Here is a 143,855-nt window from a genome sequence, read left to right as displayed (position 1 = left end):
CGTTCAAACGCTCTTCGAAATTTTATTGCTCTCTCTAACATAAGATAGGTAGAGTTCCACCTAGTTGGTACATCTAAGCAAATGCCACTTTTACACGTAATTTCTTCCAACCGTATACATTTATTAAACATACTCCACCTTTGAGGTGATGACTTCACATATTTTACAACACCTCTCACCTTTGCAATAAACTCATCAAATTCCCTCAACCCCTCACGAACTATTAAGTTTAAGATGTGGGCACAGCATCGAACATGCAAAAATTCATGTTCCAAAATAGTATCCTTCCTATACTTGGTTTTTTTCTTCAAATAAGAAACTGCACCATTATTAGAACTTGCATTATCAAGTGTGATAGCAAGATATTTTGGTCGCCCCCAATCATGCAAACACATCTCAATGGCCTTACCAAGTGTATCCCCTTTGTGATTCTCAACCAAACAAAAAGAAAAAATTCTCTTGTGTAGATTCCAATCATTATCAATAAAGTGTGCAGTAAGACACATATAATTGAGATTTTGCACGGATGTCCATGTATCCGTGGTGAGGGAAACTCGTTGCCCTTGAAGAGCACTTCTCAACTTATTTTTTTCCCTCATATACACACTAAAGCAATCATTTGTAACTGTAACACGAGATGGAATCGTTACCCACTTAGGGCAAACAGTAAGCATAAACTTCTTGAAACCCTCTCCCTCAACAAACTTAAAGGGTAGCTCATCAAGAATTATCATCTCTGCTAAGCTTTGTCTACAAGCATCAACACTGAATGCTATAAACACAAGTTCTCAACTACCACTTCCTCCATCCGTCTTCCAAGCTAGGGTAGTTTGAGACTTATCCGTCCTATTAAAAGGACATTTCTTACATTGTTTTTCAATATGATATTTCATGGACTTTGTACCGTTGGTCTTCGTATCACATGCATACGAAGCAGTACAATAATTACATTTAGCCCTAGGTTTACTTGGATCACCGTTTGGTATTCTAGTAAAATGATCCCAAACCATTGACCTATGTCTACCACTTACATTGGGTGCAAGTGGAGGTAGGGCTGTACCACTTTGTGTAGGCATACTTGACTCTACATCATCTATAGTAGAGTCTTGAATCTGGTCCATCTACAAAAATATACTAGAAGTCTAAGACTTAATAAATAACATCATATCAACAAAATAAAATATAAGATATAGATATAAATTCCTATAAAAATCCCAACTTGCAAACTTCTAGAACCACAGATGGTTCTCACCCCCAATCCTCACCGAATAGCAACATTTGTTTCTGTTTATTTTTTACTTTTTTTAAAAATATAATTCAATTTGGTAAGAAATTTCTGTGGGAATAATATTTCCCTTATTTTTGATTATCAACAAAAAATATGGTTTATGTGTAACCTTTCACTGAAATAAACACATTTATTGAAATAAATATTAATTGAAGGAAACGGCGAGCTGGGGGGTATTTATTAAACACTGGTATCAATACTAATTGAAGGAAACGGCGAGCTGGGGGGGGGAAGGTATTTATTAAATGCATGTATTGTTGAGTGAGTATTTAAACTACCAAACGAAAATTAGAGGTATTTATATTACCTCTAAATTGATGCTCGTTGAAACGGCAAGGGCTGCCGCTGCTCGTTGAACGAACCGGCTGGTTTGTGGGAAGGGTGTGACGGAGGGGCTGGTTTGTGGGAAACAGAAGGGTGCGACGGAAAGGGTTGCGACGAAAGGGAGGGCGATGGAAGGGGGCCAAGGGTCTGCTGTGGTCTGAGTAGAGGTCGGTTGTGTGAGGGTTAGGGCTGAAGTAATGGGGGGAATCGATGAGTTGGGAGGGGGGGGGGAAGAAGGGTTCGGTCGAAATTTTAGGGATAAAACGGCGCCGTTTGGAGTTAAAATAACTCCAAACGGCGCCGTTTCACAGACCGGCTCATTTTAAAAAAATAAACTGGGTTGCATGAAACGGCGTCGTTTCATGCAATCCGGTTTTAATTTTGGTTTCCACTGGACCTAAACGGCGCCGTTTAGGTCTAAATTTACATTAAACGGCGCCGTTTTCTATAATGTCTAATATATTCATCCAATATTATTTATCTTCTTGGCATATAAATTAGAAAATATTTAAATTAATAAAACTAAAGTTAAGTAAACTAATTGATGTAATAATGTGGATTATTTCATGTGATGACCCGCTTTTGAGTGTATTTTCACTGAAGGGTTGTTTTTAATTTAATTAATATATTGGTTTATTTATTTTAAATTATTGTGTTTTAAATTAGTTTTTTTTTTTTTATTGGATGTTGTGTTTAATTTATTTAGTTTTACGATTTTAATCTAGTTTTCGGCGGATCTGTTTTGGTTTCCGGAGTGAGGACTGGACCTCATTTATTTCCTACATCTTTTCTTTTCTCTTTTCCCTTTTCTCTTTTTCTCTTTTCTCTCTTTTTCTTTTTCTTTCTTTTTTTTCCTCCCTTTTTCTTTCCGTGCGTCGACCCCTCCCCGTGCGTTTTTCTCTCTTTTATCCATCCCGTCGCTGCCCCTTTGACCGGCCGGTTCTCCGCCGTCCGGCCACCGTTTGATGCACCGTCACCACCATTCTCTTCCCCTTCCACCATAGATCATCCCCACCAATTTTCAGAGCCATCGGACCAGCCGTTTGCTTTCGAGAGCCGCCGGAAGTGGCTGCACCTGCTCTGTTTTTGCCCCTGTCGCCGGAACTGTTTTCTGCCCAGACCGCCGCCGTCCGGCCACCATTTGGCTCGCCGCCGGTCTCGTTCGAACCCCCTCCCTCCGGCGCACCTTCCCACCAAATATCTCCCCCATCCGGCCGGCCGTTTGGCCGGAAGAGCCATTTCTTTCCCCACGGATTTTACTCCGATCCGCCGCCGTCTCTCCACCTCCGGCCACCATTTCTTCACCACTTCATCACCGACTCCTTGCCGTCCTAACCCACCTATTTCCGGCCTCCAACGACCACCGGAACAGCTCCTACGAGCTTGCTTTCCGATTTGAGTTTTCCGGCCTATTTCCGGCGTTTTCGCCGCCACCCACGGCCAACCACCACTTCCAATAGCTTCACAATCATCCCTAAACCATTCCCTATCAATCCTAAGCCCTGGTTTGTCCCCGTTCAAAAATGGGTAATTTATTACCCACGGACACAGTGTAAATTACACTATTACGTTGCTTTTCCTCCGCCGTTTGCAACGCCGCGAGCTTTCTAAAAATACCGTATAGCACTGTAAGTATTTTCCAAACCCTATTTTCAGATTTAAATATATATTGCTCATTCAATTATTTTACTGTTGTTGGTTGTTGATTCCGGACTGAGTCCGAGGAGTTTCGGGGGTCGGATGGATGGAGGACGGAGTTACTTGTTTTATTGATTTATATTGTTGGATTATTTTATTATGCATTGATATGGCATTTCATGGTGCATGCACGTGTGTTTTTGTTCATGTGTGAAAAGCCTGTGTATTGGCGTGAGTGGTTTTACGGGTGCGTGTGTATCACGAGCCCAAGCCGGGATGGGTTATTATCTCGGTGGAGCTCCTCTGGTCACTCGGGAGCGGAATAAACTGAGTGATGTCCCCTGAGTTGTCGAGAGAGATGACGGGAGCGGGACTAGGGGATGCTTGGCTACGAACGCGCCGGGCGCGGAACCGGGCATCGCCCTACTCACCGACTCCGTGGCCCTTCGCTGGCGAGGGCTAGAGGATGCTTGGCTACGCACGCGCGGGGCGCGGAACTGGGCATCGCTTGTTAGGTGTCACATGCGTGGTGGTACTCTGCGGTGTGACACTGGAGCCAGGGTGTGCGGATGACCCCTAGGGGAGGTCATGGTGCATACGGTTAAAATTGGATAATGGTTTATGAGGCCAAATGGGACTTTTGGCGTGGGCCAGATGGACTTCTGGCGAGATATTGGGCCGGATGGACTTCCGGCGAGATATTGGGCCAAATGGACTTTTGGCGTGTTTTTCGGAAAGGATATGTTTTTGGGCCAAATGGGTTTTTGGCGTGTGTGGAAAATCAGGTTTTATGGGCTTTGTGCATTGGGCATGTTTCATGCATTTTGTTTGAGTCCTATGTGTTTTTATCTGGTAGTGTTTGGGTTTTACTTACCTGCGGAACCATTTTTGGTTCCGTAGCTTTTGGTGCAGGTTTGGAGGATGAGGAGGAAGAGGCTGAGCCCGAGGATGCGGCTCCGTCGGGTTGCTGATGTTATGCTTTCTTTTATGGTTTTAAAACTGTATTTGTGTTTTGTAATATTTTATTTAAGTATGTTTTAAACAGCTTGTATTATGTTAAGAAAAATTCTGGTACTTAGTTATGACTTTCGTTATCCGCTGCGTGTTTCTTGTGCACATTTGTTGCCTTTGCACACACTTGGCACCCGTCGATGGGATGGTGACCCGGGTTGTCACCATCCGGACGTCTCGATTTCCCCGTGTTCGGGCGTGGGGATTTGGGGTCGTCACATTTCATTAACTCAAAAAATAATTAATTAAACTTATATTGATGATGTTAATTACTAAATTATTGATTCATTACTAACTTAGAGACATAGACTTATAGTATGTCAATGAATTAATGAGCTATATTAAACTTATAGATGCAAATTTTTTTATATGATCATGAATCATGATTCATAGATGTAGATGTTAATAAACTATAATTAGTTAATAGTGAATTGGTGATAGGTTAGTTAATTGATATCATATATTAGTTCATTAAAATTTACATTAATATTTATAATTGCTTTATATTTAGTTATAAGTTACAACTTAGGTATTAATTAAAAAATTTATCTACTAATTTTAATTAGATCATAGATGTAGTGTAGTCTTGTATATGTTAATAATTAATAGTAACATAGTTAATGGTGAATTGGTAATAGGTTACTTAATTGATATCATATATTAGTTAATTAAAATTTATACTTGATTTATATTTACAAAGTTACAAGTTACAACTTAGGTATAACTTGTTTATCTAATAACTTTAATTAGATCATAGATAATAATTATATTAGTAATTAGTTAATTCACCTACTAATTAGTTAATGGTGAATTTAATCAATTGATAATAACTAAATGACATTAGTTAATTACTAGAATATTAATTTAAATTTAAAGTTTTATATTGTTAAACTTAATGGTAATATTTTAGATGAAAATTACATAATTATTTATACAATTATTATATAAAATAATATATATAATATATTTTAAAATAACAATTTCCATTCAGTCCGGTCCGGTCCGGTCCAAAAAAGTCATAGACCGGGACCAGACCGAAAACCGAAATTACATTATCTGTTGGATCGAGACCGACCGGCTCTAAGGCCAGTTCGGTCCGGTCCGGACCGAATCAGTCGGTCCGGTTGGTTTTCCCGGTCCGGACCGACCGGCTTTCACCCCTAATTTTCACCAAAAGTGTTCATCGTCCTCTTTTTGAATTTTTTTGCTCCAAGCTTCACGTTCGTTCCAATCCGACGCTCAGCTTGCGGGGGGGTGTTGAGGATGAAGATCCTCTGCCCTAATACAAGACTTTCCTTTTATAGTCTTCATTGACCCATGATTAGTGTAGCCTTATTCTTTCCTTTATTTACTTGATTTTCTCTCATTTATTTGTAATCAATCTCTATATGTAATTTCCATATATACTTATGTAAATGCAACTATATAATACCATAGACTCACCAACACAAAGTGTGGTGGTTTTACTAAACCTTCTCACTTTTTTCTTCAAAATTCTGACATCATATATAGCTTATTTACCGCTTAAATTCCAAGCTAAGGTTTTCCCGAAATACATTTAAAAAATAATTTATAATTTATGAGTTAATCTACTTAGAGTCTATAAAGGGAACTGTTCGTGTAAATCCATATAATTATTTAAAATAAAAAATTTAAAATTATAATAATATATTTTTTAAAATAATTTTTTTTTTCTTTTTATCATCATATATCAACGAGTCTGCACACAATTTCTCCTCTAAAACTGTAAACAGAATTTCTTATAATTTATTCTTTAGGTATTGTCTGGTCACAAAAAATTTTCATCTCAAATATAAAATTTTCATCTCATTATTATAATTTTTTTAAATCTTCATATAAAATATAATAAATAATTTAACTTTTTTCTTATTTTTTTATATTTTAAAATAATAATAATATTAAAATATAATATTTTAATATTTAATCTTAAAATTTAAAATTTTTATCTGAAAAATCTTAATCACTAAACAGAAACTCTTTGGCTTGTGGACCTTAAGTAAGAAAAAGTAGTTTGTACCTTGTGGCTTGCATGTGGATATTTGATATCGTGCGTTGGGGTTGAAATTTCAGTGAAGTCGAGTTTCTTTTTCTTGCTTATGTTTACGAGATGACGCATGCAATGTACGTAGTTAGTCTTACGTACTGAAGACCGGACTAGCATCCGTACGGTTTGAGCATTGGCCTGGCTGTTTCATATATCTGATGATATATATAGATTTATGAAAAATGCTGCTCATCATTTTCAGATAATATATAATATATAATTTTTTGAGAAAATATTAAAAATAGTCATTATTCATTACTACATACCATATATCTTATAAAAAATATTTACATATTTTATAAAAAGTATGAGAAAACCTTCCAGCAGGTGTCTCCTATAACTCTCATTTATCGGAAGCCAATGACAACTTATCACGTACGTAGTACATGAAGGAATTGAGGAGGCACAATACACGAAACCCCTCCCTCCCTTTCTGAGAGTCTGAAGCCAAAAGACCCTCTCTCTCTGCTCTCTCCCTCCGCTCTCCCTCCCTCCGTCTTTGTAGCCAAAACCCTCCCTCTCTCTCTGCACTCTCACTCTTTCATAATCTCTTATTCTCTTTGTCGATCTCGAAAGGTAATATCCAACTAAATACAGTCTAATTGGTATCCTAATTTGTTGTTCGTTAGTCGAGTTATTTATTTATTTATTTTCCGTTGAATGCCGGAAATTTGAGTTTGATCTTTAATTCGACTTTTTGGTGCATCAAAGTTTCTTTTTTGCTCAAATGTACTGGAATTTTTTGTCGGAACTCATCAAGTTATAATAGATTACTGATTTAGAAACAAAACGCTGAAACAGTCAATAACAAAATTTCATCTAGAAATAAAATCTCAAACAGTCAGGCGACCATTCTCAGAACTTTCTATACAAGGCACTAAACTGCACATGGAGCTAGTGAAGATTCCTCCATAGATCTCAAACATTCCTTGAAAATGACATTGAATAGCAAGGAAAAAAGTTTGAGGAGCCGAAGAAAAGTGGCAACGACAAGTGGTCTTTATCAGAACTCATTGATTTCTTGATATATGGTTTTCGTGAGAGAGAGGGAAGGAGAGAGATCGAAGGAGAGAGAGAGAGATTCAAAATCAGGTTATGGTGTTCGTGAGGGAGAGGGAAGGAGAGAGATTGAGTTCACAGAGAGAGAGCGACGAAGGAAGGAGCTAGAGGGATTTTCTATCTGGAGCTCGAGCGAGAATGGGAGAAGCAAAGTAATCCCCTGCTATGCGTCTTACATGTTTTACTGAGGAACACCTACGTGGCAGCTCCTAAATGGTCTCCGATAACTGCTGTTTAAAGGTGACACCGGTCCGAAGAGGAACTGAAAAAGCATCCATACACCCTATAAAAACCTATAAATATGTAGTGTGTAACATGAATAGTGGCTACTCTCTAGTCTTCTTCTAATTTTTTTTTCCTGTTATCAAATATATAATATATAGATAATAAGTAGAAGAATTTAATTAATTTATAAAGAATAAAATTATAAATAAATAAAAATTATAAATATAATATATAGGAATGATAAATAACAAAACTCATAATTTATTCCTAAAGAAAAAGTATGTAATTTATTCTGTAGCCAATTGTCTTCATTTTGTGGGAGCAGTCGGGGTGATCATTTAGTGACAAAGTACTCCTGGTTATTATTATTATTATTATTATTTTATAGAAGGAAATTAAGGTGTCATTTAAACATTGAATTGATATAAGATGAATTGATATAAGAATTAAAAATTAAATAAAAATATTATTAGAATATATTCTTTATTATTATTATTATTTTGATACTTAAAAAGTTTTTGTGTAAAAGTTTGAGAAAATTAAAAAAATAATTTTTTTTTTCTTTTTAATTAAAAAAATATTTTCTATATCACACTCAATTCTCACTTTTCATCTCATTATATATATAATGAGGTGATATTGTTTATCAATTTTTATATTTATTCTTTAAAAAAATCAAAAATCATTTTACATAATCTTCGTGAAAAGGGAAAAGGCTGGAAAATCCAAAAGCATGATGGGAAAGCAGCAGCTCGTGGTCATACTCGATCTAACGCAGGAAAAATCCAAGTCCCATTAAAAAAATAAAAAAAACAACGAATGAGTGCGGTCATGGTCGAGATTCTCTGCGAGCGAAATGTGCTGAAAAAGGCTTATTCTAAAAGACAAAAGCTCGTGGGCCTTCTCTCTTTCTTTTCTTGATTTTTGGGATCGCCATCATGAAAGATAAATTGAATTCTTCTACTTCGAAAATATTTTATAATGACGAGTAACCATGCCAATGATTCCTTCCCAATTATCAGCAGAAATATCCTTTGGTATAAAAAATCTACTTAATTTCTGTAATGTTATCGTTTAAAAAATTCTTACTCGAATACTTTAATTTTTAATTTTTATTTAATAATTAAAGAATTGACTATAAATAAAATTATATATATATTTTTTTAAATTCAATAATTAAGAATATTTAAAAAAAATTACACTAACGATACGCCTAGCGTCCCAGCATACGGCCAGTCGTAGGGTTTCTTTTATTGCCGATTTGTTGAAAGAGAAATGATATTTGCAGTCGTAGTTGTACAAGCGGCATGCAGTCGTTTTGAAAAAAATGAATTAATATGAGACTCACATGAAAAAAAAAACTAACTTTTTAATCGTGGACTCCACTCTTTTTCAAAGCGATTGCGCGGCATCTGTAATTACACGACTGTATGTAGCATTACTCATAAAAATATATTTTATTTTGAAATCAGTGTAAGTAACACCATTTATATTATTTAAATAATAAGATTCGATAAAAATTTAGATCTTAAAATTTTTCTTTTAAATGAAATTTTGTCATGTAAACATTTATTAACCATGCTCTACACACCTTCTTGAAAATGGAATTTTTTTTTTTTTCAAAAAGAACATGTGAGTTATCAATTTCTATTCTATTTGTAAAGTCTACGCTTATCTTTAAAAATTTAAAGACACCACTCTTAGGTTAGGGGTGTAACTGGTTTAGTTTTGGACAAAATTTATGACTGAACCGGTATGTATCGATTTTATATTTTTCAAAAATCAATTACGCACTAGTTATCCTCTTAAACTGATACTTTCAATTTTACCCGTTCCGATCCGATATTCAGATTTTAATACTATTAGTGTATATATATATATATATTAGTATCTAAACTCTTAGGCTCAGTTTGGATGTCAAGTTTACCTCAATCACTTTCAAACAAATCATCGATAGAATTCACTACTTTTCTAACTTTTTATAAAACTGCAAAAATCATCCAACTTGAAAGAATTGAAAACAATCCAACCTCAGCCCTCCCCACTCAAAAAATGGGAAAGAAAACTCTTTCCTTTTCCCTCCTACCCTTTGCCCCCATTTGGAATTCCTTGCCCCCACACATGATAAAAGAAAAATGAGGGAAAATGGTGATTCAGAGTAGGGGTGGCAAATTGTATTTTCGAATCATGTTCGTATTGTGTCAAGTCATAAATATTCGATTATATATGTCAACCTGAACCCAACCTATTAAACTAAACGTGTTAAACTTTCAAACCCTAACTCAACCTATTTAAATTACAGGTCATGTCGTGTCACCCGTTTTGACCCATTTAATAATTAAGTAGAAATATGTTAACACAATATGACTCATTTAAACCCGTTTGTTTCATGTAAATGAGTTGAACTAAAACGTATAACTCATTTGACCTAATTAACATAATTTTACATAAAAGTTAAAATCTATATTTATTAATAATCACAATATTTTAAAAATATATATATATATATATCAATATTTTTCAAATTTTAACATATAATAAAACCAATATTACAATTCATACAATAACAAATATAAGCATAGGTCGAAAATTATAGTGCCAACAATAAAAACAATAAAAAATAAACATAATGAGAAATACCAATACTATAACTTAACAATAATAAAATTTTAATTTTAAAATAAATTCTAAATTAGTCAAAATGAGTTGATTTCGTGTAAGTAGGTTGACCTATTTATAAATAATGTTTTAACGGGTCAATCCATTTTGGTCCGAACTCGTTAACATAAAATTTAAACTTGTAATTTCATGTTGTAATCGTGTTGAATTCATAAATTGTGTCACATATTGCACCTCCACTTTAGAGACTTTTTGTAGCATTCCTTTTTCTTTTTCTCCGCCAGGACTTTATTTTATATTTTTTTTAAAAAAAATGCATTCCACTCTTAATAATTTCAGGCAAAGTGGCGAAACCCACATTGAAGCGTGATGGAATAACATCCTACCACGCTGACATGATGAGAACTTCCAAAAGCGATCTACTTCTGCAAATAGCATATATATAGACTCAGTATAATGATGCAAACTTTTCCTCTGGAACATGTGGAACCTGGGCAGATCAAATAGGGATTTTGAAATCATTCTACCACTCATCAAAACGCATTATTGAAGTGATTTTGGAACATAACACGATAACACATGATCATTAGAGAGGGGAACCCCAACTAACGTTTAAATGTAGTTGGTCAGTCTCTGGTTTATAAACAGGATGAGTATGCAGAATTGGCTTGCAATCAATGATGGAAATGAAAAAGAGTTGGTTCATGATCAAAAGAGTTCCTCAGAACAAACCTCGACATTATACAACATAATGTTGAATGAAAGGCTTCATTGACTTTTATGGAAAACCCGACAGCAGAAACCAATGCCAACCCACACCCTTCAAAAGAACCAAGGTTTCATATCTTGATCTTTCATCTCTACAATATCCATTAGCTTGTTCATTTGCCTGGACAAAAAAGGCATCACCTTGATTACTAATTGACTGTCATTGTATTGTGAAATTATGCTGAATTCTTGAATTATAATCCGAAAAAAATTGCTAAAGTATGGTAATGCTTCTAGAAATTAGAATGGCAACAAGGTGTTCATACTTCATTTAAAGGGGGCATGGCAATTCATCATGATCATGGTCCAAGGACTTTTTATGCACAAACTTTGCTAGACAACTTCAGGGCTTGTCACAATGGAACGCAGACAGAGAGCTCCAATCGGGCCATAGATGATTACAAATGATCGAAGTCACCGGATGTGACACAGAGATGCAGCTCTAACTGCCAACTACGTACATATGGTCAGTCATGCACTTCCAACTCGTGGAAGGGATCAGACACGTACGGACTTCAAGTTAAAAAGACCTTGTGGTGGGAAAGACACCGTCGACAAGAATTAAAATCCTAAAGGAGCATTACTAGCAACTACTAACACAATTAACAGTTCCTGGACAAGAATAAAATCTAACCAAACCTGTATAATGATTTACAAATTCATGACACAACAAGCATGCATGTAGTTCGATCAAAATTTATCCTGCAAAGTACAATATATAGCAGGTGCCCAGCCCTTCTAGCAAATGGGTGCTGTCAAAAATGGAGTTGGGGGAAAGAAAAAGAACTGCCGAGAGAAGAGGTATCTAGTAAAGAAGCAGATTTGCTGAAGGCATTGTTCCTCCAGTAAAGAAGTATCTAGTAATCCACTCATCTTCATTTATGTCCTACTCAAAAAAGTGGCCCAGTTTTTGACTTGTCAGAGAAGTAGCAACAACTGCACAAAACAATATTGAAAACAAGATTTATGCTAAACATAACCCTTGATATCCAGATACATACAGGAACCCAACAAGATTGAAAACTATGGTGCCCACAAAATTACCTATATTTAAGATTCTTTCCAAGGACCAACTCGAAGAAGGAGGTTGGTAGTTCATAATGTTGAGCTTTGGCTCGTCAGTCTTGATAGATGAGAATGTTGAGTCTCATGAGGCGTTGTTATTAACTGGAAATATGGTTTTATGTCATGTGTGGTACAAAAACATGCACAAATATTTTCATTTTTCTGCAAAATTGATATAAAAATTCTTGAGTGCTACGTGCACTCTTGTTTTGTTGGTCAGCCTTTTCTGCATTTTGCACTTTTTGTTTTACTTTCTACGATTATTTCTGACTGTAGTGGATCGTAGCAGTTCATAGGAAGCTTTCCTAGGGTACCTAGGACGAAGTACTTGATTGTAGATTATAGGTACTATCAGCGCGATGCTTTGTTTTTTTGTCGTTGTAAATAACTCATTTTTGATAAAGAATTGACACAACCACGTAAATTTACTTAAATTAAATTTATAAATTGATATAATTTTATAAAATTTATTAAAATTAATTTTATAATCTGATAAATTAAATTAAACATGACATAATAAAAAAGACTTCTACCTATTAATCTTATAATAATAATAAAAAAAGAACTAAACAAGCATGACATAACCTTATTCAAAGCATTGGGACGATAAACATGCCAAAATAAGGTTCCTTAATTAGCAATATTATAGGTTACCATTTGTTAGAAATACAGGATTGCAAGATGCGTAAGAAAAAGAAAATAACAAGGAAAGTAAAAGATCGGTCTTTTCATTCGACCAAGAAAACTAAAATAGATAACTAAGAGATTTGGGCAGATATTTTTAAAAAAGGAACAAGTACTGCAATAAATGATTCTAATTCATAAATATCTATATATAATATTGAAATTCGATTGGACCAAATTTAGACCAAAACTAAATTGGACTCACGATTAGGTGATGACATGTGTTGTATTATTTTGTATAAATATGTTACTTACGGGTGGGTAGGAAATGAAAAAAAGGAAAATGATACTTAACCCCTTAAAGTCGTTCGAGTGTTTTAATTTTTTTAATTTTATTTTTTTATTTAATGATAAATAAAGTAATTATTAAGGAAGTTATATATTTTTTAACTTTTTTTTAATAACAAAGAATGTTAAAAAATACTTCAAAGAAAATGATAGGAAAAAAAAATATAAATTTGTATTAGATATACACCCAACGGTAAACGCTGGGCAGCCTGCCATCTCCATTCTTAAAAGATAGAAAAAAAAAGTATCATGTTACAGCCAAAGACAAAAGCTACCAATGGTGGCCACCAAATAGGTTATTCATATCTATATATTTGCTTTTTTTCACCTTTTTATATTGTTAAATTGTTTTTTAAAAGAAATTTCACAACATTAATATTTAAAAATACTTTCTTAATCACTAAAAAAAAAAAAATGGTAGCCACCATCGGTGACTTTTTGTATGTGGGATAAGCATCATTTAAAAAATATATATCCTCAAACATATCACAAAGTTTCTTTCAATTGAAAGTCGGACATCCTGAAAAAGATTTTGGTGTGCGTCGTCCTTGTTTTCGAACTTATTATAATCCTTATGACATTTGGCCTTATATTTATGCAATGCATTACACATAAGCTCATTAATAGTCTTGCACACCTCTCTCCAACCAAAATTTATTATGGACAAATTTTTCATCCCAATATATTTTGTTCAAACGGATAACAACATACTTCAATTTTTTGGAACGAAATTTGAATTTTGTCCTTAAAAAGCATATTTTGGAACAATCCAGATCCTTTCACAAATGGACTATCGAGAGATTTTGTGAATAGTACATCTAATTGAATGGGTTTGAAACCTATTTTTTATACTCTTAATAAAGTTCAATGGTTGAATTAGTGTCTAAAATAACAGAGACATAAAAGGAACTTTACCTATGTGAACATAAGATGTGGGTATAACTTCAAGTAAAAGTTTAAAGTTTACTTTTGTAAATGTTCGTGAATGCCAAGATGGAGCACGTTGCAAATAATTGGTGAGTTATCTCGCTAAAATTGGATGGAATCATGTGTGTGGTATTTCCGTTCTTAACATATAGAGTCTTAGTTTAAACCTAGACCACCATTGACTTTGTTAAGAATTTGAAATACTTACACTAATTGAAGGTTTAAGTTGAGAGATACCTTCTTGTATGCACGAGAATATCAGTATTTGACTGAAGATTCAAATGAGAGGGTATGGGTTCAAATCACATGGCTACACTTTGATGCTTTAATTTTAATAAGGCTATAGAATAGCCCAAGGGGTGCATGGGCCAAGCCCAAAGAGGCACCATGCATGGGCCGAACCAGTCCGTGTGAAGACCCACTTGAATGGGTACAATGTTTCAAAATTAATTCAATTGAAAAATAAGTGTGTTTCAAACCCCTAACCTTTCTTGGGCAAATGTGGTGTCTAACCACTTGACCAAACATCATTTGGTCTCTAAATGAAACAACATGACATTTAAACTATAACTACTAGTTGAAAGTCATAAGTTAAGAGTTATGATTTTTTACATTGTGTCACTTCATTCTCTATAAATAGAGGATGCGACCCACAAATTTATTCATTCTATTCTCTCATATTTTCAGTCATTTCCACAATTTTGTAGAGAAACTTTGAAGGAAAAACTTCATAGTTATTATCTACAATTGGTGAATTTGTTGTATCTTAAATGTGAATTGTTTGTAACCCGATCGCAAACTCGTTCAGGTGAGGGCAATTATCACCTTAAAGATAATGTTCTACACACATCAAAGTCATATTTATTTTTTCATATTACTGTATCCACACAACTTTCTTCAATATTTTTATCAGTCAGGTTTCTGCAATTATCTGTAGTGAACACAACCATGGGAACTCAAGCTCCCAATCATGATCAGAACCCATGTGATGGTGCTAAAGTTACTCTCTCTCTCTCTCTCTCTCTCTCTCTCTCTCTCTCTCTCTCTCTCTCTCACACACACACACACACACACACTCTCTCTCTCACATTCTTGTTTATGCCCATGAACACACAAATTGGATGTTCTAGAATTCCCAAAATCGCTAGAGTTCTATATTGAGCTGTTCCCAATCACTTTGGTCATGATTTCATATAAGTTTTTGTATATGAAACATAAAAATCCATCATAGATGTTATATAAACTCATTCTTGTTTATGTTCATGAAGCATTTTGAATACCATATATGCAATCCATAAAGATGCATCAAATTTAGAGCACTGACATAAATACTAGCTTTCCGATGAAGATCTGCTGTCACAAGACTGCAGTGACTTTGAGTCTGTCAACGATGATGCCTGCATCCCAAAGCAAGTAGGTAATTAAGGCAAGCGAGTGTTCAAAATAATATTTTCTGTCATGGGTTGTGTTAAGGACGCGTTTAACATCACCAACAGTATGGATAACCTACAATTAAATGAGAGAGCGCCACTAGATGCCTAGTGGAACTCCGATGCCTAAGTTAGGGAGAAGTAATCTTAATATACATATATGAATGAATGTGTAGATATAGTACCTTTATGTGTTATTTATAGGAGCGTGATGATGGTGGTAACGACTGACCTCTGAAGTAAGTCTATTTTAAAGACCCTCCGTATTATAAACTAGAGTAACCGTCTTCTTAATTAGTCGGACCCCTATCTATTCCCATTATTTATAATGTATATCAATAAGATCTACTCAAAGGCCTATTAGCTCAGCCCTGGCATCTTAGACTTGGACCTTTAGTACATGAGCTTTCTTGTTCGAGGCTCCAAATATTCCTTCCAGCCTTGTGGTTTAATAATGGAGAAGAATGGATGGTTGCACTTTTCTTATTCAAAAGGAAATAAAAAACCAGAAGCCAAAGCTACTTAGTCCTTCCCGTTAATTTATTTCTCCTAGTAACTATTTGCCTAGTGATCAAACTTGGCGGCTGACGCCACAAATAAAAAACCACTTTTCTCACAATTGTTCTGATTATGTATGACTTAATTTACGCGTAAATAAAGTGAGTATTTGGGAGTGTGATCGGAAATGTAGTTTATAATTTAATGTTTATAGTTTATAATTTATAAAAATAAGTTTTATTATTAAAAATTTATTTATTATGTGGTAACTATATATTTAAAACATTATTACATATTATATTTGGTTGGTAACAATTTTAAGAATGTACTTTTTGATATAGAAATAACATAAAAAAATCATTTGATTTTTAAAGAATACGACTATATTCTTAAAAATTTGAAAGTTGTAATTATTTTCAAGTTATATGAATATTTTTGCTTATTAACATCTTTTTAAAATTACAACTACATTTCGCATTATTTAGAAAATGAAATTTGAAAAAAAGCAACAAAATCAAATGTACTTTTTTGTTTATTTGAGATAAAGTACTTTAATACATAAAACCCATTTGCTAGAAGGCTCGGCAACTACTATATATATATATATATATTGTGCTTTGCAGGATAAATTTTGATCGAACCAGTACTTGCTTGTAGTGTCATGAACTTGTAAATCATTATACAGGTTTGGACGTTAGCTATATAGATTGTAGTCTTGTCCAGGAAATTGCTACTGTTAATTGTGTTAGTAGTTGCTAGCTAGTAATGCTCCTTTAGGATTTTAATTCTTGTCAATGGTGTCTTTCCCACCACAAGGTCTTTTGTAAACTTGAAGTCCGTGTCTGATCCCTTCCACCATGTTCATAAAAAGTCATTAATGGGCCATGATCATGATGAATTGCCTTGCCCCTAAATATGAACACCTTGCAAAGTTAATTTGTCATTAAAAAGTCATTAATGAAGTATGAACGTACACCTTGTTGCCATATGCTTATTTCTAGAAGCATTACCATACTTATGCAATTTTTTTCGAATTATAATTCAAGAATTCGGCATAAATAATTCGAAATACATTAATACAAATAGTCAATTAGTAATCAAAGTGATGCCATTTTTGTCCAGGCAAATGAAAAAGCTTATGGTTATTGTAGAGATGAAACCTTAATTGGTTCTTTTGAAGGATGGGTTGGCATTTTACCTCATATATATGGCTAATAAAAGGATGTAAGCATGATTGCTAAATTTTATTATTTGAATTTATTGGCAAAGCATCATGAGATGCCAGCCCAGAAGACAATAAAAAGATGTAAAAGCATGATAATTAGTAATCGTAATTGACCACTTTTAGTTTCCAACCTAAAAGTAAAAGGGTACATTAATAAAATGAGTTTTGCTACATACAAGCACGGTTGCATACTAATCTGTATACTAATACTGATTCATTCATACTTAAAATTTAAATTAATAGTATTTTTAATAAAATCTACTTTTTAACCAATCACATCACATTGGTACACAAATTAGTACACAATTATGCTTGCAACTATATTTTTCCTAATAAAATTTAGTAACCATCATGTACTGTGTAAAGCTGGTTAAAAGGCAGACCTACATGTAACAAAATTTTTAAAAAAATCAAAATATACCCTAATTTTTAATCATAATTTTATAAATATAAAAAATAGCCCCACCTCCAAAAAAATTTATAATCTCCATATGCTCTAAAAAAATTTTTAAAATTTCAATATACTTAGAAATATCTCTCCAATTTTTTTCTTATAATCTCAGAATTTTATATAATTTTTATATATTATTTATTTTCAAGAGTGTGGTTTCACCAAAATTAAATCAAAACTAAATTTAAGAGAAATAATAAATTTATTAATATAGATCCCAAAGTTTTTTATTATATAATATAATGCTTCTTAATATAAAATCCAGAATAAGAATATAATAAAAATCATTTAAGATTGGTGATCTATATGAAAAAATAGTTGAAAGGTTTTATTCTCTAGAATTCATTGAGTAAGAAAAAACTTATTTAAAGTCTATATTATAGTATTATATGCTTAATGTGACACGAAAATATCTAAAGTTTACATAAAATTTAATAAACTGGCTTATATATTAGAATGAAAGATGATATTCTTAAACATCACTTGATAGTTTATATGAAATAAATAAATTCTAAATATTTCATTATAAAAATAATAATCGATGAATATTATTTTACGAGACATTATTGTCAAAAATCTAAAATATATATTAAGATATTGTATTTTCAAAATTTTATTTTTATATGTAAATTGTAAATCATCGAAATTTAATTATATATCTATGTTTTTATAAATTTTGAATTTTATTGCGTCGGACTTTAAAAAATCTGTCCCCCTCAAAAAAAAATTGCTGGTTCTGCAATTTACATAATCATTTAAATGCCCACCGCCATAAGGGCTTTGCTACACGCAGTCGGGAAATGCAGTCGGCGTGCAGTCGGCTGTACGGAATGAATAAAAAAAAATTATAAAAAAATTATTTTATATTCAGGGGGACCTGCATGAATTATAAAAAGCTATAAAAATAATTTTTTTTTTTTCATATAGGTCCTGTATTAATTTTTTTTTTACAGTCGACTGCACGCCGACTGCATTTCCCGACTGCACAAATCATTTCTGCCGCCATAAATTGTCCTTTAGAAGAAGGTATGTCCCTTGCATCAGATAGATAGTGTGAACAGGGAAATTCCCCGACAAACAGTGGGTTAAGATTCCACATATGTGTTCAAAACCCTCCAATTGATCTTGCTCTCTCCCATATAGACAGCCCCAAAGTCCGCCTATGATTGTTATAATCCCAGCTTCTAGATTTTATATATATATGTATATGTTATCCCTTGCATTCTCAAAACCAAAGTATAACTTCCACCGGCCAGTACTGTTACCACTAGTCCATAAAGATGCATCAGATTCAGAACATTGCCACAAATAACCAGCTTTCCGACCAAGGTCTGCTCCCACGACGCTGCAGCGACTCTGAGTCCGTGGACGACGACGGCCTCCTCCCAAAGCTAGCTGGTAATTAAGACAGGCCGGTGTTCGAAATAATATTTTCTGTCATGGGTTGGTTTGTTGTTCAAACTAGTCCATGCCGAATGTGTTCGCTCTTCCTAATATATATAATATATCACTTTTCGACGTTGCAGGGACGGTTTGGAGTGCATGTGTTTTCTTAACAACGGCTATAGTGGCTAGCCCTTTGTTTCTGTCCTTGCCAGGGAACGTTGCACAACTTGGATGGGTTGCTGGTCCAGCCGTGATCATCTTCTTCTCCCTCGTGACTTTCTATACCTCCGCTTTGCTCTGCGCCTGCTATCGTTCACCTGTCACTTCCAAGAGAAACCATACTTACATGGATGCCATTCGATCCAACTTGGGTAAGTTTGTTTTCCAAACAAATTAACAAAGTTCATGATCAATGCATTGTTAATTGCAGCTTTGATGTTGAAGTATTTTTTTCTTTTCTTTTCATGGTTTTAATTTACTACTTTCTAGATGGGGCAAAGGTCAAGATATGCTTGGTGATTCAGTACCTGAACCTTCTTGCAGCAGCCAGCGAGTACACTGTTTTTGCAGCCCTAATGATGATGCACGTAGCTAGGTTTGAAATCATGTGTACATGCAGTATCTTAATTAATCCTTTACTTTAGTGCCTAATTAATTATGGGACATTTGAGTGGTTGTTATCAAACAGGGATATCAGGTACTGGCTCTCTAAATGTCGCAACGCAGCTGATCATGCATGTTATGTTAATCCCATGCCATATTTCATGGCTTTTGCCGTTGGTCAAATAATTCTCTTTCAAATTCCCAAGTTTCCTCAGCTGCGCATGAGTTTCTCCATTCTGTGTCTTATAATGTTCCTACTTTATTCAGGAATTGGTCTTGGCCTTGCTATCGCTAAAGTTGCAGGTACGTATAACGTACAAGTAAATTATGTTTTTCTACTTTTAATCTAAATTTCTGATGAATTTGCAGGTACGTAGGTGCAAGTTTTGTACGTTTTGCTCAATTATATTACAAGAAAATGGCCGAAACTTCGATCGGAATCTGACTGTAAAAATGAACCTTGCATGGTGTTAGTGTAAAAACAATGCATTCACACATTCAAATTATAATAAAATTTAGCCGAACTGATATGTTATTGGCCGGTTTGGGTTGAGTTTGATTTAAAATTGGATAACAAATCGAAGTAACAGAAGATTTTACTGGACAACTTCTACATGTCTCACAATTGGCCAAAGCTTGCAGAAAGATCTCCCAAAGAACTTGTCAAGCACGACATTTCACCTCAAAGTTTTCATTTTATAACCAAAATCTTTGTGCTAATATCATTTTCTTAGAATTTATAAGTTTCAATATCCATAAATGATTTCTTAATTAGCTATGTGCGCATATTAATATGTACATTTAAATTGATAATTCTGATCTTCTTGCCAGGTGTGCATGGGATATATTATACTGAACTTCCATTGACGGATGGTAATAACACTACGACTCCAGCCCAAAAAATATTGAAGATCATCCGAGCAGTCGGGGATTTAGCTCATGCATACGATTTATCAGCCGTCCTTATTGAGACCATGGTATATATAATATCTCATGTCCAAAGTATATATTGAATTCATAGCTTTGGTTTTTTTTTTTTTAATCCATGAATAATATCATGTTGATAAACCAATTAACCAAATCATGTAAAACAGGACACAGTTAAATATATCCCCACCATTAGAAGCCGAGACAATCATGAAGAAGGCCACTCGACGTAGCCTTATACTCACAACCTTTGTCTGCATGCTTCATGGTTGCTTGCTTTTTGCTGCTTTTGGAAATAACGTATCTCCTCGTGTATTCCTCCTTCATGGCTTCTATAAACCATATTGGCAGCTTGACATGATAGCAAGTGCTGCCATAGTAATTCAATTTTCTGGAGGATACCAGATCTATTTGCTACCCATTTTGACCATGGTTGAGGAAGCCCTAGGAGAGAGATTCCCGGATAATGAATTCATCACCAAAGACATTAAAATCCCGACCGGCTGCAAACTCAACCTCTTTCGACTGGTTTGGAGGACACTTTTTGTGATCACAACCACTGTGTTATCAATGTTTCTAACAATCTACGTCGACCTGCTTAAACTCGTTCAGATTTTGGCCTTTTGGCCTATCGCAGTTTACTTCCCAGTGGAGATGTATATGGTGCAAAAGAAGATACCAAAATGGAGCAAAAGATGGACTTGCCTTCAAATCCTCACTGTCGGGTGGCTCATTGTTACCATAGCCACAGCTGCTGCCTCTAGTGTTGATATTTTTAGTACTGGGTCTAATTATTATGATCCCTTCAAGCCAAAGTATTTCTAGGCCGCAGATCATCAATTTCATTTCATCGATCTATGGGTGTACGATTCTAATATTCATGGAATCAATGCTTTGTATTAAGTTAGAATTAAAAATGACAAATAGGTTGTTATTAAAGTCTTTCTCTCTTCTCCATCTTATGAGCATTATTTTGGAATGCATGCATCTCACATGTGGTAATAGAATACTTACATACATATATAGAATTAAGAATCATGCATTCTCTTTAGTCACCTAAAGCTAGCTAACACAACAAATGTTTTTTCTTTTCCTTAGGAATAAAAAAATGCATGATTTAGTTCCTTTTCCCTTCAAGCAATTGCGCGTTAAAACTAGGGGTGGGCAGATTTCCGAAATTTCCGACTCCGGCCGACCTCCGCTCCAATTCCGACTACATCAGAGTCGGAGTTTCGGAAATCGGAGTCGGAAATCGGAGGGGGTTCTTTTAGTTGAGCAGAATTCGGAGTCGGAATCGGATCCAAACGTGGCTCCGAATTTCGAACTCCGAACTCCGAAGTTTTTTTTTAAATAATTACACAGATGCAAAACGACGTCGTTTTGCATCTGTGTTTAATGTTTCTATCTTAAACGACGCCGTTCCAATTAAATAGGAACGACATCGTTTTGCTCTGTGAGGGCCATACCTCTTGAGCCATTTCTTCATGCATCCGTCTCGTGACTCTCGGACCACTCAAGTGACCAAGTCTCAGGCAGTAGGCTACGCAGTACGCACTACTCACAGACTCACACTTTCGGCAGTCGACACTCACACGGCTCACGGCGCACCGTCGTAGGCTCGCACGCCTAACGGCCCAAAAGCTCCACCAGGTTTCTGTCGTCACGGACTCACGCTGCCCAGTTCTCGCCGTCATCAACGGGTAAGTTTTGGGATTTAAATTCATGCCTTTTAGTAAACAATTTGTGATTGTGGATTTATAAATAGTGAATCTGTAATGGCTATTGATTTTGGATTGTGTAGAATATAGGAAATTAGAAATATGTTTGTATCATGGTGTGAATATGTGTTAAATTTTATCATGGTGTTTGTATCTAGAGCAGTGAACGGAATGTGTTTGTGAAAATGTCCCTGAAAACAATCATGTTATTTTACATCATTTTAAAGCCTGATTGTAATGGCAGTTGTACCTTTGGGGTCAATCCTCATATAATATGCAAATGATCTCCTGAAATGAGCCTTTTTAATGAACTCAAATTATTCAAGAACATAAAAAATCCAAGAAGGCTTTGCAAGACAATCGGTGGACAATATGAGGCATATTATGTCATGAACCAAGTAAATAATACGAGCTCAGTTATAGTTGTTGGCCAGAAACAGCTCAAGAACAACTATAAAAGAGAAAAAAGATAGTTCCAAGATAGGTGTATATTTGGATACATGCTCCTATGCTTCTAATTTGTAAACAAGGCCTACTTCCTCAGTGTTTTACTCTCAACAGCTAAGGATATATGAGTTGCTACTCATTGATGAAAACTACATATATACCTCTCGGATAACAACCTAAACAAAATGTGCAGAAAATATTGGAGATTCATTTCTGGAAGAGGAACAAACAACACCATCATGCTTGAAAGTTGGACCATAAAATCTAGAAATTAAGAGGGAAACTGGGTTTGGACCAATGATTTTCTGTTTTCCACTGTCCATACCAAGTTTTCCAGCATAGTAAAGTCCACTCTACGTATATTCTATACAAAGTACAATTGGAAAAAATAAAAATAGAAACTGTTGGCCCACTTAAACAAAAGGGTAAATGATGCCACGATGTTATAGATTATATATATATTAAAATATATATTAATGTTCTCTCTCGGGCTAGGACTTCTCTTAGGTAGTTGGTGCATGGTTATTATCATATATTTATATATTTATATATCATATAAATAAACTTTATATATTTATATATCATATATAATTCTATATATATGTATGTGTGTTAATTAATAGGCCAAACTTTATATATTGTACATATGCAATCTATATACTTACTTGCTCTAATATCATTATCATATATACTTACTTGCTCTAATTTTGTATTATTTACAGTATTTACATTTTTTATTTTAGCAACTAACTTTCTGCTTTTAATTTAATTTTTCAGGTTCTTTGATTTCAAATAGTATGGATTCTACTACTAGTAGAAGTAGAGATTGTGGAGACAATGCCAGTGATCCTGCACCGGCGGAGGCTTCCACCCCGACGACGGCATGTACTTCCACCCCTAGAGCCCCATCTAGGGCTGCATCTAGACTAGCATCTAGAGCAGCTACTTCCTGTGCATCCAGTCGACTCCCAGTAGATATAGAAGGAGAAGATGAAGATATGTTCAATGAAGAGGAGGAGATGACAGATGTGCCTATTGAGCAAGATCAACCACCACGGCCTTCTAAAAAATGGTCGTGGACATGGGAACATTTCACTAAAATTCCTGGTGATAATGTGAACCCTCAAGCAAGATGTAACCACTGTGGGCAACTTTGTGGTTGCCATTCGAAGAAACAAGGCACCAGTGTATTGATAGCACATCTTACCGGTTGCCAGCGGTATAAGATTGCGAAGGGATTGGCGGCCACTGGCACTGATCAAACCAAGCTGAGTTACGAAACTCAAATGGCAACTGATGCTGGCGGATCACATGTTAAGAAGCTTATAATCCCTCAATATAGTGAGAAGATGTTGCGGAATTTACTTGCAGAGATGATCATTACTGATGAGATGCCTTTTACCACAGTTGACAAGAGATGATCATTACTGACAAGAGATGCCTTTTTCCCATGCCTTCACGGTATACAGTTATGCGTGATTGTTTAAAGAGGCATTTGAAGGAGAAGACGGAAATGAAAGAGATGTTTTCTCGGACTGGTCAGAGAGTGTCATTCACCACTGATACATGGACGTCCATACAAAATGTGGGCTACATGTGTATCACAGCCCACTTTATTGACAGTGAGTGGACACTGCACAAACGGATAATTGGATTTAAAGAGATAGTTGATCACAAGGGTGTATCCATTGGTGCAATGATGGATGATTGTATTCAAGACTGGGGAATTAAAAAAGTCCTTTGTATCACAGTTGACAATGCTAGTGCCAATGATACTACAATTGAGTGGTTTAAGAGAAATACAACGGTAAAAGAAGATATCATTCGTGGACACGAGTTTATACATGTCCGATGTTGCGCTCATATCATCAACCTCATTGTTTCAGAGGGGTTGAAGGAGGTTGATGATTCAATTACCAAAGTGCGCAACATTGTGAGATATGTGAGGGCTTCCCCCCAAAGGCTTGGTAAGTTTAAGGCGATAGCAGAACAACTTCAGATTCCATGTTCCGCTATGTTGTGCTTGGACGTTCCGACTCAATGGAACTCCACATATATGATGTTGGCGGTGGCGCAGAAGTACGAAAGGGCATTCCAGCGAATGGAGGTCGAGGATGGGGGTCTGAGGTATGCTTTGATGGAGTCTACTGGGGGGAGAAGGGGACTCGGTGCGCCGGATGCAGTTGATTGGGATCGTGTGAAGTGTTTCGTTGATTTTTTGAAGTTATTTTATGATACAACTATGCGGATATCTGGATCCAAATATTGTACTGCGAACTTGTACTTCGACGAGCTTTCGAGAATTCATGATCACTTGCAACAGAATTATGGTAATAGCGAGGGATTGTTATTTGCTACGGCTATGAGGATGAAATCAAAATATGAAAAATATTGGGGGGATATTGTGAAGATAAATAGATTATTACTTGTGGCTGCAATCCTTGACCCCTGATATAAGTTGGAAATTATACAATTTTTCTTTATTGACATCCTTGGGGAAGAGAAGGCTGAAGAGTTTATTCGAGAGCTGAGAAAGGATATTGATGACTTATATGGCCACTACAACAATAATAGTCATCCTACTCCAGCCAGTGGTAGCCATAGCTCCTCACACCCGACCAGTTCGACATCTTCCGGTGATTACACTGCTTCTACTGCATCTCTTTCATCACCATTGGTGCAGCGATATCATCAAAGGCGTGCATCGAGGAATATTATGCAGTGTAGATCTGAGGTTGAACGCTATTTGATGGAAGATGTCGAGGCACTTAGTGATGCATTTCAGTTATTAACTTGGTGGAAGGTTCATTCCACCAAGTTTCCTATTCTTTCCCGAATAGCTCGAGATTTGTTGGCTATTCCTATCACTACGGTTGCCTCTGAGTCGGCGTTTAGTACTGGAGGTCGTGTGTTAGATGCTTATCGGAGTTCATTATCAGCTTCAACTGTGGAGGCCCTCATTTGTATACAGAATTGGCTATGTGAAATGCCCATTGGAGTAGATATCATTGATCCCGAAAGCTATAGGCTTGAATCAGGTAAATTTATAGTTTATATGCTTTTAAATGATAATTTAAATATTTATTATGTTTTAATTATTCAACTTCTAATTTTTATGATTTTGTAGACCTACTCGTGAACCCTAGCATAGTTGCAGATGAGTGATAATTGTGGATGAGTTACAAGTACATGGATGGGTGATGCTATTCAGGTACTAGATTAGTATTTTTAAATCATTTAAAAAATTATTCACAATTTCATAATTCATAATTTCATACTATATTTTTTTAAAATATTTTCATATGTATTATTTTGCAGATAAAACATTATGAGAATGAATACCGAATGGTGGTGGCTATTGGTTTAAATTTCAAGAATCAAGACTTTTTTCCTTTCTCTATGTTCAAGAATCAAGACTTTGTTATTGTTTAATTACTAATTTACTACTATTTGGTTGTGTAACGTATGACTGTTTAATCAATGTCATTTGTATTTATGTTATTTAGGTAGTTGGGCCTAGTATTAAGTATGGACCTTCGTAGTTGGGCCTTCGGAGTCGGAATTGGGCTTTCGGAGTCGGAATTGGGCCAAAGCCCAAATATAGTCGGAGTTTAGACTCCGGCTCCGATCGGAATGCCGACCTCCGATCGGAGTCGGAGTCGGAAAAAAATTTTCCTCTGACTCCTGTCGGAGTCGGAGTTCGGAATTGTCTATTCCGACTCCGTCGGAGTCGGAGCCCACCCCGAGTTAAAACCAGTATAGGGGAAAACAAAAATGGGCATTGACGAACCCAGAAAATGCTTTTCTAATACAAAGAAGTTAATTGTTTATTTATAAAATCAATATTCATTTCTTCTTTCCCTCTTATAAGTTGTTGAAAACTTGAAAGTAACGTCCAAATTAGCATTCTTTTTTATATTTTTTTAGCATTTTAAAAAATTTAAAAAAAATCAATATAATAATAGTCAGTTTAGAATAAAACTTGAAAAAAATAAATTAAATACATGAAAGATAATTTGTTCCTTTTTCGCTGTTATCGAGGTGGTTGATCAGATGCAAGTAAACCTCTGTACCAGAAGCGTATTTGTCTCCGCTCCCGTTTCGTGACCCTATGGAACGAAACGAAGGTCCCCAGCTTTTTCTTCTTCCCTCTACCTCTCTTTTCCCTGCTCTCTTGTAACTATGTCATTTTCAACAAATCCATCGTTCCATAATGGTATAAATAAATAAATGTATAGAAGAAATTGCGCAGATGATGGTCGCTGTTAAGATCGAGGTCTTGGAGGAGAAAAAGGTTGGAGATTTCTGTCCAGAGATTAAGCACGCACAAATGCTTTGACTGAGTTTATCAAGACTTTTGCAAAAGAGCCCGAACGACTTATAAATCTTTGTAAGAGATTTCTTGCTGCTGAAGATCGACAGGCTCCACACGGTGAATACTGAATAGGTTTAAAATGTTCCACAACGGTCACTTCTTTCGTCTTTTTTTTTTTTTGCCTTTTTTCTTTTTCTTTCCCTACTTTTTATCCGGTGGCCCATGTTTCTATATTCTCCCCTAATTCCTAAACTTATCCGTGGGCTCTCTCTCTCTTCTGCAACAACTCTTCTCTCTGGGCCAAAATTTTTTGAAAAATTAAAATATATCTTAATTTTTAATTATAATTTTATATTTATTAAAAATGACCCCTAAAAAAATTTATAATCTCTATATGTTCTATAAAAGTTTATAAAATTTTAATATACTTCAAAATATCTCTCTAATCTTTTTTCTATAATTTCATAATTTTATATAATTTCTATATATTATTTATTTTTAAGAGTGTGGTCTCACCAAATTAAATCAAAATTAAGTTTATGAGAAATAATAAACTTATTAATATGGATTCCAAAGTTTTTTTATTATACAAATTAGAGTTATTAATATAGAATCTAAAGTAAAAATACAACAAAAACTATTTAAGGTTGATAATTTATATAGAGAATAGTTGAGAATTTTTAACCTCTATACTTCACTAAGCCAAAAAAAAACTTATTTAAATTCTGAATTATAGTATTATATGCTTAATGTGATACGAAAATATATAAAATTTACATGAAACTTAATAAACTAGCTTACATACTAGAATAAAAGATGACATTCTCAAAGATCACTTGATAGTTTATATAAAGTAAATAAATTTTAAATATTTCGTTATAAAAATAATAATGGATTAATATTATTTCATGAAACATTATCATCAAAAATCCGAAACATATATTAAGATGTATTTCTAGAATTTTATTTCTACGTATAAATTATAAATTATTGAAATCTAATTATATATATAGACACACACACACACACACACATATATATGTGTGTGTGTGTGTGTTTTATAAGTTCTAAATTTGAATGTGTCGTATATTAAAAAATTTGGCCCCTCAAGAAAATTTTTATGATTTTTAATTATAAATATTTCATTGATTAACAAGCTAACAAATCAGCTCTGCCACAAACCTGTAGGTCTGTTGAATGACCAAGATCGCCCACATGCATGCAGGTGGGTTGGGAAGACTCTCTTTCACACCTACACATGACACCCTCTTTGTTATTTTACATAATTTTTGGAGTGTGAGAAACATCTTCTCTGAATTATAGGAAGAGTTTTACTGCTCTTTAAGATAGCATGTATTTGAGAAAACAAACATATAAGGCTTAATTAGGGGGAATGGCTAGTGGGACTTTATTTGAGAAAACACCCTCCTTGTGGTGGATGGATAATGATACGTTTACACCCCTGTACCACTCATTTACCACCCATTCCACGTGTCTTGTTTATTTTTTTTTTCAACTCTGTTGCTGCCGGTTACTTTTTACAAATTTTCTCTTTGTAATGATGTGATTTTCTTGCTTGTGTCAGACTACTTCTGCCGTATAGAATAAAATTTCATTTTGAAATTCAAATCTCCCACGGTTTATTTTCATTTTCGTTGGGCTCTCACTAACGCAGGCTAAGAACGAACATCCCAGCGTCCTCTCCCCTTCAAGTCGCGACTCTTGCGGTGTGGCCATCAGACAACGGCGCCTTCAAAGGTAAGGATACTTCTCTCTCCCTCCCCTTCGACTCTCTCTCTCTTTTTGTTTCTCTAATTGATGCGAAGAACAAGAGAGCTTTTGACTTAAACTTCAATCGCTGTAAGGGTATTCTCTCTTCAGTTATAATGTTGAATATTCAATCCTGTACTGCTTGTTTATGACTTGGGCGCTCTCGAATCTTATCCATGAAATTATTGCTATTCTTGTTGTATATTGAGCTTATTATTAGCATTGGTATTTGGTTTTTGTTTGAAACTTTTGAGAGCTTTAAAATGAATCTTAAGCCAGATTTTGGAGTGGGTATCTTGAAATCTCAAGGTCGAGCTTGTATGTGTAACTGGATGTTGTCTTTGAGGCATTAAGGTGCACGATTTTGGATAATAATCGAGGCCTAAAGAATTAATTGGTGCTTGCAGTTAATTTCTGGAATTGGGATGGGTTGTGGTTGTTCCAAGCTCTCGGGTGTTGTTGGGATGGTGACTTAATTTTAAATTTTTTTGTAAGATTTGATTTAGCTTTGGCCACTATCCATCCTTTTTTCATGAGCTTTTTTGCATTTTTAATAAGCTGCATGCAACTTGATTGGAGAATTGCAAATTTAGCACAAAAAGTAAGAAACAAATAGAAATAAAAGGGAAGGAAAATATATAATTTTAGTTGCATGTTTAGTTTTTCACTCTCCCAAAAATTCAATACGAAACATATTTTGGACTAAATAGTATTTAAAATTTTATCTGCTCTTTTATAAAATCCAATATAAAAACAAATGTTAAAAAATTCTCAAAAATTGTGAAACCAAATAGGCCCTTGACAATAGATAAATTAACTCATAATATAAATGACATTATTCATTACCTATGTACTTAGTATACAGCTAATTAGGATAGTCTATTAATGATTGCAGGTCAATAAAGGAGATAGAAGGAAGAGGACATCAAGTACAAATTCATAATGAAGCACACAAAATGAAGTCCAAACCATCTTTGATATTTTGCTGGTTTTTTGTCAAAAATATCGTATATGATGTTGGACTTTGATTACTAGTGGCTATATGGCCTTGTTATCCAAGTTCCTTAGTGACGCCTGTATGGCCTTGTTTTTTTAGCTTGATGTGTGTCTCACTGACAAAAGTAGTATTTATTCTCTTGTTCTGTTTTTTTGCCCTGACAGTTTCTCTTTGATGCCAAATTCAATATGTATGGTATTTGACAAAAATGAGATGAGGATTATGCTTATTGTATTTGGAAGGATGAAAACAAGTATTAATTCTAATTTTTTGAAATATTTATATGAACAACAATAAATATTATTTTAACTTGTTCCAAACCCACTTAGAAAACATAATTTTGAGTTATCCGATCTTGACAATTTTGCTTTTTATTGGCAATATTCCATATTAAGAAAAACTATTATAGATTGTTTGCAATATATTGGAGGACTAATGAAATGATGGCATGGCAAAATGAATGTATAGCTCATCTGAACTATGATGAGAAACTCTTCCAAAGCTAGTAACAACACAGTATAACTCAACCTTTCATATGAGTATATAGTTGGTTTAATTTACAGCAGCTTGAAATTTCGCACAAAAATCAATTGTTGAGAATGAATACAAGGCAGACCACAAATAACCATCTTCTAGGTTGAGCACAAAATTGCCACATCGCAAATAATACAACTAGCATTTACACCAAAATCAGCAAAATGAACCTTAACAACTAAAGCCTGCACGTAGACATCTTAAATATCACGACCTTCCATCATAAACAGCAGCTAGGCTATTTTAATTTATTAACTTCCTTGCAAGATGGCCCTAAAGAATGGACCTACAGTCCTAAACCTGCAATATATTATTACACTAATGATTATGCTATTTTAAGTAAAATTTAATTTTAATATAATTAATATAATATACGTACGAATGTCGACATTTAAATCTTCATCGTCTAAGACCTGTAAAGACGGTTGTACCTATCAAGGCAAGATAAGATAATCAAAATTAATATTCTCAGATAATAAATATCTTCAAACAAAACAAATGAACAAATCAACAATACTACCATAGTCGATTGAGCAGTAGAAGCTATAGGAAAATCACGCTCTGGCAAACAAGGTGAGCTAACGTCTGTGACAGCGATTGTGACTAGGTGTGACCTATTTTTCTTTTAAAAATTTCAAGACATTGCAGTTAATGCCAAATAGGTTTGAAAATATAATTAGAAACACAAAATATAAAAACTGCCTAACTTACCGGAGCCCTTTGAGTCTTCCTTGCTTTCAAGCGATTAATCGCTTTCTCAGCTGATGATTGTTTCCTTTTAGAAACTGGCCTACCTTTACTACGAGCAGCAACTGGACTTTTTAATTTGTCAGATCTCTTTGTCACCCCTAATGACTCAGTAGACCGATTATCACACACAGGCTGAACCTCAACCCACTCCAGCTTTAACTTACTTAATTGAGTCAGTAACTTCGCACAACCATCATCTGAGGTGCCTGCAATTGAAGAAATCTCATAAAAGGCCTTGTTTAGTTTATTCATTCGGTATGCGTTTGGACTATAACTCAGATCATCGCGGCTACTTCGAACAAGCGTATAATCTCGTTTCAGGTCCTTCCTCCATCTATCAAGTATGTATTTTGCAGGCAACTCTTCCTTATCATGGAGTGTCAATACACGAATGGCATGTCTACACAAAATGCCTTTAAAAGCAAACAACTGACATGTGCAGTTTGCTTCACACTCTATCTCATTAAACTCAACAACATATTTTGTACTTTTTCTAAATCCATCTATAACTTGGACCTGATCAGCCACATGGTATATAAAAATCCCTCCTTCACTCTGAATCAATGATGCACAGCAATAAATCAAACCTCTTAACTCTTCTTGAACTTCTTTAAATTTTGCATTCGTATAACTTGCTTGAAATTGTCTCTCAATGCCATAAAAAGTTATGCATGGAATTTGCGTGTGAAATGAACTAAAGTCAGCTGCAAGCTCATTTTCAATTTTGCGTCTAAGTGCATTATCATATTGATCTACAAATTGCTTTAACGTTGTCTTTGAATTTACGTAATCATCAAAAAATGCATTCATACCCTCGCTTCGCTGAGTAGATGACATTCCTGCCCAAAATTCATTTTTGACGTAGGCTGGCACCCATAGATGACGCTCAGAATATAACCATTCAAGCCATGAATGATCATGCAAATCAAAATTGTCAAGAAGCTGCAGCCAACACTTGTTGAATTCATCACGACTCAACGTGTCATAAACACACCTGTGTGAACAATCCAACGATCAATGGGTCAATTACCCACAATATGCCACAACAAAATATCATAGTATTCTAGAAATAATCAAGGAAAACAAATACCTGTGCAGCTGACTTTTGATGTCATCATATTGACTGTACGCTCCAAATTTTTCGGGAACCTTTTTCATTATATGCCACAAGCAAAATCGGTGTCGAGATTTTGGAAACACTCTTGCAATTGCATTTTGCATAGCTTTATCTTGATCTGTTATTATGGCTTGTGGTGCTCGGCCATTCATGCACTTAAGCCATGACTCAAATAACCATACAAACGTGTCCGTATCCTCTCCAGAAATCAAGCCACATCCAAATAAAATCGATTGACCATGATGATTAACTCCCACAAAAGGAGCAAATGGCATTTTGTATGAATTGGTCAAGTACGTCGTGTCAAAAGTTATAACATCACCAAACGATTCATAAGCAGCTCTACTACGGGCATCCGCCCAAAACACATTCCTCAATCTGGTTTCATCATCAACGTCTATAATATAATAAAAACCATCATTTTGTGCCTGCATACGAGTGAAGTAGTTTTGTAGTGCTTCGGCGCCTCCTAACCCAAGCCGAAGTAATCTAACCTCACGTATGTAATTTCGCGCATCTCTCTCTCCAAACGTGAGATTCTCATATCCTCCTGCCTCAGCAACACAAGAATTGTAGTTCTTGCTCAATTGAATGACAGTCATATCATTATATTCTAGTTTTCTTTTGCTCGACTCATCCAACCTCTTATGACATCTAATATATCTTGCTTTTCCAGGACTAAGAACATGATTGTGCTCAAGGACAACATGGGTTAAACGAAACTTCCCCTCGGAACCTAATATAGCATTGATCTTTGCCTTGCATCCGTTATGTTCCATTGGCCTCGGTTTAAGAATATTCGACGCTTTGCTAACATACGTGCCTTGACGGACACAAGCAAGTGTGAAATACCTTATTTGCCCATCGGCTCCAGTTTTAGAATTTCGTTTTGTCACTCCAAACCCAACTTGTTTTGCATACCTCGTGTAATATGCCCTTACTTCCTCAATTGATGAAAATGACATTCCCTCCTTTGGCTCTTCAACAACACCCTCGTCTCCAATATTTGGTTCCATCCCTACATAGATATAACATAACAAATAAAGACATACATACATACACACATCGTACATCCAATGCATTTTTTTTGTATATATCACTACTAAACTTCATAGCAGGCAAATTCAAAATTTCGGATTTATCATTTCCATTTATTTTGGTTTAACTTTATTTATGGGTCAAAACCACAACTAGCAAGCATTTAAAATGTCTAAAATTATATAATAAAATCCCTTTTATGATAGCATATCTAGATCTTAGAAATGATAGTCTTTTTTTTTTTTTTTTTTAACTTCCAAATATAGTGTATATTTTTTATTCATCATCAAATTTTACTTTCGAATCTAAAACTATTAAAGAAGTTATGCAAACCAAAGTAGGCAAAAATGATTGTCCTACCCCAATCATGGCATAATACCTGATAATCAAATCCAAGCAAAAATGAAAATTACAAAAAGTTAAATTCACTTGTACTAGTGGAGTTTGTTGTGAAAAATATTCAACTAATTACACAAGTAAAAAGGAAAATTACAATAATAAATTAAATTCACTTATATTGGAGGCAAATACACATATGGTTCAGTATGAAAAATATTTAACAGATTACATAAGTAAAAATTAAAATTTTAATAACAGATTAAATTCACTCATAGAAGTCTAAAATACATCAAAAAATTCATTGTGAATACTCAATTAATTACAATCAAAAATTAAGAATTTCATTACACGAATAACTAATTTTTTTTCATATCATAGGAGGTGTAACGATGGAAGTGAGACAGAAGTTATACCCACTGTAAGTGGTGCGTCGTGGAGGATCTGACCGGATGGTCTTCACGTTTGGGCTGAAGGGGTGGGCTGGAAGTGGGCCCGATGTTTGGGCTGGAGGGTGGGCTTGACGTTGTCTGGGCTTCAGGAGTGGGCTCAACGTTGACTGGATTCGAATGGTGGGCTCGACGGTGGCAACCCACGGAAAACGGACGGAAAAATTTTTTAGAACAGGAAACGAATGCAGTTCCCGTCGTAAAGAAATAAAAGCGTTGGATGAACTAGAGAGAGAGAGAGAGAGAGAGAGAGAGAGAGAGTAGAGGAGAGGGTTGAAAGTGAGATGTTTTGGCGCGAGATAATTCATGTTTCTGACAGGAATAGTTTCAATCAGCTGGACCAAATCACATCCTTCACTGTAGAGAAATTTCAGTCCAAAGCATCTGCAGTAAAGCAGTCTGACGCAAGGAAAAAGTAACCGGCAGCAGCAGAGTTAGAAAAAAAAAAAAACAAAGCCACGTGAGGATGGGTGGTAAATGAGTGGTATAGGGGTGTAAACGTATCATTATCCATGGTGGATACCCACATTTTGAGGGGAATAATGGTGGGGGATACAAAGTGTCACATTCACACCTTCTACTTTGCCAATGGTGGGAGTTTTAGAGCCCCTCAAAACTAATAGAAAATTTCAAAAGGTGTGACTGCTTTTGGATGCATCCGATAATTCTCTGGACAGAAATTTATGTGTCGGTCTGTCTGTGCAATTTGCATTCATATATGTCGCTTATTAAACTCTACTTTTTCTTCAAAATTCTGACATCATATATAGTTTATTTACCGCTTAAATTCCAAGGTAAGGTTTTCCCGAAATACATTTAAAAAATAATTTATAATTTATGAGTTAATCTACTTAGAGTCTATAAATGTAACTGTTCATGTAAATTCATACAGTTATTTTAAAAAGATTTTAAAATGATAATAATATACTTTTTAAAATAAATTTTTTATCCTTTTATCCTCATACATCAACGAGTCTGCATACACAGTCTCTTATTTGGAACTGTAAATTATATTTATAATTTATTTTTTAGTTAATTGGACGAGTTAATTTTATTAAGTAATCACTAATGTCAAAGCATTGTACCTGGCCTTTGGCTTGTAGACCCTAAGTAAAAAAAAAGAGTAATGTTACATACAGTCGTGAAATTACAAACGTCACGCAATCGCTTTGAAAAAAAGTAGGGTTCACGATTAAAAAGTTAGTTCTTTTTCATGTGGGTCTTATATTAATTTATTTTTTTCAAAGTGACTGCACGCCGCTTACACAATCACGACTACAAATATTATTTCTAAAAAAAAAAAAAAAAGTAGATTGAGACTGGCTTTCCCCTGGCATGTGGAGTCATGTATTTGATATTGTGCGTTGGGGTTGAAATTTCAGTGAAGTCGAGTTTCTTTTTCTTGCTTATGTTTACGAGATGACGCATGCAATGTACGTAGTTAGACTTACGTACTGAAGACAGGACAAGTACCCGTACGGTTTGAGCATTGGCCCGGCTATATCATATATTTGATGATATATATAAATTTATGAAAAATGCTGCTCTTCATCTTTAGATCATATATAATATATAATTTTTTTTCTGTTATCAAATATATAATATATAAATAATGAGTAAAAAAAATTAATTAATTTATAAAAAATAAAATTTAAAAAAATTATAAATAAATAAAAATTATAAATATAATGTGTAAAAATAATGAATAATAAAACTCATAACTTATTTTTAATGAAAAATTATATAATTAATAGGTAGTCAATTGTCTTCATTTTGTGAGAGCGTCCGGGGTGATTATTTAATGACGACGTATTCCTGGTTATGGTTTATTTTTTTTATAAAAAGAAATTAAGATACCATTTAGACAGTGAATTGAGATGAGATAAATTAAGATAAAAGTTAAATAAAAATATTGTTAGAATATTTTTTTACTATTATTATTATTATTTTGATATTTAAAAAATTTTTTGTCTAGAAAGTTAGAAAATAATATTTTTTTTCTTTTTAATTAGGAAAATATTCTCTATACTATTCTCAAGTCTCACTTTTCATCTTATTATATATACGATGAGGTGATATTGTCTATCAATTTTTATATTTATTTTTTAAAAAAATAAAACATCATTTTACATAATTTTCGTGAAAAGGGAAAAGGCTGGAAAATCCAAAAGCATGATGGGAAAGCAGCAGCTCGTGGTCATACTCGATCTAACGCAGGAAAAATCCTAGTCCCATTAAAAAAATAAAAAAAACAACGAATGAGTGTGTGGCCATGGTCGACATTCTCCGCGAGCGAAATGTGCTGAAAAAGGCTTATTCTAAAAGATAAAAGCTCGTGGGCCTTCTCTCTTTTCTTGACTTTTTGGGAATCGCCATCACGAAAGATAAATGAAAAAAATATAATTATAAATATAATTATGTATTAATGTGTATATTAATATAATATAATTAGTTAAAAAATAAATTTTATTAAAAATAATATTAATTTAAATTTTAAATATAAATAAATCAGTATTAGTACACAGATTAATAGGTAACTGTATTTATATATAACAAAACTCAAGATAAATTAAATTCTTCTACTTCGAAAATATTTTATATTGACGAGTAACCATGCCAATGATTCCTTCCTAATTATCAGCAGAAATATCCTTTGGTATAAAACATCTACTTAATTTCTGTAATGTTATCGTTTAAAAAATTATTATTCGAATACTTTCATTATTATTATTTATTTAATAATTAAAGAATTTACTATAAATAAAATTGTATATTTTTTTAAAAAAAATCAATAATTAAGAATATTAAAAAAATATTTTAAAAAAATACACTAACGATACGCCCAGCATCCTAGCATACAGCCAGTAGTAGGGCTTCTTTTGTTGCCTATTTGTAGAAATAGGCAAAAAGTATTCCATTTAAAACATAATTTAACGTTGGGTTATTCATCTAATAAATTCTATATAATAATAATAATAAAATTCTATTATCAAATTAGTGTATATAACACCATCTACATTATTTAAATAGTAAGATTTAATTAAAATTTAGATCTTAACATTTTTTTTCAAATTAAATTATGTCATGTAAGTATTTATTAACTATACTCTACACATCTTCTAGAAAATAGAATTTGTTTTCAAATAGAACATGTGAATTATCAATTTCTATTCTATTTGCGAAGCTACACTTGTCTTCAAAAATCTAAAGACACCACTCTTAGGCTATGAGTGTAATTGGTCTAGTTTTAGACAAAATTTATGATTAAATTGGTATGCAGCAGTTTTACATTTTCAAAAACTGATTACACACGGATTACCCTTCTCAATCAGTACTTCCGGTTTTACCAGTTCTAGTCCGATATTCAGGTTTTAATAGTATTAATATATATTAGTATTAGTATCCAAACTCTTAAGGCTATGTTTGGATGTCAAGTTTACCTCAATCCATTTCAAACAAATCTTTAATAGGACTCATTACTTTTCCAATTTTTTATAAAAAAGCGAAAAGCATCCAACATGAAAGAAGTGAAAACAATCCAACCTAAGCCCTCCCCACTCCAAGAAGGACCTCCAAGAAATGTTTCCCCTCCTACCCTTTGCCCCCATTCGGCATTCCTTGCCCCCACACATAATAAAAAAAAAATGAGGGAAAATGATGCTTCAAATAGGGGTTGTAAATTGTATTTTCGAGCTATATTCGTGTAATATCAAGTCATGAATATTCGACTATATATGTCAACTTAAACCCAACCCATTGAACTAAATGTGTTAAACTTTCAAACCCTAACTCAACCTATTTAGATTATGGGTTATGTCGTGTTATCCGTTTTGACTTGTTTAAAAATTAAGTAGAAATATATTAATACAATACGATTCATTTAAACCCATTTGTTTCATGTAAATGGGTTGAACTAAAACATATAACTCATTTGACCTAATTAATATAATTTTACATAAAAGTTAAAATCTATATTTATTAATAATCACAATATTTTAAAAAATATATATCGATATTTTTCAAATTTTAATATATAATAAAACCAATATTACAATCCATACAATAACAAATATAAGCATAGGTCGAAAATTACAATGCCAACAATAAAAAATAAGCATACTGAAAAATATCAATATTACAATTTAACAATAATAAAATTTTAATTTTAAAATAAATTCTAAATGGGTCAAAATGAGTTAATTTCATATTAAGCAGATTGACCCGTTTATAAATCATGTCTTAATGGGTCAATGCATTTTGTCTCAAACTTGTTAACATAAAGTCCAAACCTGTAATTTCATGTTGTAATCGTGTTGAGTTCACAAATCGTATCACATATTACCAACTCCACTTTATAAACTATTTGTAGCATTCTTTTTTTCTTTTTCTTTGCCGGGACTTTCTTTAAAAAAATAATAATAATAACTACAAAAAAAAAAAAAAAAACCATTCCACTCTTAATTTCAGGCAAAGTGGCAAAACCCACATTGAACCGAGATGGAATAATATCCAACCACGCTGACATGATGAGAACTTCCAAAAGCGATCTACTTCTGCAAACAGCATATAGACTCAGTATAATGATGCAAACTTTTTCTTTAAAACATGTGGAACTTGGGCAGATCAAATAGGGATTTTGAAATCATTCTACCACTCATCAAAACACATTATTGAAGTGATTTTGGAACATAACACGATAACACATGATCATTAGAGGGGAACCCCAACTAACGTTTAAATCTAGTTGGTCAGTCTCTGGTTTATAAACAGGATGAGTATGCAGAATTGGCTTGCAATCAATAATGGAAATGAAAGAGTTGGCTCATGATCAAAAGAGTTCCTCATAACAAACCTCGACATTATACAACATAATTTTGAATGAAAGGCTTCATTGACTTTTATGGAAAACTCGATAGCAGAAACCAATGCCAATCCACACCCTTCAAAAGAACAAAGGTTTCATATCTTGATCTTTCATCTCTACAATATCCATTAGCCTGTTCATTTGCCTGGACAAAAAAAGGCATCACTTTGATTACTAATTGACTATCAGTGTATTGTGAAATTATGCTGAATTCTTGAATTATAATCCGAAAAAAATTGCTCAAGTATGGTAATGCTTCTAGAAATAAGAATGGCAACAAGGTGTTCATACTTCATTTAAAGGGGGCAAGGCAATTCATCATGATCACGGCCCAATGACTTTTTATGCACAAACTTTGCAAGACAACTTCAGGGCTTGTCACAATGGAACGCAGACAAATAGCTCCAGTCAGGCCATAGAAGATTACAAATGATAGAAGTCGCCGGATATGACACAGAGATGCAGCTCTAACTGCCACTACGTACATATGGTCAGTCATATGCACTTAAACTGGTGGAAGGGATCAGACACGGACTTCAAGTTTATAAAGACCTTGTGGGGGGAAAGACACCATTGACAAGAATTAAAATACTAAAGGAGCATTAGTAGCAACTACTAACACAATTAAGAGTTGCAATTTCCTGGACAAGACTACAATCTAACCAAACCTGTATAATGATTTACAAATTCATGACACAACAAGCAAGTGGTTCCATCAAAATTTGTCCTGCAAAGTACAATATATAGCAGGTGCCCAGCCTTCCAGCATATGTGTTAAATATTAAAGTACTTTATCTCAAATAAAGTAAAAAGTTATGTTTGATTTAGATGCTTTTCCTCAATTGTCATTTTCCAAATAATGCGAAATGTAGTTCTAATTTTAAAAACTCTATCAATGGGCAAAAATATCAACTTGAAAATAATTACAACTTTCAAACTTTCAAAAATATGACCATATTCTTTAAAAAATCAAATGATCTTTTATGTCATTTCTACCACAAAAAGCGCCTTTTTAAAATTGTTTCCTAACAAATCTAACATATTTGAAAGTATTTTAAACATATAGTTACCAAACAGTACATAAATTTTTAATAGTAGAACTTATTACTTAAACTATAAGCTATAAGCCTTAAAGTTATAAGCTATCTTTCCGAGCAAGCAATCCCAAACATGCACTAGTTTCTTTATTTTCACGTAAAGCAAGTCATACATAATCAGAACAATTGCGAGCAAAGTGGTTTTTTATTTTTTTATTTGTGGCGTCAGCTGCCAAGTTTTAGCACTAGGCAAACACTTACTAGGAGAAGTAAATCAACTGGAAGGACTGAGGAGCTTTGGCTTCTGGTTTTTTATTTCTTTTTGAATAAGAAAAGTGCAACCATCCATTCTTCTCCATTACTGTACCCAAAGAGTTCTGCGACAGCAATGAAGAATGTTCTCCAGTAGACGGTCCACTTGACAGCAGAATCCTTGCCGTATGTTGATTCCATTATTGGCTTTATGGAGGTTGAGTTCTTGTCCATTCTTTTAAGCCACTCTTCACTGCAAAGAAATAAAAAAAGGAGAGAGTTGTGAATTTGTTTTTCTACTTATGGTCTGGGTCCTGGGACAGAAAATATATAGACCAGAAACTGAAACACCCTTACCTTGTCTGTGCATAGTGCTTTCCATTCACAAGCCAATGATCAACAACAGACACATCGTCCTGCATTTAAACCATTGCCAAGAAGCCATTGATAAGTGAAACCAACTCTAAATTACCTCCTTGGTTTGAATGCGATCATATAACAGAACTTGACTTCTTACATGTAATAGCCTGGATTCATTGTCTCACAGACTGAGTACAGTTTATGGCCCCTTTTTTTAAGACATTGCAATAATACCAGAGGAATAATTATCACTAGTTTGAGAGGGCAATGTAAACAAATCTCACTTGAAAATAAAGAAGCAGATTTGCTGAAGGCATTGTTCCTCCAGTGAAGAAGTATCTAGTAATCCAGTCATCTTCATTTATGTCCTACTCAAAAGAGTGGCCAAGCAGGATCATTACCACTACATCTTAAGCAAAGCCAAAACCAGAAGTTGCAATGTACACCAATGGCTGTCTAAAGTTTTAAACAGGGTAAGATCAAAGTACCTCAAAGTGGTAGGCAAATGCTTTGTGGCAAAAATGGTGAACAAACAGAAGGCTGTCCTGTTTCATCCACTTGGATATCTTCTTCAGAAGATCCTTATAATTCTTCATATGCTGTGTCAATGGGAAAAACTAGTTCTTGAATCATTTCTCAACAAAATATTGTGACAATGGCATTTGCACACGGGTTCAGAAAGAAGTTACCTCAAACATCTCGATGGAAAATATTCGGTCATAGGATGTTTCCATTCCAAATGTGCTAATATCTGCAACAATGATCTCCAAATTTTGCAGCTGACGATCCCTACAGAAAACAGTTGGAATGGTTTAGGACCTTAGGTAAGTGCTTAAGCAAAATACAGAGTTCAACCTGATTTAAATCCAGAAGAATCTAAGGTATGCATCTGAGTGTGTGGTCACAAGGCATATGGGTGGTTAGAGTGGCATACCCACACTGCTTCTCAATAAATGCTTTCTGGGTTGTTGAATTACAAATCCCTGTAACCTTGCAGTTTCTATACTTATTTGCGATGTATAAAGAGAGTGATCCCCAGCCACATCCAACATCAAGAACAGAATGACCATCTTTTAACTGTGACCTCTCACAGTAGAGTTCCAGCATTGCTTCTTCAGCATCCTCCAGAGTTTTTGACTTGTCAGAGAAGTAGCAACAACTGCACAAAACAATATTGAAAACAAGATTTATGCTAAACATAACCCTTGATATCCAGATACATACAGGAACCCAACAAGATTGAAAACTATGGTGCCCAGAAAATTACCTATATTTAAGATTCTTTCCAAGGACCAACTCGAAGAAGGAGGTTGGTAGTTCATAATGTTGAGCCTTTGGCTCGTCAGTCTTGATAGCTATGGGCATCTCTCTTAGAGCTACAAGTAAGCATTTAGAAGTTAGGAACGGCCAAAAGTTAAAAGAGAACAAAAAAAAAAAATTGGTGATTTCGAGGGAGAAAGAGAGAGGGGTTTACACTGCACGAATTGAAGGAGGTGGGAGAGTTGGAGCTCAGAAGATGGCTTGTACTCGGAGCGAAGGCGGCCGGCCAAAAGCAGCCGCGTGAGCCTCCGGATTACAGCGTCCGGTAGCAGATTGCGCTCCAATGAAGCTAGCATCAGCCGCACTGTGGCATCGTATGGTCCCTGCAGTAGCCCACCCTCCATTACTACTCCGCAAACCTACCCTCTCTCCCCCTCTCTCTCTCTCTCTCTCTGTGAAAATATATAAGACATTGATGATCCCAGTGGTTTTATAACGTCTTATCTTTATGGCCAGTCCTGCCGTGTCTGACTCTTTGCCACGGGGAGCCACAGTCGTGACTCTTCAAAACTTGGTACGTATGGATAAGGTTTTAGGAAAAATTTAGTTGCAGCGCATTAACGTGTATATAATTTAATATGATTAGTTAAAAATTAAATTTTATTAAAAATAATATTAATTTAAATTTTAAATATCAAAAAATTAGTATTAATATATAAATTAATATATAATTTTACTTATATATAATAAAACTAAATATTTTAACCACTATGTATAAAAACATGTCAATTGTTCGAAAACTAGCACGTGGTAGAAGCAAGATAGTCACAAAAGAGTAATACCATATGCTTAATTTTTATTTATAACTTTACTTATAATACAAATTTATGTTAATTTTTTTAAAAAAATTATGATTTTAAATGTATCAATTAACTTGTATGTGAAGAAGTAAATTTTTTATAAATTTTTTTAAATATATTTAATATTATTTTAAAAATAAATTTACAAAACGACGTGACTTTATATGAATCATTAAATCTATTTTATAAAAAAATAACTTTACAATCTGACATCTCATGTAACAGCCCTCTAGAAATTCAATTGTGAAATTTCTATTAACTTTAGGAATCTCGTGAAGACTCTATAAGTTTTCACGAATCCATTAATTATATAGGTTTTTGTCTAACTACATAGTTAGTGTTATTATTTACTATAGTATCAGAAGTGTGTTTTTGATTATTGGAGATAGTTAGAAATGTCAAAATGTATTATGGTTTGTGCCATTAGACTCAGAGGGTTATTTAAGGTCTTATGGCGCAATAACATTTTTTCATATTTTCGGACAAAACGTCTGTTCAAAACTGTAAATATTATTGGATAAAAATATCTTAAACTAATTTTGTGGATATTATTAGATAAAAATATTTTAAGCTAATTTCGTGGATATTATTGGGTAAAAATATCTTGAATTGATTTTTGTAGATATTATTGGTAAGAGAGTCCTACACTCCACTCTCACTCCGGGTAAGAGAGTCCTACACTTAACTCTCACTTCAGGTAAGAGAGTCCTATACTTAACTCTCACTCCAGCCTCATCTCTTCCATATCTCATCCATAAGTATCTCCAGCCACCTCTCCCCACGAAATTATTTTCATTTATACTTTCCATTAAAAGAATATCAAACATTCTCTCTCGGACAGCTTTTAGGAGTTCTTTTGCATACCCATTTCGAAACTTTTGTAAGTATTTTATCATAAAGTCTCCTTCATATAAGTTATTCCTTTTTTAGTCTAGTTTACGTGGATATCTTATTTGTCCCATTTGAAAATCATTTGATCAGTCAAATATTATGTAAACTATAGAAATGTCATTCTGGAAGATAAACTGGAGAATATGTTATAGTTTGGAGTTTTTGACCAAGCTAATGGATAGATATTGGTCCGAAATTTTTATAGAGTATTGTTAACATGTATATATGACTATTGGTTGAGGATTTTTGCATGATTAAAGGTTTTGATGAAATATTTTCTTAGATTTAGAAACTTAGAAACTGTAAGAGGAAAAATAGTTTCTGTTTTGAGAAAGTTTAACTCTTTGGTGGTCTAAACCTATTCCAATGACTTTGATAATTTTATTAGAAGATCCTAAGCATCTTATATACATGTTATATTATTATTTTGAAGATATTTGATATTAGTTTCAAATATATGAAATTTTATGCAAAGAGATATTCAGATAAGCCAAAGTGTGGATATTCTTGGCTAAATTTATGTTTTGGTTAATTTTTAACCAGGTGATCTTGAATTAGAAGCTTATATATGTTTTAGGATATCTTTTTAAACCATGTGATGGTTTGGTTTGAAGATCACATATTTATAAGTTATAAATCAAAAGGTTGATCAAAACAAGTTGAAACAAAAATCAATAGAAATAGCATATAGAAATTTCGGCCCTATGGAGTTTTAATAGTTGTGATTAGTTTTAAATTTTTCTAAATTGATATTTGAATTGAGGATAAAATTTACATAATGCATGTAAATTTTGGTGACTTTTGGAGTTAGTATGCAAAATCCTTAAGTTATGGGTAAAACGGTAATTTTCTTACATGCAGAGAGTAAAATGAAAATTTTACTCTTTAAATTAGTATTTTATATAGTTTAATTTATTAGTTATTTAGTGCTAACTTTTAGAATCACTAATTACAGTTCCTCGTGATCGTGCTTAAAGTTTTATAAGAAACGCGGACATCAAGGTAAGTTAGCTTTTAACTTACTAGCAGTCTACTGTGTATATGTGCTAAGTAAAGGAACTACAGTGTATGTATGTGTGTTATCATATATGTCATGCCATGCCAAGCTATCACGTAATTGTCTATTATATAGAATTTATTATGTCATCAATTTTTATCTGTTACTTAATATATTCTGTCATGTATTACTGTATCTTACAAGTACGTCATGCTAAGTATGTCATCTATTACATGTATGTCAAGTCATGTAATATTCGTTGTTGCAAATATGTCATGTTAAATATGTTGTCTATTATATATTATGCCATGTTACGAAATGTTTCTATTTCAATTTGGTCATGTATTTCAAGTTATGTTCAAGTCACGTTATGTTACGTCAGGGGTTCAGTCATTTCGTATTCCAGTCACGTTTCATCTTGATTACTTATGTATGGGGTCACAGCAATTGTGACGCATATACTACGTGAGACACAACAATTATGACACGTAGAATACATAAGGCCACAACAACTGTGGAGTATGTATTTACACGTGAAATACATGGAGCCACAACAACTGTGGAGTATGTATTTTTCATGTTAAGTCAAGTTTGTGTAGAATACATGGGGCCACAATAACTGTGGAGTATGTATTTACACGTAGAATACATTGGACCACAACAACTGTGGAGTATGTATTTTTCATGTTAAGTCAAGTTTCAGATCAAGTTCATGTCAAGTCAAGTTCAGTTCATGTTTCAATTTAAGTTATGTCAATTATGCTATGTTGTACGCCAAGTTATGCTTAAATTACTTATGAATTTGATTATGCATGTAACAGTCCGCTAGAAATTCAATTGTGAAATTTCTATTAACTTTAAGAATCTCGTGAAAACCCCATAAGTTTTCACGAATCCATTAATCATATAGGTTTTTGTCTAACTACATAGTTAGTGTTATTATTTACTATGGTATCAGAAGTGTGTTTTTTATTATTGGAGATAGTTAGAAGTGTCAAAATGTATTATGGTTTGTGCCATTAGACTCGGATGGTTATTTAAAGTCTTATGGCGCAATAACATTTTTTTCATATTTTCGGTCAAAACGTCTGTTTAAAACTGTAGATATTATTGGATAAAAAGAAATATCTTGAGATAATTTTCATGAATATTATTGGGTAAAAATATTTTGAGTTGATTTTTATAGATATTATTAGATAAAAATATCTTAAGTTGATTTTTTGTAGATACTATTAGATAGAATATTATGAGATAATCTTTTATAGATATTTTGGGTAGGAGAAAACTACACTCAACTCTCAACTCCAGCCTCATCTCTTCCATATCTCATCCATAATTATCTCCAGCCAGCTCTCCCCACGAAATTATCTTCAATTACACCTTCCAATAAAAGATTATCAAACACTCTCTCTCAGACAGCTTTTAGGAGTTCTTTTGCATGCCCATTTCGAAGCTGTTGTAAGTGTTTTATCATAAAGTCTCTTTCATATAAGTTGTTCCTTTTTTAGTCTAGTTTACATGGATATCTTATTTGCCCTATTTTAAGATCATTTGGTCAGCCAAATATTGTGTAAACTATAGAAAGGTCATTCTGAGAGATAAACTGGAGAATATGTTATAGTTTGGAGTTTTTGACCAAGCTAATGGATAGATATTGGTCCGAAATTTTTATGGAGTATTGTTAACATGTATATGTGACTATTGGTTGAGGATTTTTGCATGATTAAAGGTTTTGATGAAAGATTTTCTTAGATTTAGAAACTTAGAAACTGGAAGAAGAAAAACAGTTTCTGTTTTGAGAAAGTTTAATTCTTTGGTGGTCTAAACCTATTCTAATGACTTTAATAATTTTATTGGAGGATCCTAAGTATCTTATATACATGTTATATTATTATTTTTAAGATATTTGATGTTAGTTTCAAAGATATGAAATTTTATGCAAAGAGATATTCAAATAAGCCAAAGTGTGGATATTTTTGGCTAAATTTATGTTTTGGTTAATTTCTAACCATGTGATCTTGAATTAGAAGCTTATATATGTTTTAGGACATCTTTTTAAACCATGTGATGGTTTGGTTTGAAGATCATATATTTATAAGTCATAGATCAAGAGATTTATCAAAACTAGTTGAGGAAAAAGTTTCTGTTTTTGGACTAAGTGTAAAACCAAAAACTCCAAATGTTATTTTGTGATTTTGGTGACTTTGGTTTAATAATTTAAAGCATGGTTGATGTTAGGATGATATTATGAATATGTTAGAAGTAAGATTTGATTTTTGAAACTCTTGGAGATGTTTTGATTTAAGGTCAAAACTTGTGATTCAAGTGCTTGGATCTTTTTACAAAAAAGTTTGGTGTTGATTATTAACTTTTTCTAAATGGATGTTTTAAGTATGGTTTTGAACTTAGGATTGGAAGATGTTTGTTGCAAAATTTTGGTTTAAGCATGAGTTTTGAAGTTGAAAAGAATTGCAAAAAAAAAAAAATCAAGGGAAATGGCCTATGGATGTTTCAGCCATAGTGTGTTTTCCATAGTTGTGTTTTGTTTTAAATTTTTCTGAGTTGATATTTAAGTTTAGGACAAAAATTACATGAGGAATGTAAATTTTGGAAACTTTTGGAGTTAGTATGCAAAATCCTTAAATTATGGGTAAAACGGTCATTTTCCCACATGTAGAGTGTAAAATGAAAATTTTACTCTTTAAGTTAGTATTTTCTATATTTCAAATTATTAGTGATTTAGTTCTAACTTTTAGAATCACTAATTACAGTTCCTCGTGATCGCACTTGAAGTTTTATAAGAAACGCGGAGATCGAGGTAAGTTAGCTTCTAACTTACTAGCAGTCTACTGTGTATGTGTGCTAAGTAAAAGAACTACAGTGTATGTATGTGTGTTATCATATATGTCATGCCATGCCAAGTTATCACGTAATTGTCTATTATACAGAATTTATTCTGTCATCAATTTTTATCTGTTACATAATATATTCTGTTATGTATTACTGTACATTACAAGTATGTCATGCTAAGTATGCCATCTATTACATGTATGTCAAGTCATGTAATATTCACTGTTGTAAATATGTCATGTTAAATATGTTGTCTATTATATGTTATGCCATGTTACGAAATGTTTCTATCTCAAGTTGGTTATGTATTTCAAGTTATGTTCAAGTCACGTTATGTTACGTCAGGGCTTCAGTCCTGTTGTATTCCAGTCACGTTTCATCTTGAGTACATTATGTTTGTGTAGAATACATGGGGCCACAACAACTGTGGAGTATGTATTTAACTACAATTGTGATGCGTAGAATACATGGAGCCACAACAACTGTGGAGTATGTATTTACACGTAGAATACATGGGGCCACAACAATTGTGGAGTATGTATTTTTCATGTTAAGTCAAGTTTGTGTAGAATACATGGGGCCACAACAACTGTGGAGTATGTATTTTTCATGTTAAGTCAAGTTTGCGTAGAATACATGGGGCCACAACAACTGTGGAGTATGTATTTACACGTAAAATACATGGGGCCACAACAATTGTGGAGTATGTATTTTTCATGTTAATTCAAGTTTCAAAGCAAGTTCATGCTAAGTCAAGTTTCAGATCAAGTTCATGTCAAGTCAAGTTCAGTTCATGTTTCAATTTAAGTTATGTCAATTATGCTATGTTGTACTCCAAGTTATGCTTTAATTACTTATGAATTTGATTACGCATTTATACTTTTACTGTCATCCATGCATCATTAGCTTGTGTGGAAGTTTTTTGTTAACTTACTGAGATTTGTAATCAAATCTCACTTTGGTAATCCCAACTACCATTCCCCCCGAATGGTAGATCTTGTTATAGGACCTGAAGGAGAATCAGGAGCTGATCAACTAGACACAGTTGACTAAGTGACGGTGCGACATAAATGTTGATATAGTAATTAATGTAAATTACTACTTATACGATTGAGTTGCATCTCTACTACTTTTTGGATCATAACCATTTTGGACTAGTGTTGTGATCTTAGTTGTTCAATGGATTTTTATGTATGAAGTATGTTTTAAGCATTTGGGATATTTTCAATTTAGTGCATAGTATTGCTAAAGAAAAAATTTATCCGCTGCGAATATTGCATATTGTTAGATGCATGTTAGGAATATTGCATCTTATATGTCATGAACGGAGGCAAGTAACCTTGTGTTGCATGTCTCGACGCTTCAAATGTCCGTCCTATCCCAAACGGAATTTGGAGGCGTCACAATGCATTTATACTTTTACTGTCATCCATGTGATGACCCGCTTTTAAGTGTATTTTCGCTTAAATGGTTGTTTTTATTTTAATTAATATATCAGTTATTTATTTTAATTTATTTGCGTTTTAAAATTGGTTTTTTATTTAATTTAATTTATTTGAGGTTGTGTTTTATTTCTTTTAGTTGTTTTGTGGTTTTAATCTTTTTGGCGGTTTGTTTCGTTTTCCCGGAGTGAGGACTGGACCTCATCTCTTTTCACATCTTTTTCCTTTTTTCTTTTTCCCTTCTTTTCTTTTTCTTCTTTTTCTTTTTTTTCTTTCTTTCTCTCTCCCCGATCCGGACCCCCCCGAGCTCTCTCTCTCTCCTCCCTCTCCCTCACGCCGGCGTCCTCTTCTCCAGCCCCTACCGCCGCCGTCCGGCCACCGTTCGGCCTCCCACCGGTCCCATTCTCTTCCTCTCCCTCCGGTGCACCACCCCTCCAAAACCCACCCCCAACCGGCCGGCCGTTTGGCCGGAAAAACTCCAAGAAAGCCGCACGGTTTTGGCTCCGATCCGCCGCCGTCGCTCCACCTCCGGCCACCACTTCTTCACCACTTCATCACCGACTCCTTGCCGTCCTAACCCACCGGAACAGCTCCTACGAGCTTAGTTTCCGTTTTGGGTAATCCGGCCATTTCCGGCCATTCCGCCGCCACCCACGGCCGTTCGCCACTTCCAATAGCTTCACAACCATCCCTAGACCATTTCCTATCAATCTCGTGTCCTAGTTTGTCCCCGTTCAAAAGTGGGTTTTTCAAACCCACAGCCACAGTGAATTTTCACTGTGACGTTGCTGTTTTTCCGCCGTTTGCAACGCCGCTTGTTTTCTAAAATTACCGTATAGCGCTGTAAGTATTTTCTAAACCCTATTTTCAGATTTTAATATATATTGCTCATTCAATTATTTACTGTTGTTGGTTGTTGATTCCGGACTGAGTCCGAGGAGTTTCGGGGGTCGGATGGATGGAGGACGGAGTTGTCTGTTTAATTGATTTATGTTGGTTGGTTATTTTCTTTTGCATTGTTATGGCATTACATGGTGCATGCACGTGTGTTTGTGGATTTATGTGAAAAGCCTGTGTTTTGGCGTAAGTGTATTGCGGGTGCGTGTGTATCACGAGCCCAAGCCGGGATGGGTTATTATCTCGGTGGAGCTCATCTGGTCACTCGGGAGCGGAATAAACTGAGTGATGTCCCCTGAGTTATCGAGAGCGATGACGGGAGCGGGGCTAGGGGATGCTTGGCTACGAACGCGCCGGGCGCGGAACCGGGCATCGCCCTACTCACCGACTCCGTGGCCCTTCGCTGGCGAGGGCTAGAGGATGCTTGGCTACGCACGCGCGGGGCGCGGAACTGAGCATCGCTCGTTAGGTGTCACATGCGTGGTGGTACTCTACGGTGTGACACTGGAGCCAGGGTGTGCGGATGACCCCTAGGGGAGGTCATGGTGCATACGGTTAAAATTGGATAATGGTTTATGAGGCCAAATGGGACTTTTGGCATGGGCCAGATGGACTTCTGGCGAGATATTGGGCCGGATGGACTTCTGGCGAGATATTGGGCCAAATGGACTTTTGGCGGCCAAATGTGACTTTTGGCGTGTTTTTCGGAAAGGATGTGTTTTTGGGCCAAAAGGGTTTTTGGCGTGTGTGGAAAACTAGTGTTTTTGGGCTTTGGGCATTGGGCATGGTTCATGCATCTTGTTTGAGTTTTATGTGTTTTTATCTGGTAGTGTTTGGGTTTTACTTACCTGCGGTACCATTCGTGGTTCCGTAGCTTTTGGTGCAGAGTTAGAGGACGAAGAGGAGGAGGCTGAGCCCGAGGATGCGGCTCCGCCGGGTTGCTGATGCTATCTTTTTATTTGTTAAAACTGTATTTGTGTTTTGTAATATTTTATCTATGTATGTTTTAAACAGCTTGTATTACGTTAAGAAAAATTCTGGTACTTAGTTATGACTTTCGTTATCCGCTGCGTGTTTCTCTGTACACATCTGTTGCCTTGTACACACTCGGCACCCGTCGATGGGATGGTGACCCGGGTTGTCACCATCCGGACGTCTCAATTTCCCCCTGTTCGGGCGTAGGGATTTTGGGGGCGTCACAATCCATGCATCATTAGCTTGTGTGGAAGTTTTTTGTTAACTTACTGAGATTTGTAATCAAATCTCACTTTGGTAGTCCCAACTACCATTCTCCCCGAATGGTAGATCTTGTTACAGGACCTGATGGAGAATTAGGAGCTGATCAACTAGACACAGTTAACTAAGCGAATGTGCGACGTCAATGTTAATATAGTAGTTAACGTAAATTATTACTTGTACAATGGAGTTGCATCTCTAGTACTTTTTGGATCATAACCATTTTGGACTAGTGTTGTGATCTGTTCAATGAGTCTTTATGTATGAAGTATGTTTTAAGCATTTGGGATATTTTCAATTTGGTGCATAGTATTGCCAAATAAAAAAATTATCCGCTGTGAATATTGTATAATGTTAGATGCATGTTAGGAAAATTGCATCTTATATGTCATGAACGTGGGCAGGTAACCTTGTGTTGCATGTCTCGACGTTTCAAATATCCGTCCGATCCCAAATGAAATTTGGCGTCACATTTCACATCAAAACAGATCATTTTTTAAATTTATTTTTATATCAATTTTTTAATCTAAAGTATTTTTCTATTTTAATTTTTAAGATCGTGAAAACTCGTATACTATTCTACAATTATTGTAAGAGTATACGTTATTTAAATTGTAAAATTTAATTTATAAGATTTTAAAATTTCAAATGTCAGTACTTTTCATATTTTATAGAATATTGATGAAATTGAGTCTACATTAAATTAGTTAAAGACTTTTTATATCAAATATTAGTTACAATAAATCCATCACACATTTCATATATGAAAAGAGCTTTAGCTTCTTCAAATTAGTATTTTTTTTTTTTGTCCCACATTTATCTTACATTTGAGATTATTATATTATAGATTAATGGATTGCGAAAATGAAAATAAATATTGATTATGAAAATAAAATAAAAAATTAATTAAAAAATAAAAATTAATTAAAAAAATTTAAATAATAAAAATTAATAATATTTTATTATTATAAAAAAATATAATAATTAATTTAAAATAAATTTTAAGTATAGAATAATTAGCAACAAAATTTCCTACTCTTCAAATTTTAAGGACACTACAATGGAGTTGACCTTATTGTATGATAACTGAGCAGTCTGACTCTACCGTCCCAAGTTCCAACTCACAACCCACCAACTCCGACACATTCCTCACAAGACAAAACAATAAACATAATCTTCTTCAGCCGCGCCGCACCCCACCGCACAATTTTTAGTTGAAAAAGTTTCCAAATGAGATTTCCGATGTCATCTTCGTGGAATTCGAAGGCCGCGCTAACTTAATCGACAAAGCAACATTGGAGTTTGGTGACTCTCAACTCTGGTAAGTAGAACGCAATTTCTTGATTCATTTTGAGTTGGATGGATCCATTGTCTCTTTGGTTGCTGAGATATCATACGATGTGTGTAAATCTAAGCTTTGATGTGATCATCTAAGATTGAAATGGTGTGGCTGTTTTTTTTTTTTTTTGGGGGGGGGGGGGGGGTGTGTGTGTTGGGGGGCGGTGGTTTGATAGAGCCTAATTTACGTCTTATTTTTATTTTGTTCTAGTTTTCTGATCCAACCGGGTGACTGAAGAGGGTTTCTGAAAAACTGGATAGCTGAGGAGTTCTGTTGTGAAACTGGGTTGAATTTGTTGGATTGTGTTCTGTATAGCATGTATGATGTTGTCAAAACTTGAGTCTGGAAAAGATAGTGATGCCGGAAATTCCAATAATGCTCAGTTGTTGCGTGACATTGAGGAAATAAGCAGAGCCCTTTATTTGCATAAAACCCCTACAGAGGATTTGCGTCCCCCATCCCAAGTTCGATCCCAATCAGCTGGAAAAACGCGTTTGCTGGAATCGAAATCAAGCTCAAACCCAAAGCTTCCTAGGGATGACCTGTTGTTGTATAGGGACAAGAAATCAGCATTATCATGGAATTGGAAGAAGCCATTGAAAGCCCTGACTCATATTGGGAATCGAAAATTCAGTTGCTGTTTCTACCTCTATGTCCATTCAATAGATGGGTTGCCTATGAATTTTGATGGCTTTAACTTATGCGTGAATTGGAAAAGGAAGGATGAGGTCTTACGGACCCATCCATCGAGGGTTTGTCAGGGAATGGTTGAAATTAATGAAACTCTGATGCATAGATGCTCTGTGTATGGTAGTAAAAGTGGGGCTCACCATTCGGCAAAGTATGATGCCAAGCTTTCCTTAATCAGTGTTTCTGTAATTGGGATGGCAGGGCTTGATATTGGAAAGCACTGGGTTGATCTCACAAGGCTTTTACCACTTACCATGCAAGAGTTAGAGGGGGAGAAAAATTCTGGTAAATGGATGACAAGCTTTAAGCTCAAAGGCAAGGCTGATGGTGCTAGTCTCAATGTTAGTTTTGGGTATTCAGTCATGGCGGATTATTTCATGAAAATGAGTGATAGTATGAATGTTTCAAAGCATATAAACTTTGGACTGAACGGGTCAAAAACCGTGGAAAACAGTGTCGGTTTCCTGTCGGGTAACGATGGTATGCTCCCTCAGGACGGGAGCCTTCGAAATAATTTGAACGTCACATCTGTCCTGTCGTTGCAATCTATTGATCCAGGGTTGGAGCTCTCCACGTCAATAAATTTTCTATATCAGAAACTTGGTGAGGAAAACTTGCTTAGTTCAGCAAGGTCAAATTCTGAAGATGTGAAGCCACTTAAGCTTAAGCCTGATATGGAATCGGACTTATCAGAAGAAAATAATGGATATGAGTGTGACAACATTGATTTTACCATTATTGAGAGGGGAATAGAAATTCCTGAGCAGGAGGAGTTGCAATCTAATCAAGCCACTGTTCAGACTATTGATGGGTCTGTGATTGAAACTATCAATATGGATGAGGTCATAAAGGATGATGACATATCCATTGAGGAGGAGACTAATTGTAATTCAAAGGATGAAGTTTGTGGTGATTACTTAAATGAGGTTGTCGTGGCTGACCACAAATATGAGGATAACAGCTTATCTACCAGAGATTCAACAGTAGAAGAGACAAAATTAGATCTTCATCACCCTTGGAACTCTAAATCAGCAGAATTGGAGCCTCCACCAACTCTATCTGAGTTCCTTGAGAAAGAAAATATGATAGAGGTTAAATCAAGTTATCAAGATAAAAAAATTCTCAATAAATCAAGCAGCTTAGATGATGATACTAAAACTGTAGCTAGGGATTTCTTAAAGTTACTGGGGATCGAACATGGCTCATCTCGCTGGTCGTCTGAAATTGATGCTGAGTCTCCTAGAGAGTGTCTTTTAAGGCAGTTTGAAAATGATTCTCTTGCTTCTGGCAACTTCAATATTTATTTTGATCCAATGGAAGAGCAGTCAGATTTTTCTTTCAGCAATTCACCTTGGTCTACCTTTGGGGAGTGTTTTGAGGACTCTGATTTGTCTTCAATTATTCAAGCTGCTGAAGAGGAGCACAACAGAGATAGACAGTTACTGAGAAATAGAAGGCAGGCCAAAACACTTGAAGACTTGGAAACCGAAGCCTTGATGAGAGAATGGGGCTTAAATGAGGAGGACTTTAAGAGCTCTCCGCGAAATTGCTCTGGTGGATTTGGAAGTCCAATCCAACTAGCCCCCAAAGAGCCACTTGAGTTACCTCCACTTGGAGTAGGCTTGGGTCCATTTGTTTGGACAAAAGGTGGAGGCTTTCTGCGATCCATGAGTCCCTCACTTTTCAGAGATGCAAAAAATGGTGGAAGCTTAATCATGCAAGTTTCTAGCCCAGTCGTGCTGCCTGCTGCAATGGGTTTTGATATTATGGAGATATTACAGCATTTGGCATCGGTTGGAACTGAAAAGATGTCTTTGCTGACAAATCAATTAATGCCTTTGGTGGATCTTACAGGGAAGATAATAGAAGAGCTAGTGGGGAATGCTACATCTAGCACGGTGGTGCCTGGGAGGTGTGTAAGCACCTTAACTTCATTCATTTAAGAAATTTATATAGTTCCAACTTTCAAATCCTTGGTTGTTTCTATTTTATTTTCTGAAACATAACTAATTTATCGAGTTTCAGTCCTGTGTACTCGGGCTATCCTAAAAAAAAAAAAAAAAAAATTGTTTACTGATCAAAAATAATTTATCGAGTTTCTGCTATAGGCAGGCTCTGTTGCAGCATGAATCAGTCTTTTGGCTGGATGCATATGGTGGAGGGGAGGAAGTTAAAGAATGTCCATCTGGTTGGATTTGTCAAAGCTGGAGCTCAGATTTGACAGGTGGTTTGGACCATGTATCTCTAAGAGAACTTGTTCCTTTGGCAATGGATAGGGTTGAAGCCCTCTTAATAGACGGACTGAGAATACAGACTAACATTTCTGATGAAGAGGTGCCTTCAAGTATAAATTCCGCTTTTAGCAGGTTTCACAGGTCTGAAGGATCTGCAGCATTGCAACGTCTAGATGTCAGAGGTAGTGGCAGTGATGTTAAAAGATTAATGGATCTGTCCCTAACATTGGATAATTGGTTAAGGCTGGATGCTGGAATCATTGGTGATGAAGATGAAGATAATGAACAAATTTTGGAGATCCTAACAGCCCATCATGCCAAATGCACAGATTTTGTTGATGAGTGGATAACAAGAGACAAAAAATGGGACATAGGATCTGGTCTAAAGCATGGATTGTTGGGGAACAATCTCATAATTGCGCTCATGCTGCAACTTAGAGATCCCCACCGAAACCATGAACCTGTCGGTCTCCCAATGCTCACTCTACTTCAAGTGGATAGAATTTTTGTACCTTCAATACAAAGGGTAGATAACATGGTCATAGGGAGTAGCAACAATAAAGAAGACCCCAGACACGTATTGGAGGGGTTTGGTGACATGAATGCAGTAGAGAAAATTGAAGTCAAAGAAGGAAGCAACTCTCAATTCAAAATCGCTGAAGTCCACCTTGCAGGTGTAAGTTCTGGGCCTGGCAAGTGCCAGTTTTGGGGTACCAGCACACAGCAACAGTCAGGATCTCGATGGTTGCTTGCCAATGGCATTGCTAAGAGCAATAAGCAACCACTTTCGAAGTCAAAGGAAATTGTAATATCATCACCACTAGTGAGAAGAGCAAGGCAGTCAGGGGATATCTTGTGGAGCATCTCATCTGGAGTGCATTGCATGAGAAGTAAGTCAACGAACTCACCTATTCGGAATCCTAATGTCATCTTCCCGGATGAAACTACCAGGTCACGTCACTTGCAGCATGAAACTTCTAATTATTCTTCTTGAAGCTTTTGTTGTTGGTGCGTACTTTTCTTTGTAGGGTGAACACAGGAGACAGCATATGGCATATTAACTTGCCTGTGTGTTGACCAATGTTTTGATTTTCTACACATACATATAAACGTCATGAAGCCTTTGAAAAATAAACTAACATCTGTATATTGACACTGATGCCTGATTTTTTATTTAATACGACGGGCAAGCTCTCGTTAAATCCACCTCTGGGGTGGTAAACTCTGGATATATGCCATCCTATTTAGCTAGAACTGTGTATCAGGTATAGGGAAATTGTTGCTGAAAAATGGAACCAAAGATGTATGAGTCAACAAGTCATTCTAAATCTGATTCTCTTTTTTGTCATTTTATCATCATTTCCGAAAGTGAATAAGATGGGCACATAAGTAGGCAGAATCTCAAGATTATGTGCGGTCTGATTTTGGCTTCAAATTTGGATGTAAAGGTCTAAGTTTGCAATTGTTCGAATCAGTCAAGATTAACTTTCACCAACAAGGCAGGGGATCTCAAGTTGCACTTGACATCTGCCCTGCTCGATCATATCTCTAGCCTTTTAGCTGAAGTTTTCTAAGCTGCTTCGATCTTCCATTCACCTCAGTAGCTCATCTATTCCTTCATATTTGAATGGCGATCATTATGACTGAGAATGAGGATAAATGATACGGAATGTAGACGTTCATTGATATGTCTCTTCTTTTTTCCTAGTCTACTTCTTTATCCCTAATGCCCAATTGCATATCATTCATGAATAGTACACCAGTCATGTTATCTGGTTGTGGATAACTTTTGGGGTCTGGCCTTCTGGATGAATGTGGCTTTTGAGTTCTCCCTTCATGATGTAATGTTTCTACAGTCATGAAATTTCTTTGCCAGGGGGGAGGGGGAAGAAATAGTTACTTTCTCATTCAGAGATCAAGGAAATGTTGTTAATGAGCTGAGAATTCATGAACAAAAAGGAAAGAGAACAACAGTAATACAAATTATAGTTGGAAAGATGCCTCTATAGAATCTTGAAGCTGGATCTCCAAGCATATCTGAGAATGGGTATGACAAAAAGAAGGATGATTGCTTGAAGAATGCATAGCGAGTAAGAACCAAAAACCCTAAGAAACAAGCAGTGCCCACTAGTAAGAGTTTTACCAGAAGTACTTTTTGTATAGTGGCTTCCTTTATATATATAATCGTAGTTTCTATGTACAGGTACGGCCCATTTTAAATGTTGGAAAGGCAGCACTTGGTGCGGAAAAAGCTCAATCCCATCAACTTTAGATGCCATTCCTCCCTAGTATATTTAATTGCTAGTGCCTACAAACTGACCTGTACAACAAACTTTTATCAGCTTTGAAATTCCCTACACTGTGGGAACCCTGTTTAATTCTTTATCATCTCTGCAAATTAATAAATAAAATTTACAATTAACCTGGAACAGCTTAATCTTTCGGCCTACAAAACTGGACCTGCAAAAGATGTGAATAATTACATGCAAACCAAATTCCACCACACCCCTTTTGGGACAACCACCAGTGCTTCCGATCTCAACTTTCTAAATACCTCTCGTTATACCTGCCTTCACTTTGCTAATATGGATTTAGTGCACCCTTTTACATGTCCTCATCTGATATCCTGTTGGACCAGATAATCTCAATTTCAAGCGTTCGAGAAGAGCCATCTTTGTTACTGTCATGATTAAGGCTGAATAATCCGCTGTATAGTCCTTCACTCACAACTTTGTCAATTTGGATGGTCACTCTTCCCAGTGTTGTCTGAAAAAACCACCATTCTCTATGAGACATATGAAAGCAAGAACTTACCCAAACCCAAAAGGAAAGGAAAGGAAAAGAAAAAAGTATGAAATCAACACTGCCCAAGAGGGGATTGAGCACCACAATGTGGCAATGGCAGCTTGCCACATGAAGGTATAAGGGGCACAGTAACATCCAAAGCAATCAAAGGTTACAATAAATTTCTTATGCTTTTTCAGTAGTACGGGGGACTGCAATGGTGACAGCAATGTGAAATTGAGTGGCTCAGCCTGATGATAAGGACAGTAAATGGAATCTAATTACCTTCCCAAACGTATTTTTGCTCTTGCAAATGATGTGGAGCTTTTGTCCCTTTGGAGGTACTTCAAATGCCCATTTGAACCCTTCTTTCCATTCGGGAGAGGTACTGTGGTTCACTACCTGGTAATGATAGAAGACCATTTTATTATCTTGCAAGTTGATTGACAGATTAGATCCAATCATTTCTTGATATATCAAGCAATGTAGAGTACAAGTTCTGTAAACCATTGTCAAACTGCTCAGAAGAAGAAATATATCCGAAAGAACTTGGAAACAATCAATATTCCAAAAATATCCTTATGAATTTCATCTACTTTTTTTTATCATAACGTTGGATAATCAACTAGCAGTAAGAAACCAAGTTAACCTTTAGAATTCACAGATACTACAAATTATATATGTTTAGAGCATGACGACATTTTTTAAAATCTTCTCCTCCAAACCACTGGGGGTTTAACTTTTAAGTAACATGCTTTGGAAAAAGTCAAATGTCATATGGGAGTAAAGGACATTATGTATGTGAGTGTAAGCAAAGAACGTGATTGTGATCTTCATAGGCTTTTAAATAATTATAAACCCATATAACATGGCATGAGGAAGATTTAGGAAAACAAGCATATCATCATACGAGGACTTCTTTGAAAGGAATCAATAGTATTGTGTGGATAACATATTTTACTCCCTTCTTGTTAGCTCATAAATGATAAAGACATAACCTCCCTAAAGTTTATTTCGAAATATACAGCCTCTTCATGGTCAGGCTCAAAGTGTAAAATCAAAGCGTCTAGTCTGTAACCAATCAATAAAAACCAAGTCTGTAACCAATCCAAAAATGTCATGTCATTAAATATTTTTTCAGAGAGAAATTAGGGAAATAAAGTCCTAGGAGCATAAAACATGAGATCACAAAGATAATGGAAAATACATGTGATGGAAGCATAGCATCCTGGCTGCCCAAGCTCAAGGGTTTTCTGTACTTAATTTTTATAATCAACAAAAGAATGCATAGACCCATGAATCTTTCACCCACCTTGGATCAAACCTCAAGCCTCTTTCTTGAATAAGAAGAGGTACCGCAAGACTACCAAGTTATTGGTGTCTCCAAGCTTTGGCTAGATTAGAGAAAATATAATATAATATAGGAAAATAATAAACTTCAACTTTTTTTACTACTATTTTGCAACTTTATTTCAAATTCAGGATAGTTACGTAAAAGTGAAATAATTTTTAATGAATTAGCATAATTATATTGGTCAATTGTAATATGAGTAGTAAAATAGGTGTAAAAATACCTTGGTTTGTCTTGGAGGACCATTGCCTATTGTCAATCGGCAAAAGGCATTCGTGCTTCCCATGGTCTGCTTTAGGTTGTTCCCACGCTTAATAGTAACTGTCAAACAGCCCGGTAAGCAGTGCAACAGGCTGTCTGCTCTCTCATGGAAACTTGGTGGGCAGGATTTCATGAGCATTTGCAGGATAGGAATAGCTTCAGCTGCAATCATGGCCTGTGACTTTGCAATATCAATCGGCATTGTTGACCAAGAATGCTTTAATAAGCACAGGGTGTCCAGTACAGATTCCTGAGCTGCCTCGCTACCAGATTTAAGTGCTCCTACTAAATGAGGAATGCATAGAGTAGCAGCTTCAGAGGTATGTAGCTTCGGAAAGTTGGCAAATATCACATTTAGGGTTTTCAAAACCTCTTCATTGATAGTTGCTGTGGACCACAATTCTCTTTCTAGTGCAGCTGCAAAACAAGGAAATTACAGAAATCAATTTTACAGGGATAGAAATGGAAAATTGATACATTACCTAATTGACTAACTCCTCAGACACTATGTCAAAAGAAAAACAAAATAAAAGAACAATGAACGAAGAAATTTTTTTTAATAAGTAAAAAGAACAATGAACCAAGAAAATAAAAAATTAAAACAGGCCAAACTAGAGTCAGTTTTCACCAATCACATATTAAAGGGTTATGGAAAAAGTACTTTTGAGCTCGAGAAACTCTTCTCCATGCCTCAAACATCTGGCCATTTTAATACAACCAAATACTCCAAAATAAGCACAAAGGAGTGGCTCCCAAAGCTGCCCCAGTTGCCTTTCTATCAAATTTCTAATGCCAACCAAGGTATGATTTTCATGGACTGAACCAGCAAACCCAAAAGAAAGCAAAAGCAAAACTCCATGATTCCCATCCAACTGGACAAATACAGAATAGATCTACACATAAGAACTGCTCCTCTTGACTGAATTCTAAGATGTTAAAATCTTTTCTCAATGAATAACCCAGACAAGTTCTATCATGAGGCTACCACTTTAACAGGCATGGTCCTGGGACCAGACATACTACCAGGATTAGAAAGCAAGTTCTAGTTATCTTTGTTAAAGCCTTTCCTCTCCAGAAGTTAATCTTTTGAGTGATTCCCTTCATGGACACTCTACAAATTACTTCCCACTTTGACTTCAGTAAACTCCCGTTGATTACATAATAGATGCTCTCTTAGTTCTACTTTTTTCTTTTGCTTGACAATAAGAACTATGCCCTGACCTATTTACTCTCTGCATAGGTATTCCACCTTCCAACGATTTTTTTAGCAAGTTAAAAAATAGAAATCTAAAAGATGCTAGACACTGTATATTTTCAAGGAATGGGCGTATTTTATCCCCGAAGGAAATCATGGTTTTTATTCCTAAACAGGGTCAACCACAAGGAATAAGGGAAAACAAACAGTGATTTTCTAAGGATTGCAGTATAATTGGCTACAAACTACAATCTTAGCCTTTAAGAGATTAACCCATACATCAACTAATAAATGCACATAACTTGATGGAAAAATGAAACTTAAAAATGGGTACTGACTAGTGACTAAGTTTGTGACATCATATGTTAGCACATTACAATGGGAAAAAAAAATAAGGGATTTGAATTTCCAATTGTAAATCACCTGTCAAAGATCTGATGAGCTCATTCGACACATATTCTTGGAGTGTGTGATTAGAAAATAATAATTTGATCAGCAATGCTGCCTGGCCAGAAACTTCTGGACTGGGAGAAATCAATAATTCCTGAATCACCAATATGCCTCCTGCTTCAGCAACAGCTCGCCTATTGGTTCTGCTGTGCATGACAAAGTTTTGCAATGCACAAATAGCCACCATCTTCATGTCTTCAGTTGGTTGATCTTCAAGCAAGCTTATTAATGCACGACAAGCAGAAACAGAATCCCTAGCTCTAGCGTGTCCTTCATGTTGTGAGAGGTTTCCAAGAGCAAGAGCTGCAAGAAGCCTGCCAGACTGTGACCTGGTTTGTGGGTCGAGTAGATATTGCGATAAAGGTGCTATTGCATATTTGGAAACCTTCATCTCCCGTACCCTCATATTGTTAAACAGGGCTTCAAGTAATCTTCCAGCTGGTTCTTCACACTGGTGAGATCTTAAAAGGTCCGATAGAGCATCTATGGCACCAGCTTCAGTCATCTGTTCAGCACTTGAAGCATCGCTCCTTTCGTGAACAATTAAGGCATTAAGGGCCACTGTGATCGTGCTCTCCAAAGTTGAGTGCAACATTTTCACGAGAACTACCAGAGGAACTTTAAAGTAATATTGAGTTTTGAAACTCAGAACATTGGAGAGAACCAAAGCAGCTGACTCCCATAATAAATGAGGTGGCTGAGGGTCATCTTGAATTATAACCTTTGCAAGCTCAAAAATTCCTCCAGCGTCAGCAACTGCCTTTGGCCAAGTCGTGGATATCTTTTCCAATGCTTTTACTGCTGTTTGCTGTAAGTTCAATATACCAATTCCCGCAAGCTGCACAAGAGGCACAACTGCATTTTTTGTTGTAATATCTTGCTGAAAGTGTTCCTGAGCAAGAAGATGAGCAAGCAACTCTGTGCCAAGTTGCTGGATGGCTTGAGATGGGGACTCCAGGAATGAAATCAGAGGCTCAATGACTTGACTAGGGGTAAGTTCTAAAGTTGCGAGGCTCTGGGGCTTCTCCAAAATATTTACAAGTGCTTGCAAGGAACTGTGCTGGCCCCACAAATCAAAATCAGGACGAAGTAAAACCAGGAAAAGGGGTTCTACAATTTTTGCAGCAGCTGTGCCTCTAGCAATTGCATTGCTATTTGTTAAAATGCGAAATAGCTCTGCAATAGAGGAGCATAATGAACTGGGTGCAAGAGGGAGTAGCTCAAGACAATTATCAATAATGCCAGCTTTGACCATATCCAACTTAAGTGGAGTCCGGTCTTTTCCCAACTTTATAAGAGCACAGATGCTAGCCTCAATAAGCTGATGGTTTGTTCCAGAAACTAAGCCAACAAGGAGATCTACGACATTGTAGGCTGCTGCAAGCTCCACCTGCTGTTCATCATCCAACAATCTTTCAAAAGCACAAACTGCAGATTCTACCACTGTAATTGAATCAGACTGCATGAGCAATACGAGAGGTTGTATGCATTCAGAGGCAATTGGATTTTCTCTGAATTTAGTATTTCCAAACAGAACAGAACAGAGTTGTGCAGCATTTCCCTTCAATTCTACGGATGAGGAGGATGATAATACTTTTTGCAAACTCTCTAGTGGGTTTCCTTCCACATCAGTCAACAGGGTTGCTTTAGAAGGACTTCCTGAAGTCAGCTTTATCAAGGCAACAAGAGCAGCCTCTTGCTCACTCGCTGATGCAGCATTAAGCATGTCAACCAATGGCTGAACAGCCTGCCAGGCTAATTCAGTATCTCTGATGTTCTCGGCATCAAAAAGCTCATGAAGAGCCCTTGCAGCACTGAATCTAGCACTTCTTGACCCCAGCCGCAGAACAGCTATGAGTTGATTTAAGGAACTAGCTGATGCTTCATATCGAATAAGTTCAGGATTGCTAAACAATATTCTCAGTAGTTCAGATATAGCGGCCTCCATTGAGTCTTGAGGGCTCAAAGATAGATACTTCGTCAGAGCATCCAAACCTCCAGCTTCAGCCATAATTAATTTGTTTGTATCACTTCCATCTGCAATGTGGGTCAATAGCTGAACAGCTATGGGAGGGGCACCCGGTCTATCTGGAATTGGTCTCAAGAGATCCACCAACAAAGGTATAGATTTGCGTGCAGTTGACCCAAATCGTACATCTTCTATTTCAAAAAGATGTTCCAGTACAACTTGGTCAGGGTTTCTTACTAGAAAAAATTCTTCTGATAAAGCAACAAGAGTCGGTAGATCTGACTCTATGTACCCAATTAGGGTTATTAACCCAGCAACAGCACCTGAGTTGGCAATGGCAAGATTTATTCCCTTGTTTGCATGACAAACAAGACTGGCCATTGCCTGGGCAGCAAAGAACCTATCAATGATTTCATCAGATCTCAGAAGAAGAGCAAGTGAAGGTATGATGCGCATAGTTGCAGGAGACAACACAACATCTGGGTCCTGGAACAAAATAGCCAGGAGCAGGGAACTAATCCATATACCTTCTGCATCCTCATATTCTGCCTGCCAATGAAGTTTCTTGGTAGGTTCAGCCACAAAAGCCTTCTCAAACAATACTTCATGTATTAACCATGCAATAAAAGCTCAACAACTGCTGAAAAGAATCAGAAACTAATACTTTTAATCTGAGACATGCATGATTCTGGGGGGAACAAATTTGCCTCAGACAATAATTCTTTTTGTTACATCTTAAGACTCATTTTTCAAGGTTCTAATTCCATTACTATAATAAACCTATTAAACATATGCTATCCCCTCTTCCCCCACGTTTTCCTGTCTCTACATTGATATTCTCTCCTTTCTCATTTCTTCCCCAGTCTCACTATTTTTTTTATAAGTGTAACCCATGCAATATATACAAGTACATGTAACAAGGGTATCGGATAGAATGGATGACTGTACAGACAATAAACAAGTCTCACTATAACAGCAAGTGTTGCAGGTATATAGTCATATGGGCAATCGATTACTTTTCAACATGCAAAGTACATGCAATTGGCCACTAGTTTGGATAAGGTATACTTTAAAAAAGGATTAAAAATAATTTAAAATGCTACAAGAAGTTGTATGATAAAAGTTCTATTTGAAGCCTTGAATTACGAATGTATGGTCCATTATTTGGTGCAACACTGTAAAGTCTCAGGCTACGAAATGCAAGTTGGAGAATCAAATCTTAAAAGCAGCCACTTCATGCAAAAGATGTTGAAGGATCGGATCACATACAAGACACCTCCCCCAACCACCACCATTGCCCCCACCCCCACCCAGAAAAGAATCCACATAAGAGGGACCAGTAACCCTCTATTCAAGCAGAGTGATAGATAGAAATCATCAGCATCTATTTGGGTAAGATTCAATATGATTATATCTCACTTTTTAAAGATCTTATCAACTAATGCCAAACGTATTTTTTTATAACGCAAATCACTGGCTGGTTACAGGTTTAACAGACAGCATCCCATAGAATAGTAAAGTCCCAAAAGAGAGAGTAAAACAAAAGGCACCCTAGTGCCTCTGGAGAGTGAGAAGACAGAGCACCAAACCAATTGAATAAAAATTTGGATATACCTGTGGATTGGAGGTATAGATTGAAAGCTTATCTAAGAGAGCCTCAATTCCACCAGCTTCCATTACAATGAGTTTGTTGTTAGCATGGAAGGAAGCAATTATTGATAGCAACCACAACGCAACAGTACCCCCCAAGACAGAAGCTGGATCAGGAACATCAAAACCATCTCCTTCCTGGAATGCAGTTCTTTCCATAAATCCTCTAGGAGTTTGAACTTCTATTTCCAAAGATGAACAATTAGAATTGACCTTCACCATTTCCACTAAAGCATGTGTAAGTGATTTTAAATATCTGGATACATCCAGTGCTTCCATTGACTGCTGTTTGTGTTCTTTTAGAGCACAAATGAGCAATGCACACCCTCCGACTCTCACTTCTAAACTGGATGAGTTCATTATCCTGTTAGCTAGTGCACCAATGGTTCTTGGTCTTGCAACCAACAAATCACCCATCACAACTGGTTGGTCCACACAAAGCCTAGACAAAATTTCTATTGCCTTGTCTTGCACAGGAGGATGCCCCTCAGCCAGACAGTGGACAAGAGTCCCTAAGCTTGAGGGAACTCCGGCAAGGACAGACCATGGAGGGTAAGTGAGGTGCATACCTTGTTTGGTCCTAGCCAAAAGTGCAACTACTTCTAAAGCATCAGTCCCATCCATATCCATTGCATTTAAAGAGTCAACAAGTGCTAGAACAGCAGACCGACACTGAGCAATTCCGGTGAGTACATCACCCACTGGAAAATGCTTCAGCAATTGATGGAGAGCACGTGAAGCATTCTGCTTACCTTGGGAAGTTCCTTCTCTAAGTACTTTTGTCAAAGCCGAAACAATATCTTCTGCCAGGGCTTCTGCAGCAATATGGGAATCAGAGAGAAGATTAGCCAGTGCAGCAACTGCAGTTTCGGCAGCATCTATAGAAGAAGTTTTAGCCAACTTGATTAGAGGCTTCACATCCCCCTCAGCAAGATAAGACATCCTGTTTGTAGTTTTAGTCTTAGTTGGACGGGACAGAGCACCCAATGCCCGAGCTGACTGTGTTGCAACAACTTGAGTTTTGCTGGTTAGAAGCTTCATGCAAGGATGAACAATCTCATCAGTTGCAAGATTATCACAAATATCTTGTCTTATACTGAACAGATCAGCTAGGACGGAAGCTGCATACTCTTGTGACTCTTCATTTGATGAGTTAAGAACCTCGACAAGAGAGCTCAGACCTTTATTTGCTGCAGAACCCTTATACACAAGATCCTCATGTGATGCCTTTATGAGTACATGGCCCAAAACTCTAATTGTATGGGCCTTTGAGCTAGGAGAATCTCCAAGGAGTAAAGCCAGCAACTGATTAATGGTAGCAGAATCAGCTGTTCGGATAAGCTTTGTAAGTGCCAAAGCGGAGGCTTCTTGCCCTCTTGATCCACCACTTTTTAGAAGCCATAAGAATGCCGGGATTGCCCCAGCACTTTCAACACAAGCACGGATGTCCTCACTGTGACAGCACAAGTTCCACAGAACATGAGCCGCATCCTCTTTTGCCTTCTGAGATCCTATCTCTAACAACTGCACCAGGGGAGGAATCCCTCCAGCAGCTGTGATTGCCCACTTGCTGTCATCAACTTGATCAGTTGAGATTGCAAGCAATTGAACAGCATATTCTTGATGCTGCTCACTGGATAATACCAGCAACGATATCAGTAACTGAATTCCTTCTCTCTTTCCAATTGCTTGCCAGATGCCTACCCCATCACAGCATAAGCTTGTCAAAGATAGTATCAAAGACTCTTGCACATCACCAGTAGCCATTGTTATGAGTCCGGTAAGCACCTTCTTTGCTTCTGCATGACTTGCCCATCTTGATAGATAGACATTACCATATAGGCTAGCCATAGCCTCAAGGACACGCTCTTGGACCAGCTTATTATCTCGAGGCTTTAGTAGCATTACAAGAATATCTTCTATCTGTGTCACATCAAGAGGTTCTTCATTCACATCAGAGTTGTGCTCAAATACCATCAGAGTGTAGGCAAGTGCTCCAACTATATCAGCAACTGGTGCCGCCAGGCGAGGGGACTGTGAAAGTTCCCCAAGATATAGTATTAAAGCAGACGTCCCACCACAGATATTTGCTAAAGCTCGTGTTGCATGCCCCTGTAAAGCCTGACCACTTTCACCTTGCATACCCTCTTTAGAAGGAGCAACTACAGCTCCAATAAGAACCGGAAGACCATTATCATCAACAATTGCTTTCTTTGCCGTGGTTAATTTGGAAGAAAGAGCCTCTAAAGCATCTGCAGCACTAGCACGTACAGAAATATCATTTTCCTGGCTTATGAGCTGAAGCAAAGCTTTGACAGCTCCAGAATCTATTACTTTTGGGATGCTATCACTAAAAGCCAACATCAGGCGGGCCAACAGAGAAGCTGCATTTGATTGAGAAGCAGCATTATCAGAAGAAAGAAGACCCACAATGATATCTACTCCTCCAGCCTCAAGTGTTGCTCTCCAATAACCATCCTTATCACCACAAAGATTTCTCAAAGCCCCAGTAACAAATCCCTCAACCACTTTGTCCTGCCTGTTCTTTGGATTGAGCTGATCCCACAAGGTTGGTACGACACCTTCTGTCACAAATATTTTCATACCAACAAGATCATCTGAAAGCCCACCAGAGGAAACTTCATATAGTGCCTCTGCTGCTGCCTTCCTAGCCTCAATTGATTCAGACTTCAAGAGTGAGAGTAATGGGGGGATGCACCCACCTAGAAGCACCTTTAACCGTAATTCTTCATCTTTGCATAGAAGACTAAGAGTTGCAGCAACATTAAATTTTGCTACAGAGGTGCCACTCCTGAGGATGCTTATGAATAATGGCATTGCTTGGCCATGGGAACCAATTAGTGTCCTCGCATCCTTTCTTGCTCTAGCAATACCTAGCAAACGTGCTGTAATAAGTTCTTTCTCATGTTGTGAGGACATGTTGGCATGCAGTTGCTCAATAAAATGAGCAACAGTAGCCATTGTGCATTCTGAATCATCCATAGCTTCTGTTCCATTTAATTCCCTGGATGTAATGAAAAAATACGGTGTTCAAAATGAGAACGTAATACATAAACTTATAGCATCTAACACCCCCTGGTGAAAAGCCAACGATTTAACTAGTTCCATGTAGAGAAACTTCTGAGAGTGAGGTGCACAGGACTGGGGTTTACTCTGCAGAGGTGGATCCAAAGGGCTCTGCCTTGGAGAGGTTCTCCGACATATTAAAAAAAATAAAAAAAATAAAAAAAGATTTTCACTTATCAAAAAAACTTTTAAAAGGGAATCCTAAACAAATTATGATGATAAGTATGTGTAGATATTAAAAGCGAGGAGATTATTTGTAATTTTTTCAATTTTCTTTTTCCATATATTGTTGATAAAGGTATGCAACAAATTCACTTTCTATAGCATGAAAAAGAGGTATCTATTACCGAGAGAGAGAGAGAGAGAGAGAGAGAGAGAGAGAAGTTAACCTGCGCCAGGAAGTGGAAGAAGATATGAACTCTCGTGGTTCAGGGGAGGGAGACTTTGACATTTGCACCAACACACTACTTTAGCTCACTTGGGCCACCTGCAAGTCAAACTAACCAATCAACACTACTAAACTAAGGGATCGTAGATAGGACAATAGTAATATACTTAAACCACAAGTCTTCAGAAGCAAGATAAATGTTCAAGAGGAAGAGTGCTATTTGTGTGTCTGTAAATATCAGTTTCTGATGAATCTGACTGATAGTTGTATTAAGGGGGAAAGTTGAACCCTGGAAGCATCCCCGATGTACAGGTAAGTCCTAATAGAGTAACAAGACATTCAATATTTAACTTAAGATTATAGTCATATCATATACCTAAAAAGGTTGTATCCCAACAGTGAAGATGCGTCTGATGCATATTCAAGAGTATCAGCTAAGTCTAAGCTACTTAAGCAGATTTCACAATTTTCGTTTCCAATTGCTGACACATAAAAAATTAAAAAATCAACTGTTTCCAGTCTTCAGAACAAAGTATTCCCAGGCTATTACAAAGTTGCAAATCTGAATTCCAAACACCACTCAACATGCAGATTTTTGACTGACAATTTAAAGGGGAGAGGGATTTGAGAACTATTTCCTATGGGCTTTTCAAGTTCAAATTACGGGAGCAAGGAAAAATGAGGGGAAAAAAAAAAGCATTTTTTTCCCAGTAGCACAATTTGATTACAGCACCTCCTAACATCTAGAGCTTTGGTTAGCACTCGCAAAGCAGAAGCCACTACAACCCACCTTTTACAACATCAAGTTCTTTTCCACCACTGATCCAAAGAAAAAAAAAAAAAAAAAACTGAGAGAGAATTACTATAACATTATCACAAACCAAATTCTAAACACGACAAACAACAAATCATCCAAATATATACATATAAAAAAGACAGCCATCCAAAAATTGACAACATCTATTAAGAATCAAATCGCGCAAAAGAACGTACCTCGCCGTATACTGCAACTGCCCAAGAACTCCCTCCTTGTTACTACCCGGAAACCCAACTTCTCCGCCTGAGAAGCATCAACACCTCAATTCCTCTCCATCCAATTCAATTCGCAGGGAGTTCGAAACAAATTCTGCTTAAAAACAATGTAAATAGTGCACATAAAGCACACAGTGTCAGTTTCCACAATAGCCTTCGAATCAAACCCAATTAACAATGACATAAGCAGCGATCATGGTTTGTATCAAATTCAGATCTTCACGCATATATAGTATAATCAAATGTTTATAAATATTGACAAAAATCATTAAAAAATTGCGAAACAGTACGGAGATCAGATCGGAGAGAGCATCACAGAATCTAGGGCAAGAGAAACGTCCTTTTCAATCCGTCATCCATCCAAATTATACTTGGAAAAAGAAAAATGTACCCAAAACCGAACACAATAAAAAAAAGAAATAGAAAAGAAGAAGCTACCTGGGAATTCACAGAACGACAAATACCCAAACAAGGGAGCTACGTTAATGGAGATAGAAGCAGAGCTAGCATGTCAGCGAGTGACTGTGAGACAGACACAGAGAGACAGAAAGAGAGACAGAGAGAGAGGGAGTCCTTTCGCGTCCTTCCCATGTGTGCATGTCTGTCTTTTTCTTTCTTTTTTTCTTCTGAAAAAAGATTTCTTATTTTCTCATATTTCTCAAGGATGCTGCCAGCGGGCCGCCACCAATTGAAACTTGCCGCTGGACGTACCGACGAGAAGAAATGTGATAATTATTTTTTTTAAATATATTTTTTTAATATTTTTAATTATTAAATACAGTTATAAGGTAATTCTTGTTTTCTGGGGATTCGTGCATTTTCTGGCTTTTTATCTATTAATATATATTTTTTCAGACAAATTCTAAACATAAATCCTACGCCACACAATATATTATTTTTAATTTTTTTCTTTCTTTCTTTTACTAAATATTTAATATATGGATAATAAATAAAAAAATTTAATTAGTTTAAAAAAAATTTAAAAATAAAAAATATGAGATTTGTGATTTATGAAACTTATGAATAGCAAAGTTCATTTTTTCAACATCTTGCTTTGTTCATCATCTCTAAGTAAGTGATAATATAAATAAATAAATTTAGAAATATTTATTTCAAGACATTTAATAATCTTTATTTTTCTTGAAATAAGTTTTTTAGATAATCTTTAAGTTTTTGACAAATGTTGGAGGATTCAATTCCACGTCCATCTCGATTTCATATTAAAATCTTCACATTTGGATAATATTTTCAGATAATTTTTACTCATATGTATAACCCAATTTTAGAAAAATAAGACAAATTCTCATCATTTATAAGATTTTCTCTTTGGCACCAAGTATAAAAAGGAAAATGATTTATATAGTCATAAAATGTGCAAATTCTACACATTTATTTTTTTAAAAAAAGTTAGTAAATCTTAGATCTATATAAAAAAAATTTATTTTTTAATGAAATACCTTAGTTTTTTCAAAATGAGTATGCCTGACTTGCGAATCTTAAAATTATATATAGCATTACTCTAATCAACTCACTTCATCTAATTATTACAATTTTTTTAAATTTTCACACACAAAAAAAAAAACAATTCGATTTTTTCAAATTTTAAAATAAAAATAATATTAAAAAATATATATTCTAAAAATATTTTATTCAACGTTTAACTTTAATATTAACTCATTTCAACTTATCTCATCTCATATATTAAAACAACAAGACAGAGTTGAGAATATTGAAGCATGAGATAATGATTTGCGCTTTCTATGGATCTATCTCCACAAAGAGTGGAACACAAGTAAATCTCGTGCATGTGTTAATGCCACATTATGACTTTTTCTACGTGAGAAATAAGCATAAAAACATGGTAACGTTTCCTCTTTTGAATAATCATAGGGACAAAGGTGTTGTCATCTACTTTCAAACCTTTGAACAATTGCATTTTAATTAATTAATCCAATAAAAAGTCTTATACACGTATTGTGTTAAGTACGAAATCTATTTGCTTATTATGCTTTGAAAACTCAAATCATCCTTTGGTTTGACCAATTTAACAAAACCAATAAACAATTTGAAAGAGAAATGTCTTGTAAAATAGGGACGACCCGGATCGAGTGGGATCTTTGGAGTGTGCTTCTTTACAATCAAGTTAATATACGCTTAAGATTGGATAGGTGTCTCCCTTGTGAGTTTAAAAGAAGATAAAACATCATAGAATAAGAAACTATGCTTCTTAGTTTGCTACATACATACTCGCATTCGACATTATTTCATTGATTAGCCAAACAAAGGACCAAAGAAGAAAATTGATCATACCACTCAAATTTTACTTTGATTTGTTAACTCGTAGACCGAGATGGATTGATAATTAAGTTTATCATTATAAGAAAAATGAGTATTTATGATCAATTTTTTATAATGAAAATGACTATTTGCAACTAAAACAAACTCATTTTAGTTGAAAATATTCATTTCGCTAAAAATAACTGGTCGCAAACAAGCAATTTTCTTATAATGTATTGAAAATATTTATATAATTTTAGAATGTGTAAGCTTTATGCACTTCTTTTGATTTCGAAAAAAAGTAGATAAATTTAAAATCTACATGAATAATCTATTTTTTAATGATAAGCACAACGTTTTTTAGTGCATGTGAACAAAACTTAAAACTATATCTAATATTAATATATATGTTTTTAAATCTTGAATGTGAATCTTGGATTTGATTTAATGAAAATTATATTTTGTACCTTATTAAATATAGTCGTAGAATGTGCAAGCACTGTATAATCTTTTTAAAAAAGAGTAGATCAATTTACTATTAAAAAATTAATGTAAATATTGTATTTATTAACTTTTTTAAAAGAATTGCACGACACTTATATATTTTATGACTATAAATATTATTTCTCTTTATTAAATTATGAAAAGTAATAATATACGTGATGATGTTAAACCATCAATATGCTTTAAGATGCACTTTTAATCTTAATGATCGAATCTTAGAGATTGTGCTTATGGAAACCTATTAATTATTGTACAAAATATAATAATTCATTTGTTTAAAAATTATTCTTACCTTTTATTAATATAAGGTGTTGAACCTAATCATGGTCCAAATCTTGATCTTAGGAATCTTGTCTTACAGGTGTTTGATGGTAATAGGCTAATTTTAGATCTTGTCAATTTATTTTTTATTATTTATAAGACCATTTGAAAAGGAGATGTGGATGTGGATCTTAGCCAGGCACTTTGGTCAAAGCATCAGTGGAATTGTGGAACCCAGCAATTAAGGATATTGTCATGCCTAACAACCAACAGAGCATGACAGCATAAACAAATATTTCTTGGTTTTAATTAATTAGTAGACAATTTGGATGGATAAGGTAACATTACAATCAAGTGGGATTATTATCAATAAAAATTTTATTTACAGTCATTTTTATATATTTTTTTATATAATTTATTAATATAATTAGTTGCGTTATTTTTTTAATATAAAATAATTATTTTTATTAATCATATTAATAAAGTGTATAAAAAATACGTAAAATTGACTGTATTTAACAGAACTCTATAATAAATGATTGAGCTTTGTTAAGTAATATATGTTAAGTTGTATCAGTTAATCTGGAAATATAGATAAGTAGGATTCTACTATTCACATGCAACCTATCACAATATGACATGTCATTGTTATGTAAATAGATTTGATTTTAGGACATCTTATAATAAGGTAGATGTATGAGCTAATAGTCTATTGTGACCATAAACATGAAAGAATTCTTGTTCCAACCAAGCAAAAGCAAGAATTGGGAATAATTATTGGGCCAATGCTTTGTCCGCCACATTAATTGTAAGGGTTGAAAGAGGGCTCATTTGGGACAGATTATAGTTGGCATGAAAAAAAAAAAAGAACAAAAAAGATAATTAGGGCAAGTTTGGACATTATGAAAATTTTAAATTTTATTAATAATTTTCATCATTTCATTCCCAAACATCATTTAAATATAATACATTTCTCAATTTCAAATTTCTAATATACAACTTTTATAATCATCAAAACAAAAATAATATTAAGAATAATACTCAAATATTTTTTTTAACTTTATAATATTTTTTTCAACTTTTTCTATTTTATTTTTTAAAATCTAATAAAATATTTTCACTCAAACTATTTTACTAATATTAAAAAATTTCTGAAATACTGAAGTGTCCAACCATGCTTTACGAGTTTGTAATTCTCATGACCTACTTATGTTGTGAAAACAATGTAAGAAGGTAAAGTAAAACAAGAAATCAATCATGTGACATAGATTTAAGTGGTTCGACAATGTGTCTATATTCATAAAGTTGTAAATGATTTTATTTTCTAGAAGAATAACAAAACATGTCTTGGGAAAGAAAATATATTGTTCTAAATAACCATAATGTTCATTAATTACATATTTATAAGCCTGTCGAGAGAACTTTTTGTTTAGACTTCACTTGAGCAACCTATAGTGCGAAAATCGAGCAAACTTTTTATTTGACGTTTCTCGAGTCATAAGCTTGCTCCATAGCCCAAGCCTTGTAGAAAATTCACCAGATAATCGTAATTAATTATTGTCAAGTCAGATCATCAAATCAACCTGCCACAAGAATAAACCAAAGTACTTTCACAAACCCAAAAACTTGGAAGTCCAATCCCAAACAACCCTCGAATTCCTTTATTCGAAGAAAGGTCATGAGCGGTATAGGCGGGAAGGTAAGATGGGACTCAAGGTATTAACGATAAAACAATAGATGAGAAGGAATGGACGAGTGCAAATACACTGAGAAATGCATGAGAATTAGAAAACCAGGCAGCCCAATGACATTATTAAAACCCTTGAGATTCGAGTAAATCTTTATTTTCCTATTATAAACAATTAACTCTTGTTTAAATACTGATGATTTAGGACTCAAAAGCTTTAACATTTGAAGCCTAACCTAAATTTGTTTGTCCAAAATCATTTAAACATCATGTGCTACTTCCAAATCATTTCCTAACAATTAACCATATAACGAAAAGACCCCTAAATATTATTCTTCTTGATAAATAATATTTATAATTTTAGAGTATACAAATATCACGCACGCCTTTTGAAAATAATAGATAAATTTGTGATTTATATGAAAAAATTAATTTTTTAATAATAGACTTTATTTTTTTAAAAAAAAAATTACAAGATTTACACATTTTAAGATTAGAGAACTATTATAGACATAAAAAGATTACATAAAGTAAACTTACAAACTAATATAGGTTCATGGAATCTGTTAGATCTATTTTATAATAAAAATAATTTTACAATCTAACGTATCATATTAAGCCATATCAATTTATAAATTTACTTTTATGTAATATTTTTATAATTAAAGTATTTTTCTTAAGATTAATGTCCTGTGGATAATAAAAACGTATCATCTCATATTATCTTATTATTATAATTTTTAAAAAATTTAAAATAATAATAATATTAAAAAATAATATTTTTAAAAATATTTTATTCAATTTCCTAATTTTATCTCTGCTCATGATCCGGTAGGTAACACGTTTCTGTATTTTCCTTTCCAAGCTAACAAATGAAGTGACTTGGAAAAGATATTTTGTAAGTATGGTACCAAACAAACACAGCCTTGACCACTTCGAGAAAAAAAACTTCCCAAACTGCACATTAAGGTACTGGAGCCTACATATGGTGCTAAAGACGAGACATCCATCAATTTTCAGTCGGTATGGTATCTTGTTTCTCACCAGGTAAGAACGAAGAGTGGGTTTTGGGTAGTAAGACAGCCACGTGTACACCTTAAAAAATTATTAAATTTTATAAAATTCCAACTACTATACACATAAATTATCCCAAGTTGCAAAAGAATGGCCGGTTGGTCCACCGAAATTTTTAGGTCTCTTATCATATCCTAATTGATAAAATCTTTTATGAAATTGTGATATAATGTCTGCATGGAAAATAATTTGTACAAATTTAAAGTATAGTCTCATTTTTGAAAAAAAAAATATAAGATCTAATATGAAAACACTCGCTCTTTTTACTATACGTCCTTCATATATAAAACTTACATATCTTAAATTTATATCTAATATTACTCCACGAAAAATGCTACTGTCATAAAAAAATTTCATAAAAATAAATCTATAATATAATTTGATTTTATAAAATATTATATCTATTTTATAGTTTATAATAAAAATAATTTTAAAAACTTGGAAGGGAGACTGATCACATACAATCGTAGTCGCTTAATATTTTAAACGAAATAATATTTATTATCGAAGAGTACATAAATATCATATAATTTTAAAATAAAAATTATTTTTTAATAAAAAACTTATTTAAAAAAAACTTAATTTAAAAAAAAAAAACTTATTTAAAAAAACAGGAATTTAACTAAAATTTTACTATATATAAATAAAATTACGTATTAATTTATATACCAATACTACTTTTTTTATATTTAAAATTTAAATTAATATTTTTTAATAAAATTTTATTTATAACCAATCACATTAAATTAATATATAAATTAATATGTAATTATACTGTATTTTTCTATTTAACTAACATTATCTCATATATTGGGTACTACCCTTAAAAACAAATTTAATTTAGGTAAATTTAATTTAGGTAGAACATGGCTCATGCAAATGCAAGCCGTTGATGCTTTGGAGTTGGATCTTGAAAACAGCCTCAAGTGGCTATTATACATTGATGTGACGGACTAACTACAACTCTGGCGGTTGGGGCCCATCTGCAAATGAGCCTTCAAGACAAAGAAACCTCAAAGAATGGCGTGGGATATCGATCTGACAGATGTCAGATCAAACTATGCGCAATTTGGACTTCCACGTCGGTTCTCTTTTATTCTCTTTGGGTTGGGGAGAGAGAATCAGAGATTCCTCGACATTTTCTAAATCATCATATAAAGCATTATTATGGGCTGGATGGAAAGTTTTCTGGGCCAAGCCTGATAGAACTATTGGGGGCCTAAATGTCCAACAAAATAGTCCAAATCCTTAACTTTAAATACTTCTTTCATTTAAAAGCCCTCAAAGATAAAAAGAGTTTTCTTGAAGGAAATAACCCATTAAAATATTTAATATCATCATCTAAACAAATAGCAGCTGACTAAGAAGGAAGAAATTCCACTACTGACTGTTTAAGAATTTAGAGAAGCCCAAAATGAGCATCCCAAAATCTATCATCATCATCATCATCATGATGTATACACACTAACACAGTATCTATACATGATGATATACACAGACATGCATGCATACCACCACTGTGTCCTAAATGTATGTATCGTTCCACCATGGACCATTACATCGACATCCCCCTTAAAAAACAAAAAAAAAAAATACACCTTGTCTTTGCCCCACCCTGGACCCCACAAATATTTTTTCTAATTCTTAATTTTTTTTCCTTAGCCCATTTTTTCCACAGCAGAGCACGGGAACAGTCATAGACTTTTTTGTCTCGAGTTACCGAGCGATGCATGCATCCATTGACAAATGTTTGACGTTTCGGCCACATTCGCACCGAACGTCTCATCAAAAAGGTTTCTGAAGGTACATGAATATATCCTGTAACGGCGACATCTGATTATTACTCTGGAATTGCGAACCGAATCCACCGTCGATGGGGGTATCCATGCAATTAAATGGGAACTCCAGGGCCTTTTCCCAGTACTTAGGCTCGCTTTGCACCTCGCACGCGAACTCCGGCGACACCACTTGTTCCGAGCAGCTCGAGTCCGTGTGCAGCCTAGGCACCGAATCCGACGTGTCGTAGTACATGTAATCATTCGCCTTCTCCGTCTGCACGGGAAGTATCTTCGATGCGGTCCCTCCGACGGTCAGATTCTCCGGCTTCTTGTCCTCCATTTCCTGGTCGTTCATCATCTTCTTCTTGTCGATAGCCGCCTGCTGTTGTTGTTTCTCGATACTGCCCTTCTTGTTGTATATGCGGCACAGAACCCAATCGTCCAGCTGTCAAAATCAGAACCATTACATCATCATCATCATCAAGAAGAAGTTATGATTAGAGGCCTATACCTCACTATACTCATACGATGTCAGATAGAGATAAGAGGTAATATTTTTCCAAAATTAGATAAGTAAATTTGATAAATTTTTTACTGTGACGGGCTTATGTCACGGTCATAAAAAGTTGCATCTTTGATTATAAGAAAAGGGTCCATCTCTACCGTCCATTTCAAGCATTTAATAGCCACCAAATCTGAACAGAACAGGCTCAGACAAGACCCAGCTGGCATTCAGAGTTTTGACGATGGCAATATGGTCATTTAAACTAGGGCCTGTCCATTTCTGAACTTATCATGCCTCGAAATGTCCGTTTTATCCCTATCGATTTATAAAGAACCGTGAATGTTGACTATGAAGGTTATGGTATACCCTTAAGCTGTTCTTCTTGCGTGCGGAGCGATCGACATCCAGCCGGTACTCGTGCATGATCCAATTCGTTTTCTCTCCTCTGGGGGCTTTGCCAGAGTAAAACACAAGAGCCTTCTTGATCCCGACTGCCTTCGGATGCCCTATCGGCTTATCGGCACCGGTCGCCTTCCAGTAGCCGGTCCCGGCCGCTCGGTTCGGCCTTGAACCGTTCGGGTACTTCCGGTCCCTAGGCGAAAAGAAGTACCACTCTTTCTCTCCATACAACGCCATACCTGTAGATTTCCACCAAGCACGAAAATAAATAAAACAAGCTAAAGAGTTTTATCACAAATAAAATAAAAATATATATATATATACCAGGAAGTTCCCAAGGATCGTATTTGTAGAGGTCGATTTCGGCGATAATCGGTACAGCAATTGGTTGCGAAGCGCATTTCCGGCACAGGTAGTGCATCACAAGCTCCTCGTCCGTCGGGTGGAACCTGAAGCCTGGCGGTAACTGTAACTCCGACGTCATTTTCGTCTTTTAAGAACGAATCCTTCTTCTTCGCTCCGCTGTGCTCTGTAACTGCGGGTTTAGACTTCGGCGGCGCTTGAAACTTAAACCGAAAGGGAGAGAAATGAATATATAGGGAGGTGGGGGGACACGTGTCGAGGACTGCCGGTGGGTTCTAGAAAACACGTGGGCGATAACCTTTTTTCTTTTAAATTTTTTTTTTCCTGCGCGCTATGTATGTGTGGGGATTAGCGTTTGGTGCTAACGCAGCCGGGACACGTGGCGGACGACGAAGCCAAGTGCGTGCGTGTCGATAACCCTTGGAGGTGATTTTGTCACTGCTTACGTATTGTATTTTGGACTGTTTCTAGAGTCGGTCGGAGCCAACTTGTCGTTGGGGCCCCCCGTGTGGGTTGTTTTCGTTTTCTCGGTGCTTGGGAGTCGACAGTTCCACGGTGGGATCATGATTACACGTCAGCCTGAGCTGCTCCCACGTGTATCGCACGAGCCAAGATCCTATGTGAATGAAGACAAAAAAAATAAATAATAATAAATAAATAAATGCTTTTTCAATACAATTAATTTCCTTTTCTTTTATAAATTTTAATATTTTTCTTTTTAAATATTTCTAGCTCTGTTTTATAATTTCTAGCTATTATTTGTGAACATGGCTGGTTTCTCAATTTTATTTTGTGAACATAGCTATTATTTTCAAATCCTTCACTCATTTTCACATATTTTGCAATATCTCTCTCTCTCACTCTCTCACTCTCTCACATCGACTTCCATCTTCTTCGTACCATGTTGATGTCATTGTTGCCACAACCACCATTTGTGAGTACATATTCTCTTTATCCCTCTTGAAAGTCGAAACCTTAATCTTCCAATTTTAATGTTGATTACAAGATCTACAAATTGAAGCTCACACGAGCTCTCTCAAACCCTTAGTCAAGTTCTATACTCATCACCTAATTTATTTGCACGTTATGTCAATGGAGACGATTTTGTTGAAATTATTTTATGAATGTGTGGAATTGAAGTTATGTCACCTTTAATCGTCTGTATAATAATATGTATATATATGTTTTGACATGTTTTGTATGTACTGTGATGACTTCTCATATAATTAAGATGTGTAACTCAGGACTTGCATGCACATGAATAATAATAAAGCTCGGTGGTGGACAGAGTACCATTCGACGTTCTGGTTAAATTTCTTTTTTAGGATATATTTTTCTTACATTAAAATTATGTGACTTTGATCATACTTTGATTAGATTTTGACTACCTCTCAGTCTGTTTTGATGGTGCCTACCTTTACTTCTTCTGTGTAAAATTCGTAATTCCTTCCATCACACACTTCTTAGCAACCGTTTTCTAGGAACTTGAAGAAGTGGCGCCTCCTCAGTTTGTCTCGGAGCAACTCACCAACTTTTTCCTAAGTGAGCAGCAATAACAGCTTCTCCCACACACTTCTTGGCGAGCAAATATTGGTAATGATTCAAGGCAGCTGACGGGCTAGTGTATGCCACACCTTACTACAACAGGCAGCATCTTATCGGCCTTGGGTTGGCTCGGACACGCCTCTCCCTTGGTGGGCCAAGCTTCCTAGGGCCGTAGTCTTGGTTTTAATAGTTCAATGGGCCTCCTTTAAGTTGTTGGTTCTCGAGCCCTTGGGCCAGGCCTTTTTCATCCTCTTTAAAATATATACAAAATTTCATACATTTTTTTTATTTAATTTTACATGTTCAAAATTTAGAAATTGGACCTTTTAAGAATTTAATGATACGATGATATATGTTTCAATTTTTTAAATAAAAATTGTGGATTCAAAACTCCATCTTTTTGTATAAAAAATGAAATAAAATTAGAGGTTGGACTTTCGATTACCAACCCTATCGTGTAATTGACTTTTACACGTCATTATTAAAAAAAATTAGGTAACCAAATAAACATGTAATTTGGCGTTGGACGTTGTGTCAGAGTGTGAACATCTTCATCTTGCATGCGTGGATAAGGATCAAAGGAAGGTACTAGGCAACCGCCAAAATAACACTCGTTGAGACTTTTGAAGAAAACCCACCTAATTTATATACATATTTATTTGTTTATGGTGGACTTGGGAATCTTGCCACAGTCAAATATTCTGAGTTTGCATGGCGGCCCAATCCCGTTGCGCCACGACGTGGTTCCCGTGGGATTTCTGAGAAACTTCCTGTTAGATACCAACCACGTCATCCATGACATATAATGTCCCAAGGCCTTAATCTTTGACACGCGTGCACAATGACTAGGTAAATTATCAAGACTCCAGCTTGCATGCTCTTGAATGACCATATAACTGAACTCTACGCTGACACGTGGCGTGATTTGACTCGCTCAAATAATATAGTTTTTTTTTTTTTTAGAAGGAAAATAAAATGGTATTAAACATATATACAACGTTTATTTAGGCATGCATGTGAAAATGGTTGCCCTATGACCAATATTAATGTTTTGAATATATATGGTCCGACCTTATCATAATTCTATGATTTGATTGGTCAATTCAATTTACAAATAATAAATAGGGTCAGTCTAAATTAGTGGACCCACATAATGTCTTAATTAGCTCCGATGATTTCTTGAGGGAATGGAAATCAAATCATGGTGTTTTTTTGGTCTTAGAAGAAGTCAATGAATGGACGGCTGAGATCAGCCGTGACATGTTTTATTTGAGAATTATGGTCAAAAGGTGATTATGATTCTATGGTCCTCATAAGAATGAGATGTTATAATGTTTAACCAATAAAATTAAAAGAAATTTTATTTATAGTCTAATTAATAAATAAGGATAAAAGAAAAAATAATATTTTAAAAAAGATATTATTATAATTATTTAAAAAAATTTAAATATAATTACATAGGCTTACATGAGTAGTCTATAAAAAAGGATTGTATGTAGACTAACTTTAAAATTAAATTGTTAAACACATGCACTCTTTATATGTTTAAGGGGTTCATAGATTAATATAATTAATTATTTTAAAAAAAATATAGCACCCGACATTTCATTGAAAAACCCTTATTCATAATAAAGGAATACCGTGATAATTAACAATCTCAAATAGCTCGAGAATTACAGAGAATTTAATGTAATTAGTCTTATTAAAAGGCACACATATTTTATTTAATTTTGAAGTTGATAGGATTAGTTATAACCATTTAAATGTCCTGCTGAGTTGTGGGGTATGTGATTTATGAACATGTTCAAGAAATGTGGATAGATCAAAACCCCACCCAATGATCAATAGCCTATTGGTGTAGCCGAAAGCTACAATTCGACATCAAATCTTGAAAAAAGATAGATTGGTCAGGGTGAAGATAAGAATTTTGTAAATAGTAATAAAATAGTTTAAGTTGAGTATTTTTTAGATTTTAAAAAAGGACAGAGAAAAAATTGAATAAAAATTATTATAAAGTTAAAATATTATTAGAATATAGTTTTATAATATTATTTTTGTTTAAAAATTTGAAAAAGTATAATTATTTTTTGTTTGAAAGTTTAGAAAAATTATAATGATTAGTTTAAAAAAGTTGTAATAATTAGTTTGAAAATTTTGTATTTAAATTATGTTTGAGAATGAGATAAAATGAGATGAGACGAGATAAAAATTTTAAGATGGGATGTATTTCCAAATAAGCCATAAGGATTTAAATAAGCTCACAAGTACTAATCACATTCAATTAATCTTTTGAAATTGGATGGATTCTTTTGAACAACTCCAAACTTATGAAAAGGGATCGAAACCATGCATGCATATATCCATATATGTCAATTCAATACTAGATATCTTTATTTTGGAATTTTTAATGGAAATTTTGTTTGGAAATTTCGTGATGCTTTCATATTTCTTCCCTTCATTTTCCTCAATATTTTTTTAGATTTTATCGGGTACTTGATAATGAAGTCATAGGAAATTAAGAAGAGTAGTATTACATACACATGTACATCAACACGTATGGTTATATAAATAAAATTGTAAATATAAATAGCATTTTCCAATTAAGAATATGCAGATCATTATTTTGGAGAAAAAAAAAAAAAACAGAAAGAATTCGTTTAAATATATATGCAATTACTTTATCATAATCATCATCATCATCATCTGGCCATTAAAATGTATATCAGGAGCCACTGGATCATTATATAAATAACTATATAATATTGTATTAAAAATTCACCAAGGTGGACTCTTTTTCTTTTTAATTGGGAGTATGAATCATGAAAATAGTAATCATGAAAAATTCCTGTCCAGAAAAGGGCCAGTGGGATTTGGCAAGGACTTTTATTCCAAAACAAAGAAACCTCATGTCCAAATGAACTGAACATTTCACTTTTCTTTGTTCTTTTTCTTTTGTCATTTTTGACTATATATATATATATAAATATCATCTGTGGGTGGAAGTAATTGAGGTGCTTTTAGCCGCCGATTTGTCCAATATTTTCTTTGTTGTCGACGCCATAATCCAAGATGGTCTCAAACATCAGTCCAAACTAGCTGATTATCAACGCGTTGATAATGGTGGGGACATCCATGTTTCATTTTCTGCGGTGAGAGGAGTTTTCCTTGGCCTTTTACTTAACCTAATAATTAATTATGTTCTTGGTTTTTTCCAAATGCGACAAAACCCATGTATCAGCATGCATGCATGCACTAAATACAAAGGCATCTTGATTCCCATCCACTACTACTCTAGCTAGATGCTTTGGTATATTTTAAGGTAATTGGGTGAGTTGAAAAAGTTGAAAACCATGTCCCACGTTTGTGAAAAGGCACACATGGGGCAGGCATATATATCCTAAAGGTGTCACACTAAGACCTCTCTCCCTCTATCTCTCTCTCTCTCTGAAAAATTAATGATAACATTTAGTAGATGGTTGATGATCTTTTGCTTTAACTAAAGATGATGAATGGCATGCATGCGTGTGCACAACATGTACATGCACTATCTTTTTGATATAATTAAACAAATAATTACAATACTTTACCTAAAAATCAATTATAATTAATGATCCATGTAACTCACAGTCAAAGAAGATATTGATTCTAGCTAGAAAGAAAAATACAATCCAAAGCCACTGATGTTTGGAGCTGGCTAGTTAGGGCAGGTGTATCCTAAAGGTGGCACAATGAATTTTTTGGATCTTTTATATATATATATATATATATATAATGTTTTGTTGTTTTGCTGTTTTTGTTCTTACATAGTTAACCTACAAATTCATGCGGTTCAGATACCTTTCAGTTTGGCAAAAGCAGCTATAGCAGTATCATGATTCCTGACCTTTTGATCAGTTTTTTTTATCACAGCTTTTGTACAGATCTCACCAATATATATATATATATATATATATATTTTTTTTTCTTTGAAACTGCTGCAATCAAGCATGCAGCAACTGATCACAGCCTGCAATAATGCTCAAACAAGCAGCTGGGTTTTCAGAGGAAAAGTAGTACAGTGCATGCATGCCTTCCCTTAATATTATTTATGTATCACATGATGATCGCAAAACAAAAGATCATGATGAAAGAGTGAAATAATATATATATAGGATCATGCAAATGGTTCTGGTGCTTTGTGTTTCTTTTCTTTTTCTTTTCTGATCTTTTTAATTTCTTTGTTATGAATATAATATATAGTTTCTAAACCTAATATATATAAGTTCAACACAGAAACATAATGATCAAGATCTCCTAGCTAGGGCAGGTCATGTATCCTAAAGGTGGCACAATCAATTTCTTTTTTCTTAAAATCTTTAATCCCCAAATTAAGGAAGAAATTTCTCAGCTCATCATGTGTGTATATATGTTTTGTCTAGCTGTGCTTATAACTTACAAGTTAATGTCCTTAAGATACTCCTTTCATTTCCTACTGGCAAAAAGTTAGCATATTGAGCACGACCTTGCCAAATTTTACATTCCCATTTTTGTATATAAATTAATTAATTAATTTTTTTCTTGTATTCTTTAAGGAATTTAAATGAAATTTGAATAAAATATTATTACAATATTACTTTTTAATATTATTATTGTTTTGAGATTTGAAAAATTTGAATTGTTTATTATATTTTGTGTGAAAATTTGAAAAAGTTATAATGATGAGATAAGATGAGATGAAACCATTTCTGTATTCAAACTACTCAAACTAGATTGGGGGAGATTGATGTTCATGCATGTAACAAAGATAACTGTGTTTGTGCATTTGAAGCCTGTATATATAGTTCTTTTTATTCCAACTAATCCATGCATTCAAATGCTATATAACAAATCTAAAACCATAACAATCTTTACATGAGTGCAAATACAATATTACAATTAAAGAACTAGGGAGAGCTAGGTTGTCTTAGCTATGTTGGGTGGTGAAACTTCTGTGCTGCATATTGGACAAATCTTCTTAACTTGAAGCCATTTGCTTATACACTCTGCATGATATGGATGTTCACAATGAAGAGCAACTAGGGTTTCACCTTCTTCATACTCAACCTGACAAACAACACACCGATCAATGCCGGTTTTGATCTCAATAGACTGATATTTGCAGGCACTTAAGCATGTAGGGATTTCCCTTGTCGATAATCCTCTCTTCTCTTCTCCTATAAACTCTCCTAGTGCTATCATATCCTCATAAGATAGTTCATCTAGGTCTAGACCATCATCTTCATCCATTTCTTCATCGCTGTTGCTATTTTCCTCCTCGAGGGGCTCAAGTTCAGCTCCAATATCTTGGCTGATCTCGGGGTATTCAATATCATCTTCATCATCATGATAACTATCAGAAAAAATATCACTTTCTTCTTCTTCTTCGTCCCCTTCACTCGTACTTTCGATGGTTGTGAGTGTTGCAAAGGCTCTCTCTTGTTCCTGCAAAGTGATTGCTAAAGCGAAATCCGAGTGAACTTGTTCAAGCGGGGTGAAGGGGATGATTCTCTCGGAACATTCTTTGGTCTCCTCCTCTTTCTCCATTGAAAGTACAGATCAATATCTTCTAGCAACGTGCAAAACGGATCCATTCATTTGGGGTTATATGAGGGGGATGAAAAGGCTCATGACCTAAAGTTAAGAGTTCCTTGGAAACAAGACAACTCCCATGGCAAGCAATGGGAAACCATCTCTTTTCAATTTCAACATTCCAGATTCCTACTTCAAATTCTGATGTTACCTTAAAAGCCTGAACGCAAATCCAAAAGATGGGGTTTTAGCTTTCTTTAGGAAGAGGGCAGCTTTCAAGCTGCAAAGAAATCGAACTTTATATATAACAACTTATTCCAAAATTCAAACTTAAACAAGATATGTTGGCGCTCCTTGCGTCACTTATGGGCAATCCCCAATCCACCAGTAGTCCAAGGGTGTTTAAGGATTGTGCATCAGCAAATAATCTGTTTGCATGAAGTTGTGAAGCAAATGAAAATTAAAGGGATTTTTATGTGAATCTGAATCCGCCATGGATGGAACTTGAAAAAAAATATCATCACATATGCCAAGAGATAGGAGATAACTATCTCCTTGAAATATACACAGATTAACGATGAATACCAGGGTGCAGCTTTGCATGAACAAACGAGGACTGTAGGCTTGTCATGTAGCTCACTCATTTTTCATGCGAGAGTTTGGACATTATTTTGAGTGAGATGGATGGAGTAGTTGAAGTCATTCAACGCAAAATAACTCAATATCCCAACTCAACATACTTTGTCTAAACTCATGTACCTTGAATTGTCATCATAGCAAATATTTTCTGCAACTGAAGAAAGTGTGCAGATAATGGATTCAGAAGGAGATAGAAGAAGAAAAATAGAACCCTGGCCTCAACCATAATTTCTCCCCTTATGCACAAAACTTGATGTCTTGGTCACCCTATATAATATTTGCCATGAATGGCCTAGCATGGTTCCCATGCTTTATGGGATTTTAATTTTTCTCTACCACCATGAATGTAGCACCTCTGTAAAACATGACATATATATAATACTTTCGAATTGAATCTCTATAGAATGAAGATCTTTTATCTCATGGCAGCCTGTGATCCTGTTTTCTTCACAAACTTCAATTATTGAGTTAGCCATTTTTTATTTTTTCGTCCAAATATTTCTCAATTTGAAAAAGTCACGGTAGGGGAATAAATAGTAATTTAAGAAAGCCATGACTAGACAGTTTGGCAAGACACTTGTGGCCTAATAGACTGTCCAGACTCCAAGCCCTCAAAGACTGTCCAATTGCAGGGCAGGGATGTCTTTGAGGCTCTTAAATTATAAACCCAAGGAATTATTGCATGTATTGGACTGACCTGACCTGACCTGAAACTCCAATTTATATATAACATGCAAAAGTGTTTATTAAGACGGACCTGCCACTCTCTCCCCGTAGGTTTATTTTTTTATTTCCTTTCCTATTTGGCAAGAAACATTAGAATGAGATCCATCAACTTTCAGAACCTGAAAACAAAACTAAAATCTCAAATGATGAAATTAGTAGAGAAGACTATACATATTAACCACACGAGCATTTTTACCATCAGATCTACTAGAGTACACCCTAGCTAGCAGCTTTAGTGAATCGGAAATGAAGACATTACAAAACTATCAGATATACCTCATAAAACAGAACCCGAGTGTAAAATAAATAAATCAAAGCACGTGCCTTAGAAAATTTCAACAGCTTTCTAACCAAAATATGAAACAAAACCACATTTGAATTCCAGACATTTCATCAGAACGTTACGGTTCTCTAACGCATCAATTACAAGTGTTAAAAGAATAGACCTCATCCGTAACTGCAGTCTATGTAAGCATGAAATAACGAAGGTTAATCCATTCTTCCCTTCAAGATCCTCTCCTTTACTTCAGTTGGTGTTCTGTTACAATGAGAACAAACGCGTCAAAATGTTCCAAACATGTCAAAATGGGAGAATACATTACCCTATATATATATATCTTATTAATGAGAGTTTTTTGAAAGTTCAGAACAAGAAATAGAAACTAAGCATAAAAATAGAAAGTAGAGGCACTGAACAAAGACAGAGTACTGTAACAAAACAGCACCACAATGGATGAACAAATAAGTTGGCAAAGAAAAAAAAAACGTTTTCCAAGATGGTGTAGAAAATGCTAAAGTTACCAACTAGACTATGACTGTTCAAAAGAAATTATTCCCAGGAAGCAAGTTTTAAGAAGGAAAGGTATAAGGGGCTTACACAACATAAACATGCCCGCCCCATCCACTCAAACAGTCTCGATCAACTGATGATAGCAGTGCTTGGGAGATGGTCTCAAACAATTCCTCTGCTTCCTGAGTAGACAAAGCGAAGATTCGTTAAACTGGAACTAGAATGACTTTTTTTTATAAGTAGAATAAAATTTTATTGAAAACAAGAGAACAGACATTGTCCAAGTACACAGGGAGTATACAAACTCAGACTAGAATGATAAACAAATAATAAGTGAAAATCACTTCATTCAGCAGTCAGAGAAGCAAGCACAATGATTTCTACCTGGAAAAACAAGTACTCATTCTGACCATGAAATCAGCCTAAAAACCGGATATGTGCATCTTAATTATCCACTCCTCTATGATATAATAAATCATGCTCATATAGCGTGCTCTCATCAAGGTAGAGTATTCCGGTTATTCTAATATTCTTATTTTGAACGTATAAAATATTATGGCGATGATAGGCATAAAAATCTCCATGAAGTAGCAACTCATACTCTAGACATGCGAGGCTTATCCATTTTTCAATTGAATTTAACTTCCTATCAAAATGGTAAGTCAAGAGTTCAATAGAGGAACAAACCATGTCAGGTTTGAACATCGCCTCACAAGCACCATAGAGAGATTCTGATGCAGTGCCAGTAACAACAAAATCTTTTGCTAGTTCCCTGCACATAATTGACAGGATAGAAAATTCAGAATTATACTTGAAACCCTTATATCAATCAAATGTATCTAAATTTTAGAAAAGAAAAATAAAATTACTTCGCTCCAATTGAATCCATAGTGCAAATGAATGGCTTGTCTTCATCTCCCAATCCAGCAATAACAGGCTGACAGAAGTATGGGCCAAACCTACAAAGCAAAAAGAGAAATCACATTGATATTTAGCTCATGTGTAGTTAAGTAATAGGTTCTTAGTTCTACAGCGGAAACAGTATGGGCGGGGTAGTTGGAGCCTGCACATGCACAATTGGCACATGTAAAATCATCTTTGACTGCCCTAAGATGTAAAGATTTTAGTGAGGTTCCATTCATCTCAGTAATTATCAATGACACGTAGGTATAGGTTTTTTCAGAGATAGAACTTTCACACAATATCCACACTGACTCTATAGGTTGCTGTACGTGTAAGATCCCAATCTTTCACCATTCTTATACTACAAAACTGAAATTTTTTAAACTGTAATACATTTTCATAACCATTCAAGAATCGTACAATTGATCTTTTTAAAGATAATTTTATTAACGAGCAAAAATGCACTACCCAAGTACAAAGTATACAGTAGATACACCTCGCTTGTATACTTAGATTTGAAACTGCTCCATCTTTATTCTTTTCATATTTGAAAATTTAAATCGAAAAAGGGAAGAATAAAAGAAAAAGAAAAAAAGGGAAAAAAAAGAGTAATCTGTATGGTGTGTAGCAGCAGGTTATAGATGCCGTGCATAAATCTTTATACAAGTCTTTGTTGCAGACATGAAATTTCATACCCCATTTATTTTCTTTTTTATAAGTAAAAGTAAAATTTTATTGATAGGAAAAGGCATAGCCCAAGTACACAGGCTGTATACACAGAATATGCCCAAGAACCACTAAGCACTAGTGAGGGAATGTCATACTCTTAAATTTTTTTTCATACCCCAAATTTACTTCTCAGAAAAATCTGATACCCCAAATTTAACAGTAAGGGTGAAGATAAATGGAATGTCATACTCTAAATTCTATACAATAAACGGGTTATATGGTGTCAGGAAGGAAAAACTAAATCGGGTCTTCCTGGTCCTCTCAAGGAAGATAAAGTACATGGCATCGATGAAAAAACCATTCTTACGACTTGAACGATTAGATGAATCTTAATTCCTAAAGGGAAGTAATTTTCAAATTTTTTCTTTTAATTTTTATAAGACAAGTCAGTTTCAAATTACTACTACATTGCGGGCCTGCGGCATGCCCACATGAAGAATTCACAATTCTAGAGAACTAATATAGCACCTAAAAATCCAATGGTAGTTCCAAAACAAAAATTTTCATTGTAATAATATTAAAAGCCCTAACTTCACCTTTTCTCATAAAGAAGAGCAGAGACCATGCTTGCAAAAGTTTCGGGCTTCATGACTCTCTCTTCACGAAGCTGATACAGCTTGTGCCGGAACACCAGTCGTTGATACCTATTCATCAAACCCACCCAAAATGATTGGATAGTCAATATAATTACCAACAAATTGAACCGGTGGATGGGGGAGGGGGATAAGTGAAGTCGCTACAGAGTCTGAGCGTCCGTGGCGAGTCCGGAGAGACCGAGGAATAAGCGATCATGAATTTTATAAATCCTTTGGAAATCGGTGGCGATGGTCTGCAGCTGAACTCCGAGCCTGCGGTCGCTGGCAATGGCGAAGCAGTTCTTTCCCACCATCGCAATCAGAGCAGATCCATTGTACTCAAATATCTGGGCCACGAAAACGAAAAGAAAGTAAGTCGCAGATGTAATACATACATGCACACAAATGAATATATACATATGCGCAACTGCAATTACACAGTGATTTGGGTTTCAGATTGGTACAAAGCGAGACCAACAGCGAGTGAGAGATACTTACAGACATGATTAGGGTTTTGAGATTGCAAAATGTGTGTGTACGCGAGAGAGCAAGATGAGCTTGGAGGAGGAGAAGGAGGAGGACTTGGCGAAGAAGAAGGCGATTGCTTGGGGTTTACTCCACTCAAAAAGCTCAGAGTTCACTCTGTTCTTCTTCGCGGAGAAATTCGCATGGGCCACAAATTTACCTGTTTAGGACGAAGCCCATGATACCAACTGATTGGGCTGAAATTCCAAATCAACGGCCCTAAATTCAAAATTACGAATCTTTCTAAAAAGTATTTCATTCTATAATCATATTAGTCAACATTTTTTTTTCTATTTTTTATTTTTTTAAGGAAAATTGATGACTTTGGAACACTTTTCCTAATTAAAATTTTAACAAAAAGAAAATCGTGTTGATAATGATCAAAGAAAAATTCTATTTTCAAACTGGTATGTAAAACACATTTAATAAAATGCTTACATGATATAATTTAATTTAAAAGATAAATTTAAATTTTAAATCTTACCATCTAAATAATATGGATGGTATGCTCCATCCACCGATATGAAAATAGAATAACTTATTATCACATATGATCGTCGTACAAAATATGATTTTCTAACATTTTTGAAATGTATGACCAAAAGTGTTATTTTCCTATCTAATAATTGTATATGCCCTCAGCAGGTGTATAGAATTCGGTCCAGCCAGACCGAATACTATACCAGTTAGTCTCGATCTCAAAAATTATGGATTGAAGAAATTCAATCTAGTTCTAGAGTTTATAAATTTTGAACTGGAGTAGACCAGGACCCTTATATATATATTTAAAATATTTTTAATAATTTAATATATTATTTTTATACACTAAATATATAAGTTAATGATGTAATTTTTATCTAATTTATTATCATTGACCATATAAAATATTAAATAATATATGCTATCAATTAATAATTAATCATAAATCATTTGATAATTTATGTCATTATATGTAAATAGTTAATATATCATACATTCATATATACTCTACTATCTACAATTACTTAAAGTAATTAAGTAATTTTGTTTAAATACTTAAATTGCAAGCAAGCATGAATAATCTATGTACAGTGAAAATATTTGATATTCATTAACCATATATAAAATATATGACATTATTAATAATTATGCATACTAATGAGTAAAGTCTAAGTTAGTGAATAGTAACTATCAACATCATAAATACTAAATATAATTATAGTTAATTTTTTTAATGAGTTAATTATATAATCTACATCAATAATTCACTTAATTTTAATTTTAGTAATTTATATAAATTTTTAATTAATTTATTTGACAAAAAAATAATAAAATAATTGGGCCCGACTGACCGAACCGGACTGGTATTAATACCTATCGGTTTGGTCCAATCAGGGAAAATGATGGACCGGAAATTTTGGTCCATCACCCCCTGGCCCGGACTGATTTATACCCGCTAATGCCCTTATACCAAATAAACTTTTTAGTAGTGCAGCATATACTTATAAAATTTTATATACAAAATTCATTTTATAGTTTTATTTTAAAATTCATAATATGTAACATGTCAATAGCTGACATGTTGAGAATTAAATATTTTATAAGTTCTTTTGTAAGTACAGTTAGCATTTCTCTAAATTTTTAGAGTTCCTAAAATATTTATCCAAATATAGCAAGGTTTAATGTAGGTTCCTTGTTAGAAAGAAAAGAAAATGCAGGAAAAAAAAATGGAAAGGCAATCTAGGATGATCCTTTTGGTTGGTTTTTCCTTCAATTTTGTTTGTCTGGCTTGCCATATTGATAAAGTTTTCCATAGTCATCAGTGTACGGACGTGCATCCACATCGAAACTCCCGACGTTTTGCCATGGAAAACTATGCCGACTTCAGTCATCTATTTTCTACTTCTTATATATATATATATATAAATATATGAGAGAGAGAGAGAGAGAGAGAGAGAGTATGCATATGAGTACTGGTAGAGAGAGAAGAATACTGAGAGGCAAGAGCTAGCTGTAAATGATTAAGCATTCATGTTGGTGAAGAGCAAAGATCAGAGATCAATGGACATGGAGTGGTTGTGCTGGTTCGCGTTTCTGTCGATGATTATCGGCACCTGCAGCCATGCAGGCAACGTGACATACGATGCAAGGTCTTTGATCATCGATGGCCACACAGGATCCTCTTCTCTGGTTCAATCCACTATCCTCGTAGCACTCCTGAGGTGTTATTTTGCTAGCTTGCTCTTTTATTTCTCTTTTTCTCTTCGTTTCTGTATGTTATTATTAGTAAATATATACAAGTAAGAACGGCACAAGGTATGGACTTCAAAGAAACATGATCAAAACATGAACTGCTCACATATATATATATATATATATATATATATATATTTTTGCATAGAATTGCTGATCTTCATGGAAACATGGATGCCCAATTACCAAAAGTTCCTAACAATTAAGTAACAAATCCAAACAACCCTTAATCTTGTTTTGTTGATGAGTCTTCTTCTGCATTATAATATGCGGCCATTTTTTTTTTCTTGGCCTGAGCAGTTGTAAGATGTGTTGAAATTATTCCAAACCACTCCAGAGTGGGCGGCTGGCCCAAGGAACTGGTTTGAATCTTATTGCGGCTCAATTCTATGATTGGGCTGCTTCTTGGAGTTGGATATAACTTTCTCGATCGTAAAGACTTCAATGAAATAGACAGTATCTATTTCAAATGAAATGAAGAGATCCATTCCAACAATATAACCAGAATCTATACGATGATCTAATTCAATGGCCTCTTCTATTTCTAATGCAGATGTGGCCATCTTTAATAGCCAAGGCCAAAGAAGGGGGGCTAGACGTCATTGACACCTACGTGTTTTGGAACCTTCATGAGCCCCAGCTTGGACAGGTCTCTCTCTCTCTCTCTCTCTCTCTCTCTCTCTCTCTCTCTCTCTCTCTCTCTCTCTCTCTCTCTAATGCCAATACATATGTGTGCTTGTTGATTATTTGTGTTGTTACAGTTTGATTTCAGGGGAAGGCTTGACATATTAAGGTTCATCAAGGAAGTCCAAGCACAGGTACTATATGTGTGCCTTAGGATTGGACCTTTCATTCAGGCTGAATGGAATTATGGGTAAAAATATATATATATATATATATATATCTATACTTTCCTTTTGATACTCTCACCAATGAGTACGTTCTAGATGCATGATTACCTTTAGCTAAGAGAATGTTGGTTTACCATATATGTGTGTGTGTGTGTGTGTGTGGTGGTCTGCATGGGTCTACCAATTTGGTTGCGTGATGTCCCTGTCATCGTTTTTCGATCTGATAATGAACCATTCAAGGTATTGGTTGATTATATTTACAGTTTTTAGAATTGTAGTATTAATTTAGTGATTAACGATTTATATAATAACACTTTATCATCATGAAATAAGTGAAATAGGTGATTAACTATTTATATAGTAACTCTTTTCCATAAGGCGAAGATGTGAAATCATCACTTGTTCAAAAAAGTTAACCTGATAGGAATAGATAGATTTAATTATTTGTATTATATTTTTAACACTCTTATCATGTGTGAGCCAAACTCATTTTCAATGTGTAAACTCAGGATTCGAACAAAAACCTCTACGTTAATACCAAGTAAATTTACCACTTGTCCCAAAATTTAAATAGATGAGAAGAGATAAATTTAATTATTTATATTTTATTCTTAACACACTATAACCTAAAGGCTTCATAACTGAAATAAGTGAAACCTTTCGGTTCAAGACTCAGCAACATACATCAGCTATCTTTTATAGTTTGCACCTTTTGGGGAATTCTATTTACTCCCCTGAAGATTTAAAAAAAAAAAAAAAGGAACAAGGCAAAAGCCCCATATTTATTATAACCTCACCAAGGCGGAGGGAAGCCATAAATACAAGCATTAACGCCTAATGTAGGGAAGACCCATTTATCAGTTCGACCAAGGCAACAAAACCGGCTCTCTCTAAACTCCTCACCCATAAAATCTGAAGAAAAAAGAGGGTTATAAACTTATACTATATATATATATATATATAAGTTTAGTGTGTGACACCACTTACTTATCCTCATTAAAAAAAAAGTTAAAATGTGCACCAGCGCCTTTGTGTAGGCCGCATCGGCTGTGTTTAGCGTGTTAATAAACAGGTTCGCAAACAGATTATTCCAATATAATACGCATGGTGTGCACATTTAGCACTGCTACTCATTTTGTGAATGGTTTGCAGTATCACATGGCGAATTTTGTAACCAAGATAGTAAACATGCTGAAACTGGAAAGCTTATATGCTTCTCAAGCAATTATTCTCTCACAGGTAAACATATTTAATAGCCAAAACTGCATATCTCATATTAATATATATATATATATATATATATATATAATATCTTCTGTGTTCTCATGACTTGGAAGTTGTTTGTGTGTAGATTGAAAATGAGTACGGAAGGATAGAAGGAACTTTTCATGAGGAAGGTCGGCGTTATGTTCGTTGGGCTGCAAACATGGCTGTGGATCATAATCTCTCAAAGATGATCTTAATGGAGTCCTATAAAAGCTCCTAATATGTCATGTTGGATTCAAAGTTGCAGTGTTTATGTTAATTAGAATGTAACTGCAAATAGAAATGTAGATGAATCCAACACCATAATGTGTCTCCTGACATTATAATTCTATTCTAGTATCATGGAGGAACCAATTTTGGAAGAACGGCTGCTGCATATATGCTGACGAGTTATTATGATCAAGCCCCCCTGGATGAGTATGGTATATCTGATATTTGCTTTTCGCTGTACTGAAAAAATAAATAGTTTCAAATTAAGATTTTAACTTGCTGAGTTGACAAGTTCAGGTTTTATCAGCCAACCAAAGTGGGGTCATCTCAAGGAATTACATGCTGCAATAAAGTTGTGCTTAAAGCCTCTACTTTCTGGAGGAAATTCTACTTTCCCTTTGGGCCAACTACAAGAAGTGAGGACATCATAAATTGTATTTCTTCTTGTTAACCATATTTTTTAGTAGCATGAACTGGATCTGTAAAGAATGATTTGTTGCAGGCCTACGTTTTTAAGGGAAAATCAGAAGAATGTGCTGCCCTTCTTGTAAACACTGACAAGAGAAGCAATGCTACAGTTATTTTTGAGAATTCTTCATATGAATTGCCACCAGTTTCAATTAGCATCCTACCAGACTGCAAAATCGAAGCCTTCAACACTGCAAAGGTTCCTATAACATCTAGGCTACTTCTTACTCCTATTTGATTCATTTCTGTGGAGACTACTGGATTTCAATTTGTTGAATCTGTTTTCTGGTGGAACATTTTCTATTACCTCTCTGCACTTGTGATCTGCAAAAGGTATAGAAAATTAGGAGAGTATCGATTCTTTCATAATTCATGCATTCAAAGAAATCACGTTTCAATTTGCTTCTCGAACAGATAAGCACAGAATATGGGACAAGATCAATAAAATCAGGCCGGAAGTTTGATTCACCTGATGTATGGGAAGAATATAAGGAAGCCATCCCCAACTTTGATGACACTTCATTGAGAACAAACAAGTTACTGGAGCAGATGAGTACAACTAAAGATACATCTGATTATCTTTGGTATACTTTCAGATAATTAACAGAAGAAGTACTAGTTTAAATTAAGTGGACCTGAAAGTTGATTGGACCTAAACAACATCTTCATTTACTATCTCTTCACTTTTCTTTACTCTTGAAATATTCGACTATATATATTTGGTCTCTGCGTATATGTAGGTTTCAGCATGATTCTAGTTACAATGGAGCTGTGCTCAATGTGAACTCCCTTGGACATGTTTTGCATGGTTTCATAAATGGAAACTTTGTAGGTATATATATAAGCTCTTTAATCCCCTTCATATATTTTATGATGGTTAAAAAAAGGATCAGAAGTTGTTTGTGAATAGGATGACTAAAACTAATGTGCATCGTGTAAAATCGGCTGCCATTTTGCTGGCTTTGGTGATAGTTCTTGCATGATTATTTCTGTCTGACCTCTCTGAATGTCATACTTGCAACACAAATTTTTGTATACAACCAGTCAGAGAAAAACATGTTTTTCCAACATCAATGATTCTGTAACTAACATTCTGATCACTGCTCGTTCCTCTTATCCTTCTATTAGTTTTTGCTTGCTTTGCTTGATCTCTTCATTAGTGTTGACTTTACTCTGTCTTCAATTAGGATCTGAGCATGGAAAACATGACAATAAAAATTTTTCCCTAAAGAAAAATGTTTCTTTAAATAATGGGACAAACAATGTCTCTTTGCTCAGCGTAATGGTTGGATTACCGGTTAGTTTCAATCTTCCATCTTTCTTTTTTCTTCTTGTATTTTGATGCACTAATACCAGAAGTCATAACTTCCACTCTCTCTTTCCCACTCTAAGCCCAAGAACTCTAGGGGATCCAAATCCTTTTAATCCCTCACTTCTGTAAGAGAGGGACAGAAAATATTATAAATATAGCTATATATATCTTACCTCACATATCCCATTAGACTTTTCGTAAACCTCTAAAATATCCTTAGAGAACGAAGCATATATGTTCAACATGTAACAGTAATCTGTTTATAGAATGAATTAGCTTCTTTACTTCACAAAATTGAAGCCAGCCATGCCTTTATGATTTTGTCTTTACCAGCTTATATTATGCAGCATTTATCGTATCATGCTTTCAAATTTTAAAAAAACAAACACTATGAATTCACTTATATCTGTGTCATGAAGGATTCCGGAGCACATCTTAAGAGTAGGGTTACTGGATTACGTAGAGTGAGCATTCAAGACAAAGAAGATTTCAAGGACTTCACCAACTATTCATGGGGATATCAGGTTAGCGTCTTATGCCTACCAACTTCTTATTTCAATCTGTAAAGCTTTGGGAAATCACAATTCTTGAACTCTTTCTAGTACTTGTAGTCAGAAAATTTCTTCCCAGAAAGTTCTAAATGGATTGTTTAAGAGCTTCTGTAAAAGTATATTTGATTTAACTGATTCATCTAATCCATGGGGATATCTTCCAACTTAATCAGCTATAGCTATACTATTAGGTTATTTCAATGTAATTCGATGATTAAGTGTCCTAATGTTTCAAGATTCAACTGGCACAACAAAATGTATGTTCTGCAAGATTTTTCTATGCTTCTCCCTGATTATTTACTCATGCTATCATGTTTTTCTTCTTTCTTGGTTCTTTGTTTTTGTTTTTGTTGTTATTACTATTTTTTTTGTTTCATACCCATTTATTGGTCTACCTTTCCTTCACATAGTTCTTCACCCATCCTATGTAGCAATGCATAATCCTTGTTAAATAACTGCTGAAAATAGCCATTTATATCCATTTGAGCTTTCATATTGCCATGCTTCCACAAACTATAGAATTAATGGGATTACGAATCTATAATCATAGTTAGACTAATTCTATGCAATAACTTCATGAAGGTTGGCTTGTTGGGAGAGAAATTACAAATTTACAAGGAACCTGGTGCACGTACTGTTCAATGGAGTAGGTTTGGAAACTCTATTCATCAACCACTTACATGGTATAAGGTATAAACTAAACTTTGCCATTGCATTGTCACATATGCTGACTCTTACCAAGCTTGCTGCATTCTTAATCTCCACCAAGTTCCTTGCAATAATACATCATGGATTGGCAGCAGACTCTATTTGATGCACCTGCAGGAAAAGGCCCTGTTGCTTTAAATCTTGGTTCCATGGGAAAGGGAGAAGCTTGGGTTAATGGACAAAGTATTGGGCGATATTGGGTCTCATTTCTTACCTCTAAAGAGAGTCCTTCACAAACATGGTATGCACATAAGATTTACATATATTTGTCCCTTCTGTGTGAACGCTTCTTATCTATGGAAGTAAAGTATTTAGTGATCCTATAAATCAAACGTTTTCGCTGAGTAATAAAGAACTGTGCTTTGTTTTTGGAGATTAGCCAGGAGAAATGTTAAGTTTGTCTGTGGGTTTCAAGCTTAAAAGGGATTATCTTGGCCCTGTAATTACTTAGCACAAAAATTTCTTTAAAAAGAGTTATGCTATAACCATTATATTAATTTTTTTGCCTTTTTAGGTACAATGTACCTCGGAGCTTCCTCAAGCCTACAGGAAATCTATTAGTTCTGTTTGAAGAAGAAGAAAAGAGAAACCCACTTGATGTTTCAATAGACATTGTTTCAATAGTTAAAGTATGTGGAAATGTGGCTACTTCACATCCACCCAGTGGCGGAGCTAGGAATTTACTCTTGGGGGGGCCAAACAAAATTAAAACAATATATATATAACATATTTTTTGTTATATTTTTATATAATTTTTTTTACGATATATAATAATCTGATATGAAGATTTACAATAAAAATAAAATACATTTAATACAATTTATATATTAAAAAAGTATTTAATATGTCAAGAACAATATATCATTGAAATAATATGAAGACATTCATACAAATATATTAAACAAAAAAAAAATACATAGTGTCTAAAATTGTAACTTGCGTTCTTTTAAACAAACAAAATCATCAAGTATTGAATCTAAATCAAAATTCTTAGCTATTTCTCTTTCAATATAGACAACTAAATTATTTGCTAAGAATTCATCTTCAATCTTGTTGCGAAGCCTTGTTTTAACAATCTTCATAGCTGAAAATGCCCGTTCACTGGTTGCTGTAGACACTGGAAGAGTTAAAATTAGACGAATCAATCTATCAATAAGATAGTATATTTTTGATTTCTTTGTCTCTACCAATTTTCGACATAAATTTGCAATAGATCTCAAATCTTGAAACTTTGGATTGCTAAGCACACATCAACTTCAAAATGCTTCAATTGAAACCTTAAATTGATTTTCTCATTCTCAGAAAAATCAAGAGGATAATATTCTTCTGCAAGACAACATATATCATCAATATTAAAGGATTTATACCCATCCTTTGGATCTAAAGCTGAGTTGAGGGTTAAAAGTTTTGTCGTTCCTTCACCAAACCTATTGTCAAGCTATTGCATTTGAAAATCTATAACAGCATTAAATATTTCAAAATGATAATGATGCTCTATCGTAATGTGATCTCGTTGGTGACGACCACGACCTTGTATATAACGAGAGCTTAATTCTGGGATATCAATATCAAATTTCTTGGAAAAAGAGACAACATTCTCAAGCAGATTTTCCCAACCTTCATTTCTCAATTTTTGAATGAGTCCTTTTGTAGTAGAAACCATATTCATGGCATTCAAAATATCTTGAGATTTTTGCTGCAAAACTTGACATAGAACATCAGTAATACCCATGATTTCCTTCATTAAATGTAAAATAAATATGAATTGGAATGAAGTAATCATTTTATAAGCAGCATTTGCATCCCCACGTTGAGAGTAAGTGGATCCTTCTTTTATTATGGTTTCAAGCACCGAGCAAGTAGCTTCAAACATTCGCAATAAACTGCAAATAGAATAAAAATGAGAACCCCAACGAGAATCACCGGCTCGTTTGATAGTGCCAATTTGATTAGCTCCTTTTCCACTTTCAAGTTCATCAATGACTATCATATGTGCAATATGTGTTGCCTGAGCAGCTTGCAATTCATCATGGCATTTACATGAAGCACCCACCACATTGATAATAAAGTTTAAATTTGAAAAAAACTCATGAACAGAAACCACCTCTCTAGATGCAGCAACTAATGCTAACTGTAATCGATGAGCAAAACAATGAACATAGTATGCATATGGGCAATCTTTAAGAAATAATGCTTGCAATCCGTTCCATTCACCACACATATTACTAGCACCATCATATCCTTGCCCACGAATATTCTGAATATCAAGACAATGACGAGAAAGAACTGCAGATATTTCATTCTTTAGAGTCAATGCCGATGTATCTTTAACATGTACAAGATCAAAAAATCGTTCTTGTATAAAACCATCAACATCAACAAATCTCAAGATTATAGCCATTTGCTCCCTCTTAGACTCATCTCGTGCCTCATCAACAATAATGCAAAATCGAGAATCCCCAACATCTTCACGAATTTTATTTCTTACTTTCTTTGCAAGAACTTCCAAAATCTCTTTTTGAATTTGGGGTGAAGTATACTTTGAAGATTTAGGAGCATTTTCCAAAACAAGTTTTCCAACCTTATCATTATAGGAAGCCAAGAGTTTAAGCATCTCCAAGAAATTACCTCGATTTTTTGAATCAAGAGTCTCATCATGACCTCTAAAGGCACATCCTTGAAATGCAAGCCATCGAACAACATCAATAGATGTTTTTACACGGAGTCGATTATTCAGAATTTGTTCAGAGCTTTGTGCATTCATTACCTTATCAATATGCTGTGATTGTTTTAATAAATCCTCACAAGATTTCACAGCCTTATTATGACAAGAGCAAGGATCCTCCCCAATATGATTCAAAAAGGCACAATGTTTTCCATTATTAATCTTCTTCCAATTTCTAAATCCCATGACAGTAAATACATCCCATCTAGAACGTTGAGATGTTTTCATTGTAAAAAGATAACAAGGTAAACAATATGCAGCATCCTTTGATGGAGAATACTCTAACCAAGATCCAAATTATACAAACCATGAAACTTGAAAGCGACGAGGATGTTTTTCTGAACCAGAAAATGGATATTTTGAGAGACGTATTTGATATGGGCCCATTTTTAAATAAGCTCTTCTTATTTCATCACGTTGATTAACTGGATAATCCCATATATGAGGACGTAATCCCGGATCTCGTTGTAGAGAAGATATATCAATCTCTTTAGAATTAAGTGTTGACGATGTCAAATAAATTCTTTCAGATTCCAAAATTGGAGAGTTAAGATCAGGGTTTTCTTCAGGTTCAATCCTCGGAAGTTTAGAAGAATTTTCTGGAAGATCAACTTCTTTTCTTTTGAAGAATGAGTGATAGTTTTTAATTTAGACATCATTCATGAACCTAAATTTAAAATCAAATTGAAACATATAAAATAAAGTTAGAAACTTTGATAAAATAAAATCAAACAATTTAAAATTGAAAATCAAACAATTTATTAATACACATAATACTATAAAAAAAAACAACTTAAATAAGTACACACAACCATACACAATTAATATATGTAATATATATATATATATATAATATGATTAATACCAATATAAAATTTTTATAAAAAAAAGACATACCTGAGAGACTGTGCGACGAGAACTGGCAGTCTGGAATGGGCTATCAAATACGTCTACTAATCTATTAAAAAATAAAATGTTAGTTTACTATATAAAAAAATTATTAATCTACTAAATAAATAAAAGTATTAATCTATAAAAATATTAATCTATTAAATAAATAATATTAATATATTATGAAATTTTTTATAAACTGAGTAACCAGATATTAGAAAAATAAGTAAATTAAAAAAATCAAAAAATCGTGTGGAGACAAACAAAGTTACAAAGGACATCTTCCATTTGACTATTTGAGTATTTGACTATTTGACAAACAAAGTTACTCTCAAGATTCTCATCATTTATCATTATTTGTTAATCTAAGATGACATCTGGAAGCTTCAAGCGAAATCAAGCCAGCCTTCAAAAGCAAAAAGTGAAAAAGGTCTAACCTTTTTGGTTTTTAGCGTGAATGAAATAAAGAGTGGGGTTTGTGGTCCGTGGAGAGTCTGGAGAGTCGGAGACGCCGAGACCGAGAGTGAGAGCGACTGAGAGTCTGAGAGAGAGGACGCCGAGAGCTAGAGCGACTGGAAATGGTTTGTCGACAGTCGCCGGGTTACCGGTTGCACCTCAGTGCCTCATAGTCGAGCAGCAGAACATCCAACAGGTAAAATCTTCTGCTTCCTGCCTTCCTTTTTTTTCGTTTTGATGTTGAAAAGTAGAGAAAATAAAATGTAAAGGATGAAATGAGTTTTGATGTTGGAAAGTAGAGAAAACAAAAGTGAAGGATGAGATGTGAAAATACGGTATTGTGCCGTGTGAGAATAAAATATAGTCTGTAAGATGTTTGACAGATTGCCATAATCGATTGAAATGCTTTTGATAATGTAAAGGGATTAGAAATGTTACCAGATATAGTTATAATTTTTTTTTTAATTTTATTTATAATAAAAATATGTATTTTATTTTATATAAGATGTGTTTTATTTATTTTATTTTTATATTAGATTAAATTTTATAGAGGGGGCCAACACATAATAAACTCATATTATTTTATTAAATTAAAAAAATTAACATATAAATTATTTTTTTTTCAAATTTCTGGGGGGGCCATGGCCCCCCTGCCCCAACGTGGCTCCGCCACTGCATCCACCCCCAGTGATTTCATGGGTGGGAGTGGGACAAAGCAAAACTATAACAAAACATGACAGAAGGCCAGAACTACAGCTTCGCTGTCCTCCAGAAAGCAGCATTTCCAGGATCTTATTTGCAACTTTTGGAACCCCTTCTGGTGACTGAAAGCTACACAATAGGAAGTTGTCACTCTTCTAATTCTAGTGCTGTTGTAGAAAAGGTAAGCATCTCCTTTTTGATTGATATTTGTTCTTGATTGGATTTAGAAGACAGAAATTTAAGCAATAGCAATATGATTTTGTTCATGCACTTGAAATCTCAGTTGTTATGATGCTGTGTTTTTCTCAGGCCTGTATTGGGAGACGGACATGTACCATACCCGTGTTGGGAGCTGTTATGACACAGAGACGATTCTAAATAAAGGAGGGACGAAATTTAACGTGGTTCGGCAATTGCCTACGTCCACAGCTGCTGTAATTTCACTATAAAAATAATTTTTACAGAAATCTCTCTCTCACCCACTTTGATGCACTTCTCTGATGCACTCTACCTGCACACACGCAGCATTCTCTATTTTCTCTCTGCTGCACGCTCTGTCTGCACCCTTAAGCTCTCCTATTTATAGGAGAGCAGATCACTACGTTGCAACAATTTGCTGCATGATGCTTGGGGAGGTGCCTAACAATACAAAAGCATCGAACGGTGCCTAATGAGCCAAAGAAGCAAACGGTGCATGGCTCACTGTTTACTATTTTGTCTCCATCTGCAACAACCCATGTCAAGCACAACTTTTGGTGATGATCCTTGTCCAGGCGTCCATAAAGCTCTCCTGGTTGATGCAGAATGTGCATGAAAATTAACTGTTTTTGAACCATTTTTTTTCTTGGGTCTAGGATGGATAAGAATTTATGTAACTTGTACTAATATTTGAATCAGCTTTTGTTTTACCCACACCACTCTAACCACATGTGGCCTCCACTCTAACAACCACATATGCCTCACCTATGTTTTCTCAATGCCCAATCTATCTACTCCGATGACCGCCATGTGTCGATAGAATCATGTAGGCCTTTATGGAGTAGTCTCAAGCCCGATCCTGCCCTATATATACCATCCGTTACTATGTTTTGCCTAAAACCAGGAGTTCTCATGTTGTTATGGCGAAGGATGAGATAATAGAATTCTCTAGCAATATTCCCACAACAACCTATAACAACATGCCCATTCATGTTGTGGTCGTCTCTCAATTGTAGCATCAATCATAAATTATAACTATAAGGGGGTAAAATATATTAGATCCGAAATGGTTCTCAATGCCCAACTTATCAAAGGGTTATTACAAGAAGACAAAAGAAGAGAGGGACAAAAGGGATAAAGAAGGAACAAGGGAAAACAAGGTGTCAGGATGTCAGGAAGAAAATAGAGGAGGGGACATAAAAGATAGGTAAGGTGACTTAAAGTAGATGAGGCAGGAGATAAAAAGTACGAGTACATACGACTTTAAGGACTTTTGGCTAGACTTCTCCAAAAAGGCTTCTTCAACTTTACAATTGAGGTTCCAGCAATGCGATCTCTGCCAGAAGATGGACTTTTAGGATTTATTGTACAGTGAAGATGAGAGACTATGAGATATTGTAAAAAATAAATTCTCCTCTCCCAAAACCTCAATGGACATAAGCCTAGTACTGAACCACGTAAATTTACGTGTCTCTTTCTATTTATTTTCCTATATTTATTTACTATTTACCACCATAGATGTATGCATGGATACTGTACAGCCACACCAGGCTACTGTCGGGAGCTCACACAACACTGATTCAAGCCCAGAATAACCTTAATGAGATTGGAAATAAATCATTCTCCCCATCTAGATTTCTGTATTGTTTTTAGACGTTAACAATAACAAAATGCAGGAAAGAGGAAAACTTTGAGGCATATTTCAACTATATATATCACACACAAAAGAGAAAATGTATTGCTTTATGGAAATCAGTGGGTTTTTTCCTCTATGGGACCAATTCAATTTTTTTCAAAAATAGGTGATACCCTACCAACTTATTAATAACCATCTATTGAATCATCTTGAGAAAATAATTGGCGATGCAACGAGTAAGCTTGTCTTTGAGAGGCGGATGCAAGCCGTCTTGCTAGTTCGCGCGCTTCTGAATTTGCACTGCAAGGAACTTAGTTTGAGCTCTAATTTCGGATTATGAAGTCTTGCCAGCCTTTTCCAATCCCCATTTGCAAAGGGGAAAATGGGTAGACAACATAGGATGATTTTCTTCTTTTTCCAACGATGAGCCAAATAATTAAGGTGGCGCCTTTGCCTAATTACAAACGAAAATGACCACTTTAATGATCATGCAAAGATAAGTGTTTTCTTTTATCCTGCATTTTGTCAAGTTATACCAAAGTGACAACCGGAAACAATCACCAACAATTACATATTATTTACAACATCTTTAAACAATTAATAAGGTCAAAATTATACCATCATTCGAATACAATGATAAAGAATGACTAAATACCTAACTTAAAATGTCCAGCTCACGGTATAACCGGATAGGCTGTAATACAAGGAGATTGAGGTTGGAGTTACACGTGCTCATAAACCTGCCATCAAGCACCATATAAACATTGCATTATTTAATGCACAAAGATCAAGATAGAGAATTTGGGGAAAAAAAGAAGAAGTTATATTGTGAAGGAATAAAAGCAAAGGGTAATTACAATATTCACCCACAAGCTGCTACCTATTTTTCAATTTATACCCTAAACTAACAATAAGTTCCAGTTTTTTTCATCCATTAAAATCTAACTATTAGGATTGTGCAATGTGGTCGTGGTCAATTTGTCACCCACAAACAACCACCTATTTTGTACCCTGGGTTAAGAAATGGCCATTAAGATGGAAGAAAAAATTGGCCATAGAATATTCTTAATGATTAGATTGAATAGAGAGTGCAAACTGAAACTCCGTGGTAGTTTAGGATGCAAATTTAAACTTTTTGTGGCTTTGAGTGCAAAATAAAAAATTTTTGATAGGGAGGGTGCAAATGAGCGGTAGTTTGTGGGTGAAAAGTTTAATCTCCCTATAAGTAACAGTTGGAGTAACTCTTGTTTTGGTTTATTATCGTACTCCTCAGACATAATTGACAGAGTAATTTGCACAAACACATTAAAACAGTCCCGTTTGTAAACTGTAACGATTTTTATAATCTATTCTTCTTTCACCTGGTTGAATTAATTTGCACATATACCCCTTTGACTAATAAATGAAGAAGGAGAATGAGAAGAAGAGTTCCTGACATCAAGAATTTGCTGCCAGAACACAAAGGGTAAACCTGAAGAAATTTAAAAAGAAAAATCAAATATATAAAGGAAGATGCCATAAGATTTACAGGAGTAACCTGAAAAAGATATGCAGCTTTGATTTCATCCTCTCTCCACTTGAGCCAAATGACACCACGGTTCAACATCCAGATGCCTTTTAACCATGAAAAATGTTATTTCTGACAACATCCAGATGCCTTTTAACCATGAAAAATGACGTCTATAAAATATGGAAGGGGAGGAGGAGGAAAAGGAAGAAGAGAGAGGGAGGGAAGAGAAGGGGGGGGGGGGGGGGGGGGGTTGAGGAAGCACACAGGGTTATTATCATCAAGGAGGCCGGTATGTTAAAACTTAAAAATCATGATCACAAACATAAAGCTTTGCCAATTATTAGTAATGGCTACAATTGGTTTCCCCAAAGTAAATAAGTCATCACCTTTAATTAGCACTGCACGTTTTGCCATTCTTACTCTTGGCAGCTTTCTTTTCTTTGGCACTACAAAATTGTGATGGCAGGAGGGCCTTCTGTGAAGGTAATTCAGCAATGAAAAGCAAAGTCTGAGCCCAGCCAGCATATTTGCCATATTTGCTCACAAATGCATCTGCCACACGGCTGCAGAGCCTGGGTGTCAGACGGGCACCCGCAAGCTCCGGTAACAGGTATCTTGTAGCAATCTTTCCCAACAGAAAAAACATATTGGCAGATCAGCACTTCATCAACAGAAAATCTTGAAAGAACTTGGAAAGATGCAGTTAGTTATCCAACTAAAGCTGAAGCAAGCAGAAATAAATTGCCATAGCCAGCTTTCTTTCTTTGTTTTTTTTGGTGGGGTGTGGGGGAAATAGGGGAGTCTTGTCGTCTGGTACCTTTCAATTATTTCTAACTTTTTCCCTCAATATATCTACAGAGACCGAAGTTAAAAATATCCCCATCTTTCCATCTCTTACAAGAGAACTTAAGAAACTAAACACCAAGAAGATCCACAGCAAAGAATTCCATGATTGAAAATTACCAAACCCACAACTTATACAACAAGCTGATATATTTGAGCTTGCGTCTTCTTTTCAATGTTTTCAATATTTTCTTCAGAAAGTTGGAACAGTAAAATTTTTAGATAGGAGGATCTTGTATCCGAAAGAAGGTGAAGGTTTCAAATCATATCAAAACCATTATTTTGGTGGTAATATCATAAAAGCTACATTCCAGGGATGGGTCATATGTAAACCTCAAGAAGCATACCTGCCACACATGTGTATCAACAGGAATGGCATGGTGTTGATCAAGAGAGAAGAGAGCTATGCATGCCGCCACCTTAGGACCAACTCCAGGTAGAGTAGAGAGAGCATCGATAACCTCATGAAGATCCAAATTACGAAGAGATGCAAGCCATTCAGTACCTCCACCAGGTTTTGATTGCAAAGCATTTACAGTGCCAATAATGTATTTAGCCCTGCACATCCCAATTGTGAACAAAATAAATTTGTCAAGATTGCACAAACCAAAGCACTACATATATGACAAAAAACTTGTAGAGTAGGCAGGCCAGTGGTACAGACATGTGGTATTATCATCCTATCACATGATTGCCATCTCATTATAAACATATGCTTAGGTAAGCAAATTTAATGGCGTGACAATTTATAATAGGACGGGATTACTGGTCATCTATATTCTAGAAGTACCTAATAATTTTCCAAACTTATATATCAGATCATGACTCAAGAAACAAGTTCAGAAATGTGCACACACGCACAATGGGTATTATGAATATGTAGACTTCCTACAATCATATTTCGGTAATGCTAACAAACTTTTCTAAGGAGTTAAATTTGATTTTGTGAAACAATTTATGTTGCAATAATAGTTTCAAGAACTAGACTACAAGTAAAACACACTCAGTAGAAATGCGAGCAAGGTAACACCCGTATCTATTCATTTTGATAAGGTACAAAGGCCAAAGCATCCGGAAACGGAGAAGCACGATGTACAATCAATGCCAAAAAAATAATTAGCAGCTTAAGAACAGGGTTACCTGTAACCGAAACCGGCCTCCCTAAGCTCGTCCTCTGAAACCATCGCTAACCGCTCCAGCCCTGGGAACTGGTAGAACTCGAAGCCTTCTACGGTCCCCAGACAATTCCCCAGAGATGAGATAAAGTTCACCATTTTAGTAATTCTCGTTATGTTATTATTAGAGGAACACAGAAACTGTATCAAACACTCAAGCGGGTCTTGCCTGAGCACCCGGGCCCCGCCCAGATGGCGCGCCAGCTCGGCGAACCTCGGGTCTGAGGCCGAGAAGACCTCCCAGATTTCACTGAGCGAAATACGTATATTGAGAAAATCAAGCAGAGCCACCCTGGCGTTGTTCTCATCCCCGGTGGTGGCGTGTTGGTGGAAGCAGTAGGAGACTTCCCCATCTTGGAGATGCTTGAGGGAGATGAGGTAGGAGTCGACGACACCGGTGTACTGAAGAGGACCGGTTTGTTTCCACCGGAAGGTTTGGCCGGTGGGGAAAGTGAGGGGCAGGGACAGCTCCGATAGGCTGAGACCGAGTGGAACCCATTTGGGTGGGATCGTGGCTTTGGATTTGGGTTTCTTGAAGATGGGTGCGGTGGATTTGGCAGTGGAAAGCGGCGGTGTGGGTGGTGGGGTCGGTCTGGACCTCTTCATGATTGGGAGAGAGCTCGGTCTCGGTGAGTGCATTAAGATGGCGGCAACGAATGAGAGATTCTCTCGGCTCCACTACCGGAGACCGCAAGCTCCTCCCGGGGTGTGAAAGTGAGCGGAATGCTTCAATCGGGACTCGGCCTCGGCTGCGGGAGGGATCGTTGACGTTGTGCGGGCTTGGATCAATATGCACCATCTCTGGGCCCTAGATGGGCCTAAATGATCAGATACACAAGTTTGTGGATCTAAAATTCTAAATACAATACAACGAGTTTTTTTTTTTTTTTTAATTTGTCACTCTTTTCTGAAAATTAATTTGATTTATTATTTCACACACGACATATATTTTAATTATTTTTTTATAAAAAGTATGTAGTGTATAAATAATAAGTACAATAACTCAATTAGTTTAATAAAAATAAAATAAAATTAAAAATTAAAAAATATAAAGCGTGTAGTATGAGATAATGAGTAAGGTCCATCTTTCTTGAAAATTGACCAACTAAGTCATTAGTTTGACCCCATTTTGTTAAGAGAAATTATATTTACAGTCTTGTAATTTTTGCATAATCTCTTTAACAAAAAAGGTAAATTTTTGTGCAATCTTTTTAATTGTGACCCTCACTTTTTTTCAAATTGAGTGTGCAATAACTACACACTCCAGGACCATATATAACATTTTCCTTTTCTCAAACTACGAGTTTGGCTCTCATTTAAAAAAATTGAACAAATTATGTTGAATTCAACTTGTTATAAAATTTATATGAAAATATGCATATAAAGCATGATGTACAGCTAAGATGACAAATCTTGATAATCAGTGCCTGATCTAAGATATGGATCATCCTAGATATATTAGCATAGTATACTTTTCTTGTTTAAACTGGGGTTTGATAGATGATGATATTTATATGAGATATAATATAGATCTAATTTTCTATTCACTTGTAGAATCTAGGCAGTCCGAGGGGACCTCAATAAGAAAAAAGAGGAAGTGACTTCTCTACAAGGATTTCATCTCTTACAAAACTTTGATACAAGGTGTTTAGGTGATTTCATGGTTTGTTTGGGTGTGTGAATACATTGTAAGGGTGTGAGATTGTATGAGTTGGGGTGATTCGGTTAACACCATACCTATAGAGAGGCAAGGGTCTGAAGTTCTAAACCTCCCTTGTCGTAATCTTTTAAATTGATGGTGAATTTCTCCTAGGATGGCCAAGTATACCTTAATCTCATTTACTCTTTCGAAGAAGGGAATGGTACCTTTGCAAAGGTTGTCTATGCAATCAACTTGATGGGTACTTACATGAAGTGTAACTCTTCAATGGATATGAAGGGCTACCAAAGCCTACCTTGTCCTTGACCACAATCTCCTCAAACCACTCACTGCCATCTCTTGCGACTATTTCCAATGGCACCACCATCATTCTAGTCAGATTCACATCCTTTAAACCACCATTTCTTACTAGTTACGACTACTACTGCCTTGAGAAGCTGTACAATTTTAAACCTTTGGCCCATGCTTGAAAAGAAGTGAGGCTATGAACGGTTTTAACTTCAAGGATTTCATTTTATGCAAAGTTTAACAACAATAAATTCTCTAACTCCAAATAACTTATCTATCAAGTTATAACTCTAACATGATAGAAAAGCGACGTCTCTAGTGAGAGAAGCTCCTCCACCTCTCAAAGAAAAACAAGGCAGCGTTTTCCGTTCGAAAGAGGTGGGAGCCTAGGCTTCCCCTCCCTCCATCTCTCTATTTTTCATTTATTTTAAGCTCCATTTATGTTTCCATCTCTCTGTTTTGCTTTTAATTTTTCTGTTTACAATAAAGTGTCGGTTTGGAGGTGGTATGGTGGTCGAAAGCTCCACCTCCCGATCAAGGAGGCCGAAGTCATCCTCCTTTTTAAATCTCGCGGTTGGCGGAGTGATGCTTGCAAAGTGGAGAAGGAGGGTCTCGACTTCGTTTTTGGCCGTGGAATTGTGTGGTCAAAACTAACCATTCGGGGGGATGCATGTAATAAAGAGCCGTTTATGGCTTATGTTTGGCTGAGTTTTGCTCTGTTTAAAGGCCATCACAATGCCTGGTACCGAGTCCGTTTCCGTATCATTTCACCCAGTTGGGCGGAGAGTCATTCATTGCTGGAAACAGAGTTTTTCGGATCTGTACGGCCGTCATTCCTGACCGTGTGGTGTTGGTCTTCTGAGGGGATAGCAGAGAGGGTTTACGATGTGGCTCGATTAGCTTGCTGTTTTGGGGTGCTCCTCCATGGGGTATATGTTCTCTGTTTTATCCATGGAAAACAGGGATTTTTTTTGGGGATGCATGCTGAGCGACATGGAGGGGATAAAGCGTCTTTGGGGTGGAATCTGGTCATAGTTCACAGTGGATGTCCTTGGGGATGATGGTCGGAGCTTCATTGAATCAAAGTCAGACGGTTATTCTCAGTTTCTTCATATTATTTCTTTTGTTAAATCTGTTTAGTCATGTTTGTTTTGTGATTGTCTGGAAATAAGCTCTCGGTGGCTCTATGCACGGGCGTTGAATGAAGATGAGGAGGTTGTTCGTCTCTGGGTTTCGGTGCATGAATGAAGATGATATCATGAACGAAGATGAAGATGTGCATATGCATGTGAGAGGTGATGGCGACGGGGCTGGTTTCCTGGGCATGGGCATGGAGATGGAGACGAGCACATGCAATAGATGTTGTGCAGTTAGTGGAGAGTATGGTGCAGTTAGTGGGTTAGAGTAGCAGAGTATACAATGCAGTTAGTGGGGTTGAGTAGTAGCATCAATGCTATTTTGCTTTTTTCTTTTCAGTTGCAGTTGTTAGTGGCTTTTATTAGGTTAATGTAAATAAATTGAAATAGACAATTCCCTTTTCTCTTTTGGAGGAGTAGGGTAGTGAGTCCCTATCTTTTTTTGGAGGATGAGGGTGGAAATTCCCCTCCTCTTTTAGAGGTTGGGAGTGATATGGGTTGTTATCTCACAGACAAGTCGATATGGACACCTCTATTTATATAGAGTCTCGCATCTCAGAAAGGCTGTGTCATTAGAAAGTTTTTAAAGTTTTTTAGACAGTTTCCGACACAATGAAAGTTGTGTGCGTGAGAGCTTATAACAGATGAGTAGTTGGTTTGTAATCAGGGTTGGTATCCGGACTTATTGGTCACAGTTGTAACTTTCTTCATTCATAAATTGAATTGAAGTCTATTTAAAAAAAAGTTATAACTCTTGTTTTCTCTTTCCTCTATTGAATTTTAGTCGAGCTACACATTAGTATGGCATTTTAACATACTTGCACACCCATTACGTGGTGTTTACATAATTTATAATTGTATATAGTATTACCCATACAAGATTTATATGAAAAAAATTAATTTTTTAATAGTAGATCTAATTCTTTTTCAAAATGATTACGTGATATTTATGTATTCCATGATCGTATATAGCATTACTTCTCAACTTATCTGAACGTCACCCCAACCCCCTTAAAACTGCCATCTTCAACAATTTCACCACTTCCGACAAGCTTCCGACGACCTCTTCCATGACAACTCCAACTGATTTATCCATAACAGGTTCCAATGGAAGAATTGTATGTTTGGTTTTTGTAGACTGTTTTCTGATATTGCTTTGGCTGGAATGGATTTAATAATAGTTGTTCCTGATCAATGAAAAATCTCGTGTTGATGATGGTTTTAGATAGAGATATATATTATGGTGGGTAGACATGAATGAATGATCAAACATTTAACAAACATGTAATATACCATCACCTTCACAAATGCTTTTACTTATGTCAGTTTCTATTTAAGATTCTAAATATGCATTTGGTTTCTATTTCAAACTATTGCGATTTTATTTTGTGCAGACATTTATTTAGTATCATTTTATGTCTTTTTTTTTTTTGGTGTGTTGTTTTTTAATAAAGTATTTGTGATTTTGATTCCATGCATTATTTTTGGTTTCGTGATGACTATAATTCTCGTCTAATTCCCACTCCTTCTATGTCATATACTTAATATAGATTTCCGCCATCGGAAAAAATGGGATGTGCGAAGGAGACTTTGAAACCACAAAAGCAAGTTTAAAACTATAAGGGTAGATTATCAAATAGGTACCAATAGCTCTCTCCTTTTGGAACTGCTCTCTCACTCTTAAAAAATAAAAAAAAAACTTCATATCTGATTTTTGCCGGAGGCGGCCTCCTCCTCCTTTTTCCTTTCATTTCTTCATTTCTTAATTTATTTCTCTTTCCTTTTAAGGCCGAAAAAGTCAAATCTATAGTTTTTCGGCAACTCTCAAAAAACGCACGTAGCATAAGAAGACTCTCAGACTACAAATAATTTAAAAGGATAGTGGCGATTTTGTAGAAATCATTGCGCGTTGTTCTTATGCACCACTCACAACTGCGCGATGTTCTCATACGCCACCCATTTCGGTAGCTCTTCTAGCCACATGCGTCAGATCACCGGAATCACCAACACTAGATCTTTTAGATTTGATTTTTGTGACTAAAAAGAGACAAACTTGTTACTTTCACGCACTGTCAAAGTCTACTGGAATTGATCCAAATTGTATAGTAAAAATAAAAGAATCACACAAAAATAATTTCACAAACTGATGTGACTTTATTTAATATATTAGACATGCTTTACAATAAAAAATAACTTTACAATCTAACAAATCGCAAGTTATATCAATTTATAGAATTACTTTTGTGTAATTTCTTTGTGGTTAGAGTATTTTTCAAAATAAAAAAGAGTTCGTCTATTGGACAATTGTGTCTTTAGAGGTTGAGTTATCCCTTTTTTATAAAAGTGATGTTGAGTTTCTGTTTAGCAGAGTGCTGTCTCTTGAATATTTGTCTGTAAGGAGTATCGACAGCAATGAAATCTGTATTAGTCCAGTAGTATACTGGTGGAACTCTAAATAGTTGATGTAGGGATATTCTCACATGTATTTGGTAGATGTAAATTTCTGTTGATGAATGAATGAATGATGATATTTTCTTTAAAAAAAAAAAAACAAAAACTATAAGAGCAAAAATGGGAATTTATTCATTGCCAACATAGAGGGTGCGTGGGTGTGCCGCCGCTGTGGAGAATTATTAATCAACTTTACATGTATCGTAAGCATTCTTATTATGAAGAATTAAGAACCTAATAATTTTGGCACCATTTCACAAAGGAAATAACATCACACACCCATCATTGTTTTTTCTAGGCAAAGGAGCAAAAACGGAAGTTGAGTCTTCAAACAATAAAATTACTTACACTTTATACCTTTGTCTAATTCTAATTTTAATTAAGATAGATGAAAATAAGTCTAATTTAGTTACATAGTTCAGATGTTATGTTTTGTTGAAAGTTGAATAAAATATTGTTATAATATAATTCTTTAATATTAATTTTGTTTTAAAATTTGAAAAAATTGAATTATTTATTATATTTTATGTAAAAATTTAAAAAAATTATAATGATTAGATAAGATGAGACGAGATAATTTATTATTTCGTAACCAAATCAAACCTAAGTGATGCACAATTTTAAAGATAAAATTTAGGAATAAATATAAAATTTACAAAATTTTTATATGTAATTATTTTTACATACTCTTTACGTATTATATTAATATAATTGACTGTTTTATATTTTGTTAAATATAAAATAATTATTTTGATGAATGATATAATTATATAAGTGAAGTATGTAATCAAGATGCAAAATTTTGTGTACACAAAAGGGTAAAATGAGACAAAAGTGTATTTGTCCCAAAATTTTGCGCACACAAATAAGCAGACACAGCTCTCAAAAGGCAGAGGCGCAGTTCAGAGCACGCCCCGCACCCAATTCCCTTTCATCCTTTCCGTCCTTCCATAGCCATTTCACCAATCAACAGACCCCACAAATCTCTCTCTCTCTCTCTCGCTGTGCAAATTCCCTTCAACAATGCCAGCTTCCCCTTCTTTACCATCAGGTCCATCCCCAAACCTAAATTCTCTATTTCTGCTAAATTTGAACACATTTGTATTTTGATTCACTCGGGATTTTATTTTTGTTTCTCTGTTCTGTTTTGTATTTGGTTCAGAAACTAGGACCAGATGGAAGAAGCGAAAGAGAGAGCCCCAAATCAACCGCAGGCAGAAGCACGAGATAGACGAAGACGACGACGAGGATGACCCTCCTCCACACGACGACGACCTCGACCACCAGGATGAGGCCGAAGACCCCCAATCCGGCGCCGTTGTTCCTCCTCCCCACGAGAGTGAGGTCCTCAAAGACGGGGGGGTCCGCGTCTGCGGTTTCCCTCCCGTCGTCAAGCACGCCGTGAACCGGCCCCACTCCTCCGTGCTGGCCATCGTGGCCTCCGAGCGGGCCAATCAGAGCGGAGAGAACGGAAAGGGCCAGCAGCAGCTCCAGACTCCGCTGCCCGTCTTGGAAAATGTCTCCTACGGGCAGCTCCAGGCACTGTCCGCTGTCCCCGCGGATTCCCCGGTGTTCGATCAGGACCGGACGGACGGTGCTGGTTCGGCCTATGTGATCACGCCTCCGCAGATCATGGAAGGGCGGGGTGTTGTCAAGCGGTTTGGGCCTAGGGTTCATGTGCTTCCAATGCATTCAGGTTTGATTTTACCTATTCGTAAACAATCACATACTTACATGTTAAATGTATGGGGTGTGGCCGGGTTTTGAGCTAGTTGTGCAACACTGCCTACTCCAATACTCTGGTAAGTGAATTTCTTTACATGCTGAGACTTTTGCTGGACCGGGGGAGAGGGAGTGAGTAGCTTTGAATTCTATAAATAGCCCAGTTTCGGATTTTTAGTTTCTTTTGCCAAACGAAGTTGAGCTAAACGAACTTTTCAACTACTCCCGAACCTCTTTAAGAAACCTTTGACTTTTTTCAGATCATATGTGATCCACTAAGAAAGAACTGGTTCATCTGCGTAACTCTGTTTCTAGTGCAAGCTTATGTTCCTTTTAGTGTTTTCAGCCATTCCTTGGGGTCAATTCTCCTAGGCTCTATTCTAACCGCTTAAGAGCTTATAAAGTTATTCTTGGGATATTCTGGATCTTTAATACTAGGCTTGGTGTCATTATCAGCTACTGATTTACCATCATGGAAGACCAACGAAGTACATTTTGTTTGTTTGTTTTTTTCTTTCTGGGACTCTTTCCTTATCCCCTCCTTTTGGGGGCTTGGAGGCGTTTCAAAGCATTGATATTATTTTATGCAAATCTCTCTCTCTCTCTCTCTCTCTCTCTCTCTCTCTCTCTCTCTCTATGCATGTGCGTGTGGGTGCATTGTATATGGATGTATATGTGTGGGCTCAGTTTCCCATGTAGTAATGTTGTCTTGTTCTTGTTGGGATTCTGCTGTATACAGATTGGTTTTCACCAGCTACAGTGCATCGGCTGGAAAGGCAAGTGGTGCCACATTTTTTTTCTGGGAAATCACCGGACCATACACCAGAGAAATACATGGAATGTAGGAATTACATTGTTGCCAAATACATGGGGAATCCGGAGAAGAGGATTGTAGTCTCTGATTGCCAAGGGTTGGTAGTTGGCATTGATAATGAAGATTTGACTCGAATTGTTCGGTTTCTTGATCACTGGGGAATTATCAATTACTGTGCGGAGTCACCAAGTCGTGAGCCTTGCAGCGGTGGTTTCTACTTGAGGGAGGATTCAAATGGTGATATCCATGTGCCATCAGCTGCTCTAAAGTCTATTGATAGTTTAATCAAATTTGACAGGCCCAAATGTCGGCTTAAAGCAGCTGATGTTTATTTGTCATTGTCATCTCACAATGCTGATGCCTCTGATTTGGACAACAGAATCCGAGAGCATCTGTCTGAAAATCACTGCAATCATTGTTCTCGGTCTCTTACCACTGTGTACTATCAGTCACAGAAGGAGGTAGAATACATTTTCCTGCCATTGCCTTTTTGTTTGTTTACCATTATCATTCTATCATTATTTGTTTTTTCGTTCATGTCTTTTGTTAAATAGGATCTCTCTCCAAAAGAATAACAGTAAGTGCTGAACGTTAACTGAATTACAGCATGTGATCCCATATTTTACCGCCACGTGTAAACTTAAAGAAGGAAATTAATATTTCTGTCTAATATATACACACATATATATAGCTTTTGATAAGTAATGTTTTGTCTAATTTTAATGCAAGCCAAGGACCATCTGTTTATATAAATCTCAATCAAAAGGTGGTCTATTCATATGATGATAAATTAAAATCCTATATGAAGATTGTCGTGCACCTTTTTAGCTCCAATTTGGTTTTTCTACTCCCAATCAGTTCTTGGAAGGATGTGTGTAAGATGGGAGAGGTACCGGAGGTAGTTGAAATGAATTCCTTAGCTATGGTGACTAAAGAGGTCACGGCAGATCAAGAGTTAATAGAGGGAGAGGGAAATTTGGTTTTGTTTGAGCCGTGTGACAGTGTCTTAGAGGGGGAGGAAGATGTTGAGGCAGACCCAACCCCTATCAGTGTGGTAACCCCTACTAGATCTTCAGATTGGATTTTGAAAAAAATAGAGGACCTTCAGAACTGTCTGGGAATCTCTTGCGCGGGTTATGAAGAACAGTTTAAAGCCCTGATTATAGCCATTGAGGCAGGCCAGAATGGGGCTGGGACTAAAAGAGAGAGAGAGTTGAGGAGATTGACCTGGTCCATTGACTATGATGGTAAGGAGGGGAGCGCAAGCCGTGGTAGAAACAAAGGGAGGGTCGGATCAGTTGTTAAATGAAGCCCAAAATAATTAGCTGGAATGTTAGGGGTCTTAACGAGATTAATAAACGTCTCCGGGTAAGATCTTTATTAAGGCAATGGAAGGGGGATATTATTTGTCTTCAGGAAACTAAGTTGAAGCATATTGATAGAAATATTATTAGAAGTTTGTCCAGCTGTATGTATGTAGGCTGGATTTACTTACCGTCAAACGGGGCTTCCGGGGGGATCCTGGTTATATGGGACAAGAGGGTGGTGGAGAGCATAGATGAGTTCGTGGGAGAACACTCGGTGGGATGTCTCTTTAAAAATACAAATGATGGTTTTTTGTGGGCCTTTGCTGGGGTTTATGGTCCTAATATAGATAGTGAGAGGCGGCTACTTTGGGAGGAGTTAGCTGGGTTATGCTCATGGTGGGAAGCTCCATGGTGTATCGGAGGGGATTTTAATGTGACAAGATTCTCTAGCGAGAGAGCAGGAGGGGGTCGTCAAAATCAAGCCATGGTGGATTTTTCAGACTTCATCTCCGAGATGGGACTTATGGATATACCGTTAATGGGTGGGGAATTTACTTGGTCCAACAACCATGTGTGGTCAAGGTTGGACAGATTTATTATTTCCCCGTCGTGGGAATCACATTATCCCGGCTTAAGTCAGAAAAGATTCCCGAGACTATGTTCGGATCATTTTCCCATAATGCTAGATGGTGGTGGTATACAAAGGGGGAGAAGGCCTTTCAAGTTTGAAAATATGTGGCTAAAAGTGGAGGGGTTTGTGGACGTGATTAGGCAATGGTGGAGTTCATACTCCTTCAAAGGTAATCCGAGTAAGGTGTTGGCGGATAAGCTGAAAGCATTGAAGAAGGACTTGAAGATATGGAATGAACAGGTTTTTGGTGATGTAACCGCTCAGAAAAAGAATTTGTTTTTAGAGTTACAAACCTTGGAGGGAGTAGGGGAGGAGAATAACCGTAAAGTCCAAGTCAGTGCTGAATTAGAAAGATTGATTCTAATGGAGGAAATATCGTGGAGGCAAAAGTCAAGGGCTTTGTGGCTAAGAGAGGGGGATAAGTGTACACAATTTTTTCACAGGATGGCTAATGCGCATAGGAGATTCAATGCCGTTGAGTCCATGAACATTAATGGTGAAAATTTTTCAGATCAAGAGGTGATAAAGGAACATGTGGTTAGTCATTTTCAACATTTGCTAGCGGAACCGCACGATTGGCGGCCGACCCTAGATGGATTAGCTTTTGAGACCATAGACCAAACTAGCAGAGATTGGTTGGAGAGACCGTTTGAAGAGGAAGAAGTACACCAAGTTATTAAGAAAATGAATAAGGATAAAGCACCGGGGCCTGATGGTTTTACTTTGGCTTTTTTCCAATCTTGTTGGGAGGTGGTGAGAGAAGAGGTAATGCTGGTTTTTCAGGAATTCTTTACGCATGGAAAATTTGAAAAAAGCTTAAACGCTACTTTTATTGCCTTAGTCCCTAAGAAGGCGGGGGCTATGGAGGTTTCGGACTTCAGACCAATAAGTCTTGTGGGCAGCGTGTACAAGATACTTGCAAAGGTTCTTGCCAATAGGTTGAGTACGGTAATGGAAAAGATCATTTCTAAATCTCAAAATGCCTTTGTGAAGGGGAGGCAAATTTTAGACTCGGTTCTTATAGCAAATGAGTGTTTGGACAGCAGAATCAAGTCCGGAATCCCAGGTATTTTGTGTAAACTTGATATGGAGAAGGCGTACGACCACGTGAATTGGGATTTTTTGGTGTATATGTTGGTTAGAAGTGGGTTTGGGGCAAGATGGAGGCAGTGGATAAGACACTGTGTATCAACGGCGCGTTTCTCGGTCTTGGTTAACGGGGATCCAGTGGGATTCTTTCATAGCTCGCGGGGGTTACGGCAAGGAGATCCATTATCCCCTCTCTTATTTGTTCTGATTATGGAGGCACTAAGCAGAATGGTGTCAGCGGCGGTAGGGGGTGGATTTTTCTCAGGTTTTAATGTGGGGGGCAATCATGGTTCCATCATTATTTCTCATCTCTTGTTTGCAGATGATACCTTATTATTTTGTGAGGCAACGGCAGGTCATATAGAATCCCTGAAGGCTATTTTGCTATGCTTTGAAGCCGTGTCCGGGTTGAAGATCAATCTTGCTAAAACGGAGATGGTTGCAGTGGGAGAAGTAAATAATATCAGGGGGCTAGCTAACATCTTGGGTTGTGTGGTCTCTTCCTTGCCTTTGAAATATCTGGGCCTTCCGCTGGGGGCTTCTTTCAAAGCAAAATCTATTTGGGAAGGGGTGCTGGAAAAATTCGAACGTAGACTGGCTGGGTGGAAAAAGGTATACTTATCAAAAGGGGGACGAATAACCTTGATTAAAAGTACGCTATCTAACCTTCCTACATACTTTTTATCCTTATTCCCACTCCCTGCTAGCATTGCACAGAGATTGGAGAAACTTCAGAGAGATTTCCTATGGGGTGGGATAGGAGAAGAGTTCAAGTATCATTTGGTGGGATGGGATAAGATTTGTACTCCGTTGAGAGATGGTGGGTTGGGGATTAGGGATGTAAGGGCCTTTAATATGGCATTGTTGGGTAAATGGCTGTGGCGGTATAATTGTGAGAGGGAAGCTTTATGGAAAGGAGTGATTGACATAAAGTATGGTAGTGAATGTGGGGGTTGGTGTTCTAAAGAGGGAAGGGGGACTTATGGTGTGGGGCTTTGGAAGTATATAAGGAAGGGGTGGGAGTCCTTTTCTTGCAATACCCGGTTATGTTTAGGGGATGGTAGTAGGATCAGTTTTTGGATGGATAGGTGGGTGGGTGATCTGGTTCTAAAGGATGCCTATCCCACAATCTTTGCTATTGCACGGGAGAAAGCAGCTGTGGTGGCTGATTTGAGGGTGATCTTTCAAGACACACAGGAGTGGAATATTAGTCTTACCAGGGATGCAAATGATTGGGAAGTAAATGACTTGCTGGAGTTTATGAATTTACTGTACAGCTTGCCCATTGCTGCCACAACTGAAGATGTGATGGTTTGGAGGCCGAATAGAAAGGGGAAATTCTCGGTACGTTCCTTCTATGAAGTCAATACCATGCAACAAAGGCCTAAGTTTCCGTGGAAGAATATTTGGAGAAGCAAAGCACCAACTAAGGCTGCATTTTTTGTATGGACAGCAGCACTAGGGAAGATCTTGACCACTGACAATCTTAGAAGACGTGGCCTTATTATTGTGGACTGGTGCTGTTTGTGTAGAAACAATGGAGAGACAGTGGACCACATACTCCTACACTGTAAGTTCGCAAGTGAGATATGGAACTACTTCTTCAACAGAATGGGAATAGCATGGGTAATGCCAGGTCGGGTGGTGGAGCTTTTAGCAAGCTGGCAAGGAATCTCCGGGACTCCGCAAATTGCATCTTTGTGGAGGATGGCTCCAATTTGTATTTTTTGGTGTATTTGGAATGAAAGAAATGAGAGACTTTTCGAGGATCATGAACGTTCCTCGGAAGAGTTTCGGAGTTTCTTATGGAAGACTTTATTTCTGTGGGCCATGGCTTTAGACTTTAATGGCCTAAGCTTCCATGATTTTCTTGCTTCTGTCTCTAGTTCCTAAATAGGTGTATGCTCATGTATACCTCCAGTGTACCTGGGCTATGCCCATCTTTATCTTAATAAAGCTCTCTATTACCTATAAAAAAAAACAAATTAATATTTGTAGTCATTATCTGGAAAGTAATTGTGCGTAAAAGTAATGCCCAGGAGCATGCTCAAAGAAATTGAAAAGTAATTCTTTTTTATATTTTGTTAGTGAGAGAGCATCATTGTCCACATCTTACTCTGATTTGTTTGATAAGCTAATTGAAAATATCCCATGTGAAACCAGGCATGCATCAATCCAATGGCTCGAGGCTTGATAAATGGGTTAAAAATTTTGAAAAACTAGCTGCATGCTTAACAAGTCCATAAAATGGTGCAGATTTTTTAACAAGCCTGGGCCATATACCAAACAAGACATCTGCTTGATATGGAGCAGATAAGCAGCTTAGCCTTTTCTAATCACCCTGCTCGATGACTTTGAGAACCTGGTTACATGTGAATGTTGATATAAATTATTATTTTTTATCTGATTATTTGATTCAACTAGAATGGCTGATTAGCATCTCATGTGATAGATTGATACACAACTATGCTCTGATTGCTTTCAAGAGGGGAGGTTTGTTACTGGACATTCCAGCATAGACTTTATAAGGGTGGATTCAACAAATGATTATGCTGACCCAGATGGGGAAAGCTGGACCGATCAGGAAACCTTACTTCTACTTGAGGCGATGGAGATCTACAATGAGAATTGGAATGAAATTGCTGAACATGTTGGTACCAAATCAAAGGCACAATGCATTCTTCACTTTCTCCGTCTACCAATGGAGAATGGCCTACTGGAAAATATTGAAGTTCCCAGCATGTCATCCAACTCATTAAATGGAGATGCTGGAAGATCCCATTCAAATTATAATGGGGATTCAGCAGGTGGCGTTATTTACTAAAAACATCCACCGTTTAAGTAACGATATTTGTTATGATATTGTGTTTATTTTGCGTTTGTAGGATCTTGTCATCAAGATACGGACTCTGAAAGCAGACTTCCTTTTGCAAATTCTGGGAATCCAGTTATGGCCCTGGTAAGTGACTATTTTATCTTTTATGGCCATAAGGCCCACGATGTTTGTTTTTCAGTTAATGCTTATGTTTTATAATTCTTTTCCCAACTCCAACGCTGTAAATTCATTTTTTCGTTGTTCTTTTCTAATTTATTTTCGTTAAAGACGAAACAAGAATCTTAATACAAGAAAGGATATGTACAAAGATGGAGAGAAGATGTTCCTACATGAAGAGAAAGCACAAGTGAAACAAAGGGAAACAGTGCGAAATGAGAATGAATGTAGTTAAGACTGTTAATGGCTGCTTTGAATGATATTGAAGAAAATAAGCTTTGGCTCTTAAGAATTTTTCTCAAATTCAGTGAGACTAATGAGAGAGATAATATCATAATTCATGTCAAAGATGGGCGATTTTCATACCTTGCTTACTTGTGTTCTTACAGATCTAACCATTGGAAAATTTTCTAGGTTGCCTTTTTGGCCTCTGCTGTTGGACCAAGAGTTGCTGCTGCATGTGCCCATGCATCCTTGGCTGCATTGTCCGAGGACGATGGCTTATCTGTTTCTGGAAGAATTTCACCGGTGGAAGGAACTGGACATGGTAATAGGTAGTGTATTTCCTTCTGATACTTTACAACACAGCATTGGTATTTTCCTTTCCTTGTTCTACTACCATTATTTTAAATTGGGTTATCTTCTTCAGCTTTTTGCTCATGCAATTATCAGAGGGTAAGATTTTGCAGTCTTTTGTCATAGCTTTAGAAATTGTTGAGTATCATTGCTAAAAATCCTAATATATGCTTGATGAAGGGAGGTTCGTATAGTGCTATTTTGTGTGTGCATTGTGGATTCTATTCTCCTGGTGAACAATTTTATGGAGGAAGGGTTTTTTTATTATGACTTACAGGAAACCCTCTTAAGGCTTTTATTGCTTATGTATCAACATTAGCTTATGCATTCTGTACACAGAATAAAAAAGTTTCTTTTACACCTATGAAGGATGAATTCCGAGAGTACACATGGCAGAGAAGGTGGTCGTCTTGGAGAAACTGCAAATTCATTCCAGCACAAAGGTAAGAATAATATATTTTTCCTGTTTCCAGTACTTCCTTTTCTGTCTCCTTTTTTTTATTTTTCCAAAAAATGATTAACTTGAGTATGTACTAAACTTTCATGTGGAATAAACTCCAGAAGAGAACTCAGGAGTACCTGGTTCAAGGAATCATAATGAGGGGCAGGTTTCATTATCTTCAGAGAAAGTTAAAGTTGCTGCAAAAGCTGGCCTTGCTGCTGCAGCAACTAAAGCAAAACTGTTTGCAGATCATGAAGAAAGGGAAATTCAGAGGTTATCTGCGAATATTATTAACCATCAGGTATAAACATTTCCAACTCTTGTAGATTTTTAAACTTTTGCCTCTTCCCTCTTTCTCTGTGTTTTCTCCCTTTCTATTCCATTTTATTCTTTTTCTGTTAATATGTTACCTGTGGTTATTAGTTGTTTACTGTTAGTGTTTACTGATAAATAAATCTTTGGTCACCTTCCTTCCCCTCTCAATGATGTGTGCTGCGCTGCCTCCTGCATACTCAATCTCAAACACCTTAGTTTCTATAAGAACTATCTTTCTATACCCCATCCTCTACACATATGTCCTAAAAAACTATGTAAAATCAACCTACTGCTAGATCTCCATGGAAGTAAGAAACTCAGAAATTCTCAGTAAACAAACTAATAGTAAACACGGAGGCAAAGGAGAGGGGATGCAAGTTAGTGTGGGATTTCATGCGAGGGTTTTGAGGACCAGCTCATTGCCCCCTTCGCAGCTATAGAAGCTGGAAAGAACAGTTTGGGATCACCTAGGGAGCTCACTTCTGCTAAGAAGTGAGCAAGAGAACTCTAAAGGCTTGATTGGACAGTAAATGATGGAACAAGTGGAAAGAGCTCTAACCGGGGAAGAGCAAGGGGAAGGGCAAAGGATGTGGATTTATGAAACCAAAGATTATTTCTTGGAACATAAGGGGGCTGAATGATAAGGATAAACGCCTTATAGTTCAAAATGTACATGACTTTCTAATGACTACTATAGCCACCTAGATAGGTCTTATCTCTTGTATACCATCTTGTGTACTTGGGCTATGCCTATTATTATTAATAAGACTGTGTTTACTTATAAAAAAAAAAGGATAAATGCCTTATAGTTAGAAATCAGCTTCGTATATGGAAGGTCGATATTGTATGTTTGTAAGAAACAAAATTGGCGGTTATTTCCCTTCGTATCATTAGAAGTTTGTGGAGTTGTAGTCAGGTGGGTTGGCATTATTTACCATCCATTGGAGCTTCTGGGGGAATTTTAGTAATGTGGGACAGGAGAGTGGTGGAGAAAATGGAAGATTTTTTGGGAGATTATATAGCGGTATGTTCGTTTAAGAACGTCATTGATGGGTATCAATGGGCTTTTGCCGGAGTTTACGAGCCTAATCTTGATTGGTCCAGAAGTTTACTATGGGATGAGTTGGTTGGTATTGGCAGCATCTGGGACCTGCCTTGGTGTATCGGAGGTGACTTCAATGTCACTCGTTTTTCGAGGGAGAGATCGGGTGGTTTGGGCTTCAACCCATATTTGGTAGATTTCTCTAATTTCATCTCTGAACAAAATTTACAGGATATTCCTCTTGCAGGTGGCTCTTTCACTTGGTCTAGCAACCGAGATCGTCCATCTTGGTAAAGGCTAGACAAATTTCTAATCTCACTGAATTGGGAGGTTCATTATCTGAACCTCATTCAGAAGAGATTACCCAGGTTATGTTCGGACCACTTTCCCATCCTTTTGAATTGCGGAGGCATTCGAAGGGGTCCAAGGTATTTCAAATTTGAGAACATGGCTGAAGAGCGATGGTTTTGTGGACAGAATACGACAATGGTGGTCATCTTACCATTTTCAAGGCAGTTCTAGTTATATTCTAGCTTGTAAATTAAAGTCTTTGAAAAAATATTTGAATGAGTGGAATACGCAAGAGTTTGGTAATGTTGTAAGCCAAAAAGTTGTCCTCTTGGAGGAGCTTAAGGGTTTGGAGGGGGTGGAAGAGGAGAGGGTACTATCTAAAACTAAGCGGGCTTGTAAAATTCAAGTGATTGCAGATGTTGAACGGATCTTTCTTTTGGAAGGAATATCTTGGTGACAAAAATCACAAGCTTTATGGTTGAAGAAAGGGGATGGGAGCACTAAGTTTTTCCACCATGTGGCCAACTCGCATAGGCGGAACAATGCTATAGAAACTTTGATGATAGATGGGGCGACCTCATCCAACCAAACCAAAATCTCGGACCACATTGTCAATTACTATGATAAGTTGTTTTCGGAATAGTTTTTGTGGAGGCTGAAACTTGATGGGCTGGTTTTTTATGTTCTTGATCTGCAAGCTTTGGAACAACTTGAAAGACCGTTTGAGGAGGTAGATGTCAGATTGGTAGTTAAAGGTATGGTGGGTGACAAAGCTCCAAGCCCTTATGGCTTTTCCATGGCCCTTTTCAGACTTGTTGGGATGTACTTAAAAGTAGATATCATGGGGGTTTTCCATGAATTTCATGAAACTGGACGATTCGAGAAAAGTCTCAATGCAACCTTTTTAGCACTCTTTCCTAAAAAGCCTGGAGCAATAGAGGTTAAATATTTTCGTCCCATTAGCCTGGTGAATGGGTTATACAAAATCTTATCCAAAGTATTGGTGAGCAAGTTGAGCAAGGTGATGATGGCAAGCTTGATTTCGAAGACTCAAAATGCCTTTGTTCAAGGTAGGCAAATCCTTGATTCGGATATTATTGCCAATGAATGTCTAGATAGTCGGATTAAGTCAGGAGAGCCGGGACTTCTATGCAAGTTGGATATGGAGAGAGCTTATGATCACGTCAATTGGGGATTCTTGTTGTATATACTTGAGAGATGTGGCTTTGGTACAAAATGGCGTACTTGGATCCATCACTGTATCTCTACAGTTCGTTTTTCTGTACTGGTGAATGGCACGTCAAAAGGCTTTTTCAAAAGCTACCGTTGTTTACGACAAGGGGATCCCCTTTCTCCACTTTTCTTTGTTTTTGTGATGGAAGCCTTTAGTAAGATGATTTTAGGGGCAGTGGCGGGTGGATTCCTATCAGGATTCTTCGTGGGTGAGGTAGCCTCAGGTTTGCTCAACATCTCTCATTTATTGTTTGCTGATGATACTCTCATTTTTTGCGAGGCCATACATGAGCAGATTCGAGCTTTGAAGGCTCTCTTATTATGCTTCTAGGCTGTGTCAGAATTGAAGGTGAACTTGGCCAAATTTGACGTAGTGCCAGTGGGGCTTATACCTGATGTGGAGAGTTTGGCGTCCATCTTAGACTGTAAGATATTTCAACTATCCATGAAGTATCTTGGCCTTCCGTTGGGTGCAACTTTTAAATGAAAATCCATTTGGGATGAGGTGTTAGAAAAAATGGAGAGGAAATTAGTCGGTTGGAAGCGGATGTACTTATCCAAAGGGGCCGAGTGATTCTCATCAAGAGCACTCTTTCTAATTTACCAACATACTTCCTCTCATTATTCCCGCTCCCCGCCAAGGTGGCTCATTGCATGGAGAAACTTCAACGTGATTTCCTATTGGGAGGGTCAAAGGACAAGTTTAAATTCCACTTGTTGAAATGGGCCACAATTTGTTCTCCCATTAAAGGAGGCTTGGGAATCTGGAATCTGAAATCTTTCAATAATGTTTTGTTGGGCAAATGGTTATGGAGATATCATCATGAACGGGAGGCCTTGTGGCGAACTGTTATTGCTTTGAAGCACGGAGAATCATGGGGAGGTTGGTGTTCCAATGAGGTGTGTGGGCCTTATGGATTTGGGCTTTGGAAAAATATTAGAAGAGGTTGGGACACATATGCCGCACATACTTGCTTCAAAGTTGGAAATGGAGTAAAGGTAAAATTTTGGCAAGATTTATGGTGTGGTGATCGGGCACTCAAGGACGTTTTTCCTCAAGTCTATGGCTTAGCTAGAATAAAAGAGGCATCAATTGCGGATCTAGTTATCATCTCCAATGGCATTCCTCAATGGAACATTTCCTTCCTTAGAGATGCGCAAGACTGGGAAATGGATGAATTTTCGGTGTTTTTTAACTAGGTGTACTCCACTCGGGTGTCTGGGGTAGGTGAAGACAAGATTCATTGGCGCCCTTCTAAGAAGGGAGTCTTCACAGCCCGTTCTTTCTATCATTCTTTGACCATGCAGAACTCAGATTTTTTCCCATGGAAGAGCATATGGAGGACAAAGGCACCTCCAAAGGCAGCCTCTTTGGGGAAGATTCTGACTATAGACAACTTGAGGAAATGTGGCATCATAGTTATGGATTGGTGTTATATGTGCAAGAAGAGTGGCGAGTCCACTGACCATCTATTACTACATTGTGAGGTTGCTATGACCTTGTGGAATGAAGTTTTTGCTCGATTGGGTTTAGCTTGGGTGATGCCGGAAAGGGTATGTGACTTTCTAGCCTCTTGGAAAGGTATTCGGGGCAACTCTCAAATTGCATCCATATGGAAGATGATACCTATATGTCTATGGTGGTGCATTTGGAGGGAGCGGAATGTAAGAAGCTTTGAAGATCAAGAGCGATTGATGGAAGAGTTTAGAAATTTGTTTTTCATTACCTTGCTTCATTGGTTGATTGTAATTGATTTCCATGGCACATCTTTTCATGAATTCCTTGTATCCCTAAATTAGCACGCTTAGGCGTTGCTCTTGTATATGTCCCGTATGCTTGGGCATTTGCCTCCTTTTGATCGATATAATTTCTTTTACCAATAAAAAACTAAAAGTTGCTGGAGTTGAATCTCTTGGTATAAATTGGAACCAAGCCTAGAGGGGAAGCACTTGAAATGTATTTGGCTCTGTTGGTTGCTTGCTGGTTTTCTAAAACTTTTGAATCTTTTATTTCTTGGCTTAAAAACGAATGTTGTAAACCAGAGTGGCCATTTAATTTATTGGTTTGTAGGCGACCATTCACATCATTAATTTTTTTTTTTAAAGTAAAAGATAAATATTATTGATCAGAATAAAATAGGCATGACCCGTGTACACATGAAGTATACATAAGGTACCTAAGTACATTCTATGAGTGAGGAATTAAAGACAAGAAATCATGGACATTGTTCCCATTTAGTACAATAGCGGAAAACCAAGCAGTAAAGTGTGAAGAAAAAAGTTCTTTAGCTCTGCCATAGTGTGCTTCTTGTCTTCAAAGCGACGTGCATTTCTTTTCGACCAAACACACCACATGATACATAGTGGGATTATCTTCCACACTGCTGCCACTTGCTGGCAGCCTTGTATCTTCCTCCCAACATCCCAACAAATCCACCACCCTCAAAGGCATAACCCAAGCAACGCTGACCCTTTGGAAAATCTCATCCCATATCTCCCTTGTAACCTCACAATGTAGTAGAAGGTGATCCACAGATTCTCCATTCTTTTTGCACATATAACACCAATCCATCACTACACAACCCGTTATTCGTGGTCAAGATCTTCCCAAGTGCAGTGTTCCATACAAAGAATGCTACTTTTGAGGGCACACGAGACTGCCAAATATTCTTCCAAGGGAACAGAGGATGGTTTTGTGTGGTCAAAATTTTGTAGTACGCCTTTAAAGTAAATTTCTTATGATTATTAGACCTCCACTTCACACGATCATACTGTGCCATAGGAGTCCCCATGGAGTATCGGAGGCTGAGAAAATCTGATACAGAAGATAATTCCCAATCATGAAAGTCCTGTTGAAAAGAACATCCCACTGAAGAGTTCCATGATGGAGAAACCGCATATCTGCCACTAAAGCCTCCCTATTAGCAGCAATACGATAAAGATTCGGAAATTCACATCATTAATTAATTGCTTGAAGTTTTGAGTCAAGCTGTATTTATTGGTCATTTTATATGTCGTGTAACTACAATTCACCAAATAAGCCCAATATGTTTCTAATGCCATAATGTTATCACTTTCGTCAACTTGTTTAAAAGGGAACATTACTATCATCTGCCTGCATTCATTCATTACCTTTAGTGTTATCTTCTTGTTGAATGTTTAACTTCTATATATGGTGCCATGCAAGACATAATTATCTAACGTGCAAAATCATGCTGCTCTAGAAATGTTGGATATTTTCTGAGAATCAAAATTGGCACACCAATAAATCACCCTTTTATTTATGTTGTCACTTCCGTATATAGTTTATCATTGTAGTATCTTTTACCAATGCTTTTATATGCTGTAGACATTTACTGAAATTGAAATGTACAAATTATATTTATTAAGTATGAACCCCTCCTTGAAAGAAAATTAAAATTTCTTTTTCCATTTTTCTTTTACAAAATTTCTGACAGTTGAAAAGATTAGAGCTGAAGTTGAAGCAATTTGCTGAAGTGGAAACATTTTTGATGAAAGAATGTGAACAAGCGGAGAGGACAAGACAGAGATATGCTGCTGAGCGGAATCGCATGATATCAACTCGGTTTGGACCTGCTGGCGTTGCGTCACCCAGTCTACCTGGTCCGTCTATGGTGAACAATAACACCAACAATAGGCAACAAATAATGTCAGCTTCACCTTCACAGCCAAGCATTCCAGGATATGGCAACAACCAACCAGTCCATCCCCACATGCCATTTATGCCACGGCAGCAAATGTTTGGGTTGGGGCCAAGGCTGCCCATAGCAGCAATACAGCAGCCCTCGTCTACCTCAAATTTTAGTGGCTCTGGGAATGCACAGCCTACTCTCAATCATCCAATGCTACGACCAGTATCTGGTACTAACTCCGGTTTAGGTTGAAAAGGATAACTTGATGAATTCCAAATTTTATGATTCTAATTCCTTTCAGTGATTCATTTCTGCATTGTGAGCGAAAAGGAGGGATAAGAATTATATAAACTAGCCATCAAATTTTTATCTGCCTCTACATTTTCAGGGTTGTGATCTACATAGAAGTTATAAGTGGCAGTTCATGTAGGGCCTGTAATTGTAAACAGTGAAGAAAAATAGAAATTAGATTTTTCCAAGTGAATTGTACTATGAAACTAGTGTTAATTATATATTCCACTTCTGTTTCTCTTCCATGAATTTACTTCCAATTTTTCCAAGTGATATGAAGATTACATTCTTAAATTAGAAAGCTTTAAATTGCTAGAAATTTCATCCTATTTGCAATCTCATGTATTGTGGTAGAGTCATCAATCACAAAATCGATGCGCGCATTCAATTGCGCAATGGGTATATTCCAACAATAAGTTTGGAAAAATCCCTCTGATAGAAATATCACCTTGTTTATTAGATCTCCCCCCCCCCCCCCCCCCCCCGCCCCCCGCCGGGGCGCTATGTCTACTCTCTTGTAGTAATGATTATTTTAATGAAGTCACTTTAGGAGGATTTTTTTTTTTTTTTTTTTGCATGGAAATGTGTCATGAGTTCACGACACACTGGATTGTTAATTTTGAGGCCGTCCTCTTTACAGAGAAAATTACCACCACCTTTTTTATTTTGACAGGTAAACGATTAAAATATTATTAATAAGAATAGACATAGTCCAAGTACACGGGTATACAAGAGAAAACATTGTTATCTATGATTAAAATTACCACCTTCTGCCATCTATGATTGTTGAAAAAACTCTAGATAGTAAACTACAAGTATTGTGATGCATTTAGCAAGTTTTTATGTTGCAATGGTGCATTGGTCTTTATTGAACTGGAGCATCGAAGATCTTCACTCTTTATCTTTATAGAACTAAAATACCAAATCTTTTTCATTTACGAATTGCCAGCAGTAGGGAGGAATTTAATATTTAGATTCGTAGAGATTGGATTTGAGTTCGGATAGGAAGAATGAAGATTTTGTAGATCACATCTTGAATCTGTTGGAGGGTCATAGAAATAACATATCTAAAGGTTGATAGCAGTAGTGGTTGTATTAGTAGGAGTAGTACTTAGTAGCAACAAAATAAAAAGAGAAAGAAGAGAGGGTAGGTAGATGAAAGAGATCTTAGAGATGTATTAATTGGTAGGAATAGACAGAAAATGGCGTATGGGGGAAAGATGGACACAAAGGGAGGAGAAATATATGTATATATATATGTATAAACTCTGAATTATGCCTTGAATAAGGATGATGATGATAATGATGGGATTTTCACATGAACAAGGGAGGGAGAAGGATGTAGGCAGCAGTGGGGAGATATAGGAGAAAACAGAGAGCTTCTCTCTCATAGGGTTTCTTTGTTAAGTCTATAAACTAAAGGGTGCGGCTATTATGCCGTCTGGAGCATACTGCTGGGCGTACCGCCCATTTGTTTTGTTTTCTTTTTTATTATTATTTTTTCACATTTTTTAATCACTTTCTTAATCACTGAATAAAAAAAAAAATACATCAATATACTTAAAATTACTTATTTAATCATTACGTTAAAAAACAAAAAAGAAAAAAGAAAAAGAAAGGCTAGAGGTCAAGTGGAGCGGTATGCTCCAGGCTGCATACTAGTGTTTCTCTAAACTGAAATTGAGTGTAAATAAAATAAATATTTATTATGTAGTCATTTGTTTTAGACGCTAATCCACAGCAACTTAAACAGTGACTACTAATAATATCATATTAACAGTATCTACTTATAAAAAAAAAATTATCATATTAACAGTATCTATTTTTTTCCCTCTCTTTCTCAAAGGGTTATTAATCTTCGAGTAAATGAAGTTACTATTTTTATTTTATTTTATTTATCATGATGGTAAAAATTAAGGTATTTGATTTTTTTTTTTTTAAATAAAAAAAGAAGAAGAAGTTAGAGATGATTATAATAAGGTTACTGAACATTAAGTAATATTACAACACTGGAAAGTTCAACACGGTAAACTTACAACTGAACACTACCGTATATAGGATTGGCAAAAGGTTTTATTTTTTTGTTTTCTTCTGGTAAGTACAAGCAGGAAGAAAGCTGTAGATGAACTGGAAGAAAGTTTCAAATACTGCAGGCAAGGGAAGCCATATCTCCTTCGGAAAGGCATGCAACAGTCTGGAGATCGTAGCTACTAGGTGAATGAAGCATTTGATCTTGAAATTAAATTAACTGGCTCCCTCTACTCCGGCAATGGGATGTCTTCCAAATCCTCTCTGTGAGGAATCCGGTCAAGCTCTGATCCCGGCCGGCCGCGTTCCATATTATTTTGGGCTGCTGGGGTATCCTTGGTGGGTTCAATATATGTTATAGCAGTGTCTTTTCGCAAGGTTAGGTAGATGATTGCCAGGATGTAGACGGCCATTAGGGGGAAAACTATGATCCCCACGAACACATTTGTAATCTTTGGTAAATGGTTGTGAAGTAGCCAACCCACAAAGCCAGTGCTCAGGTAGTATATGTTGATCCCAATGATTCCCAACCCCAGGATCCATGAGATCACTATAACCTGCATGAATAATATTTGTTCAGATGCTTCGACAAATGATCGACGCCAACAGATTTGATTGAGGATGACAAAATCTAATACGAAGGCCATTTTTCATAATGAAAAGCTTTGATGTTATACTTGTAAATTTGCACTCGGAGGTTTTTGTTACATTAACCAGACATCACAAGTGAGACTCAGCATATATTGAATTCTTGTGTTGTTCATCTCAATGTAATGGACAAAGAATTCAAAAAGAAAAAGAAAACAACTCACATATATTGAGTTCTTGTGTGGTCCCATCTTGGTGGTGCTGCTACTGAATTTGAGGAGAGGGATGAGAGCAAATGGAAGTTCAAATGAGAGAATCATCTGCAAAACAGGTTAGATTTATTGCAATATGTATAGATTTGAGTATTGATATCAACATTTAGAAAGATGACAGTTTTAAGAGTTACAAACCGATGCTATGATGATCAGTCTGCCTGCACCTGAAGATCCACCAATAATGGAAACAATAAGACTAGGTGTAATTGCAATGCACCTAGTCATCAGGTTCCTAGTCCACTTCTTCATCTTAAGGTCCAAAAAACCCTACAAATTAAATAAAAAAAAAACTAAATTTAATAGCAAATTTACTCTTACAGAGAATATATATTTAGGTATACTATTATTTAAGATTGGAAAATTCTGTACAACACATTACCATCATACTTTTATCTCACTATGTAAGATATAACACATTTATCACTATTGGATAATCCTTTATTAGATAATTCTTTATCATCTAATTGTAATAAATGTACCACATATTATATCGTGAGATAAAAGTGAGATAGTAGTACGGTGTATAGTATTACTCTTTAAGATCACCTGCATGATGAATTGCCCTGCATAAGTTCCTGTGATGGTGGAGCTTTGCCCTGAGGCCAGTAATGCAATGGCATAAATGGTTGAGCTTGACCGACCCAACACATTCTACATGCATAAAAAAAAAAAAAAAAAAAAAGATTTTTTGTCAAGAATTTATGCTTAATATTGATCATATGGACTTAAAACAACTTCAATATTTGATGAATTTGAACCTTGAGAAGGAAAGAGGCCGAGTTAAGGTTAAGATCATTGCAACGATTTGCACTGTCATCTGTGAGGTTGTCAGCTGAGCAAACAGCACCAGATACAGAAACGACTGCAACATTGATTAGAAATGCAACAAACAATGCGAATCCGCTCTCTATCAGGAAGTATCGACATGCATCCTGCAACAACAATATTACACCAACCATATTTTAATTGCAAAACTTAATCTAATTCTATTTACTATTCCAACACTCCTTCTCACCAACCAAACTCAACTCAATAAGTTGGAACCAATGCTATGATCATTGTAAATGATGATTTGTCCAAAAGATTTACTTGTTTTTGGAAAACAGATGGCAGCATCAAGTTTCTCAGATAAATTATAAGAGTATGCACAACTTCTTCATGCATATATATTTGTGTATGTGTGTGTATGCATCAGAGGGCCAGCTTACATTGATGCCACGGACAGAAGGGGGTATTTTTCTGGACAGCACGAGAGCTGAGTGGAGGAAGAGATTATGCCTGTCGAATCAGGAAAAAAAAATTGCAATGAAAAGATCATTCTTTGTATACTTCTGCAGAAAAAAGAAGAAGAAAAAACTCCTGCAGCAGCAATCAATGGCCATGGAGATTTTTATCAAGCATTCAGAATCTAGAAATATGAGATTGATAAAGAGATTTACAAAAGTAAGTTTACGAATTAACGTGAGTATTTAATATGTTACGTTTAATTTAATTTACTATAAAAGAATTTTATGTATCACATTATGTAGTGTGAGTTTGTAATATTCATGATTTCGTAAAATATTTTTGTACGTGGACAAAGCATTTTCTTTCGGGATCTCTCTCTCTCTCTCTATATATATAAAGGGTCCTTCTAGATCCACCGTTGGGGGCTCCCACTAGATTTAAAAATTTCATTTTTTGATTTTTTTTTTCACATCATTTTTTAATACTTTTAAATATTTAAAAAATAAAAAAATTCACAATAATATTAAATAATTTTTTTCTTAATCACTAAGAAAAAGAAAAAAGAAAAAAAGAAAAAGAAAAAACTGAAATCCCTAGCTTTATTCATATATAAGATCACAGGAGGGAAGGGATCGTACGGCATGACAAGGGCACCCAAGAGGGCGATGGCATCGCCGGTGGCTCCTTGGCCTTTGAGTTTGGGTATAAACATTCCCTTAAGCACGCCTTCTGCTGGAGGTTTCACATAGCTCATTTCACCAAAGAAGCAAGCAGCCATTATGAACACAAGTACTGCTATCAATAATTCCAGCTTCCTAACCTGTTCATCACTCACAATTTTTTGGAAACAAAATATTAAAAAAAGAACCAATTAGAACACAATCACCATATTGTAAAAAGTCTTTCTCCAATTCTCGTTTGAATTGAGGGTTTTAAATGGAAGGGAGAGTGACAAGAAATGTGTCTTACATAATTTATAGCTTATATATAATATTGTCCAAAATATTTATACAGATAGCAATAAATATAGCATGCTACCCTTCATATGTCAATCTCTCTTCTATTTAAGATCATCAAGTTCGCGAAAGATTTGAGGGGACATTGATATGCCATCTCCTTAAACATTAGAACGATACAAGTATATATTTTTTGTGTATGAGAAAGATAGACACATACATAGAGTGAGTTCCATAACATTTGTTGAGCATTTAAAGTGTTGATTGAGAAGTTTACTAGGCCGGCAACTGTAAATGTGTAGGTCCACTTCTTGTATCTATCTCTATACCATCCTAGGCATTAGAATTCGGGCAAGAATCCTAAAAAATAAAAATCCAGCCAATATTGCTTCTTATTGCTACTTATTCAACTCTCTTACTCGCTTCCATCTAGAGTTTAATTACGGTCATTTGCACGTTTATAATTATTAACCTATGAAAAAGAAAATAAATATAGAAGAAAGAAGACAAATTATTAACCGAGAGATATAGCCTGAAAACCTACTGAATAAAGCAAATTTTTTTTAATTATTTTTGATTTTTTTTCATTCATTTTTTTTTTCTATTCTTAAATTTTATTTTTTGAAACAAATTCACAACATCACTAAAAAGACATTTCCTTAATCACTAAGTAAAAAAGAAAATCGGTATATAAATTTGGGACCCGAAGCATTTCCCTATAAATAATAGAAGATAAATGTGTCAGATATTAAAAATTATAAATTGTCTGATATTAATCAAATATCAATTTATTGTTTGAGAGAGTCAACTCTACTCTTCACCCATGGAACCTGAGGAATGTATGGTCTACAGGCCGAGCGCCTAGGTTTTTTGTTAAAGAAAAAAAAAATTAATATATATATGAAGTTAATATAATATAATCTAACGTCTTAAATGAGTAATGTTACTCATCATCTTAATTTCTATCATCTTTTCATCATCTCATGATGTGGTATTTTATTTGTGAACTTATCGTCTAATGCCACATAATGGGATGCTGATAAGATGATGAATATATTTTTTTCTTTTTAAAAAGCAACTTGTGTAGAATATAAACCAAATGAAGGCATCATGGACATATTCCTTCAAATATTTTAATACAAATAGTTACAAGCAAATGATCTTCATTTTTCCTAAGAGTTTAGTTAATTATTATGAGATTAATTTTATGTAGTCATAAATATATCAAAATAGAAAGAGAAATGATTTGAACTAAACTCCGCTCATTCATTTTGATAAAAATGAATTATAAATATGAGCTTATAGACTGTATGATCTAGTATTTCGATAAATACTTTTTTTATATTATGAACATAGTAAACTTCTATATTAAGAGTGTATTTGGTGTGTGAATAAACAAGCCGACAGATAAAGGATTCCTTTACCTAAACCTTCCCATGTGCAGAATCTGGCCATGCAAATACAAACAAAAACCAATGATGTAGAAACAAGGGTAAGGAAGTGTTAGACGGGTGGTGTTAGTGCTACAGAAACCTCATTGAATTTTCTGTTCACTGTTCAGGATTCTCTCCCAGTGGTCTCAGCAAGAGTGAGACAAGTTAAGAGCATGCATGATGCACGCTGTTCATCATCAATTAATGGCTGCAACCACATTCATCACAGCTGGAAAGATATGTGCACCCATGCATCACCACATGCCATTAGTTCTGCACTTCATGATCATCTCCTAAATGCAGAGGATGTATGTTTGTCGGTAATCAATCAATTAAACTATATATATTGGATTCGGATTTTTTAATCCTTTTCCTTAAAAAAAAATGACAATAAAAATGTTACTTTTAAAAAAAATTCTACTTATCATCCTTACACCGTATTGACGATAGCTGATGTATCACATCGATCGATTAAACTAGTCGACATGATTGAAAATAATAAAATTTAGAGTAAAAAAGAACTTGATATATAATTGATGAGCAAGACAAGATGCATGATTCCCACTTTTAATGGACTGATAAATTAATGTTCTTTTAAGTGAAAAGAAAGGAATTACCCCATATCTCTGCAGACCAAGGAGTAAGAGAGTGCTTAAACCAGTGATCAAAACTCCAGTCCATACTGGTATGTGGAACAGTATGTTTAGTCCAAAGGCTGTCCCAATCACTGCCATAAATACAAAATTGACATCAGCTATATTTTCTCTCTCTTTCTTTTATGTAATATGTTCTGTTTTCCATTTCCAAAATGCAGATCGAAGATACAGACACAGATAAGATCGAAGAAAAGCATAAAATCATTGACATGATTCAGAAATAAATATTTATGTCGGAAAATTTCTCAGTTTTTTTAAAAATTAGACCTTCGGGTATGTCAGCAGCTATGACAGCAGCCTCGGCCAGCAACCACAGGCAATACTTCACATATTTTGGGTACTCGGCCTTGCATAATTCTGAAAGGTGTTTGCCTGAGATCGATATGCACAAACAAACTACATTATCTTACTTTGCTATCTTATTTTGGGTAGATTCCTAGAGATTTGTTAGTTTTGTAGCCTTACCTGTGCTTACACCAAGATTTGCAGCCAGGGATTGGATTATGAGTGCAAACACCAACCCAATGAGAACCACCCAGATTAGCTGAAAAATATACACCAGATAGCACAACCATGAATGCTGAGTTTTCTTTTCTCTTGGAAAAATGATTTTCCCATTACTAATTATTAGTAGGATAGCATTAGGATTCTATGCTTTGAATTAATTATCAAATGCTTTCTTGCATGTACTTAATTAGTTTTCCCGTTCTTTCTCCATCTTTCTGTGTATATGCTCAACTGTTTTTGATGTTTTATTTACCTCATATCCATGACTTGCTCCAGCTTGCAGATCAGTCTCCACTGTGACATGATACAATATATCCAAATGATGTCATCAACTTTTCAAATAAATACATGCACAGAGAGAGAGAGAGAGAGACTCACAATTGCCTGGGTCAAGATAAGCTAAAGAGACAAGGAATCCAGGACCTACATGTGATAGAAACTTTCTCCATCCAGGTTTCTGGAACATCAAAAACAATCAGAAACTGTATTAATAATATTTGTACTCAATTGTTCATCCTCACAAGCTGGTAAGTTCTGAAAACATTGAAACAACACAGTCATGGTAAATATTAACGATGATTAGAATAATGAGGAGCTTGCTAGAAGGTCAGAGGCCTGCAGGCGAAGATCAAAATTAAAAACTGAGAAATTTAGATGAAAAAAAACTAATGCAGCATGCATGGAGGAGAAAGAAAAGAGAGAGAGACCTGATGATTAGGGTCTTCATCATGATCAAACTGTTTATCGTTGTTAGTAGTGATATCGGGATCGACAAAAGGTGGGACATCTCCCTCCATATCAAAGGCTGCTATGCGGTTACTCCCTCCACCTCTTGATGATCGGACTACATCCAGACTCCCTTGCTGCTGTTGCTGCTGTAAGCTTCTCATCTCTCTCTGATCTCTCTCACTCTCTCTCTCTCTAGCAACTTTAGCTCCTGCAATAAAACTCTCAAACACAGCTCTTGTATTTATAATGTGCAAGGCATGAAAAAAACCACCCTGTTTGGCTTCAGTGAGTGGATCCTATTGTCATGGTTTCAAGTCTTTTGAAATTGATTTTATGACTCCATAAATCTTGAACTAGTATTATATATAAATCTCTCCCTCCCTCTCCAAATTAATAGCATTAATTATTTATACTAAATAATTTCAACATTGATTAATATATAGAGCTGAAATTCACATTAATCAAGTGGGATATCATGCTGATATGAAATATTAGAATATGAATTTTTATAATTATATCACATATAGGCCTATTTCTATCATTATATCAATAATTTATACATAAGAGTGACGAGTGCGAGTGTATTAATTTAATAACGTGATAAGTACTGTGGTTTTGGATTCAAGTCGCATTTCAACGTATTAAATTAGGAAAATTCTATATTTAAACCGTGCTTTCATCTTATTATGATGATCATGATCAAGTGACAGTGTCTATCAACTTTTAAATTTTTTTCTTTTAGAAAAAAAAAATGAAGGTCAAGGGTATTGATTTGTTACATTTTATATAATAGGATGAGAGTAAAATAAGAGCGTAATTTATAATATTACTCATTAAATTATAGTACTCGAACGAACATAATTGGTATCGTCCATTAAGATTATGTCTAAATATAAATCTCACAAAAATAAATTTATAAATTAAAATGATTTGATGCAAGACGTTATATCTATTTATAAAAAAAAGATTGATTTTAAGTCTAATACTAACTCGATTATATCAAATCAATTTATAAATTTACTTTAAAAATTATAACTATCTCTTAAGTAAATGGAAATAAATTATAAAATCTTCTTTTTTCTGTCTCAGAGAGACCAGGAACATATATACGTGTGTGTGATCAACCGTTGGCTTAGAGCGTAGTGTGTCCATCTCTTAAAGGCTGTAGGTTCGTAGTAGCTAGAACCACAAATGGTCTCAATACGGTCGGTCGCCCAAAGGACACGTCAGTTTCTTCGATATTTTACAGTTTTCTTCAATAAAGATCGAAGAAAATCGAACCACCCCTTTTTTTTTTCTACGAAATATTAAACAAAAAGTACTATATGTATATGTATATATACACACACAGTAGTCTTCTATATATATTAATTTGTGCGCACGTAGAACTAGCTGGCTAGCTCTTGCGTCGTATTCTTTTGTCTGTTCTGTACGTTGCTTGGCCAGATGGAGAGAGAGAGAGAGAGAGAGAGAGAGAGAGAGAGAGAGAGAGACATGATGACGACGACGACGACGACGACGGGTTGTTTTATTAATTGAACTGCAAATAGAAACAGCAAGTAGTGTTAGTTGAAGCCATTCATTTGGAACTTTATATTCAGAAGAAAGTCCTTTAAAGAATCAATATAGTAGTTTATTCTCTCTCTCTCTCTCTCTCACTCTCTCAACACACACAAGAGTTGAAGCCTGCCGGCAGAATCTAAAGCGTGTAAGAATATAAACAACCTTCAATGTTAAGATTGTCATGCTTCATGCCATTCATGACGATATTTCCCTTGAATTTATTTCTTCATGTGCAAATAAAGTGGAATGCAATTCATGCATCTCTCATGCATATAAGTTATACTCAGTACTCTTGTCGTATGATGACCTATTTTTAAATTTCAGGTGGGTTCAGTGACTCACTAACTTCAGCACTATTAATTCATCCGACCAGTACTACTGCTACAATATTTGGAAAATTAATATTTTTTTCTGTTCTATATTTTGATTCGATATGCGTACAAAAGATCACATATAATATATATATATATATATATATATATAGTTCTAATAACGTTCTGTTCTTCTTCTCATCAGTTTAACCTTTGAATTCATTATTTGAAACGGAAGGAAAACCACTGATCTGATCCATGAATGATCAGATCAATTAAAAAGTATAAAAATTAGATAATTAATCTAAAAAAATTGACACAAGACTGAGATCTAATGGCCCTAACAGCTTAAAAAAAAAAGTATTTTCCCTTCAATGATATGGCTGTATATAATATGTAGTAAGTTTGGCTGATTTAGCAACCCAATAGTACTTTATAGTAAGTTGGGATCATCCTCCAATTCTGCATATTGTCTCTGTTATGAATAAAAGGAAGGTAAAGAGATTGGAGAGGATTAATTTTCACATTCTAATCAAACCTAATCCACTTTAAATAAATAAAATATACTAAATAATTTTCTAAGCACAGGGCTTCACTTTCATGAGACAAGGTCATCAACTATCTATCCAAATTAATATACATCATTAAGTTAAATTTATATAATTAAATTTCTAATTTTATTTTATTTCTAGTTTTTTAATTAATAAGCAATATCTCTAAATGAAAATTGTATATTATATATTTAATTGAATTAATAATTTTTATATGGAAATAAGAGTCTTATTTTTCCTAGTGCATGCCTTTGTTTCCTCATTCATCATGCAACTTACACCCTCTTACTTTAAATGCTTTATTTATTGTATAATGTCTCAAGATCACAACATGATCCTATATACGAATAGTAAATGCGCTTAGTACTATTAGTACAGCCAATGGCATGACCCTTGCACCTTAATTAGTCTTCCACATTATTTGGTCCCAAACTTAAACATAATTAATAATGCATTCATGACAACCACATCATGATATATTTATATATATTTGGAACGCCATGTCAGCATTATGAATACACTGTCAGCATTATATACATACAAATTTTTTGCAACTCATTTTACAATCAACCAATACAGTTATGCCACTTCATTAAAAACGGGTCTCAATTTTATAAAACTATCCTCCATTTCATTTAGGCTCAGTTTGGATTGACAGCTCAAATGAGATTCATCTATATTAATGTATAGTAGTTTTTTTATCCAAACATACTATATTTCATCTCTAAATTTTAAAAATATTCACTTAAACAAACAATAATAAACAGTGAAAACAGTACAGGAACAGTGAAAATCTGACATGAACAGTAGACAATTTGGCTACCCTATTAAACAGTAGGACCCACAGTTTTCAAATACTAAAAAATTAAAAATATATTATCTCATCTCACTATCCAAACATACATTTTTTTATAAATTATTTAATCTATTTTTATCTAAAATTTTTTTATCACTATTCAAAATATATCATCTCATTTCATATAAATTGTGTATCCAAACGAGTCCTCTGAGTTATAAAAATAGTTGTTAAAAAGTTATAAATTGATGATTTCAAAGCTATAAGAATTAGATTTAGCAGTCATTGACCCTAAAAACCCCTCCACGTCAGACATTGTTTGCCTTTGATTATGGAGTTTGACTCTTTGAGTTATATAAAAAAATTATAGAGCACTAGTGATTGTGTCGAAGACATGTGGAATGCACGTGCTTCACAGTGGCAGCCATGCAACAAAAACAAGTTTAATTGTGTCCTATTTTCAGAATTGAATTATGCCACCTGCAACAATACTTAACATATATATAGTTTCTGATCAATAAATTAAGATCCTCACCAACAGTTTTGGATAAGGACAATGGGACTAGCAAAACCTTAATAAAATCGAGGGGCAGTTGAGTTCTAACTAATTGCCATGGATTACTTCATGTACATCAGCAGACGTCTTTGAAAGTTAAGCATCATTATCAGTCACAATTTTAAACCAATTGACTTCGATCTCTTTGATCCGTAGTATATCCTAAGAAATTAAAAGATTCATTAAGTTCTTATCTCAACTTGAGGGTTTCGAGTGGTAAATAGATAAATAAAATTAAAAATTTTATGTACAATCACTTTTACATATTCTTTATAAATAAAATACGAGATATTCTTATTTAAATAACTTTGAAAAACTGCCCCGGATGCGTTAGCCCTAGAGTGCACTGGTTGACTGGGTTTTTAAAATGTCGGGTTTGAAGTAAAAAAGGACGTCCATAATGGAGAACAAATCAGGGGCCTTTTCGGAAGAAAGAGCAAAAGATTTTGTTTTGGTGCAACGAGGCAATTCTTTGACTTTTTATGCTATGGTTGAGTTTGGATAAGAGCATGATTCACGTTGGTTTCCTATAAAATTTTTTATAATTTAACTAAAAATAATATTTTTTGAAAAAATTTTCTTAAATTTTATTCATCTTTCAAAAATTTTATACATCTAATTCTCTATACTTTTTCTATTATATTAAAATAATATTTCTCTATTCTTTCTTTATTACTTTTTTTTCTCACTTCTATTTACAAACTTAACTATTCAATATTTTTTTCTTATGTTTTGAACTATATATTACTCTAGTAAAAATTTTAAACAAAAATTTAAATTATTTTTTTGTGGGTATGATAATATTTTTAAAATTATTTTTTTTATATTTTTGTAATTATTTAAGTTATTTTTAAAATTATTATTTAAAACTATAACAAATATGAGTATGATAAAAAGTATAGATGATTGAAAGTAGATGACTATGTATAGATGATTAGAATAAAATATTAATAAAAAATAATTTGGGATGTACAGTGGTTTTCCATATTCCCAAATGTGGGAAACCACTATACATCTCTTAAGTATTTTTCCTAAAATGGAAATTCGGATGTAGAGGTGATTTTGATGAAATCCCTAAATTTTTTGTCAAATTATAGGGAAAAGGTACCTGTGCGGTACCCGTTGGGAATGCTCTAATGGAATTAGATAATTTATATTGGGTTTTCTATAAATTTCTCAAAAATTTAGCAAAAAAATATATTTTTAAAATTGTTTTTCTAAATTTTACTCATGTTTCAAAAATTTTATACATCTCATTCCATATCCTTTAATTTTTCTATTATTTCTTTATTATTTTGTTCTCTTACTTCTATTTGCAAACTTAACTACTACTATTTTATATTTTTTCTTATGTTTTGAACTATTACTCTCTAGAAAATATTTTAAACAAAAATTTAAATTATTTTTTTACGAATACGATAATATTTTTAAGTTTTTTTTATATTTCGTCATTATTTAAATTATTTTTAAAATTATAACTTAAAACTATAATAAATATGAATATAAGAGAATGTATAAATGATTGGAAGAAAAATTTATTTTATTTGTTAGAATAAAATATTTATAAAACATGATCTAGGGATCTCCATATTTAGTGAGCCAATCTTCACATCCCAAAATCTTTTTCTAAAATAGGAAACCGGATGAAGAGGAGTTTTTAATAGAAAAAATAAATTTATTTTTTTTTTTCTAAAATTTAGAGAATTAGTAACTTTAGACATCAGGATGGATGCTCTTATTGATGATAGGGCATGTGTATTTTAAAGTCATTTTCATTTTTTTATTTAAAAAATTTAATAAGAAAAAGAAAGAAACATAATTATGCAAGTGAGAAGGAAAAAATAGAATAAGAAAAAT

The 143,855-nt window shown here is 35.4% G+C and overlaps 11 protein-coding genes, 3 long non-coding RNA genes and 1 pseudogene across 22 annotated transcripts; 7 read left to right on the top strand and 8 right to left on the bottom strand.

The window, feature by feature from the left end:
• Window positions 1-18,845: 18,845 nt before the first annotated feature.
• LOC122296590 (amino acid permease 3-like) lies at window positions 18,846-21,306 on the top strand. Its single transcript, XM_043106393.1, has 8 exons — window positions 18,846-18,963; window positions 19,164-19,322; window positions 19,441-19,538; window positions 19,640-19,648; window positions 19,822-19,857; window positions 19,924-20,023; window positions 20,386-20,531; window positions 20,656-21,306. The coding sequence occupies exons 1-8, from the start codon at window positions 18,846-18,848 to the stop codon at window positions 21,304-21,306; spliced, it is 1,317 nt and encodes a 438-aa protein (XP_042962327.1).
• A 4,307-nt stretch (window positions 21,307-25,613) lies between these two features.
• On the top strand, window positions 25,614-26,000 carry LOC122295437. Its single transcript, XR_006238077.1, has 3 exons — window positions 25,614-25,684; window positions 25,774-25,857; window positions 25,965-26,000. It is a non-coding gene; the product is annotated as an uncharacterized LOC122295437 (long non-coding RNA).
• Window positions 26,001-28,400: 2,400 nt separating this feature from the next.
• LOC122297705 lies at window positions 28,401-29,962 on the top strand. The gene is made up of 2 exons (XR_006238860.1): window positions 28,401-28,719; window positions 29,627-29,962. It is a non-coding gene; the product is annotated as an uncharacterized LOC122297705 (long non-coding RNA).
• Window positions 29,963-30,964: 1,002 nt separating this feature from the next.
• LOC122296589 (protein FAR1-RELATED SEQUENCE 5-like) lies at window positions 30,965-32,731 on the bottom strand. Its single transcript, XM_043106392.1, has 2 exons — window positions 32,103-32,731; window positions 30,965-32,006 (listed from the first exon to the last, which is right to left on the bottom strand). Exons 1-2 carry the CDS (start codon window positions 32,729-32,731, stop codon window positions 30,965-30,967), a joined length of 1,671 nt encoding a protein of 556 aa, XP_042962326.1.
• A 5,931-nt stretch (window positions 32,732-38,662) lies between these two features.
• On the bottom strand, window positions 38,663-42,198 carry LOC122297424 ((S)-coclaurine N-methyltransferase-like). Of its 6 annotated transcripts, none has more exons than XR_006238769.1 (10): window positions 41,940-42,197; window positions 41,733-41,841; window positions 41,400-41,624; window positions 41,155-41,254; window positions 40,954-41,064; window positions 40,750-40,833; window positions 40,463-40,521; window positions 40,115-40,358; window positions 39,108-39,368; window positions 38,663-38,961 (listed from the first exon to the last, which is right to left on the bottom strand). XR_006238769.1 is itself a non-coding variant. In XM_043107473.1 (8 exons), the coding sequence occupies exons 1-8, from the start codon at window positions 42,127-42,129 to the stop codon at window positions 40,166-40,168; spliced, it is 1,071 nt and encodes a 356-aa protein (XP_042963407.1). In that variant the 5' UTR covers window positions 42,130-42,197; the 3' UTR covers window positions 39,964-40,165. The 6 variants fall into 6 exon arrangements, 1 of the variants encoding a protein (XP_042963407.1); XR_006238770.1 differs by having other exon boundaries at window positions 39,108-39,293; XR_006238771.1 differs by having other exon boundaries at window positions 39,108-39,190.
• Window positions 42,199-51,981: 9,783 nt separating this feature from the next.
• LOC122296060 (protein PLASTID MOVEMENT IMPAIRED 1-RELATED 2-like) lies at window positions 51,982-56,475 on the top strand. Of its 2 annotated transcripts, none has more exons than XM_043105462.1 (3): window positions 51,982-52,219; window positions 52,448-54,843; window positions 55,040-56,475. In XM_043105462.1, exons 2-3 carry the CDS (start codon window positions 52,558-52,560, stop codon window positions 56,153-56,155), a joined length of 3,402 nt encoding a protein of 1,133 aa, XP_042961396.1. In that variant the 5' UTR covers window positions 51,982-52,219; window positions 52,448-52,557; the 3' UTR covers window positions 56,156-56,475. The 2 variants fall into 2 exon arrangements, with proteins under 2 accessions (XP_042961396.1, XP_042961395.1); XM_043105461.1 differs by having other exon boundaries at window positions 51,983-52,219; window positions 52,448-54,839; window positions 55,036-56,475.
• Window positions 56,476-57,298: 823 nt separating this feature from the next.
• LOC122296059 (protein CELLULOSE SYNTHASE INTERACTIVE 3) lies at window positions 57,299-69,981 on the bottom strand. The gene is made up of 8 exons (XM_043105460.1): window positions 69,767-69,981; window positions 69,290-69,422; window positions 68,298-68,395; window positions 64,786-67,846; window positions 61,176-63,720; window positions 59,520-59,974; window positions 58,231-58,347; window positions 57,299-57,927 (listed from the first exon to the last, which is right to left on the bottom strand). The coding sequence occupies exons 3-8, from the start codon at window positions 68,357-68,359 to the stop codon at window positions 57,766-57,768; spliced, it is 6,402 nt and encodes a 2,133-aa protein (XP_042961394.1). The 5' UTR covers window positions 68,360-68,395; window positions 69,290-69,422; window positions 69,767-69,981; the 3' UTR covers window positions 57,299-57,765.
• LOC122296062 lies at window positions 63,717-67,819 on the top strand. Its single transcript, XR_006238369.1, has 2 exons — window positions 63,717-64,563; window positions 64,659-67,819. It is a non-coding gene; the product is annotated as an uncharacterized LOC122296062 (long non-coding RNA).
• A 6,507-nt stretch (window positions 69,982-76,488) lies between the features above and the next one.
• On the bottom strand, window positions 76,489-78,391 carry LOC122297193 (NAC domain-containing protein 2-like). The gene is made up of 3 exons (XM_043107171.1): window positions 78,138-78,391; window positions 77,781-78,052; window positions 76,489-77,354 (listed from the first exon to the last, which is right to left on the bottom strand). The coding sequence occupies exons 1-3, from the start codon at window positions 78,295-78,297 to the stop codon at window positions 76,917-76,919; spliced, it is 870 nt and encodes a 289-aa protein (XP_042963105.1). The 5' UTR covers window positions 78,298-78,391; the 3' UTR covers window positions 76,489-76,916.
• Window positions 78,392-84,521: 6,130 nt separating this feature from the next.
• On the bottom strand, window positions 84,522-86,744 carry LOC122297465 (E3 ubiquitin ligase BIG BROTHER-related). Its single transcript, XM_043107523.1, has one exon. It carries the CDS (start codon window positions 85,281-85,283, stop codon window positions 84,654-84,656), a length of 630 nt encoding a protein of 209 aa, XP_042963457.1. The 5' UTR covers window positions 85,284-86,744; the 3' UTR covers window positions 84,522-84,653.
• Window positions 86,745-86,888: 144 nt separating this feature from the next.
• LOC122297468 (proteasome subunit beta type-3-A-like) lies at window positions 86,889-90,291 on the bottom strand. Its single transcript, XM_043107524.1, has 7 exons — window positions 90,129-90,291; window positions 89,796-89,977; window positions 89,592-89,699; window positions 88,293-88,382; window positions 88,111-88,195; window positions 87,511-87,605; window positions 86,889-87,171 (listed from the first exon to the last, which is right to left on the bottom strand). Exons 1-7 carry the CDS (start codon window positions 90,132-90,134, stop codon window positions 87,123-87,125), a joined length of 615 nt encoding a protein of 204 aa, XP_042963458.1. The 5' UTR covers window positions 90,135-90,291; the 3' UTR covers window positions 86,889-87,122.
• Window positions 90,292-92,201: 1,910 nt separating this feature from the next.
• On the top strand, window positions 92,202-103,341 carry LOC122296588 (annotated as a pseudogene).
• Window positions 103,342-104,902: 1,561 nt separating this feature from the next.
• On the bottom strand, window positions 104,903-108,660 carry LOC122297634 (N-glycosylase/DNA lyase OGG1-like). Of its 2 annotated transcripts, XM_043107745.1 has the most exons (6): window positions 107,855-108,660; window positions 107,062-107,272; window positions 106,258-106,496; window positions 106,019-106,041; window positions 105,899-105,975; window positions 104,903-105,101 (listed from the first exon to the last, which is right to left on the bottom strand). In XM_043107745.1, the coding sequence occupies exons 1-3, from the start codon at window positions 108,526-108,528 to the stop codon at window positions 106,260-106,262; spliced, it is 1,122 nt and encodes a 373-aa protein (XP_042963679.1). In that variant the 5' UTR covers window positions 108,529-108,660; the 3' UTR covers window positions 104,903-105,101; window positions 105,899-105,975; window positions 106,019-106,041; window positions 106,258-106,259. The 2 variants fall into 2 exon arrangements, with proteins under 2 accessions (XP_042963679.1, XP_042963678.1); XM_043107744.1 differs by lacking the exon at window positions 106,019-106,041.
• Window positions 108,661-114,271: 5,611 nt separating this feature from the next.
• Window positions 114,272-130,071, top strand: LOC122295982 (SWI/SNF complex subunit SWI3C-like). Of its 2 annotated transcripts, none has more exons than XM_043105284.1 (9): window positions 114,272-114,475; window positions 114,587-115,120; window positions 115,886-116,421; window positions 121,440-121,794; window positions 121,873-121,946; window positions 122,394-122,533; window positions 122,925-122,998; window positions 123,120-123,298; window positions 129,337-130,071. In XM_043105284.1, the coding sequence occupies exons 1-9, from the start codon at window positions 114,448-114,450 to the stop codon at window positions 129,781-129,783; spliced, it is 2,367 nt and encodes a 788-aa protein (XP_042961218.1). In that variant the 5' UTR covers window positions 114,272-114,447; the 3' UTR covers window positions 129,784-130,071. The 2 variants fall into 2 exon arrangements, with proteins under 2 accessions (XP_042961218.1, XP_042961217.1); XM_043105283.1 differs by having other exon boundaries at window positions 114,273-114,475; window positions 123,117-123,298.
• Window positions 130,072-131,789: 1,718 nt separating this feature from the next.
• Window positions 131,790-138,542, bottom strand: LOC122295734 (metal transporter Nramp5-like). The gene is made up of 13 exons (XM_043104841.1): window positions 138,200-138,542; window positions 137,871-137,949; window positions 137,746-137,786; window positions 137,451-137,529; window positions 137,253-137,357; window positions 136,947-137,056; window positions 134,579-134,760; window positions 133,922-133,991; window positions 133,472-133,645; window positions 133,260-133,364; window positions 132,849-132,980; window positions 132,663-132,758; window positions 131,790-132,407 (listed from the first exon to the last, which is right to left on the bottom strand). Exons 1-13 carry the CDS (start codon window positions 138,380-138,382, stop codon window positions 132,081-132,083), a joined length of 1,683 nt encoding a protein of 560 aa, XP_042960775.1. The 5' UTR covers window positions 138,383-138,542; the 3' UTR covers window positions 131,790-132,080.
• Window positions 138,543-143,855: the final 5,313 nt, after the last annotated feature.

Source organism: Carya illinoinensis, chromosome 15 (assembly GCF_018687715.1).
Source record: "Carya illinoinensis cultivar Pawnee chromosome 15, C.illinoinensisPawnee_v1, whole genome shotgun sequence".
Classification (NCBI taxonomy): domain Eukaryota; kingdom Viridiplantae; phylum Streptophyta; class Magnoliopsida; order Fagales; family Juglandaceae; genus Carya; species Carya illinoinensis.
Note: the sequence above shows the minus strand (reverse complement) of the source record. Positions and strands in the feature narration are given on the sequence as shown.

Bases quoted from the DNA above. Each gene is read 5' to 3' on its own strand.
- LOC122296590 (XM_043106393.1), top strand. From the start codon at position 18,846: ATGCATCAGATTCAGAACATTGCCACAAATAACCAGCTTTCCGACCAA. The intron at 19,323-19,440 runs GTAAGTTTGTTT...ACTACTTTCTAG, and splicing joins TGCCATTCGATCCAACTTGG to ATGGGGCAAAGGTCAAGATA. The intron at 20,024-20,385 runs GTTAGTGTAAAA...TCTTCTTGCCAG, and splicing joins AAAAATGAACCTTGCATGGT to GTGTGCATGGGATATATTAT.
- LOC122296589 (XM_043106392.1), bottom strand. From the start codon at position 32,731: ATGACTGTCATTCAATTGAGCAAGAACTACAATTCTTGTGTTGCTGAG. The intron at 32,007-32,102 runs GTATTTGTTTTC...TTGTTCACACAG, and splicing joins ATCAAAAGTCAGCTGCACAG to GTGTGTTTATGACACGTTGA.
- LOC122297424 (XM_043107473.1), bottom strand. From the start codon at position 42,129: ATGGAGGGTGGGCTACTGCAGGGACCATACGATGCCACAGTGCGGCTG. The intron at 41,625-41,732 runs GTAATTTTCTGG...TGTTTTGTGCAG, and splicing joins GGAAAGAATCTTAAATATAG to TTGTTGCTACTTCTCTGACA. The intron at 40,359-40,462 runs GTAAGGGTGTTT...ATTTCTTTGCAG, and splicing joins AAGCACTATGCACAGACAAG to TGAAGAGTGGCTTAAAAGAA.
- LOC122296060 (XM_043105462.1), top strand. From the start codon at position 52,558: ATGATGTTGTCAAAACTTGAGTCTGGAAAAGATAGTGATGCCGGAAAT. The intron at 54,844-55,039 runs GTAAGCACCTTA...TGCTATAGGCAG, and splicing joins CGGTGGTGCCTGGGAGGTGT to GCTCTGTTGCAGCATGAATC.
- LOC122296059 (XM_043105460.1), bottom strand. From the start codon at position 68,359: ATGTCAAAGTCTCCCTCCCCTGAACCACGAGAGTTCATATCTTCTTCC. The intron at 63,721-64,785 runs GTATATCCAAAT...CTTCATTGGCAG, and splicing joins TCTATACCTCCAATCCACAG to GCAGAATATGAGGATGCAGA. The intron at 59,975-61,175 runs GTGATTTACAAT...CTTGTTTTGCAG, and splicing joins GCTCATCAGATCTTTGACAG to CTGCACTAGAAAGAGAATTG.
- LOC122297193 (XM_043107171.1), bottom strand. From the start codon at position 78,297: ATGACGTCGGAGTTACAGTTACCGCCAGGCTTCAGGTTCCACCCGACG. The intron at 78,053-78,137 runs GTATATATATAT...GGAAATCTACAG, and splicing joins CGATCCTTGGGAACTTCCTG to GTATGGCGTTGTATGGAGAG. The intron at 77,355-77,780 runs GTATACCATAAC...TGATTTTGACAG, and splicing joins GCAAGAAGAACAGCTTAAGG to CTGGACGATTGGGTTCTGTG.
- LOC122297465 (XM_043107523.1), bottom strand. From the start codon at position 85,283: ATGGAGAAAGAGGAGGAGACCAAAGAATGTTCCGAGAGAATCATCCCC.
- LOC122297468 (XM_043107524.1), bottom strand. The intron at 88,383-89,591 runs GTGAAGTTAGGG...TTTGCTTTGTAG, and splicing joins GCTCTTCTTTATGAGAAAAG to GTTTGGCCCATACTTCTGTC. The intron at 88,196-88,292 runs GTAATTTTATTT...AATTATGTGCAG, and splicing joins ATGGATTCAATTGGAGCGAA to GGAACTAGCAAAAGATTTTG.
- LOC122297634 (XM_043107745.1), bottom strand. From the start codon at position 108,528: ATGCACTCACCGAGACCGAGCTCTCTCCCAATCATGAAGAGGTCCAGA. The intron at 107,273-107,854 runs GTAACCCTGTTC...TGGGATGTGCAG, and splicing joins GAGGCCGGTTTCGGTTACAG to GGCTAAATACATTATTGGCA. The intron at 106,497-107,061 runs GTATGCTTCTTG...CTGTTGGGAAAG, and splicing joins TTGATACACATGTGTGGCAG to ATTGCTACAAGATACCTGTT.
- LOC122295982 (XM_043105283.1), top strand. From the start codon at position 114,448: ATGCCAGCTTCCCCTTCTTTACCATCAG. The intron at 121,795-121,872 runs GTGGCGTTATTT...TTGCGTTTGTAG, and splicing joins TTATAATGGGGATTCAGCAG to GATCTTGTCATCAAGATACG. The intron at 121,947-122,393 runs GTAAGTGACTAT...AAAATTTTCTAG, and splicing joins GGAATCCAGTTATGGCCCTG to GTTGCCTTTTTGGCCTCTGC.
- LOC122295734 (XM_043104841.1), bottom strand. From the start codon at position 138,382: ATGAGAAGCTTACAGCAGCAACAGCAGCAAGGGAGTCTGGATGTAGTC. The intron at 137,358-137,450 runs GTAAGGCTACAA...TATCGATCTCAG, and splicing joins AAATCTTGGTGTAAGCACAG to GCAAACACCTTTCAGAATTA. The intron at 132,981-133,259 runs GTGATCTTAAAG...TTTAATTTGTAG, and splicing joins CAGGGCAATTCATCATGCAG to GGTTTTTTGGACCTTAAGAT.